A 121,896-nucleotide genomic window follows, 5' to 3' on the forward strand; every position below is an offset into this window, starting at 1 on the left:
GCATTGTTCCTTTTGTATATTTTCTTTCTCTTCTGTTTTAATTTGCTAAATGCAACAATCATTTAAAACTATTTACATTGTACACCTTCCATTTGGGTATTCAGATGGTACAATGGCTATCGTGTGAAAGGTGGACTGGTCATATAAAGTCAACTTTTTTTTTTCTTTTTAAGAAGAACTTTCAATACCTTTATTGCAAAAGCCTTTCAAACATCCAATCAGAACAATCACATGTCTACTACATGCATATTTTTTGGGTGTATTTTGAAGAGGCATGCAACCCTGGTACTTGTAAAATTATTTGTGTGAAATAACAAAATTAGAGAGAGAGAATAATAAAAGTTTGAAAAAAGTCAGAAAAGGAATGAGAAAAATACAGATTTGAAAATAAAAGGTGATGATTAAACCTACATTTAGATGATATCTCAAATTAAGGAGCCTTTTCAGGGCAGTCACTATGCAGAGGATCTATAATTCTCTTTTTAAATAACATGAAAGGAACTTCAAAGCACACAAAACACAATGACCCCTTTCACCCTTTCCAAAACCTAAATTTCCCCCCTCTTAACAGCAAACTGTTACCATTAACTTAGAAAGCAACAGTGTGTACATACTTATTTACTGGTAACTGCTCCAACACATTATTGTGCAAAATTTGCATAAATTGTGAAATCTACAGAACAATTCTGCTTTATAATTTCATATGTACATGTTGAACTTTAATAACAAATGGCAAATAACAGGCTAGAATTTGTAGAAAATACCACTTAGCACCTTACAGAAGACCACCACTGTCACCTCCTCTACCTTCTCAAATACACCTGTTGGTTAAAAGATTCAAAACTTACTGTTTCGGTAGGATTACCACCATTGGAAGTTTTTCTCCTACGATTAATGGCTGACTTGATGAAGCTCATCTTAAAGAATGTACAATAAAAATACAATGGAAAAGTTGCTCCTTGGAATGCTTTACTTTTGCCTGTGCAGTGGCACAATGTGAGCACTAAAAGCACTCTGGCTATAATTGGGGGCTCTGCCCAGTGTTTGAGTGCCCCCTGGAGCACAATAGACACAGATTGGCAGTGCTCAAATCCTTGCAATCAATGCCAATATGAACACATATTTCTCCTCTAAGTACATTATTCACGGGTTATCCTCAAATTAAAATCCAAGAGACCTCTGATGGGCAGCATCCTCGGTATGGAATGGATTGGAATGAGAATTAAGAATGAATGAGTGAAGCAAAGAAGCTACAGCTGGAAGGAAGAAATGGAATGCGGAAGATCAGAAGAGAGGAATCTTATGCGACGAGATCAAAGACACTCAAATTGGGTTCGGCACGGTGGTTGGTTGCGCATGTTTTGAGTTGCGAGTGGGATAGCAGGCGCCGGGAAGAGGTGATCACTGCTCCCTGTGCAAGGCTACAGCTGCAGAGTTTCCGAGCAAAGTGGCAGGGTACGGGAGGGTGATGTTGGCATTATGCATGCGAGGCCTGCTCTCCAGCGAGGGACGCTGCAGGTTTCTTATTCCCTCTTTCGCCGGCGGACAACACTGAAGATGACGACGCCACGGTTGCACGAGATAGAGCCCATGCATATGGGAACGTGCAAATGATCAATGCCCAGTGTATGTTTGCAATTGGTTGTGTATGGGTGTGTGTGTATGCGTTGGGTGTGTATGCTCTATATATTCTGGTTTGTGTATTGTGATGCCAGCATGCATAGACAATGGTGCAGGGATGGACACCCAAAGCATCCATCTGGGAAGCCCAAATAAATACATAATGCAAATATATGCTGATGAACTGAAGTCCTAAATTGATAAATACACTCTCACTTCTCACATCCATCACCCCCACCCCTATTCTATCATTTCCAATTTCAGAGATTGGTGTTTCTTATCTCTTTCTTCCTCTCTTCCTGCATACTAGACACAAGTTTACAATGTTGTGATTATTCATCCACCTCTAAATTACCCCCCCCCTATTTTTGACATTGGCTTTTTTCATCTCTTTTTTTCCTCTCTCCCTGCTTTCTTGACACAAGTGGTATATATTTATCCATCTCTCCTCAACTGTCCTTTCCTCTCTTTCTAACCCTTTCCTTTTATTTCAAATTTTGACAATCTCATTTTTTTCTCTTCCCTTTCCTGTTATACATGTACGTTTCCCTTCTCATTTGATTCCAATGGATATTCCCATCCCCAACCCACCTCTTGACTACCCCCCCCTCCTTTCCTCTCTCTTTTTCTAACATTCCCTCTTTTTTATATTGGTTTTTCTTATTTCTGCTTTCTATACACAAGTGATTATACTTACCCATCTCTCTTCAACTGCGCTTTCCTCTCTATTTCTTTCCTTTTTTCACAAAGTTTTATTTTCTCACATTTTATCAAAATGCTTCTTTTATCTTTCCTGCTCTTAAATCTTTCCCTTTTCATGTAATTACAATGGCTATTCTCATCCCCCAGGATTTTCTGTTCTTCTCTCCTTCTCACACTATACTCTATTTATTTCCCCTCACCCCTCTCTCTAACTCATTCTATCATCTAATGATCTACTAATAGGCTAATCTAACCTCGGCTAAATGTGTTTCTATTGGCTGCAGTGCATTCATGTACAATGCTCCGTTATATGGCAGGTTGCTAGTGATGGCATAGCTAATGAGCGACACATCTTCTCCTATTCATTCCCTATTACTTCTCACCGAGACGACGCTGTGTAAGGGTTCTCTTTTTTTATTACTTTCTTATGAGGCAAGCCGTCTCAGTTTAAGAACTAGTAGCACAATGCAAATGCACGCACCTGCTTCCTTGAAAGATCTATCATTTGCCGACAATCAAAGTGGGTGTTAACTATCACCTAATCGACAGTTCCCAGGAAGAACATTGTTAGCATCATTATTACATGTACAAAGTGCTAAGAACCTTCTTGTGGAAACATCTGTATGTGTTCTAGCTGTATCACAAAATTTTAAAGTACTATACATGTATATGACGATATCAATGCTGCTACTGATGACAATAACATATTAATTACATGTATACTAACAACCAGATGATACTCCTTAAACTTGTGGGGTATGTTTAAAAAAAAATAATACCCACATGAAATAATGTTCCATGACATTTGCCACGGTGGAAAAATCTGCATGTTAAGCCAAACATAAAACCTAGCCTCCAAAACTAAATAAACCCTAATCTTAATCTTTACATTATTCTGAACAAAAAACAGGAACAAGTGTCGCAAGAGCATATGTTGTGCCACCGAAATGATCTTTTCCTAGTAATAAAAATTATTTTTGTTACATTCTTATAAAGAATATAATGCAGGATTCTTGCTATATTGCCATACTGTATATATATGTACATGTACAGACATCATAGGAATGACATTGCCTAATACACACACAGGATGAACATGCATGTAGAGCATGCAGTGCTGCGAGCTAAATTCTCCAGACAAATCAGCCCATGCCGAAAATTTTCAATTAAATCAGGATCTTCCTACAACCCGCCATATTGCAGCTTTAGGTCCCCCCTCCAGGCCTCTCCTTTGGAGTTTTAATCATGCAGGTACATGTATTTGTGGTCTGGTGCCCTCTTTTGACAATAGGAGAACAGCATTTCATTCTTGCTTTGCTGAGAGGTTCCCCACCCCCCCCCCCCTCCCTCACAGCCTCTCTCTTTTATTTTTCCCCTTTCATCAAGATAAGTGTTTTTTTTTATAAATAAAATTCAATGAAGACGATGATGATGGCTATTGTATAGGATTGAGTGATATACATGTACATGGGTACAGTGTACCGTAATGCTTGACAGCTCAATCTGTTTGTTCAGAACTTTAAAAGGATTTTTACACCACATAAAAAATAAATGGGAGCTTGGAGCGATTTTGGCCCTGAAATGCTCAAAAGAGGCTTAGAAATAATTAAAAAAAAAATTAAGCCCCAGAAAACCCCCATTCACTGCCATGTTAAGGCTTTTCCAATGTAGTAGGTTGTTAAAAGTAGCCCCTGAAAAAATAAAAAAGAATAATAATTTCTTGCCCGTTTTAGACAATTTTAATGCAATGACCAGCAGAACCAAGTCTCAGCAAACACTTCTCGGCTTATAGAGACTAAGGCTTTCGATCTAAAGGCTATCCTTACATGTAGATATACTTAAACTTTTCCCCCTTTTTTTTAATCAACCTCCTCATAAGCCATACATGTACATGTTGTTAATGTACTATACATCAGTGAAAATTAATAGAACACATCACATGCATTTTAATTTTGATCAGCTATTACACATAACCCACATTTTTTTCTAAAGAGCTGAATTCGCAAGCTTAAATTTAATGGGTTTATCGCATAATTCTCACTTCCTAAATTCTATAACGTCTGTAAAAAAAGTAAAATTGTGATTGTATGCGTGTGTTTGTTCATTAAAAAAGGTAGGTCATGAAAATACAGACCTGATTTTCTTATTTACGAGATAATCGGATGTATCCATCTACTTTGCTAGTTCATGTTTCATGGACTATATATATATATGTACACAGATTTCTGCCCAAAAGTGCCATCTCCCGGCGAACCCACTACTTCTGCTCACACCTATATCAAGCTAGCACGTACGTTAAACCTCCTCTTTGAGCACTCGTAAAAGTGACATGTTGCCACACAAGGCGAGGGGATGGAGGGCAGGATAGTAGATGGGATAGTAGGTGTGTAAAAACCTAGATTAATCTGAAGTCTATTTCCGCGACAGAAATGAAGGTACGCAGGAAGGTGTGAGCTCCGGCCCAGCAGACTCCCCCTAAAAATGAGGGGGAGGCAAGGCTTCAGATACATGTAGGTAGTGCACTATGGAGGGTACAAGGTATGCTAGTAGTACACTACTACCTCGCCACACCAAAAACAGCTTAAGGTTAAGTCGATCGTATTGTCCAACAAAAAGCCACAGGTACATTTCCTATGTAGTTCACCAAGTGCCGAGGGGAAGGGTATGATACTGGGGTAGTGTGAAAGCCCCCGAAGTGTAGCATAACGGGAGGCTCGTCCCGGGAAGGCTCAAGTCTGGCTGTGTTTGAAAACCAGAAACTTGTGCACAAATTCCTACACCCAAGAGCACACTGTGCAAGAGATTAAGAATTTACGCCAAAGGAAGGTGTGAAAGCTTCCCTGATAACACATCAAGGCACGGCAAGATTCTGCCCAGGGAGATTCAGGTCCGGCTGTGCTAAAAAGCCCTGAGACCTGTTCACGAAATCCTACACCAAAAGAGCACACTTGTGCAAAAAGGTGAGGAATTTACAATGACAGGAGAGTGTGAAAGCCTTCCTGATGACACACCCGAGCGAGGCAACACTCGGTGTGTTCCACCCTGATGGTCTGTGGTAAAAGTAACAAACAGACTCCTCGCCAAAAGAGGCAAAAACTACAATGTGTGAAAGCCCTCACAGGGACGTAGTACACGAAGGGAAGTTGGATGACTAGTCCCATGTAATAAGCCCCAAACCGCCACTTCGCTGATAAGACTAACTCAGAAGAAGTGGACTTTTTCCCCAAATGGTGAGGTGTGAACGCTCCTTCAAGGAGTGGTAAACTAACCTTAGCCCATTCCCAGGGGGGGGGGCAGAGTAGCGAAAGCCAGTGCATATGTGCGGGAAAGGGACTCGCCACCAGCTAGGTGTGCCAACGTGAATTCAGTATGACCAGATCAAAACGTGCCCGATCGGCTCAATTATCTGAAGCGGTAATAAGTGAACTGGAGCTAGGGCATGACCAGTAACAAAATATACCGCTCTGGGGAAGTCGTGGTGGCCTACCAACGATAAACCCAAAGGTACATGTATCTCTCAGAAAATCTAGCGGGCCTAAACGACTGCGTCGGGGAAACCCAGATACCAACTAGAGCTCCCGGGCTCCCCAGACAGCAAACTGAAACACATTTCTGTCCGGCCCAATGTAAAGGTACTACCCCTAAGATTAGAGGAGGAGGTATACCTTGTTCTCCTCCTATTTAAAAAGGGAGAATATACTTCCCCAATGTCTGAACTGAAAATGCATTTCAGAAAAAATGTACGTTATTTGAATTATAAAGGCTAAGCCCAGCAATGCCACATGCCTGTCGTACCATACATTTGTATGTAGATGGGTATACATTCTAAATCAGCTGGCTACTAATTGCTTGAAGCAGTTCCGTGCTTCTAATAGCTGGCCCTTGTATTTTACCCAACTTAATACGCTTTATGCATCATCAGTCTTTGTATAAATCTACTAATGTCTTCATTTATATATTTTATTATTACGTGAACATGATTTACAAATAAAATGGAGAAACTCCTGCCAAACAAAATAAGGATAAGTGATGCCTGCTGGCTGTATAACAGGTGACACATAGCATCAAATCACACCTAGACATTTATCCACCCGATATGATAATAACCCTCCATGCAGATCAGCAGTACAGCCTTACAGGGAGAAAAGGCTTGAACATAATGAAAAACTGTTTTTCCATGCATTCATTATTCATCATAATGATTCTATACATGATAAGATCGAACAACTGAGCTGGTACATGTATGAGCTCTACAGCTGTGCATTGGAAAGGAATATAAAGCAAGCCTATACATATGTACATGTACACATGTATGAAATGTGAACGACTGCCACAGAGAATATTCTTCACATCATTTCTGTAAAGCACTGCATTGTACAGAAATGTACTGTACATGAATACATATGAATGATACATGGAATGGCACATTTTGCTACATGTATATGTGTTCCAAGGGGGAGTTTAAACCATGGATTACATTATGGATGCAGATTTGACATGTAATCCTGTTAATTATTCAGCAGGTACACTGAGAAAGGTCCAACTGATGATGATTGAATGCGCACTTTTGACAAAGTGTGCTAGTGCTCCTTGCTAGACCCCCGGATATGCTTTTCACACTGCCCCATACTATCCTTTACCCCGGACTATCCTTAACCCCATACTATCTGTTTTTGGTTTCACATTGTCTTTCTTAAACCCATAGGCCCGTATTCTGATAGCAGGTTTAACTTAACTCAGGTTAAAAGTTGTGGTTTAAGTATGGATAGCCAATTGTTACATGAATCACTAACAGTAGAGATATCATACTTCAGCTCATTTGGCTCTCAAGTCATTTATAATTGTCTAGGAAGTATAAATAGATGATTGTCTTCACCATCGATGAATCAGGAAAGAGCACAGTAAACATAAGAAACATACAAAGCTTAGTAAAAATGTTGACACTTTTAGCTTCCCATAATTTTAGCACTGAGTTAGACCATGGTCTAAGTTAAACCTGACTTCAGAATACGGGCCATACTATTTGCTTAGCCGGGGTTAACACGTTAACCCCAGACTATCACACAGCTCATGAATATTGATGATTTTACAATACAGTGCGCGATTAAAGTGCAATTTTGACTTCTGTGATTGGCTAATACTTAGCCCCACTTTTCCTTAGCCCACTTTCGTTTCACACTGCATCTCTAAGCACCGCAATTGTGGTGCTAGCACCACAATTAAGCCGGCTAACCCTGCTTTTTTGCAGGGCCAGATAGTACCGTACTATTTACCGTGCTAGCCCACTTTGCTAAAACGTAGTGTGAAATTATGTTCAAACTTAAGAATGACAATTTACCAGATGCCTTTGCACCATTATTTCAACGCAATTTCATTTTACATTCCCATTCAACTAGACAAGCTAATCATTACCACCTCCCACAAACCCGAACCGTTTTTGCAAATAGCACTTTTACTATAACAGGACCCAAATTCTGGAACAGCCTAAATAACAAACTGGTTGATAGCCCCTCTCTCAATTGTTTCAAACGCAAGCTTAAGTTATACCTCTTAGAGAGGTACAATGCTGGATCGTACTGATGACTACAAATAATAATAATAATTATAATTATAATTGAAAGCTCCTTTTTCTTAATTGAGTATGAGTATGATCAAGAACCAAAAAAAAATGTCAAAGAAGAATGGAGCAAAATTAATTTTCTAAGAAACCATTATTGGGAAGCCATTGACAACAGGGTAAGAAATCATTTTTCATTTTTCATTGGCTATCTTTTTCCCCATTGTGGCAATTGCATGATTTGGGGACATTTTTTTCATTTAATTTAAGGGCTACTTTTTAGGGGCAATAAGCAATTATGCATTTTATGCAAATATCATTATTCTGCTATCTAATATCAATTTTCTAAATAATCTTTCATAGCTCGTGACACATCTTGGGGCAACTCTAGAAAGAATGGTTGCCCCAAAGCCGGCACTTTTACGATCATCGACACATGAAAAAAGTCAGGCACGCGACCTGGCATTGGTCTGGTGCTGAAAAAGCAGCGTCAAAACAGCCAAAACCTGAAATAGCCCCAGCCATGATTCATTAACTCAAAATTTTACAACTTAGCCCGAGACTGGTCCAGATCAGCGCGTTACTGTCACAACAGTAAAAACTGGTGTGGTCACCCATTTTATAATAGCCCTTGCGCGACATACCGTAATTAGAAAGCGAATAAGATGTACTGTCTAAATAATAGGCTTGAGTCATCCCGTGTTTTTTTTTTGACTGGTGACCACCCAGGACAGGGTTGGGCTCAATTACTTTCTTCAATTACAATTACGTGATTGAAGAAATGTTCAATTACAATTACTTTTCAATTAAATTACATTTTTTTCAATTACAATTACCAATTACTTTGTCAATTACTTTCTAGAAAAGTCATTAATAAAAGCCATTTTTATTCTGTACACAGTACCACCTACATGCATTTCAACATATTTCTGAGTTACAGAGAAACTGACAAGATGAGGGGTTAAAGAGCACGGATTCTACCTGTTACTCTCTTTGATGCTGAAGCAGTTGACATGAAAAAGGTCATGAAATTTGAATTTGAAAAGGTATTTACATGTATTAGAAATCACATGGCAGCCCAAGGCTGAATTGGGTGAAATTTACATTGTATAATATGTAGAACAAATAAGTCTATGATACACATATAACAACCATAACTTCTTCAAATCATGATCAAAGATTAATAAAGGAAAGAGAAAGAAATTACGAGAACCTAGAAGGAATAAGTGACAGATAATACAGGGGGTGGTATAGGCAGGTATATACATGCAAAGGAGTTGAAGGAGGTGTAGGGAGAGTACTCTGAAAGAAGAGGGATGTACCGTATTGGAAAGTGAGAAAAAACAAAACAAAGACATATATCATACATGGTATCGGTAAGCAAATACAATTTTGAAGTCAATTAATGTAAATCAATATACAATATGGTATAAAACTCAAATATATTAATTGAAATTTAGGAAACCACACTGATGATGGGAAGTAATGTGGAGAAAATTAGTATAATTATTAATGCAGTTTAAGTCATCGGGTAAATTAAATTCAGAAGATTGGAGAGACTTCAAAAGTACATGTATATAGTGGTGAGAAATATTGTAGTGCTTCATAGTTTTACGTCAAGAGTTTGGAGGGGGTAAATACAATTTATACAAGCCTAGAAAAATAAGGTGGCGACTTCACCTTTGACCTTCTGACCTCAAAATCATATAATTGCTGGGATCTGTGCTAGCATCACACACACCAAATAAAAGCCTAGGTTAAGTTCAACTAAAGTTATCGTGTTAACAAGGACTTCAGAACGGTAAGATGAAAATATGTCACTGTGATCTTGACCTTTTGATAAGCTTCTTGGGATCCATGCTAGTATCATACACACCAAATTTTATGAGCCTAGGTTAAGTTAAACTGAAGTTATCACGTTTACACGGACTGCAGAAGGGTAAGAGGCAAACATGTCAGTGTGACCTTGACCTTTCACCTTTTGACCTCAAAATATAAAGGCTTCATGGGATCTATGCTAGTATCATACACACCAAATTATATGAGCCTAGGTTTAGTTAAACTAAAGTTATTGCGTTTACAAGGACTTCAGAAGGGTAAGATGAAAACATGTCAGTGTGACCTTGACCTTTGACCTCAAAATCAATAGGCTTCCTGGGATCCATGCTTGTATCATACACACCAAATTATATGAGCATAGGTTAAGTCAAACTGAAGTTATCGCGTTTACAAGGAAAAGTTAACGGACAGACGGACAGATGGGCGGACACCGAGCGTGATACATGTACCTAATGCCCATCTAGGACAGGCGCATAAAAAGTTGATTACAATAAGTTGGCTGTACAAAATAAAACATTAAAATTTATTTACAGCAGGCGTGAAAGATAGAGTATTGGACTTTTTCTATGTCTTTCAGTCCTGCTTCTCATGCTCCTTAATCATAAACTAAATAGGTTTATTGTAAATTAATTTAATGTAATTTAAAGTAATTGACAGTAATTGAGGTCAATTACATTTTTTCAATTACAATTACAATTACTTTCTGTTTTAAAACTTCAATTACAATTACAATTACTCACAAATGTAATCAATTCTGTAATTGATCAATTACCTATATATGTAAATAAGCCCAACCCTGACCTGGGACTGGGGCTGTTGAGGCTGCTGGTTTGTACTGTACATGTATGTCCGTGTGGGGCATATGAAAAGGAATACAGACAATGAATAGGACAAAATTACAAGCTCCTTTTTAATAGAGTCTTAATTGAGTATGAGTATGATCAAGAACAAAAAAAAAATGTCAAAGAAGAATGGAGCAAAATTAATTTTCTAAGAAGCCATTATTGGGAAGCCATTGACAACAGGGTAAGAAATAATTTTTCATTTTTCATTGGCTATCTTTTTCCCCATTGTGACAATTGCATGATTTGGGGACATTTAAAAAAAATTTAATTTAAGGGCTACTTTTTAGGGGCAATAAGCAATTATGCATTTTATGCAAATATCATTATTCTGCTATCTAATATCAATTTTCTAAATAATCTTGCATAGCTCGTGACACATCTTGGGTCAACTATAGAAAGAATGGTTGCCCCAAAGCATGCATTTAGGAGAAATATTGGGCTGTCATGAGAGCAAAATCGAAAAGGTAGTTAATTAGTACTGTTTTCAGTAACTTATGATTTTTTGCTCCGCACCAGGCCCGCGCAAAAATAGTCCGCACCATTGCGTTCGGTAACTATAGCAGAGCCGGCACTATTTTTACGATCATCGACGCATTAAAAAAGTCAGGCACGCGAGCCTGGCATTGGTCTGGTGCTGAAAAAAGCAGCGTCAAAACAGCCTACGCCTGAAATAGTCCACGCCATTCATAAACTCAAAATTGTACGACTTAGCCAGAGACTGGTCCAGATCAGCGAGTTACTGAAAGCGGTAGAGGCATACCTTAATTAGAAAGCGAATAAGATGTCCTGTCTAAATAATAGGCCTGAGTTATCCCGTGTTTTTTTTTTTTTGACTGGTGACCACCCAGGACAGGGTTGGGCTCAATTACTTTCTTCAATTACAATTACGCAATTGAAGAAATGTTCAATTACAATTACTTTTCAATAAAATTACATTTTTTTCAATTACAATTACCAATTACTTTTGTCAATTACTTTCTAGAAAAGTCATAAATAAAAGCCATTTTTATTCTGTACACAGTACCACCTACATGCATTTCAACATATTTCTGAGTTACAGAGAAACTGACAAGATGAAGGAAACGGATTCTGCCTGTTACTCTCTTTGATGCTGAAGCAGTTGACATGAAAAAGGGTCATGAAATTTGAATTTAAATTTGAAAAGGTATTTACATGTACTAGAAATCACATGGCAGCCCAAGGCTGAATTGGGTGAAATTTACATTGTATACATGTAATATGTACAACAAATAAGTCTATACACATATAACAACAATAACATCTTCAAATCATGATCAAAGATTTAGGAAAGAGAAAGAAATTACAAGAACCTAGAAGGAATAAGTGACAGATAATACAGGGGGTGGTATAGGCAGGTATATACATGCAAAGGAGTTGAAGGAGGTGTAGGGAGAGTACTCTGAAAGAAGAGGGATGTACCGTATTGGAAAGTGAGAAAAAACAAAACAAAGACATATCATACATGGTATCGGTAAGCAAATACAATTTTGAAGTCAATTAATGTAAATCAAGATACAATATGGTATAAAACTCAAATATATTAATTAAAAATTTAGGAAACCACACTGATGATGGGAAGTAATGTGGAGAAAAGTAGTATAATTAAGAGATTGCAGTTTAAGTCATCGGGTAAATTAAATTCAGAAGATTGGAGAGACTTCAAAAGTACATGTATATAGTGGTGAGAAATATTGTAGTGCTTCATAGTTTTACGTCAAGAGTTTGGAGGGGATAAATACAATTTATACAAGTCTAGAAAAATAAGGTGGCGAGTTCACCTTTGACCTTCTGACCTCAAAATCATATAATTGCTGGGATCTGTGCTAGCATCACACACACCAAATAAAAGCCTAGGTTACGTTCAACTAAAGTTATCGTGTTAACAAGGACTTCAGAACGGTAAGATGAAAATATGTCACTGTGATCTTGACCTTTTGATAAGCTTCTTGGGATCCATGCTAGTATCATACACACCAAATTTTATGAGCCTAGGTTAAGTTAAACTGAAGTTATCACGTTTACACGGACTGCAGAAGGGTAAGAGGCAAACATGTCAGTGTGACCTTGACCTTTCACCTTTTGACCTCAAAATATAAAGGCTTCATGGGATCTATGCTAGTATCATACACACCAAATTATATGAGCCTAGGTTTAGTTTTAAAAACTAAAGTTATTGCGTTTACAAGGACTTCAGAAGGGTAAGATGAAAACATGTCAGTGTGACCTTGACCTTTGACCTCAAAATCAATAGGCTTCCTGGGATCCATGCTTGTATCATACACACCAAATTATATGAGCATAGGTTAAGTCAAACTGAAGTTATCGCGTTTACAAGGAAAAGTTAACGGACAGACGGACAGATGGGCGGACACCGAGCGTGATACATGTACCTAATGCCCATCTAGGACAGGCGCATAAAAAGTTGATTACAATAAGTTGGCTGTACAAAATAAAACATTAAAATTTATTTACAGCAGGCGTGAAAGATAGAGTATTGGACTTTTTCTATGTCTTTCAGTCCTGCTTCTCATGCTCCTTAATCATAAACTAAATAGGTTTATTGTAAATTAATTTAATGTAATTTAAAGTAATTGACAGTAATTGAGGTCAATTACATTTTTTCAATTACAATTACAATTACTTTCTGTTTTAAAACTTCAATTACAATTACAATTACTCACAAATGTAATCAATTCTGTAATTGATCAATTACCTATATATGTAAATAAGCCCAACCCTGACCTGGGACTTTTTGGTGGAGACTGGTGAACCACCATAATAAAGATAAAGAAATGCATAAGAAATTCAGTGTCACCAAAGACAGTAAAACGTGCATAATGATCTTTTGAACCATGTACATGTATGACCTTTGATCCCATCATCCTCATGAACACACATACATGTGGTATTAGCTATTAACCAATGATCATTTGTACCTAGTGTGAACAGTATAAACACAATTTATCCAGATATAAAGAAATGAGAGCAAGTTGAACCAAAACTTGAAAAAAAAAAGGTGGACATGTCATATCATTTGACCTTTTGACCCCATTATCCTCATGCACACATGGTATTACCAAAGGATCCAAAGTGTAAACAATTGATGCAGAAATAAACAAGTGAAGCACCTCTGGCAGTCTCGTCTGCATTACGTGATTCAATATAGCAGTACTCAGAGCGGACTTTGAAAATATGACTATGAAATAATTATTCACACAAAAAATGCCATTCATATAATGATATACTACAACGTTCATTGCCCCTAAATGACATTTGACCTCAATCACCTAAGACTTGAGCAAGATGAGCAATGATACTGTACTGTATGAAATAATTATTCACACAAAAAATGCCATTCATATGATATACTACAACGTTCATTGCCCCTAAATGACATTTGACCTCGATCAAGTGACCTAAGACTTGTTCTTCTCACCTACAAAATTCTCAATGGCCAAGCCCCAAAATATCTTACAGATCTCATTTCCTTACGTTCTAGTACCTCCTCAAGACCTCTTCGTTCATCGTCTACAATGCAGTTAACTCCTGGACCTCGAACCTCTACAAAATATGGTGACCGCGCTTTTTCTTCAATTGCCCCTTCCCTTTGGAATAAGCTACCATCTTACATTCATAATGCCAAGTCTGTAAATCAGTTCAAAACCCTACTCAAAACCTACCTGTTTAATAAATGATTCACAGTTGTGGGTCGGTCAATTGGAGGTGCACACCAGTTTTGATTTTTGATTATAAGTAGGCCTATAGTTGTATTAGCTGTGTCATATCCCCCTGTCACTTTTATTTTATTTTATTTTTAACCCAAGTACAAACCATAAACAGAACACAGTGCGCTTAGAAACACCAGTAGTAAGCGCCTTATAAATGTTATGTATTATTATTATCATTACTCCTATGTCCACATTTCATTAACTACATGAATAACCATAAACTTTCAAAGTTATGATGGCAAATAACAATTACCCACAACATGGCCAAAGTTCATCGACTTTAAATGACCTTCGACCTTGGTCATGTGACCTGAAACTTGCATAGGATGTTCAGTGATACTTGATTATGTCCAAGTTTTATGAACTAGCTCCATAAATATTTTGAAGTTACACTGTACAATGGAAATTTAACAATACCCCAACAAGCCCAAAGTTCACTAACCCTAAATAGCTTTTGATCAAGGCCATGTGACCTGAAACTCAGGTACATGTAGATACTTAGTAATACTTCATTACCCTTACATGTATGTGTAAGTTTCATGAACTAGGTCGATATATTTTTTAAGTTATGATGACATTTCAAAAACTTAGTCTTGGATAAAGATTTTGATATTGATTGCCCCAACATGGTATAAGTTCATTGACCCTAAATGACCTTTGACCATGGTTATGTGACCTGAAACCAAAGCAGGATGTTCAGTAATAATTGATTACCCTTATGTCCAAGTTTCATGAACTAGGTCCATATACTTTCTATTAAAGTTATGATGCCATTTGAAAAAGTTAATCTTAGGTCAAGATTTGACGTTGACGCTGCTGTCTTCGCCGCCTTCGGAAAAGCAGCGCCTATAGTCTCGATCTGCTATACAGGCGAGACAAATAAATTAGAGCAATTTGAAAAAAAACTTGACCTTTTGACCCAATCATCCTCAACAACACACATGTAATATTACCCAAGTATCATTTGCACCAAGTATGAACATAATTGACACCAAAATAAAGAAATAAAGAGTATTAAAGTTGACCAAAAACTTTTTTAAACATTTTCGATTAGACCAACAGACCAACAGGAAAGTGATTTACTAGGTCTTTGCCGACCTACGTTCAGGCAAGAGAAAAAAATGATGCACATGGCATATCATTTGACATTTTAACTCCTTGATGACCCCTAACCCCATCACCCTTATAAACACACACATGGTTACATGTATTACCCAAGGATCATTCATACCAAGAGTGATCTCATCTGATGCAGAAATAAAGAAATGAGAGCAAATTGAAAAAAAAAAGGATGGGCATGGCCTCATATCGTTTGACCTTTTAACTCCATCATCTTAATGAACAAATTCAACACATACATGTATGAGATGTTACCAAAGGACCATTTCTACCAAGTGTGAACACAATTGATGCAAAAGTAAAGAAGTAAGAGCAAGTTGAACAACAAATCTTAATGCTAGCTGCTACATGTACATGTACCAAAATTCAATTGAGATAAATTATGTGTACGGTACATGAACATCAATCAGTAATGAAAATGATTCCACTTTCAAAATGTGAGCATCATTCAGCAGTTATCTGGCACCAGTACAACTGCATCCATGGGAAGATTTATCAATAAAAATTGTGAAACAGGTCACAGTGACAGAGGATTGAGCGTACATGTACAATCCAACACTACATGTACATCCTATGTGAGGGACTGTAGTGAGTATCATGTACGTCAACTTTCAGAACAGCTAGAAATCAAACAAGATATAATACATGTATGTCTCCGGCTTTTTAATATTTTGCTAAGAAGGTATTTAATATACATGTATATTGTATATACATGTATATTGTATATATCGTCGCTGAATCAACGAAGTGGCACAATGTCCCAAAATCACGTGAAAAGTCAATTTCTAGTTTCTTTCAGTTTTAGTATTCTCTAGTCATGGTCTATTATTTCACCGAAATTTATAACCCAATTCTCTCTAATTAATGAGATAATTAAAGTATAAAAAGCGACACAAGCCTTAAAATCCTTTGTAAAAAAATTCACGAAGTGGCACACAGGTGCGTGCCGTTTCTACACACAAACGACACTTGTGTTTGAATCACTGCTACGTCAAGATTTGATGTTCTTTCGATAAAATTTTTACATGGGAAGCAGGAGTATATACCTGGCTAGAGGTATGTGCATTCTTTATTCTGTTAAACTTAACAATCCTATAGCAACAACCATTTGAAAATGTAAAAATCTTTAATCGCGTTTATCTCGAAAAGTGATTTCGCGCATCAACGGTCGCGTGTGCCACTTCGTGGATTCTGCAACGATATGCTGATTGTCAGCCAAAAATTATTTGACATACACACAGTTCACGGTTGGTTGAATTTAAGGTTAAAATAAAGGTAAAAAGGTCAATGTGTTCAAACTTTTAAAAATAGAAGAAATAATGTGTCATTACATTTAAATTTAGCTTTTATGATCAATATGAGCAAATTTGGAGTCGGTAAAATTTAGCCTGTGAATTGACACGTAATGACCCAATCGCAATGTTTTGGAATCTAATATCACACATGAAGATGAACAACAGTAAAATGTTAAAATCACTGATTCTGAGACTGCTCTCAAACCATGAGAATGAACTTGTAGCTAAATGTTTATCTAATAGGTGCCTGGTAAGTTCATTTTTTGTATCAATCATACTTATTTTTACAATAATTCAACAAAACTTGTAAATCAACGGTTCAATTATGGGACTCGTCCTGATTACCTTATTACCAGTAATGGTTCGTGTACATGTATGCATCACTACATGAACCATATACCTGAGGCAATAACAATCAAAGGTAAATTGTTTGAAATTTTGAAGAATTATAAAGATATACACATGTACAAATTGATTTCTTGAAGACAGATAATGAGAATTGATTTCCAATGGAAAGAGTTCCATATGCACCCCCACCCAAAATGACAAAAGATTGTTAAGACTCGTTTTCCGCTTTGTTCACTTCATATGTCTCTATCGATTTTTAGTGTTTATTACCTTGAACTCGCCTCGTTGTAACTGCAGTCAAGACCTCTACCCGCTATGCTAGTGGAGTGATATGGAACTCTTTCCAAAAGTTATTCCATGACAATCAGAATTCAGAAATAGATCTATCACTCTCTTCTTCTCCTACCATCAGACGTAGAGTAAAACCCCCAAACATCGGCCCGAAATGACTTCAACTCACTCCCCACAACTACAGGGACCCGCACTGGCAGGAGACTTGCATGCATATTATACATGAACATATACCTGCTATTAGCCAATTTGTTTATAAAGCGCTTTTCCCAGAATGGCTCAAAGCGCGTTACAGCATATTCTTACCCCGGTTATTGGATTCATTTCAATCCCGCATGAAAAGTGCACAATTTCCACTCCCTGGGGAGCATTCCTTGCATTCATCGCAGCCTCATTACGGCGCTGGCAAAATCAAACATTCAATATCTTTCGCATCCTACCGGGTACCCATTTAGCACCTGGGTCGAGAGTGGCAAAGTGTGGATTAACGCCTTGCCAAAGGACGCTAGACCGCGGTGGGATTCGAACACACGACCCTCTGTTTACAAGGCGAGAGTCAGAACCACTACGCCACGGCTCTTCCACCTTATTTGCTATTGAATTGCACACATAGTAGATCAAGGTTGCTGCTCAAAAAAAATATTCTAGGGGTTAAATCGAAGGGTAAAATCCATGATTTGGACTTCTAAAGATTCTTATGACCCTTGCTAATTTTGAACTCCAAAAGATCGATGACCAACAAAATCTCGTAAAGGGGAAGTGACTTCCGCTGGAAATATCGCCGCCGAGATCGCACATGCACATGTTTGATCTATCATAAGAAAATCTGCAATGGCTGCCGCCGGGTTTCTCTCCCAAACATTGGACATATCGACCATTGAATTGGAAATGCGTGCTGTTGAAATGCGCGCGCTCATTTTCAGAACGAAGTCGCGCACAGCTGAGCGAAGACGTCCGACGTTTAGAGCCGAAAGAGGTCTGTTTGGTAAAGTAAATAACTATTATTTACCGATTTTCATATCAAAATTGATAGTAATAATTAAAATCACTGATATTAGTTATTTTCTCAACAATCAAGCAATTATTTTGGGGTTTAAAGCGTGATTTAAATCACCAAAATTGATCGTGGCGCACAACTTTACGCGCCCCAATATTTGGAAATTGCGTCTGATATTTGGCTAAAAACAAGCTCTAAGACTAAGTTCTGGTAGTATAGTAAGTAGGCCCCTTAAATAATTTCCGTTTAGATCATTTAGATCTAGGGCCTACCATATTTTTTTCAATTCTAATTTTATGACTTTTATATTCAACATTGCATTTGTACTACAGAAATACACATGATTTTTATTTCATTCAATGATTATATTTTTATTTGGGTTCAATAAGTATCTGATATCTCTACCGTACCTAGACCAAAAGCTTCGGTCTCTGTTATGTTGGTTGCTCAGCTGAACTCCGTTGGCTTCACTCACCAAATACAGAGACCGAAGTTCTAGTGCGATCTGTACAGGGGACTCAATGGCCATATGTGCATGATCTTTATGTGTATTAAGTTCGGATAAAACAGGGCAGTGAAGTTGCGCGACAGCCGAGGTAAGTCTCTGTTTTTGTTCCATTTAACTTGATTTTCCCCGTTTTTTGGCAATTAATGCCAAGAGGGAATATTAATTTGCATTTCGGTCGCGTTAATTTTCAAAAGTTTGATTCATTAAAGACAAAAATTGAAGAGCCCCGACGGGGGGATTTTGCATTGTAAGTCCCCTAATGGTGGCTGCACGATAGCGAGCCGTCTGTGTATGAGGAGAAATTTAAAAAAAAATAAAAATGTTAAAAAACTCCTCGAAACAGACGGCTTCCAGCTGTCTATACCGTACCTCACTTCTTTGTTTTGTTGACTGTCTTTTTCATTCATCATTCATGTTTTGGACTTCTTTTCGGTCCCTCCGCACATAATTTTAATACCAATACCATATGATGATTATCCCCACCTCACCACCTTTTTATGATTTATTTTCAATATTTACCGTGACCAGTTTCCCGAAATACTCCCACAGAAAGTTGACCGGCTCATCAGGGCGATGGATGCAGAGCTGCACGATAGAATCCTTCAGCAATTGCTGGATGTTATGCTTCTGAACATACGCCTCGCATTCCTTTAAACTCTGTTCATCTTCCATGTGTGACGCCATTATTATCGAGAGTAAAAAAGGGTTAAAATGTTTCTTCACTTGGCCTGACAACGAAAAGTTTTCACCAAGTTTGTCGAATGTCTGTGGCGTACAAACGAGATTGACGCAGCATTAGTAGTACGTTAGATGTACACAAACGTCCTACATGCAATTTCTTTACCAGAATGAAGAAACCGACAATGTGTATAGTAGTACGCAAGGTACAGAGCTCCTCCACAATGGCGAAATACAGACTGTCTTAAAAGCAATCGGTATCTTCAGCATTTTTAGTGACGTCAAATTATCTTTAACAAAAACTAGATTAATGTTTTTTTTTCTTTAAATATAAATAAGCACATGACTGAAGATAGTAAAATTATTTTTTTACTTTTGATCGGGTATTTAAAGCATACATATTTCTTTGATCTCTCTGTCACGTGGAATAATTGCTCTTAAAATGAATAAAATATATTTATTTCAACATAAAGATTTTGAAAAGGCTAGCATAATTGTGACGTCATATAAGTCAAAAATCATTTTTTTAGACTCGTCAGAAATTTTTCGAACGTTTTCAAATTCGAACTCGACTCGGGTCTAATCTTCACTCGTCGATGGGGAGGCACCAGAGCTGAGAAGTGGATTTTTTTGCTTGTCATATTAATTGGTTCTGCCGATTTCGCTTTATGATGGTGACCTTTTTTTGCGCCATGCAGGGCACAAAGTTTTGTGAACACCACTCGCCCCTGCCTATTGAACTTGTGTTAGCGTTGGATCAATATAATATTGCACTTTTGCTTTCAACCAGAAGACAGAGCAATGCAGGATATGTACAGTTCATGTACATGTATACATTTATTAAAGATGATCATAACTTGATGATGATGATGATGATATGAGCTATACTCCAGATGAAGAAAACTCTTCTGTACGTAGCTCTAAAACTCGATCTCTATAATCTATCATAATCTGCATGCTATATCTGTAACTGTAAGCGATCTAAACTCCAATCTGCAATCTGAGTTGGGTTCAGAAGTGAACTCCTTTTATATTGGTCTGGTCATGGAGCTCTTAAAAGCTCCACGGTCTGTGTTAATAGCTCCATGCTACAACCAAACGGGTGTTGGGCACTCGGACCATAACTTTACTCTTAATTGGGGGAGTCGTATCAGGACATCTACCCCTGGACATCCACCACCCGGACATCCACCTCCTTATAGGACAAGTACCCTCTAGGACAAGTACCCCCTAGGACATCTACCCCCCCCCCGGACAATTAGCTGGAAGAAGAATGAGTAATGCTTTCTAAAGAAAGTTGGAATTAATTGGGACTATATATAGTTTCCTGTTACGCTTCCTGTAGAAGTATTAAGTATTGATTATGAATATTGATATATTAATATGTGAGATAATGTCTTATCACCACATAACACGTACATTTGTTCATGCGCGATCAATAATTAAGTGGCTCACAATTTTCATCGTGCCCCCGCCTCATCCGTCCCCAATTCTGCCAGTAAATCGTCTAAGATGGTTTCATATCAATTTCGAAGAAGATTGTATAGGGCCTATGCATAACATAAGTAACTTATAGCTAAATGCTTGCTCATCTAGCCCCATCTAGCAACTTGTATCGAAGCCCGGCGTATAAAGGATGCCGGTCCTCACTTGTATTCAACGACATATTCTCATTAAAAATATATGCTGTGAATTTCAATGGGGGGGGGGGGAGAAAAAAGAGAAAGGAGATCGAGGAGAAAAAAAGAGGAGGAAGGAAAACGAGTGCATAGGAGGATCCAGGGGGCGAGGGGCCCGCCCCCCTCCCTATTGGCGGAGCAAAAAAATAAAAAAGGGGTACAGAAAGAAAAAAGGAAAAAGAAGGGGGAAAAGAGCAAAATAAGAGGAGAGAGACGAGTGAATAAAATAAGGTCATGGGATTACTTGGAAAATGATTTATAAACATATATTTCATATCACTTTATTAAATTTTCGATCGCGCTCGCATAGCCTCTTCAATGAGATACATATCTTGCTCAATAGGCTGATATGTAGCTTAAAATATTAAGTTTTTAAGTCAATATACAAAACATATTTCAGCTCGGACATCGAGCTTTTATTTTGTATGATTTACAAATTGAATTTTTTTAAGTGCTCTGTAAAATGTCCGTTTTATGGTGTGATTATCATTTGCAGCTTTTTGCGCTGTGCGCTCGCATTATTTTATTTGCCAAGTAGGCCTACACATTGTCTTTGTTTATTCAATAAGATTCTGTATATATCAATTCTATAACAAACTACTTAAAAATCCCCCTTTTATGACAGTTTCTCAAAAATTTCGTCTCGCAATTTGCGCTCGCATTAATAGAGTTAAAAATATATCAACTCATAAATCCTATTCATTTTTATTACAAAAGTGCTTAAAATATCCAGTTTTCAGGCCTCAAAATGTCAACAAATTTCACTCACTCATTAGGCTTATTACATTAATAAATAAAATATTATGATAATAAAAGTTTCATGAATTCTTAATAACTAAATTGTCCCGTTTTCAGAAAGGAATATCGACAATTTTCATATCGCGCTTAGGAAGAGGAATAGGAGAATAGTCATCATTTTCATATAATGACAGAATGTCCTTGGGCCTATATAAAATGTCCAGGTCGTGGGTCAAAATAATAATAAAAATATCAGCATGCGCTTCGCACTCGCTTAAGTGCTATATCCACATACACTTCACAATTTCACTTCACAATGCTTTAGATAGTGCTTAAATTCACCCTTTTCATACCGGAATAACAAATATTTTTCGCTCGCGCTTCGCGCGCTCGCATTATTGATTTTCATGATAAATAAAGAAATGTATTCAGAATGCCCAGATTCTGTCTTACTCTAAAACACGCACACATATATTAATTGAGATACGCAGCTTGATTTTTATTCAAAACGTTCTAAAATTATCCAGTTTGCGCTGGCATTATTGACGTAGGAACTTCCTTTTTCATGATTAAAAAAACATGAATAGAGTGTCCCGTTTTTAGGTCTGAAATCTAAAATTTTTTCGCTCGCGCTCCGCGCTCGCATCTTGTTCAGGTTCACAAACATTGCCCAGAATATTCAATTTTCAGGACAAAATACATGAAATTTTCAGCTCGCGCTTCGCGCTCGCACTATTCAAATAAGGCTTATGAGATTATTACATTTGTTTAATGTTGTTTTATAAGAATAAAGCTAATAAATGACTGTTAGGACATCGGCGTTTTGCCCCCCCCCCCCAAATTTTTCACGACCAAGAAAAAGGGAAGAAAAGGAAAGGGATAAGTGTAAAATATAGGCCTATAATTTTTCAAATGTTATGTCAAAATCTATCACAAACTTTGATTTTTGTAATTAAAATGTCAAAATTTTTACTCGCTCGCTTTGCTCTCTCGCAAATGCTTATTAATTTTACACGATATGCCGTATCAAGCCCCCTAAAAATGTTGGGCTCATTACGCCACTGAGACAACCCCTTCAAAGAAACAAACAAAAATCGACTTTGAGCGGCCGATCGGGGAAAATATGGGTGAAAAAAATTCACCCCCCTATTGGCGGGAGCTGGATCCGCCCCTGGAGTGAATAAGTAAGGTGAGGGGAAGACTTAGAAAATTATAAAAAAAATATTTTGTGTCACTTCAGAAAATTTCCACTTTATTTTACTTCTTTCATGATCACACTTTTCATTATTTAAACCTTTTCTTCAGTTTTTTGCTTCTCTTCGATTCAACCCAATTTTGATTTAGGGAAAAGCATAGCACTATATACACATGCATTATTGAGTTTTATTGAAAAAGCGGCACATTCAATCGATAAATCTTCTCATTTAATTGGTTTGTTCCTGGACTTCTCCAAGGCCTTCGACACCATTAATCATGATATTTTACTTAACAAATTACATCATTATGGAGTGCGAGGGAAGGCCTTGGAGTGGTTCAGGAGCTACCTCTTGAATAGGAAGCAATATGTCTTTTTAAACGGGTGCAATTCTCAAATGAAAAAAAATAATTGTGGAGTTCCACAGGGTAGTCTCTTAGGCCCGATTTTGTTTATAGTTTATATCAATGATTTTTGTAGATCATCAGATGTTCTTTCTTTCATTCTCTTTGCGGACGACTCTAACTTATTTTTTTTCACATAAAAATCCTCTTCACCTTGCTAATATAATCAACTCTGAACTAGAAAATGTCACCCAATGGATAAGAGCAAATAAATTGTCACTAAATCTTCAAAAAACAAAATATATGTTGTTTAGCAACTCTATAAATACACTTCCTGTTAATATTATTTTGGATGGAACTCCCTTGGAAAATGTATCCCATAATAAGTTTCTTGGAATAACAGTCGATAATAAGCTCTCATGGAAATTTCATATATGTAAAACTATTTCACGCAACATTGGTATAATTAACAAGCTTAAATTTTGTTTACCATTATCGTCCCTGCTTACATTATATAATAATAATAATAATATTCCGCATTTATATAGCGCTTAACACATCTGAACGACGTCTCTAAGCGCTTTACAGATATATTATTACCCCGGTCATCGGATCCTTGCATGCCCGCATACAATGTATGCACCTTCTCCACTCCCTGGGGAGCATTCCAACAAGATTTCCAAGACTCAATTGCTAGGCATACTACATAGGCTTTCGCATCCTACCGGGTACCCATTTAACACCTGGGTGGAGAGTGGCAAATTGTGGATTGACGCCTTGCCAAAGGACGCTAGGCCATGGTGGGATTCGAACACACGACCCTCTGATTACAAGGCGAGAGTCAGAACCGCTACACCACGGCGCTTCCATCCCTTCATCCCTTATATTGCCTTATCTAAATTATGGAATTTTAGCGTGGGGTAATACACAACAAACACTCTTAGACAAATTACTCCTATTACAAAAGAAGTCTCTTCGTATCATAAGTCACACAGCATATATGTCTCATACTGACCCATTATTTTTTTAAACATAAAATATTGAAAATTAAAGACTTATATTTGTTTTATCTCGGTCAGTTTATGTATAACTATAACAAAAACAACCTCCCAAATGTATTTAATTCAATGTTTCCAAAAAATCAATCCATTCATAACTATCCAACAAGGCGATTGGGTGAATTCCATTTACCGCTTTTAAGAACTTTGCTGGCTCAGAACACATTTATATATGATGGACCGAAGTTATGGAACTCACTGATATAACAACTGCAAAATCTTTGAACTCTTTTAAGACTAAATTCAAATTATCTCTATCAAAATCTTATAATATACTCCCAAATTAATATAATTCATCATCTCTGTCAAGTCATCATTATTACTATAAAGACTATAATTATTAAAGCATAAAATAATCTTAGTACGCTATATGCGGAATATGTTCATTATTAAATTTCAAACACTGCTGTATATAAAGTAGAATTATAACACCTATATACAAGACAAAGTAAGTCAGAGGTAGAATTAAGGAGAGGAAAACATTTGAAGAGAAATAAGATGAAGAAGAAGAAAGAAATCAAAGAGAGAAGAAATAGAAGGAGGGGTAATGAGAAACAAGGAAGAAAAAGAAGAAAAAAGACATCGTGTTACACTCTAAATTACAGGGATTTAAAATTAGTCCACATGGACTGTAGTTAGGGACCAATCGAATTCCGGATTTAATTGAATCCTTCAGATTCCTTTTTTAAATCTCGAAAGATTTAAATTTAATTTAAATTTAAATCATTTGAGATTTAAATTTAAGTCTTTAGGATTAAAACAAAATCCAGAAATCGATTGGTCCCTAACTACAATCCATCTAGACTTATTTTAAATCCCTGTAATTTAGAGTGTACATTTGAGTTGAATAGAGGAATATATGACATCATCATGTTACATACATTAGAGTTGAATAGAGGAATATATGACATCATCATGTTACATACATTAGAGTAGAATAGAGAAATATATTATGACATCATCATGTTACATACATCATAGTTGAATAGAGGAATATATGACATCATCATGTTACATACATTAGAGTTGAATATAGGAATATGACATCATCGTGCTATCATGTATTATGTATAGAATTCGATCGGAATCCAATAACATGAATATCCATATTTTATTAGCGGTGTTTTAGCCCCTGGTTCAGCCAGTTTTAGGCTTACCTTTAGAATCCAATAAACTGGTGAAAGATAAACAACGGCCTTCGGGTTGACCTTACTACTTTTCACATTCATTTTGTGGTCGGTCCGCGGCGAAAATCTCTACTACCAGCTACCGCACTTTATACTGGGCATTTTCATTGTTGGACGATTCGCAATGCGTTGCCGTCATCATCGGCGCAGCTACTCTGATACCAAATTCGCGAGAAAAACAAACGGATACTGTACTTCATTTGTGTTTTGCCCTGCTGTTTTAACGAAAAAAAATCCGAAGTCATATTGGAAAAACGTGGAATATTAAAGTGAATTGAATACATTTTGCCAAGCAATCGATGACGACCAACCCTTGGACAATTTCTCCTGCAGCTCAGGCTGCTCAATGGTGAGTGCACTGTACCGGTACCGGTACACAACAGTCACAAGCCGAGTTCGCGGCGTGCGCCTTTATTATTAAGTGTAAGGCTCGCCACGGGCCAGGGCATGGGCATGGCCCAAGCCCCCGAAGCTATGAGGCGCCGAATGTACCAATATTATATAGAACAATTATTTGTTATATAATCATTATTTATTAAATAATAACTATTATTTATATATAATTTACATTTTATTTGTAAATAACTACTATTATATAAAATATCATTTCTAATTATTTATATATAATTCCAAGTAATACTTCATTATTTGTAAATAATAATAGTTCGACATTCCATTATTTATAAATAATGATTATTTGTTTTTCATTATTTATAAATAATGATTATTTGTTTTTCATTATTTATAAATAATGATTATTTGTTTTTCATTATTTATAAATAATGATTATTTGTTTTTCATTATTTACAAATAATGATTATTTGTTTTTCATTATTTATAAATAATGATTATTTGTTTTTCATTATTTATAAATAATTTGTTGAGTTTTCCATTATTTATAAATAATGATTATTTGTTAAATAATGAAAACGTCTACTTCATTATTTATAAATAATTTTTTCGAGTGCACCATTATTCTCATTATTTATAAATAATAATTTTGTTTCAATATCCCATTATTTATAAATAATCATTATTTATAAACAATTTTTACAGTTTGCCATTATATACAAATAATCATTATATATATACAAATAACCATTATTTATTAAATAATGCCATTATTTATTAAATAATGCCATTATTTATTAAATAATGGAAAACTCGCTATAACATGCAAATGTGGGACCGCCCATGATATGAATATTCATGATGCGATTTCCTTTTTCGTGATTTTTCTTCACAAATTTTTGTCCATTTCCTCTTCATAATGACATTTCTTGAAGCAATTTTCTAGGGATATGGTCTGATTGTAATATTCTTCATTTTCTATATAACTTCGTCTTCGTACAAATATCAAAAAGTGTAATTTTATACGATTTTTCCTACAGTTCACAATCCCCATAGGCGCGCGTGTACGGTAGGGACAACCGGTGAATCGACGGAGTGCTCTTCATCGAAATACTACGTTGGTTGGTCCCCGGAAGTGGCGGGCGGAATTTAGCCCGAATCCTCGATGGAAGTCGATCAAGTGCATATGAGCTGAGAGAGTGAAATATCAGTGTACTTGTACAGGCCCTAGCTTCTACTTTTTATAAATATTTCTTGTTGCTTTTTTTGTGAAGTTAATTTTTCCTGGTGTAGAGATAAGTTTCAGTTCTAATAATGCACTTCAAATACATTTTGGAGTGTCTGTTTGAGGCGTTTGGGGCGATTTCACCCTGGCCCCAAAATGCTCGCAACGACAATAAGGGGGCATGATGACCCCTAATTTTTTAAAAACTTATTTTTCTATTGAAAATTATCACAAAATTCACCAAAAGTGTGCACGAAAGCCTTCGTATTTCACTTTTAAAACTCCAAAAAGTGCCCAAATGACAAGCTTGGTCGCTTCGCTGTGTCGCTTTCAACTTGAGAAAGTTTACGCGTCTGCTTCCCCCCCCCCCCCCCCTCCTCCGAAAGAAATTCTGTATACGGCCATGCTCTAAAGAGCCTGGCACATTGATTTATGTATACTTCATTTTCATTATTTTTATCTCATTATCATCATGGCCTTACGCAGAATTTTTTCCGGGGGGGGGTGGGGAGAGCAGGACGCGCGTAAACTTTTTCATAAAAATCTTGAGAAAGCGAAGCGACCAAGCTTGTCATTTGAGCTTGGTCGCGTCGCTGTCTCGCTTTCAAGATTTTTTTTAGAAACTTTACGCGCGTCCTAGCTGCTCCCCCCCCCCCCCCCGGTAAAAATTATGTGTAAGGCCATGATGATAATGTGATAAAAATAATGAAAATGCATGAAAAGTACATATAAATCAATGTGCCATATGCTCTTTTGAGCATGGCCGTTCACAGAATTTCTTTCGGGGGGTGGGGGCAGACGCGTGTAAACGTTCTCAAGTTGAAAGCGAGACAGCGAAGCGACAAAGCTTGTCATTTGGGCTTGGTCCCGTGGCTGTCTCGCTTTCAAGATTTTTTTGAGAAAGTTTACGCGCGTCATATGCTCCGGCCCCGGCCCCCCTGGAAAAAATTCTGCGTAAGGCCATGTTGATAATGAGATAAAAATAATGAAAATGAAAGTATACATAAATCAATGTGCCAGGCTCTTTAGAGCATGGCCGTATACAGAATTTCTTTCGGAGGAGGGGGGGGGGGGGGGGGGGGGGAGCAGACGCGTAAACGTTCTCAAGTTGAAAGCGACACAGCGAAGCGACCAAGCTTGTCATTTGGGCACTTTTTGGAGTTTTAAAAGTGAAATACGAAGGCTTTCGTGCACACTTTTGGTGAATTTTGTGATAATTTTCAATAGAAAAATAAGTTTTTTAAAATTTAGGGGTCATCATTGTCGTTGCGAGCATTTTGGGGCCAGGGTGAAATCGCCCCAAACGCCTCAAACAGACACTCCAAAATGTATTTGAAGTGCATTATTAGAACTGAAACTTATCTCTACACCAGGAAAAATTAACTTCACAAAAAAAGCAACAAGAAATATTTATAAAAAGTAGAAGCTAGGGCCTGTACAAGTACACTGATATTTCACTCTCTCAGCTCATATGCACTTGATCGACTTCCATCGAGGATTCGGGCTAAATTCCGCCCGCCACTTCCGGGGACCAACCAACGTAGTATTTCGATGAAGAGCACTCCGTCGATTCACCGGTTGTCCCTACCGTACACGCGCGCCTATGGGGATTGTGAACTGTAGGAAAAATCGTATAAAATTACACTTTTTGATATTTGTACGAAGACGAAGTTATATAGAAAATGAAGAATATTACAATCAGACCATATCCCTAGAAAATTGCTTCAAGAAATGTCATTATGAAGAGGAAATGGACAAAAATTTGTGAAGAAAAATCACGAAAAAGGAAATCGCATCATGAATATTCATATCATGGGCGGTCCCACATTTGCATGTTATAGCGAGTTTTCCATTATTTAATAAATAATGGCATTATTTAATAAATAATGGCATTATTTAATAAATAATGGTTATTTGTATATATATAATGATTATTTGTATATAATGGCAAACTGTAAAAATTGTTTATAAATAATGATTATTTATAAATAATGGGATATTGAAACAAAATTATTATTTATAAATAATGAGAATAATGGTGCACTCGAAAAAATTATTTATAAATAATGAAGTAGACGTTTTCATTATTTAACAAATAATCATTATTTATAAATAATGGAAAACTCAACAAATTATTTATAAATAATGAAAAACAAATAATCATTATTTATAAATAATGAAAAACAAATAATCATTATTTATAAATAATGAAAAACAAATAATCATTATTTATAAATAATGAAAAACAAATAATCATTATTTATAAATAATGAAAAACAAATAATCATTATTTATAAATAATGGAATGTCGAACTATTATTATTTACAAATAATGAAGTATTACTTGGAATTATATATAAATAATTAGAAATGATATTTTATATAATAGTAGTTATTTACAAATAAAATGTAAATTATATATAAATAATAGTTATTATTTAATAAATAATGATTATATAACAAATAATTGTTCTATATAATATTGGTACATTCGGCGCCTCATACGAAGCTACCGCCATTTTGTTTAATCCATTAGAAGCTAAAATAATCCCTCATTAATATTAATTTCGTACGATGCTCCCTCGTCAACTGTGGTTTTGTACGTGTATTAGACAATACGCACATCAGCGCAATGACAAAGGTCAACTTGGCAAAATAATGTATTCATTTTGTTACGCGCTCTTGACGCGAAGGATTCAGCGAATCAAGCAAGCGCAAATCTGAGACGATACGTTGCGCTCTATAAAGTATCGATATCACAAGCGATATCACTTAAAAACAAAGCATTGTTTGTATTGCGTCTTATATAGGCCTATGCTAATTCCAAAAGGGAAGATGAAAAGACCTAGATCAAGTCGTGATTAGGTAAAGAGGTCTCTAGTGCTTTTGCCATCCCTAAATTGTCACATGTTAAGATATACAGCAATCTTAGTTTTTAACAAATGTAAAGAATCTCGACTCTAAATTATTATTATTATTTTTTTTTTTTTGGGGGGGGGGGCGAGGGTGGGGGCAAAACATGGTTATTACAATTTGATGGTAATTTTCACTGGTTGAGACTATGGTTACTGAAAAAATAAATGTCACCACTTAAAGAGTACATTTCTTGTTAGAAACAAATTTCTAGGAGCAAAAAAAAAATCTTCATGGATCCCCGTGCGTTCTTTCTTCATCTGGCGTCCGTTTCATAATGAATAACAGCTATTTAAACATCGCTATTATTGTGATTACCGTGGTAACCTTGATTATGATTGGTTGGTTATACCATCGTAGTTACCATACTTGTAACTCATGATGAAACGGGCCCCAATTTATCATGTTTAATACATTTCCTGTCCCCTTTATTCTCCAGCGTTTCTTACTCTGTTTTTTCTCTCCATTCAATCATTTTCCCACTCAAAATTATTTTGTGCCGCCTTTCTCCTACATATTTAGAGCTCATTTTCAAAAGGGGTTAGGTCCATTTTTCATCAAACTTGATTTTTATGTCTTAATGTATAGCAGGGACTCGATTTTAAGGCGCGCGAGAGCGATCGCGCGCTACATGCGCTCCTTAATCCATTTTTGGTAGCGCGATTAATAGCGCGCCTCGCGATAGCTAACCTGCGCGAAAATGCCTAAAGTCGCCCTCGAAATCACCCAAAATCATGCTTTCGGGGGCGACATAAAATCTGAATGTCGCCCCCGAAATTATTGCCGAGTGATAACAACTCAACGGCCCACTAGTGCCATATGCTCGAGCTCCGCTTACCATTTAAAAACCATCCAAAATCCACACTCAAAATCACGAATAAGCCTTAAAAGTAGCGAGTAGCGCAGTTTCAAATTCCGAAGTTGCGTTATTTTTTCTGTACCACGTATTTCCATACACATGGTACCAGGTATGGAAAAAAAAAATCAACGCAACGGTCGGGAAAGAGTTGCATGTATAGGGGTCCATTATGACTACCACCGTGTGCCATTTCGAATGCACATGTTTCCCCTACAGATATCACAATTCTGTGATAAAATAATTCGAATTACACAGGAAATAAATCCCAGAGTCTAGTAACCTAGCATTGGTGAGTTGTCATTCGGCTTTGCTTTTCAAAACGGCTTATTAACTTCCAAAATAAGTTATCTAATTTATCAATTATAACTAAAAAATCATTTGTTTTCTTTTTCTAGGGGATGAGGTATTATATCAGACAATAAATCATCAAACAAAGCTCCATCTTTTTTACAAGGACGGCGGCAGGCTCACGCATTGGCGCTTTTACTAGCTAGCCAGTTGGAGCTCTGTCTCTCTGCCAGAGCTCTGGGGGACAATTCGCTCAGTAAAGGCCTCAATGATGGTGATTTTCTGTTTCAGACAGAGTTTACATTTCAGGAATATTATTCAAAACTGCCAATAAAGTTTGATGATTTCTTCATTGTCATGTATATTTAAGTTCTTAATGAATACATTCTCACCAAATTTAGACTCCCCCATAGAGAAATTAAATTTTCATGGAGATCTGCGTTTTCAAAGAACTTCAGGAAAAGTTAGGGTACGTAAGTGGGCCTTTATTAAATGTACATGGCTGACTAGGGTATTGTACTGGAATAAATGGAGTAGAAATTAGATATTGAATTAATTTATATCCAAGTCCAACTCACAGTCACACACACACGCACACACCCACCCATCCACACACACCCACATCCAAGATTCTAAACATGATAAATAACTTTAAAAATCATACAATATTAAACAAAAAGTAATAATTCCTTAATAAGTGAACAGGTATTCCTCAAAATACAAAAAAGTAGCATTTAAAAAGAGCCCCCGAAATTTGACAAAAAAATTAAAATGGAGCCCCCGAAAAAAAAAAAAATTGTCAGTGACTTAACTTTTAGCCAAAGTCAAAACCTAACTAAAACAGGTTTTACAACACACAATCTAATTACAATACATTGTAAAACAATTATAAATACTTCCTTTGGTTGTTGATTGTAATTTTATAGTACATACATTTCCTCCATCCATTTTGTTAATTGGGCAAAAAGCTCCCCTTGTATGTTGAAGAAGAGCTTTTTGAAGTGCTCCTCTACCGCTCTCCTTAAAAGTTCTAGGAGAGCTTTTTATTGCTCCCCTTATAATTATAAAACCGAGTCCCTGGTATAGATTTTTAGTAGTTATATAAGATGATATCATAGAAAAGTTGAAATTCCTATTAAAAAGTGAACTAATATGGCAAAGAAAAATCACCTTTTTTTCAAAAGGGGTTAGGTCCATTTCAGTTTAGTTGCAAAAGGGGTTAGGTCCACACAGACTTTTTTTGGAAAATAATATCTTAAGAATATGAAGACAAGTAGATTTCTTTTATACCCAATTTTATGTTCTCATGGTAGGGTATCATGAAAATTCAGTTTCGCATAAGAATATTGCAATATGGGAGAATTAAAGAAAAAAAATTTCTTGGAGTGGACCTAACCCCTTTTGCAACTAAACTCTTCTGAAGAACTCATTTGTCAAAAGGGGTTAGGACCATTTTTCATATATTTTATTGTTTTCTGTCTCTAAACCTCTAAATTTTCAGTCACTCTGATGAAACCAAAGAAAATTTGAAATTGAAATGAAAACGTGAATGGAAGTGGCAAAAAAAAAAATCACTTTTTTAATCAAAAGAGATTGGATTCACTTCAATTTACTTGCAAAAGGGGTTAGGTACACAATGGTATTTTTTTTAAAGTATAAAGAAAAAAATGAAGACAGGTAGATTTCTTTTATACCCAATTTTATGTTCACATGATAGAGTAGTACATCATGACAATTTAGTTTCTCATAAGAATATTGCAATAAGTGAGAATAAAAACATAGTTTTTCTCGGAATGGTCCAAAGTGGCCCTAACCCCTTTTGCAACTAAACTCTTCATATAATTCCTTCTTCTTTTCCCACTTGTTATCTGTCTCCTGGTTTCCATAAATTTCGTGTTATTTCTCTTCCACCCCTTTTGTTCCTACTTCCCACATTCTAGCTCTCTTACCACTCCCCTCTAATTATCTCTTCATATGTGCCCCTCCATTTCTTTCTCACCTCTTTTCAACCCACTTCTCATCACTCTTTCCCTCTCTCGATCTTCATCTCATTTTGAATTTTGCCAATTCCAAATCCCTTTCATTTTAGCTCTGTACAAATACTATATGAACACAAATGAAAGACATAAAGGAATTCTCTGGTTAGTGGTGAATTTTATTAATTAGCCATAAAAAAATATCACATTATCAGAGGATTAAGCTTTACCTTTTTCTTAAGCGTATGTTAATACTTTGAACCAAAAGAAATTTTTTTGTGTATGCTGGGGCAGCGATCTTGGGGAGGGGCACAGTTCCCCCTACTTCTTGAAGCACTGAAAAGTACCTTTTTATGCAAGAAAAATGCCCCCTCACGAACGTGTACTGTGTCCCTTTCACCTGACGAGAACCTGTTTTAGGTGTTACCAAGTGCTCTTCCTTGTATGCAATTTTTTTACCCAAAAATGCCCCCCCCCCCCGGAACGTGCTCTGTGCCCTTTCATCTGAGGGCCAGTTTCAAGTGTTAAAGAGTGCCCCCTTGCCTTCTTGTAAGTGCCCTTTCTCGAATCACTGCCCCCTTTTACCCAAGAAAAGTGCTCCTAAATAACCTGTTCTGTGCCCCTTTCACCTGAGAAGGCGCCGTTTTATGGTCACCATGACGATTGCCCTTTGAAACAAGAAAACAATATTCTCATTTCGATAATATACTTATGAAGGTAATCCTTTGTGCATTAAAGATAAATTCCAGTTTTGGTAACGATCTAAAAATGACTTTTTACAGAATCTAATATAATGACCACCTAAGTGTCTGTTTGTATGAATAAAAAATATGTGCCAAAGGATTCTGGAAGAAATTGTGTACAGTAATTGCTGAGAAATAAGCAAAATAAGCGCGGATTCGGTCACTTCCGTCGGGTCTTTATTTTAGCAATAATAATACACTGTCCCACGTGTGCCTATCTGTGTTGGTGATCTTCAGTGTGAACATTTTTCAGCGTAGATTTCAAGATTTCACAAAGTTCAGTTTATGTAACTGTACCAGATCTAGATCCTCGATGATACACTGACAATTAAGCCTTGTTTTACAGACTTTCTCATGAAATCAGTGTTTACTGCAAATACTGGAATTTCTCTTTAAGTTTAATAATTCATGAGTGGGGGTATATAAGCAGTTTCGTACAGATGGAGGGGGGGGGGCTTGAAGGACTCTTGCCCCCCCCCCCCCCAAAAAAAAAAAAATAATAATAATAATAATTAAAAAAAAATCACGACCAAGAAAAAAAAAGAAAAAAAGGTGAAATATATCATTCTGAATATTTTAGATTTTCTTTTTTAAAATGTCAAAATTTTGCTCGCTCGCAACTTCTTAAAATTTTCACGTAATACAGCATTTTCCCTATGCCCCCCCCCCCCCACTTTCAACTTCACTCCGCCGCTCCTATTTGTATGTTTATAGCTTCTCCTTTTGCAACCAGTTTTAACGAAAATCAACAACAAATTTCATACGTCATGAATTTGGGGTTGTGATAATAATTTTTTTTTTGTTGAAAAATTGGACTTGGAAAAAAAAAACCTTTTCCATCTTCATCAAGTGGTTCCTAAGTCAGACTCTTCAATGTTGAATTGTTGGATTTCTTGAATGAAAACATCTGTTACACCAGTCCTGCAGATTGAAAACATAGAGAAAGAAAATCAATGAATTTAAATTAAAATTGTCGTGATTTATAAAACATAAATGTTTTAAGAAAAGTGAGACTAGACATATAAATATGTTTCTTCCACACATAACAGGAAATCTTACTTCTACTAATTATAAACTTGTACTTCTATAAAGCATATCACTTAAACCTGTTCTATGTAGTTTACATACCACTCTCCATTATACATGTACTCTATGAAAAAATGTCAGAGATTTCTCATAAATATGAATATATGAATCAACATATGTAAATTATATAAATAGTCAGAATTAAAGTTGATATGTTTTGTTGCACAGAATATTTTGATCTGTGATTAAAACCGACACTAACTATAATCTAAAAACAAAATTGAAATGGGTTTTTCAAAGGCAGGTCTATTTGTTGCCAAAAAAATATGAACAACCTCCATTATTAAAAATATTCACTAATTAACTCACTCATATACTGCTGTAGGTTGTATTTCTCTTTGTGGTGTAGTCGCTGTTCTATTAGGCCTACTTCACCAATGATTTATCATCATCAATCACCTCCATGGAAATTGTAAAACTGCATCATCCTATTGGACAAAATGTAAAATAACAAGATTTTTAAAAAATCGTAAATCTACAAATATGAAATATGAAAATCACACTAAAGAATAAATAAAATGAATTTTGTAAAATATGAAAAATAAATATTGCTTTGTTTATAATCAAATAGGAAATAAAAAGGCAATTTAGTTACCAGTAGATCAAGGACATGACCTTACCGGTATTTTATAAATTTGCCCAAGGTACATAACTTTTGGCATTGGTTCTATTTTAGACTCGAGAGCCTGTATATTTAAGAAGTGTATATTCATTACAGATCCTACCTCTTTGTGGCTCGGATTTTTATTTAATTGTAAACATGGTTAACTTTCAATGCATGTAATGTATCTGTAATTTTGTATGGGTTAGTTTAAGTTTTATACCTGGATGAGAATCTGCAAAATGATGCATGCACTTATGATCATCATCTTGAACCATATAGGTAGACCTCTACTGTTTTTCTTGTTCTTCAAATTCAACCTGTTTGTGAAAGAAAAGAGAGAACAATAATAAGAAGTGATCTTTTTCATGGCCGTATGTATAGGGGGAGGGGTTTGGGTAAGAGCTGAAATGTGAAGCCTTTATCAAAAAGAGAATTGCAAGACATCCTTCAATTTTACTTTAGAAAATGCACAAAACGGCCCTAGGTAATATTATTGGTCGCTTCTGGCCCTCGCTTTCTGAATTTTAGGTTTCTCTAAATTTTTTCACATGTCTGCCCCCCCCCAAAAAAAAAAAAAAAAAAATCTGGATCTTTTTATTTCCGAATCTTATTTCATTTGATTTTAACATAATTTCATAATCTCATGCACTAGGTCTAGATCTATTTGTAAGAAAGTATAGATCTAGTCCAACGAGACTCAGTGCTGTGGGACAGCATTCATATATCTAAATTAGGTCTAGATCTAGACTAACGATGGACTCTCGATCTATCTAGACCTAGAAAGTAAAGCTTCGGTTCTAAACCGAGATCTAGACCCTATATCGGTTTAGAAATTTTTGATGTCTGACTCTTTTATTCCTGGCTAAGACTTCATTGCCATTATTGACCGAGAGTAGATCTAGATCTAGTCCTTGGTCCACTGACAGTCATACTCGTACATGTAAATGGAGTCGTTTAGGCCCAGACCTAGATCTAAATTACAGACCTAGATCATAAGCCCTGGGGGTAAGTGTCGAGGGTTGGGAAAGTATAAGTTAGACTAGATTTGAATTAGGTAGCCTAGGCCTAGTCTTGATAGTATCGATGAATAAATAAACAAATAGACAAACATGCAGAGCAGCATGTTATTTCTAAGACCGAGTCTAACTATATTTATAAATAACAATAAGAGTTAAAATGGGTGGGGGCTAAAATTAAATGCAGAAGCCTGGGGGCGTTTCATGAAAGGACTTGTCGGACGTTTTATCCGACAAGTCCCATTTTATTCGACAGTTACCATAGGAACAGTGCCTCTCGGCCAATCAAAATCATGGAAAGATGTCAGATCTGACAACTTGTCGGATGGAAATATTGATGAAAGTTATGCAAAATAAATTTGATATCTGAAACAAAGTGAGGACTGAGTCTGAGGATTGACACAATGACAATGACAGGCGTATCTTCATCCACACTCCGCTTCACAGTTTATTCCTGACTGAGTCTCGATCTACTGAAGATAGATGCAGATCTCCCTCTAGATCTAACGTTACAGTGTACAAAAAAAAGCCTCATTCTTCTTGTTTTAATCAATCGTGGGTTGGTCCTTGTTGGAGGTGAACCGAACCAGCCCGATTATCTCTCGATTCCCAGCCGGCTAGGCCTAGGAGCCCGTACAAAATACATGTGGTTAACACAGCGACATAACCACAACACTGCAAGCAACATACAGGCTGCACTGGGCGACGATGACAATCTAACTTCAATTCCAAAGACCAAATTCTGCTTTCCTTTACAGAAGAATGATAGCAAACTCTATAATTTGTTAAAGAAATAACCTAAGATCACAAAATACAGTGTGAAATGTGTAAATAGTCCACTGAATTCATGTGGTTATATCAATTAATACGTACTCACCGGAGTGTTCGTAGGTCCATTTTGTGTGTGGAAAGAAAAGTTTCAGAATGAATAAATTAGATGACGTAATGAGGTCAAATGAATAATTAATTCTGTAACACGATACCCTAGTATCGATGACAAAGAATCGGGGAAATCGCGTATTAATGACGCTCTTAGCCAATGAAAAGGCCGGATTATGAATATCTTCATGCTCATGAATGTCAATGAGGGCTTATTTTTGTCTTCTAATGATCGCGGTAGGCGGAGCCTAATCTCATTTGTTTTGTGCTGAACGCGCACGCAGCTTTCGGTCTAGTAATATATTATAAGGTCTTTGGCATGGCCTTAGCGGCTTAGCTTAGCGCGCACGCGGCTCCTGCCTAGTTCTGGGGAGGTCGAGCGTTTCATCCAAATTTTCGTCCGACAAGTTATCTGATATGCAAGCCTTGAAATAAGCAGCTGCAGACCAGGGGCAATTTTTCAAAAAAAGAAACCGGGGGCAATTTTCTGGAACCAGGGCCAGGGGCAATTAAAAAAAAAATTAACGGTGAACCACATTGCAAATTTGTTTATAAAGCGCAGCCCTACCTCGAGCGAAGTTCGTGCAGGCTCCACTTCACTACCGGTCGCTACACTACGCTCCATCTACCCGAACTTCGAGACCGTGAACTCGATCTGATATTCCGAGTGACAAAGGTGGGATTTTATGGGGGGGAAATATAAAATTAATGCAACATCACAATCTTTAAAAACAATTAAACCTACTAATATTCTTACTTTATACAAAGTTTCACTTCTTTTCCATGCTTTAAGTTTTATCAGTGTCAAAATTGGTGATTTAGAGCCAACATGAAGTTCCTCACAGGTATAAATAATTCGCCGCCGATATAAAAACATTGCATGCGCGAGGGTCCGAGCTCAGACCCTCACGCATGCGATGTTTTTATATCGGGTTCGGGTATCCGTGGACACTGATTCACCACTTTCCTGTCACAAAAACTCATTAAATTTAGTAAGACTCACTAAACAAAATTTATAAGTTTTAGTCGCCAATACAATCACCAATGTCAATTAATATTCTTCGGTAATATATTCCCGCCAAAAACCATTGTTTCTTTATCAGTTTTGAAACATGACCTTATATCAGTTTCTTGTAACTTTAGCGTTTTGAATTCGTTGCGCCGAATAAACGTGCATGAAATCAACGATCATGATTGACCTCAATACGTGTACGGTTCTATACTCTTGAAATACGATCACGACATCTAGACATCTCCATCGAAAGAGTAGGATTTAGGATTAAAAAAAGAAGAAGGAAAAATCAGTTTTGTACATCTGAGTTTGCTATGCACTATTTTATGAGTGTGTGTCTATACGGAGATTTAAAAAAAAGTCCACACAACCTGGGAACAATGCAATTCTTTTATTCTCTTTCAATCATTTCATATTTACAATGATAGAACAATTTATATATTACCAAAAATCAATTAGCAAAGTAAAATAACAGCAAACAAGATTTACATACAAGATGTACAAAGTGAAAGTAACTTTGTTTTATTCATTTTTAATTCAGGGTTGGGCAGTAAATACCGGCAGCGGTAATTACCGGTGGTAAATACCGGTAAATACCGTCCGGTAAATAAGATGGGCGTCCTGTAAATATGTAAAAAAGTAGAAACACACAAACAGGTAAAATCCATACTGCATACATGTACATGTACATACCCAAACACACATAGGATCTAAGTCCACACATATGTACACAAACTCAAATGATGTTCCTGGAAATTGAATAATCATATTAAAACATAAACAAATATTTCTCCCGGGGTTTAACTTTTTACATGCCATTGTATCTCATTACAATATGATTTTATTTTACAATATGATTTTTTTTTAATCATTAATACATGTACATGTAGGTATTCATGAATATGGTAAGTATTGACTGACTTAATGAAGAACATCATATCTAAACTAGAGATGCTCGGCGGGTCGCGCAGCCGAGCACATGTATCCCCCAACCCACCGTGTCATCGGTCATTGCGATATATAGAGCTCACACAGAAATTTGACCAAAAAATACAATTATCATGGCAACAATGACCCTAGCATGCAGGTCCCCCAAGTCCATCTACCATCCAAGTGTGGTTGAAAAGTGACTTATTGTTGCGGAGAAAGAGTCTTGCATGTTAACTTCAACGTTGACCTGAAAATGACCTTTGACCTTACCATATGACCTCTGACTGCAGCATAACATGCAGGTTCCCCAAGTCCATCTACCATCCAGGTTTGGTTGAAATGTGACTTACGGTTGCAGAGCTAGGTGTCATAAGAGAGTCTTGCATGTAAACTTTAACGTTGACCTGAAAATGACCTTTGACCTTACCATGTGACCTCCGACTGCAGCATAACATGTAGGTTCTCCAAATCTATCTACCATCCAAGTTTGGTTGAAAAGTGACTTGCGGTTGCAGTCTTGCAGAGTTAGGTGTCATAAGAGAGTCTTGCATGTAAACTTTAACGTTGACCTGAAAATGACCTTTGACCTTACCATGTGACCTCCGACTGCAGCATAACATGCAGGTTCTCCAAATCCATCTACCATCCAAGTTTGGTTGAAAAGTGACTTACGGTTGCGGAGTTAGGTGTCATAAGAGGGTCTTGCATGTAAACTTTAATGTTGACCTGAAAATGACCTTTGACCTTACCATGTGACCTCTGCCCACGCCAAAATCGATACTAGGCTTCTTCGCTATGCCATACTCAACCTTCATGCCAAATTTGAAGACGATCGGAGAAGAAATGCAGCTGATAGAGCGCTAACAAGGAAATCTCTGCGGCGGACGCGGCGGCGCGACGAGGCCAAATCCATAGTATCCTCCAAACTCTGTTCGGGGGAAACAATTAGATGTATATTTGGGATCTTTTTAGTATTTTATTGTATTTTTTCCAGCATTTCATGATAACAGACATAGATAACACCCAAACACAAACATAAACACGCTAACAAACAAACACACACACACACTTGTTTTTATGTTCAAAATTTGACAATCCCTATACTATAGAAAAGTGCTCAGTGGAAAATTATATTTCCCGGTGAAAAGTGGTAAATACCGGAAAAAAGCGGTAAATACCGCTTATTTCCCGGCGTCCGGGAAATAAGCCTCTGAAGAGGGAAATATGCCAACCCGGTTTTAATTAATGTTTTTCTTTATATTTTTCAGGCCACCAAACTTTAATATCGGGCCACCAAAAAAAAATTATTTGAAGGTTTTGGTGGCCCGAATGGGCCACCACCAACAAAAGTTAATGTGGAGCCTTGTAATAGGCTTATTCAAACATTTAAGAAATCAGATTTAAATGTTAAAGTGTGTTTTGACACCCTCACTCCACATCCCCTTTACAACCACACACACATGGGCTTATCTATTTTTCATCTTTAATGAACCACGAACAATGAACCCCCCCCCCAAAAAAAAATGTAAATAAATGAATAAAATAAAAATATAAAAAAGAGAGAGAGAAAGATGGAGAAAGATAGAATGCAGATCAAATGATAATAAATTTAGAAAAAAAAAAAAAATTAAAGTTTTTTTTTCATGGTTAGAATCACGGGTGTGGGTGAGTGTTTGTGTGTTATTGTGACTAGTGCTGCCACCAAACGGATATCCGAATGGTTTCCGCCCGCGTGGATGGATAACGGTTTTCATTTTTCGGGTTCGGGTATCCTTGGACACTGATTCACCACTTTCCTGTCACAAAAAGTCATTAAATTTAGTAAGACTCACCAACAAAATTTATAAGTTTTAGTCGCCAATATAATCACCAATATCAATTAATCTACTTCAGTAATATATTCCCGCCGAAAACCATCGTTTCTTTATCAGTTTTGAAACATGACCTTATATCAGTTTTGGAGCATGACCGTCCGTGAATGGAGTAAAGTTCCGTTCTGACAACGACGACGACGTTTTTCTTTCCCGTTTTATGTTATGTTTTGATGATTTCAAATGCGTAACTCATCGTATATTTTCTTACCTCGACTTTCAATGCGAGTGAAGAATGAAGATAATTTGAAACCATTTAAGCGTCAAATAAATGTTGATCGGGTTACTCGGGTGTGTCATGTTGTTTCTTGTAATTTATTCATCAAATGCAAAATGAATTCTACTTTTTCTCACAGCAACTTTGGTTACCAATGAAGATGATTATTTTTTAAACAATGAAAAGTTGAAAACGTCGAATGAATGTTGATTGCGTGTGTCATGTTTCTTGTAATTTATTCATCAAATGCAAAATGAATTCTACTTTTTCTCACAGCAACTTTGGTTACAAATGAAGATGATTATTTTTTAAACTATGAAAAGTTGAAAACGTCGAATAAGTGTTGATTGCGTGTGTCATGTTGTTTTTGTGATTTATTCATCAAATACAAAATGAATTTTACTTTTTCTCACGGCAGCTTTCATTACAAATGAGAATTATTATTTTTGAAACTATGAAAACGTCGAATAAATGTTGGCTGCGTGTGTCATGTTGTTTTTTGTAATTTATTTAAATTGAAATGCGTAACAAAATATTCATTTTCAGTACTTTTTTCTCACATCAACTTTCGATATGAATGAAGAATGAAGATAATTTTGAAATCATGTAAACGTCAAATACATGTTGATTGGCCGTTTTAGTTTGTTTCTTTTGATTTATTTATCTAATCCGAAATAATGAATCATCCCTTTTCTTTCTTGAACTGTCATTGATAATGATTAATTAGAATGAAACTGTCCATTGTCGTAAACAACAATACTTAAAAGGCGGTATCGTGCCAGAAAGGTTTATGATGTGCGCCCGCCGAGTATGTGGTCGGTTGTGTTTTGCAGTAAAACTTACTGGTGATGAATGTAAGTGATTAGTTACTGTTACTGTGATTAAATCTTGTCTTGAATCTTTGTTAGAAGTGTGATTATGTTTCAGAAGTTGAGAAATGAGAAGCTTGGCTATAATTTGGGGAATGGGGAGAAACCCGACATGAAAATGAAAATATTCAAAATTGTACGATCCCATTTGAAGGTGTAGCGAGTGTAATGTGACCAAATATATATCGGACGATTCATTCCAGACAGGACAGCATGTGCATGAGCTGAATGATGTAGGCCTGTCTGGTTTTAGACTTTTAGTAATAGTAGACTCGCACTTATACACTCGCCTCGGTCAAATTCATTGCATCTTATTTCATTTGATCAGAACTAAAAAATAAACACACAAGCTCTCGCAACCATTAAATGGGATAGTACATGTAACTAGGCCCGACTTGTATAACTCAAATAATAGTCATTTACTAATAGCTTACACAGTCATACGATCTACATTTGTAGCCGTAGCCTCACGCTAACTCACATTAGTCAAATCCGATTGCAAAACAGATTCAACCCAAAATATTCAGCTTCTCGTAATTTCGTGGTTTTCTCAAATATTTTAATTAGCGCACGCTGACTCTCGCCGTCATCGGATAGGTTCAAAACTCAAATATAACTGAAAATCTTACATGTAAATATAACTCAAATAAGTGCAAATGGATATCATTTTTTATATTTCAGGGTAAAATTTCGGATGCCGTCCGGTTTTCAGTGTCGGGTATTCGAATATTGAAATATCCGTTTCAAGTCAGGCCTAATTGTGACTGTGAGGTGCACTTGGATTGCATATAAATTATGTTAAAGAAATGAAGAAATAAAATCAATATCTAACTCAGTCTATTCAAATTCCAGCCACAGGCTATGTACATGTATTGTAGGTTAATGTACCTTAACCACTTGACTGCGACTGCCATAATGTGTATACAACCCCTCTGTGCTGAGTCAATTAAATACACATTCAAATTTCACTACATAGCAAGTGGTTTTGAGCTTCTATAAATCACAGGGGAAGTCCAGAGAATTTTTTGTTATAGCGCCATCTGTTGTCCAAATCCGCAGTTTTGATAGTCCTGTGCTATTTCCACCATAGGGGTATTACAGCGCGATGCTGACACTTAAATCAGACAGTGTTGTAAGCACGTAATATTACGTGGTCCGCACATAATGCAAACTAGCCAAGCACGTAATATTACGTGGTCAGCAGCCAAGTGGTTAAAGGACAAGTCCACCCCAACAAAAAGTTGATTTGAATAAAAAGAGAAAAATCCAGAAAGCATAAGACTGAAAATTTCATCAAAATCAGATGTAAAATAAGAAAGTTATGACATTTCAAATTTTTCGCTTAATTTCACAAAACAGTTCTATTCACATCCTAGTCGGTATGCAAATGAGGAGACTGATGACGTCATTCACTCACTATTTCTTTTGTATTTTATTATATGAAAAATGAAATATTCTAATTTTCTCCTCATTGTCAAGTGAAACAATTATTAATTCCTCCCTGAATATGTGTAGATAGCATTGTTTTATACTATATGGTTCAGTCAAGTTGGTCCTTATTATCAAAAATGTAAAAAATCAAATAAAAAAACAAAAGAAATAGTGAGTGATGGACATCATCAACTGACTTACCTAATTGTGCATATCACAGTTTTGTGAAAAATAAGCAAAACTTTAAAATTCCATAACTTTCTTATTTTACATCCGATTTTGATGAAATTTTCAGCGTTATACTTGTTTGATTTTTCTCTGTTTATTCAAATCAAGATTTTTCTGGGGTGGACTTGACCTTCAAGTTTTTCACAAGTTATTCAAAAAAATGCAGATCTCCACAAAACATGCCTTTCATTCTGGCAACCTTGTTCATTGAATGAGTGCATTCTGGGAGAGTCTAAATTTGGTGAAAATGTATTAATTGATAACTTAGATATTCATCACAATGAAGAAATCATAAAGTTTTTTGACAGTTTTCAAAAATTAACATGAAATCTAAACTCTATCTGAAACGGAAAATCACCATCACTTAGGCCATTACTGATATAATTCTCACCCAGAGCTCTGGCAGAGAACATGAGCTCAAACTGGCTAGCTAACAGCATGCAAGCTTATTTCAAGGCTTGCTGATATGACAACTTTCCTTGAGAATGATTGGCTGAGAGTCACTGTTACCATGGTAACTGTCGGACAAAACGTTTGACAAGTCCTTTTCGTGAAACGCTCCCCATCCTAGTCTTGAGGACTCCATGATGATGTTTTTTAAATATTTTGACATATACTTCTTCATCATGGAGTCTTGAAGAACCGCCGGCCATATATGTATAAGAGACACACGTAAACAAAGATGGATTTCCATAGGAAATCCATAGTTAGAGGGTGAAATCGGTTTGTAGGGTCGAATTTTATTTATCTATGAACCTTCATCATCATCATCATCATGCGTTAAAGTACATTCCACCAGGTTGGTGTATCATCGTACTTGTAGAATTATGCAGGAGTATGTACAGTGCTGTGGAAGATCTATTCTACGTACAGTTAAAAAGAATCGGCGCAGTCTTAGCGCAATTGGATTTTCTGCACCTCAGCCTTGAAGCTGGCTACTGAAGTGCAGTTAACTGTAATGGCAGGGAGAATATTCCACAGTCTAATGGCATCAGGAATAAAAGTTTTCTGATAAGTAACAGTGCGAGCATGTGGGACGTGTAACCTCATCTGATGACCACGAAGCGAGGTGGAAGTAGCAGCCTGGTTGAAGTACTTTACTGTTGGTATATCAACAATTGTGTTTACCAAGTGATAAACCATCACCACCTTGAACTGGGCTCTTCTCTCTTCAAGGGTGGGCCACTGTAGCTGTCGTAGCATATTGGTGACACTACTAGTGCGATGATGGTCTCCCATGGTGACCTTGATGTGCCTAATGCATATAAAGGGATACAAATTATTTCACTATAAATGGTAAAAATGAGCAGGGGCGGATCCAGCTTTTTATAAAGGGGGGGGTTGGGGTGGTATGCGAGGGAGCGTAGCGACCGAGTCCAAGCGAGCGGAGCGAGCGAGGGGGGAGGGTGTGGGAGGGGGGTGTCCCCCCTCCCACAGTAGGGAAAATTTTTGAAAATCTGTGTGTGAAAATGGCGTTTTCTTGCATTACAAGTTTGAAAAAAAAGATAAGATTTAAAAAAATGGTCCCCGGATTTTTTTTTTGGGGGGGGTTGCAACCCCCCCAACCCCCCCTCTAGATCCGCTTCTGATGAGACGTTTCTTACCAGACCGATATCCTGTAGATCCCTTGTTTGTCAACAAAGCAAATACAATACAGCCTGACCCTTGAACCGCTTCGTTATGATGTACATCTATTAGCGATGCCGTTTTGAAGAACAATTTATAGATAAAAATTATTATTTCACAAATACTAAAATTTAATACGTGATTAAAAATAATTAGTAGTAGTATACTACTAATTTAGAATAGATCTTCCACAGCACTGTACATACTCCTGCACAATTCTACAAGTACGACGATACACCAACCTGGTGGACGGATGATGATGATGATGATGAAGGTTCATAGATAAATAAAATTCGACCCTACAAACCGATTTCACCCTCTATGGATTTCCTAGGGAAATCCATCTTTGTTTACATGTGTCTCTTATACATATATGGCCGGCGGTTCAAGACTCCATGATGAAGAAGTATATGTCAAAATATAAAAAAAAACATCATCATGGAGTCCTCAATACTACCCCATCCTAGGTAGGGGACTAGGGTTAGCTTACCAGCTCAAGTAGCCTTGAGTTGAGGACTCCATGATGATGTTTGTTTAATATTTTGACTAAGGCTGTAACCGATTTTAAAATCGGCTCCCGATTTTATCCGATTTTACCACAATCAGCGGTCACCTTCCGATCTTCGATCATGCCCCTTGAAGGAAAAAATCGGATATAAAAAATCGGCGTAGATCTAGTTACAGTGCGTGATCGCTCAGAACATAATTCAAGATTTTTTTTAGAGGTCGCATTAATCAGGGAGAAAGACGCAGTATTATCTCTAACGATGTTTACGAGGATAAATATCTTCTTTTTCAACCTCGTGGTGATATCGGATGCCGCCATGAACATTTAAAGTTCGTAGTACTGACGGACATCACTGCGCTACTCTCTTACCTCCTTATGATGATATACATCTTCTCTTCAACCTCGTGGTGATAGCGGACGCCGCTGTGAACTTAATAAGGTCGTACTCGTATTACTGACGGACATCACTGCACTACTCTCTTACCTCCTTTATGATGATAGTCATCTTCTCTTCATCCTCAATTTATTTGTCTTTGCAACTTCGTCGGGAGATGCTTCTTTTATATTTCTTCTTGGATATTAAAAGTTCATTTCTCAAGATAGTAATAAATTGATTTGGAAACGCTAACTCCTAGCAACTTCTATGTTTTATTTACACTTGCGACTATAAGATGATGCGTCGTACGAGATCAAGAGATTATTCCAATAATTCTAAATCGCTAGCACCTAAACATACTTATAAAAGATGTCCCACCGATCGTTCATTGACCTGTGATCTACATGTATGAGAATTATTTTCATTTTATTTTCCTTTGCGACTTTGCTCGGAAGATGCGTCATTCGTTTATCTTTCTAATAAAAATCACTCGGTTTATTTTAAAGCAGTAACACCTCAAAACCCTTTTAAAACATGTTCCAAACGATCGCGCATGTTGGCGACTTTCATTCCAATGCATTTGTCTTTGTGACTTTGTCAGGAAGATGCGCGCGACCGCAAACAAAATTTTGATGTATTCCTTTGTTTTTAAACATCGCCGATTCGATTTTGATTTTAGAAGCTTTACTGCCGATCCGATTTTCGATCTGATTTTTGATCCGATTTACAACATTAATTTTGACATATACTTCTTCATCATGGAGCCTTGAACCGCCTGCCATACAAGAGACTCGCCAAAACAAAGATGGATTTCCCTAGGAAATCCATCTTTTAAGATAAAAATCACGTAAATGGTGGTGATTTTATTTATTTTTACACCTTCATACACCTAATGCGTATGAAGGTTTCTGACCAGACCGATCTCGTGTAGATCCCACGATCCATTTGTCAACAAAGCAAATACAATAGGTCTGACCCTTGAACCGCTTCGTAATGATGTAGATTAGCGATGTTACAAAATGCCGTTTTGAGAACAATTTTATAGATCTATACAAATTATTATTTAACAAATACTAAAATTTAATACGTGATTATAAATAATAAATATTCATAAACACGTATGAAATTTTAGTATTTGTAAAATTGAATACGTGAAAAAATTTTGTCTTTGTGACTTTGTCAGGAAGATGCACGCGACCGCAAACAAAATTTTGATGTATTCCTTTGTTTTTAAACATCGCCGATTCGATTTTCGATTCGATTTTGATTTTAGAAGCTTAACTGCCAATCCGATTTTCTAATAATTCTAATAAATAATTATAATAATAATAATTATTTATAATTTTAAAATATGTGATTATAAATAATTGTTATAATAATAATAATTATTTATAATCACATATTAGATTTTAGTATTTGTTATTTAACAAATACTAAAATTTAATACGTGATTATGAATAATATCCCTGGGTTAGGGTTAGGGTTAGCTTTGAGGACTCCGTTAGGCGTGAATGATATTGTTTAATACTTTTTCATAACGGAGCCTTGAAATGCTTGCCATATATGCATAAGCGAGACTTGTCAACAAAGATGGATTTCCTCAGGAAATTAGAGGGTGAAATCGGTTTGTTTCTCTTTATTTTATTTATCTATGAACCTTCATACGCCTAATGTGTACAATGTATGAAGGGGTTAAAATTATTTTAGTATAAATATGAAAAATGAGAGGTTTCTTACCAGATTTACCAGACCGATCTCATGTAGATCCCTCGATCCATTCGTAAACACTGCAAATACAATAGGCTTGACACTTAAACCGCTTCATTATGACGTAGCTTCGATAAGCTATGTTACAAAATGCCATTTTGAAGATCAATTTATAGATAAAAATTATTATTTAACAAATAATAAAATTTGAAACTTGGTTATAATTATTATTACATAATCAAGTTTCAATTTTATTATTTGTTAAATAATGATTTTTATCTATCAATTGATCTTCAAAATGGTATTTTGTAACATAAGTCTTTATGCAATACCACCTCACAAGCAGTAACTAAATGACATTTTGAATGTTTGCTATGCCTGCCCTAGTGTTGTTTGAAGACTTGTGATTGTTAGCAATGGCACATAGTAATGGCAAGTTGCATAGCATTGTGTATTGTTATGCTTATTTCTGCCTCCTGTGACATCACAAGAGGCAAAAAAGGATATTGTAGATTTTAACAAGGTGGGGCTTAGTATACTGCAGATACAATGTACATGTCAATGCAAGAAGCACATCTAAACTTAAAGAGGTAAGGATTAATAGTGAAGTAAAGGCTCGTACGTGTACATTAACTGAAGATAACATGAATTTGTATGCCAGGGGACCTTTTTTAATGAAAGGAAAGAAAGAAAAATGAAAGCAGAAGAAGAAATAACTTAAAACGGAAGAAAAAAAAATAAGCTAAATGTGAATATTAAAATTATAAAGAAGTTGAAGAGAGTGACAGAGGAAGGAAATGGCAGGGAAGGGGGGGGGGGGGGACAAAATGACAAAATAACTATCCTACACTGATTTATGCAATGGAAATTGTGTATTTAACAAAAATTCATAAATGTATCATTATTGCTACTTTTACTGATTAAACTTGATTAATTTTGTCTTGTTTATGATCAGAATTAAGTCTGCAACAATTTCCATTGAAAAAACTATTTAAAAAAAAGTCGAAAAACAAAGAAATTTAAAAAAACAATAAAATACATAAGAAAAAAAATGCGATACCAAACTTTTACATTTGATCGGGATCCTACAAAGAGTTTGTGAATGAAAAATTAACAGTTTTGAGGCAGTATGATAGTTGATTAGAGCATATGTTTTATTTCATGCATAAGTTAACATAATTCATTCATTAAATGAAAAATCGTATTTAAAAAAAAAATAACCATACAGCCTTGTAGATTATATCGCACACTACCACTGAAAATTTTCGCAGCGCTAGCGCAATCCAAGGCCAAGATCTCAAGGGGGGGAGATGGGTCCAAATAACCCAGCTCTTTTAGGGTTAAACTGCCTCTTTTATCACATCTATCAGTAGATCATGTATTTCGCGATGCGAAACCATGCGCTGAATGATCATGGAAAAAAAAGATGGCTCATGAAAAATGAAAAATGGCTCTCAAAATATTTTCAAAATGACTCCAAAAAAATAAAAAGTTATTTCAACACTGTTGAATTGCCTTCTCCATGATTACCCTTCCGACTTGCTATGATCTGTGGTCAAAGCGTTCAATTAAATCTCTTTCAGAACCATGTTTCAGTCTATCTCATACAAATGGAAGGATTTTGTTCTTTGCATTGATTGAATTGTCTGTCTATTTTGATTTGTGCTGTATCTCAATTTCAGGTCACAGCAGTATGGAGCAGCCTCAGTACCCAGTGCAGCCAACCCTAGTTGGGAGATAGCCCGTAAGGCACTGGAAAAGCTTGGGGACAGTTCAGGGGAGGCTGGGTCTTCTGGCGAGGGCAGCGGGAAGGAAAGCAAAGGCTCACCAGAGAAGAAGGCAGTGGATGTGGAGAACAGGAGTGGGAAGCAATCAGATTCTAAACCCCAGGAAGGACCAGATTTCATGAGTCAACATCAGATGAATATGTATGGTAAGTGATCGATGCGGATAAGAGAGTGACGGAGCATTACTCTAAACAGAGCTGGGTTTTCTTGGGCTTCATATGTTTTACAAACAAATATGTTTTAAAAAGGCCAGTGTAGATGGCGTTTCCTGACTGCTAGTCTACTCTGTTAAAGTTTGTATTAAAATTCATGTTTTATTGACATGATGTGAGAGCAGTGATGAATACAGATATAAACTTAGTTTTGCAATGTAACTTGTAAGGCATGCTTGCTTGCGAAAAATACAGTATGCACCTCTACAAATGGCTGTCCAAAGCAAGGGTATAACAATATTTTAACCGATATAACCATGTCACAGAAGTTGGGTAGCAAATCAAAGCTTCACATTTTACAAATCCATAGGACTTTGAGAGAAGTCAGGGCTTTACATGTACATACATGGTAAGGCTCTGAAAATGGTATTCATCTGTTAGTCTGCAGGCAACCTGTGTAATAGCACCTATATCTGAAGTAACCACCTATGTACATGTAAAAAGACCACTATAAGTAACTGATTCCTTTGGAGGCAAAATACATGTATATGGATAAGAAACTGAAGATAGCAGCCACCTGTCTATAGTATAAAGGCCACATTTTGTGATTCCCTTGGGTGGTCAATGTAGATTCTACAGGTATCCACTGTATTTCATTGACATTTTTTTCCATTCCATGATGCTATAATGAGAGTTTGTTGTGTTGGTATGAGGTAACAAAGAATTAAACTTTTGTTCCCCCCCCCCCTCATTTATCCTTGACAGGTAATTATTACGGTCCGCCGTATGGAGGAAGAGGTGGAGGAGGAGGAATGTACCCCTACTCTGGATACGGCCAAGGTTATGGCATGCCACCACCCCATATGAGAGGAGGCCCATACCAAGGCATGCATGGCTACCCTCCACCACCAGGGGTAAGTAATTTATACACACTAATAATTATCAAAGGATTAAAGTACAGCTGTACTTTGGTATCTGTAAGCAATAATAATAATTTTTCTTCTAAGACTTTTAATGTAAAAATATACATGTGATTTTTTTTTCTTTATGAATAAGAAAGAAAGAAAGTTACATTTTTGATGGGCTTACTCTCATCTTTAATATTACATTCCACCTAGCACAACCTTTGAGTACTACATGTAGGAGGATATTTGAATGTCTTGCTCTCAAATAGAGTCAAAGAAAGCAGATTGTAATATTTAGATTGATATTTTGACTTGCCATATCTTTATGAAAATAACAAAATCATTAAGATATCTTCATAAAGTTAGACAATCAGACTGGCTAATTGACCAGGAAGGGAATGGTAACTTGCTATGTACATGTATGTAATAGGGAGGATCTATTCAAGTGTGAAGTTGATGGAGATTAATTGTTCCATGCACAAAAAAAGTTGAATTCAGTGTCTTACTCCATTATGAAGGGATTAGTATCTTCATGGCTATAACCATGGACCTATAAGAAATGGACGATTAACGCGAGCATTCTTTTGATGCAATCATAGTCGCCGTCTCCTGATTATGTGCATATTAATGATAACATACAGGTGCTTTGACAATAGCGACTACCAAGGCGAATCTGATCTTCACAAAGGAATGTTTTGCTCTTTTTGCCGTTTGTTGGCTGATGTCTTGTAGCAGATTATACCTTTCAATTAAGATGTTTCAGATTTGGAACAGCAAATTGAGAAGCAGACGATTTTTGTGATATCAAATTTATTATTATCGATTTGCACGCTTCTGCACACTCATAATGACTTTTCTAACAACGAGAGGGGGACGACCCCTACAAGAAACCCACCATGTTTCTCTGGAATATTATGAGGAAATCTTTAAAATGTGATTATAAATTACAATCAATCAATTTCATTTCAGCCTCTATCTTGAAATATTCATACATTTTTCCAAATAAAAACCATGGAACTAAGATAACCATTTGTAAACCAGAACTGCACATTAATTTCCGAGAATTCAGGTAATTTATTACCTTCTGCGCATACAATTTGTCTAATGTTAAATGTCTAATCACCGAAAGCTTCTGTAACTCATGGTTTAATTGACGGCGACCATGATGGTATCACAGGAGATAAATATGAAGAGAATGTTATTCACATGACAATGACAGTCAAATGTTAGTGAATTCATTAACTAACCGATGAATGTCCAGCTTTCATAGGTCCATGCTATAACCCTGGAGGTACATAGAAAAGAGATGCTGTAACTGACACAATGCTTGAATACATGCACAGTGTAATCCCTTGTCCAGGGTAGGAATTAATTACTTTTTTTTAGGGGCTACTTTTTTTTTTTACATTGGGGCTACCACTGAATATCTTGGGGCTATTTTCTAATTCATGGGGCTACTTTTTTTATCGCATATCAGCAATTACCTTTTGACATTCCGAGACTCAATGTGATGCCTAAAAGCTCAGAACATTTTTTAATGTAATTACTGTAGGCTACAGGCCTTACAATAAACAACAGTGATCCCACCAGAGCAGTGGCGTACCTAGGATTTTTCACAGGGGGGGCAAATTCGTCCGCCCAAAAATGTGACAAGCCAAAAAAAAAAAAAAAAGGTGCATGGGTTGTGACTCGTCAGGGGGGGCAGACTGCCCCCCCCCCCCCCGTAGGTACGCTAGTGCACCAGAGTCGCCTTCAGCTTCACACACTTCAGATTCGAGCCAATCGAGGCCCCAAGACTTTATTGTCAATTGTCTCTGTACAGTACTGTTTCTGTTTCTGCTTTTTTTTGGGCTTATCCTTCTCAACAGTATCTCGATTTGGAGAGGCTTCTGGCGCTGGCTCTGGCCGTTTGGCAGAGCCAGGTTGAACTTGAATTAGAAATTTATCCATCTCGCACTCCTACTCGACGATGTCGATAATCAGCGCTGTTACAATCACCAGCTGATCGCATACAATTCTGTGCATGCCTAGTACACATAATATACCGTTCGATGCACGTGGTCTCGTTACCAGCTGTGCAGTCTAATCGTGCACGCTTACATGTACATAAGCCATGCGGCAAGTGTGTCAACAATTCTAAAAACCCTGTGCTAAAGACTATGTGTACTCCGCATCCCATATTGCATTGCGCGTTTATTTACAATCACGAAGCTTCCGGTGTTACGGAAGGTTCGGATATTGCATCGACCGTTCAACTTAAAGCTGGCAAGGGCGATATAAAAGATGCGCTTGCTCCGCCGCCGGAGAACGTAATTATGTGAAGTGTTTTTTACATTGTCGATGGTATTTTATTGGGGCGATTCTGAAATAAATAGTCGCCCCAAAGCATTGGGTTTTGATAATTTTTAGGGGCGATTTGGGCTGTCATGGGGGCGAAATCGCCCGTCGCCCCCGTGTAATTCCGACCCTGCCCTTGTCTGTGTTTTTAAGTATGACACCCTCATTACAGCACACACTTCTAGCCTCACTCAGCAGCTATCAAATTGATGATGCAAATGAGATATGAGATAATCTTTTGGACTAACAGATTATGGCAGCAGAAATGTTGGCAGAATACATTAATTGAATTTAATAAGGAAATGTTGAAAATTTTCACCCTAACTTGTCTGTTTTGGTTAGTATGATAAAATCTAACTTATTGGCCATTTGTTGTGGAGAGTAATATATTGTTGGTTTGCCTTACATGCTAAGACTGAGAAAGGGAATTGTTAGCTTTACTGACAGTTCGACCTCTCTTATACGGACACATTGGGACCAGCACCAATCCGGAAAAGGGATTTATGCGGATCTGGGAGACCAATATCAAATACATGCAGCTGCCTCCCCAATGGTAGCTACATGTAATCTATTGTAGTTGGCTTACACAGACAGTATTTCACTGATGTCATTGCAAATTATAGGCATTTTTTATGAAAATGAAATCGATTGCTTGCCAAAACTCTTGGATAATTTACCTGCTGAAATGATTGAGGAATACATTGAGCATACCTCGAAAGAAAGAGAATGACTCAATGAAACTACAGTAAGTTTGAAAATTGGATCATCGCAGCTTCGTAAAGTCGGCGATTGTTATACTGACTGTAGGCTCAAACATGGTAGATAGCGCTGTCCGTAATGCAAGACGAGGCCTGAGCTGAGCTAGAGTGTTGTTTTGTTTCCCTAAAAAAATGAGAACGTGATCAAATGGTTGCGCTGTACCCTGATTTACTGGAAAATTATCCTGTTTAAGTTCTTTTAGTGATTTGGGTATGATATTTTCATAACAAATAATGTGGTTGTACTTGTAGGTAGACAATATTGGAAAATGTAAGTACTCAAAGTGAATGCATAGGAATTTTGATTTGAGATTAAAATCTCATTTCCCTGTGTACTAGATTGAAAAAAAAATCTTGGCAAGTGTGCTTCCGGATAATAGAAAGATCTGGATAAGGGGAGGCCGGATAAGAGAGATCGGACTGTATTTTTGATATTATAAAGAATAAAGCTGATCATTGTTCTCCATCTTTTGTCTTTTTTTTTTTTTTTTTTGCATCAGGGTATGTATCCACCGTACGGGCCCCGTCCACCATTTGGTGAACACAGAGGACCAGGCTTCCCCCCTCAGCGCCCCAGAGGACCCATGTCCCAGGGCCCAGCACCGCCACCACCTCCTCCTCCCAACCCACCCCATTCACTGCTGGGCAAACCTGACCCTTCACCCCCACCCCCACTGCCATCCCCCTCATCCAAGGCCTCCTCATCCACCAACCCATCACACCAGTCTAAATCACAACAGGTAAGTGGAGAGAGTGATGGAGGTGGAGGAGGAGGAGGAAGAGGGGGAGAGAAGCAAGGCTTTCCAGAGACCATGAAGTTCAGGCAGGAAGCTCAGCAGCTGCACACGGGCTCGCGATGGAACAAAAATCTCAACCGTGAGTAGTAAAGTAATCAATCACCGCTTTTATTAGATGTTACGGAATTAATAGTTGTGATGTCGGAGGAATCAAACTTTATGGTTGTCGATCAGTGTCCTGATTATTAGGGAGATTTTCTGAAAGCTAGAGGATTTTAGCATCTAAACTACATGTATTATATTTTGTGATTCCTTTATTTACTGTTCCAGGGTTGTGTATGGTTAAGAAAGATTTCTTTGATTTCTGCTGAAAGTTGAGTTTTAATGTTTGTAGCTTTGCTATAAAAGCCATCACACCCTGTCAGATGTGAACAAGATTTCTGTAGAAAGCTTAAATGTGAGCCAAGATATATACATTTGGTCAATTATCTGTTAACTCTCTTAATGGATGACCTGACATTTGCTACTTTGACAATCTTTCTCGTCTAAATTCCTTGGAACTCACATGATTATAGTTAGAGTTGTGATATTATATTGGTTCAGAATGATGTGGGGAATTGGATAAAGGTTGGGGTTTAGGTTTGAGGTTATGCCATAGGTTTTGCTCAATCTGAATATTTTCCATTAAAGTTATCTTTGCCAAAATAGTAATTATTGAATATCTTATCACTCCATTGAAGCTGACTTTCAATCACCACTCATTTACAGAGCCTTCAGACACCCAGGGCATACGCTTTAATCTACCCAGCAAGCGCTCTGGTATGCACCCCTCCCCGATGGGCGATACCCCCGGGAATAGGGGACAAGAACAGCAGAACAACCAGTTTAACAATAACAAAAAGAAAGGGGGAAAACAGGACAATACAGGTGGCCAACAAACAAAGAAACCCGGTGCTGCGTAAGTTTTCTATTATTACTATTATTGGCTTCTTCAATTTTCATGTTTTCTCAAAGACACAGAATGAGACGGGGAGCAGTGCTAAAGCTGCCATTTTAAGTATTCAAGGGTAGCAGGTATGTAAAGGAAAGAGAAGTTGAAGATAAATTGATTTAAATATTACACTATTAGATAATGATATATAATGATGGTGTAAACTACAAGAATGTGCTGTTGGATTTGAAAGGGGGGGGGGGGTTGCGGAATTTAAAGGCCAAGTAAATTGTAGTTTGGGTTAAAGGACAAGTAAATTGTAGATTGTTGTATGCAAGCCTATTAGACCTGAAAATGCAACAGTCTTTTATCAAATTGTACATATATGCACCTTCCTAAAATACTATTGAATGTCCACATTCTGTCATAATAAAGAGCTGCACAATTTATTACTTTGTGTCGTACAACTTAGCTTGTTGTACACGAGCAAATGGGAGGCTGAATGTCAAACATTCATACTGTTGCACACTTGCTGTCCAAAATGTATCGTCCATAATGTACCGTTGCACAGGTCAGGAAAAGGTGATGTCATAAGAATTACAATTCAACACATTGCATGCGCTTAGTAATGCAGGTGCAATACACATAGGGCTTACTGGCTGAAAGCGCATCGCATGTGCACTGAAGATCAGATGCACGTTTTAAGGATTTTCCTTTCCCTTTCAAAATTTTTCTTTCTTATTATCATAGATTAACGTAGGAAAATCAATTTTTGTTCATATTTTCGCCAACTTCCGAGGTTTTGTAGAACACAAATAGCGAATATTCTTATTCGTGCATGGTGCTGCATTTCGCATTCGATGAAAGAAAGAGACACTCTATTTAACTTGGCTAATGACTTGTTGAAGTTCTTTCTTTCACCTTATGCGAAATCTCACACCGTCGCACTCATGCCTATTTCGCTGATGTGGTTTACGGTACACCATGTGGAGTGTTATAGAAATGGATAGGCGAGAAAGTGGAGATTTGAGAGTAGAGTATTCTTTTCTTGAATGTAGTCCTGAAAAGGACTGTAAACCAGAAGAGATTGATGAATTGAAAAAACAGCGTGAGTAGTAGGATGGATGAGGAGATGCTAGCTTGAGTCGGCGAGTAGAGATGATGAGTAGAAGCAGTAGAGAGACTCGACGTTTCGGGCAGGTTGACTGTCCGTCTTCAGCCTATTTGTTATTTGTATACTCGTAACTGCGCCTGTGATAGATTTGTACATATTTGCTTGTTTTGTTATTTTTAGAGTGGCAAAATAAGCACTTACATGTATTGCAGGTCATGCATGTAAATCTTAAATTCTGAATAATTTTTTAATATAATTTTGGAATCCTTTCCCCTTTTTAAAAATAAGAATTTTCCTGATTATCATCTAAATGTTTAATTTGTAGCTCATCCGAAGGGCCAAAATGCTTCTTCTTCATCATTTCAAGTCTGATTTCAATTCTGTTTGCTTTATATGATAGCATTAGGTGAGGGATACAAAACTTCTCCACAGAATTTTGAAACTCATTAAATATGCTAATTTATTCATATATTTTCAAAACTCACAAAAAATACTTATTTATTTGTTGATTGACATAGCAGAGCGAGACTACCGGTTTATGACATCAGTGTCAGCGACGTCAATATTAAAATCTTATCTGAACCGAAGGTTAAGTTTTTGAAATTACATCATAACTTTGAAAGTATATGGACATACATGTAGTTCATAAAACTTGGACATAAGGGTAATTATACAGTGCGTCCCCAAAAAAACGAAACTGAGATTTATCATAACTTAATCACAAATACAATAGACAAATGACCTACCATTGTAAAGCTTAGAATCTCCTCTTTCATCTGAAATTACTAAGATTATTTCTCATTCACGCATGAATGAGCAAAAACAATTTCAAGAGGGGATACCAAAAAGTCATTTGGTGGGCTGTATCTGGGTTTCAAAAAGAAAACCACATTTTTAGAAAGTTCAATATCTGCTCTTTAATTTAATACCTCAATTACAGAAAATGGTCAAGAAATAACAAAGTTCTGGTTATTTGAAATAAGGCTTAAATTTCAATAATTTCATAAAATTATGAGGTTCTACAGGCTAGCGTTCAAACTCACTTGACACTCCGTTTTGTTGACGATCAGCCATGCATTAAGTCTTTTGTTAACCATGCGATAGCTTCTGTGGGTAACCGCTGCAAACACGTTTATTTAATGAAATTATAGAAATACAAGCATTGTTTCGAGGGAACATAACTTTTTTACTTCTTGACCATTTTTTGTGATTAAGGTATCAAATAAAAGAGCAGATATTGAACTTTTTAGGCATGTGATTTTCTTTTTGAAATTCAAAAATGAGTTTTGTTATCCTTTCTTCAAATTGCTTTTGCTCACTCATGCGTGAATGGGGAATAATCTAGGTAATATCAGATGAAAGAGGAGATTCTAAGCTTTACATTGGTAGGTCATTTGTCTATTGTATTTGTGATTAAGTTATGATAAATCATCGCTTAAACTCGGTTTCGTTTTTTCTGGGACGCACTGTATAATAATATTATTGAACATCCTGCCTAATTATCAGGTCACATGACCAAGGTCAAAGGTCATTTAGCCTCAATGAACTTAGACTGTGTTGGGGGAATCAACATCAAAATCTTGACCTAAGCTTAAGTTTTTGAAATGTAATCATAACTTAGAAAGTACATGTATATGGACCTAATTCATGAAACTTGGACATAAGGGTAATGAAGTATTACTGAATAATCTGCCCGAGTTTCTTTGGCCATGTTCGGGTAATCGTTGAATTGCTATCATATTCATGAAATGTGGACATAGGGGTAATAAAATATCACTGATTGTCTTGCACAAGTCTAAGGTCTTAGGGTCAATGAACGTAGTATTATATCATTATATGAATTGTGTTTGTTGTGCATGATTATTTGATAGTTTTCAAAGTCAGCACTGCTTCTATATTGAATTGTGTAATGCAGGCGAGACTGCCAGCGGCGCTCCATTTGTTGCCTCTTGTTTCTAGTCTTCATTGTAATGGGGGAAAACACCTTTTTTAATTTTTATAGTTATGCATTACGTTTTATAGTGTTTTTTTGTTTCTTTTGATCATTTGGAAGACAGTTTCCTGGGGTTAGGGGAAGGGAGTCATGTTTTACTGATGTTAATTGATGGAACTAAATTTATGTTAATTACTTCATTGTCTATTGACCACAATTTGAATCCAGCCCCAACCTTGGGTATTCCAGCATAGTTGGTTGGTGGGAGGTTTGAATTGAAATTTAAATAATAGAAATTCTAATAGGTCCTTTTTTGGCACATGTCCAAAAAATAAGTGGGGAATCCCCATGAGCAGTGTAATGGCTTTTCATTGCATGTACATGTATGTTAGCGTTTCATGGTACCTATTGCTAACGTCTTTTGTCATCATTTATTTGTCTTGCATATTTGATGACATACAACTTTACTCTGGATAGAAGATATACTTAGCAGGAAAAGAAGAAGGAAAAATCATTTCTAATTATGAGCATTGTGACACCACATCAGTGTTCCTCGTGTAAATGTTCACAAAATAATGAGTTTTAGAATTTCAAAAATCATTTTCAATAAACCCCACCTATTGGTTATCACAAGCATAGAGCTCAGTGGGTTGACGGGGGGGGGGGGGGTGAATTGAAATTTAAAGGGATGGTCCAGGCTTAAAATATTTAGATCTAAATAGAGTAAACTTCACAGAGCAAATTGCTGAAAATTTCATCAAAATCTGATAAAAAATAACGAAGCTATTGAATTTTAAAGTTTATGAATATTTTGTGAAAACAGATTATGCACATCGTCATGATTATTCATAAGGTGGGCTGATGATGTCACATCCCCACTTTCCTTTTCCTTATGTGATTACATGAAATCATAAATGTGTAAATGATGAAGTTGCAGCAATAACCAATTAATGCACTAATCAGTTGTCAATCCAGTTGTTTTGGTTCTTGGTAGAAATTTTTTGAATAAACCTAATTTCATATAATAAAATACAAAAGAACAAGTGGGGATATGTCATCATCAACCAAACTAATGAATATTCATATAGACATGCCTAGAACTGTTTCATCAGAATAATGCAAATCTTTAAAATTCAATAACTTCGTTATTTGTTTATCCGATTTAGATCAAATTTTCAGCAATTTGCTTTGTGAATTTTACTCTATTTAATGAGATATAAGTATCTCCACCCTGGACCATCCCTTTAAATCATAGATTCTTGATTTTTTTTTTGGCACATGTCCAAAAGATAACTGGGGAATCCCCACGAGCAGTGTAAAGGCATGTTTTTACAAGTACATGTACTTCATTGGCACTTGATGGTACAGATTGCCAAACAACCAAAATCTTTTGTCATCATTTATTTGGCTTGAACATTCAGTGACATACAACAATATTCTGCAAAGAAGATATACTCAGCAGGAAAATAAGAAGGAAATATCATTACAAATGATAAGCATTTTGACACCACATCAGTGCTCCTTGTAAAATGTTCACAAAAATTGAATTTTGGAATTTAGAAAATCATTGATGGTGCCGTTGAATTCTGTGAGTGAGCTGATGATATTAATGGCAACTTTTGCCAAGTTATAGTTCATATTTTCTATTTACTGATGTGTACTTTGAGCTTTGGTATGGAACATTCAGAGGATCATGAGCACCTTTTGCATTCAATAGAACAGAACATACGCCATTGTGGATCTCTTTTGGAAACCTGTAAGAGCCAGTCATTGCAGAATGCATTCTTATTTGGTGGATGGCTCCATATTGCCAGGAAGCTCTTAGATCTTGATGGTTGTCTGGACAGTGATGATATCAGAGACAGGTTCTCTGCTTGGATCATACAGAATTGTAGGACTGATGTTGAACAAGCTTGGAATCATTTATTTCTCTATGAACGAAATCAGGATTCAAACCTGCTTAGAGGCATCAGAGAAATACCTGAGGATGTCTCCAGCCAATCAAGCTCTGTAAATCATCTCTTGACTGTAGTTTCACTGAAAGACTGCGTTGCGAATCTACGAGATTGTGAAACTTCCTTTGAGGTGATCAGCAACCACTTGCAGAAAGCAATTCGTTTGTTTGGAAGATGGCTACTTCTTGCGCAAACAGTATGGATGCCTTTATCTCGCAGTGAGGCAGATACAAGAGATTTCTTTACTTGGGTTGAGAGGAGCTTTGGTATCACTGGTGAGGTAGCTCAGCAGGTAATGCAGTGCTGCATGTTGAATGCTGCTATGGATCGGGAACAGATAAGGGGAAGTGAGGAGCCAGCAGAAGGTAGAACTGCAAGACAGGAAGAAGCCAGTAATGGAAGAGAAGATGAAATAAGAAGAATGGATGAAAATGAAAAAACAGAAGGCACTGGAAGGGAAACTGAAACAAAAATACCTAATGAAAGTGGATCCGCAGACGCAGTAGGAGGGGCAGAGGAAATCGGAACTAGAACTGAAACAGGAAGAGTGGAAGCAGACAAAGTTAGAAAAGTAGCAGGCGGAACAACTGAAATAGAGAGTGCAGACGATATTGAAAGAGTAGAAGCATTTGCAAAGGGAAGTGAAACAGAGGGAACTGGTGAAATCAGAGCAAATGAAGGTGGACAACCAGAAAAGATACTGAGAAGATCCAAAATATACAAAATAAGAGAAGGTGACAAACTTAGAGCAGATGAAAATGGAGAAGATGAAGGAGGAATGGGAAATGGAGATGATATGACAATGCCTGATCTAATTGGGAAAGTGTATGAAAGTTGTAAAGTGAAAGAAGAAGATGAAACTGAAAGAGGAATTGAAAGCCAAGTACAAGATGATACAGAAAGATCAGACAACTCTAAGGACATGGAAGAAACTGGTAAAGAAAGTGAGACAAGACAAGTTTATGAAAGTTCCTTTGGAAATCTAGAAATAGAAGAGAGAATTATAAAAAAAGCCGAAAGCGAGGATAACATTCGACATGCCGATGAACTTTTAGATGCAGATATAGATGATACCCGAATTCATGATAAAGCTGAAGATGTCATATACATAAGCACTGATTATTCCAGCAGTGGAGAGGAATATGAAAGCACAGAGAAGTCTGGAAAGAAAAAGATAATTGAAAGGGGAAGTATGCTAAAAATTCATGCTGTAGATAAAAGGGAAAATGCAGGTGAAGATTGTTCTAAAAATACTGCTCCTGTGGGCCCTAGCTTTGAGAGTTCACACCTAAAAGACCAGATGAAATTTGTTACTGAAGTAAAAGTTAATCAGAGTTTAGCTCAGCAACAAGAATCCTATGACTCGACCAAACACAATCTTCATCAAGATGTTGCCTCTTGCTCATCAACAGGCATCTCAAGTGATCTTAGAATTCAAGAACATACTCCACCAACAAGTACATCTACCCTGGTACGGAATTCTAGAATACCATCCCAACCTGTTACAAAACGTAACAGGCAAGACACTTTTGAGCTTTACCAAAGAGAAAACAAAACTTGCTATGACAGCGATGATGAGGAACAAGATAAGAAGAGAAAGTCAAGGTACAGCAGGTTTACTAGTGAGGAGGAACAATCTCACAAGGATGTTCTGATGCTGGAAAGTCATGCCATTGGCACTGAGCCGACTCAAACTGAACAGCCATCCGGTCAATCACAAAACACCATCATTTGTTCTATCCCCACAATGGCGAGTGACATAAAGTCACCATCAGAAGCTGGCATCATTTACAGAAGGAAATCTGAAGTAATAAAACTTGGGCTTCATAAAAAGCATCAAGATGGTGAGACTGTGGTGGAGGGCAAGAGCTGTAATTCTCAAGCTTCTCATGAGCAGAACAAGAACACATCAGTTGATCATCAAAACAAGGAAAAGGAAAATGATTTGAGACAATTCCTTACACCCCGCGACTCTGACGGAAGAAGTGAAACCTTTAATAGTCTTCCTCATAACTTGAAATCACGGCTTGGACCAAATCCAAATCTAAATTTGGAAAAGGCACCAGCTTTTTATGGAGAAAGGTTCACTGTTGCCCCAAACTTTCAAGATCAACAGACGGGACACCTTTCCACACAGAATCTTGACAGTTTTGAGACTAGAAGACTGTCTGGACATGGTGGTTCATCTTTTGTCGAAGGTCCTTTGCTACACAATGATTCTTTTGTTGACCCTGGAAGTGAACATAGGGTTGAGATTTTGCCTCACCATCAGTGTTATTCTTTAGAAGATAAGCATCTATCATTGAGTGAAATTTTACAAAGGCGCCTAGGACCTGAAAACTCCACTACATGTAATGCCGCTTCCTTTTCTGAAGACTGGCAACAACCTGAACGATTTCAGATGAGCCAATCAACAGTTCATGGACCCAACCTAGATTCATGGAAAGCAGGGGCTAGTCCTGGGCAATGCTCAGAAAGGAATCAGCTACAGCATTGCCTACCTATGATACCTTGTCATGATCCTAGCAGAAATAGAGAAAGGGGGAAGGAAAGGTTCAGTGTTCTTCAGAAACTTACAAAAGTCAAACAAAATAGTGGAAGAAGAGCGGGACAAATTCGTAAGCTCAGAGGTGGCAAGCGTCAACAGGTACACCATGTAGGTGGTCAGACTGGCCCTCTAAAAGGGCATATGGCTCAGCAGTGTGGTAGTAAAATAAAAAATAAAGGCATTCAAAGCAGATGTAGGAGAAGAGGAGGTAGAGGAAGAAATAGAAGAGGAGGTAGAGGTAGAAGGACGAGAAGATCAAATTTTGTTGGAGACAACAGATGTCAGGTAGATGGCACCAAAGATGAAGACAGGCGTGAAATTTGTCATTATGTGGGGGAGATCATCAACGATAAATCATTGTAAGACTTTGATATTAATACCATGGCGAAAATATCTTTCCTCTTTGTGAATGAATGTTTTTACATCTGTATTCTCTCTCTTGTCTCTACCTCTCTTTGTTTCCCCCTCCTTCTCTTTTTTTTATCTTTCTATAGTCCTTTCCTCACTCTCTCTCTCTTGCTTTCTCCTTCTCACTTATTGTGTTTTTAGTATATATATATTTTTTATCTACAGTGTAATTAAGGAAAAATATGAGATATTGAAAAGATGTATTGGTATGCAACATTGAAATGGACAAAACCCTCCACCCTCAATTTGTTGGGATACCTTGTACTATATGAATTAAAAAATTGGGAATTCCCACCATCCCAACGCCATCTTTGTTTGAATATTGATCTTGTGATATTTATTTTTAGGGAGCTCTGTATTAATATATTTCACAATTCTATTTGAACTAGGCAATAACATTAACAATAAAAATATTCTCCAGTAGGCCTACATGTTTTTTTCTTTTCCTTTGTACTGTTTGGGCATGTATGAGTCATGCCACTTGATCGTGCTATTAAACAAAATGAATATTTTTTTCTTTGGCTTTTTTTTTTTTAAATCAATTCCAATATGATGCTGGGTTGATATTGCAATTTTTTTCAATTTTTAAAAGAGATATATAATTATTGATATTTAAAGTTGATCACATTTGAAAATCTGTGATGAAAGCATTATGTACTTTGCAAGAATATTGTCCCCTGACAAGAAGAAAGAAAAAAAAATCATTTTCATGACATAAAGAATTGTATTAAATCAAGTCCGAAAATTTTACAATTGTTCAATAATATTATTTCAAACTGACAAAATTATCTGTTACATGAATGAATCTTTACAAAGTTTTCCAGTTACAATCTAAATCCTTTTTTTCTAAGTAAGGCTATTTGAAAACTATTCTTATATTATAGTAATTGCACATCAGAAAGCAATATCCAGGTATGTCTGGGATTTTTCACCACATTCAATGCTTGCTGTAAAAAACGCCTATAATTTGCACTGACATTGCTTTGAATAGATTACGTGTAGCTACCTTATGGGAGGCAGCTGCGTGTATTTAATATTGGGACTCCAGATCCGGATAAATCCCTTATTCGGAATGGTGCTGGTCCCAACATGTCCGGACAAGAGAGGTTGGACTGCATTATCATTTTTTTTATTGTATTATTTTAATATTTATTTGTTTATTTTTATTTTTTTCCTGAGGGGGGGGGGGGGGGCTTTAACCATTACATTTTAGATTGCATCCCTTATGCAGCATGTGCCTTATGAAACCCAATGTACATGTACTTGTACTCTTCTTTTCATATGACAATGAATCCACACATTGAAAATTATTTTTCTTGGTGTTTTCAAAATTACAAAAAATTATTTTCATTTTCCCTTTTTATCTTGCAGTGTCAGTCCTGCTGATTGGCCACCAAGTTTAAAGTAAGTATACAAATTCAGCAAGTCAGTATTCAAATTCATTTGGTCAGTATTCAAATTCATCAGGTCTTTACTTGCTGTGTTCATTTATAGCGGAATGTGCTGTGACTGGCCAGTTCAAAATGTCCAGTCAAATTATTGTTTTTCTTTTCACAGTTTGAAAAATATAGACCTTAATCTTGATCAACCAATGCCCGCGTACTGCAACTTCTGCATTCGGTGTAACAGACTTTTGAAGGAATTTATATCATAAAGAGAGTATGGGTTTTGATATTTGATGTTTTTGTGTATGCCATGCCATTATCACTTTTTGTCAACAGGGATTATGTCCAGAGAGCCTTTAATTCTTGCCAGAATGAATCAGAGAAGGACAAAGTGGAGTCCCACCTTAAGAAGATCCTGACAGAGGCTCACAGTCAGGGTACAGTCATGACCAAGGATTGGAGTCTAGAGCCCCTCCCACTGTCCCCGCACCCCAGTCCTACCCCCAAGTCTCCTGATGACCACCCTGAAGCTCCCTGGAGCGCAAGCCGCAACCAGGAGAACCCTCCCCGCTACGGCAGCAATAATTATGCTGACATGTCGCAGCAGGGGTTGGGTCGGGGGCGTGGTCGAGGGCGTGGCCAGTGGAATAAGAATCAGGAGAACCAACAGAGCAGGTAGGGAAAACTGTAATTAAAGGGTGATCCTACCTTGGTCATCAAATTATATGTGTAAAAGGAAAAAAAATGAGAAAATCACAATAAGAAAAATTTTGAAAAAAAAATCAGCTTCCCTTATACAGTCCTGGATTTGCCCTTACTAATCCCCTGTATCTCCCTAATTGATGAATTGATTAGTTGTATTGAATTATTGGTAATTTAGGGACAGTGATTTTACGTTTAAAAATAATTGCGTTTTCCATTTCAGGAAATCTTAAATTCCATTTCTGCATGTCTGAAAACGGAAATTCTTTTAGACTTTGTGTACATGAAAAAATAAAATTCCGTTGACATCAATACGCATTGAGTAGCGATGTACTCGCGCTGGTCAAAATTTGTAGCTGCCACTGTACTCATAACACTTTAGAATCCACTTTCATCAGATCTATACAAGCACGAAAAAATATTGAAAGAAACACATTGAACATAAATATATATCCTCACCTTTCACATTATCAGCATTATTTTAGTGTTGAATGAAATTTTATCAATAATTTTGGACATCGTTTTGAGCAGTCGACGACTTTCATCTATCCGCCATTTTGGATATGGGGAGTCCCGGCAATCGTGCTGTTACATCACCGAACGTAGAGGGAAGCAACACACGGCCGTGTTGCTGCCTTCCCTCCGTCCGTTGGTTATGATCGAATGATGTTTGGTCACCTAGTGCTTGCGCCGTGCTTGTGAATGAGTTTTTGATACGATGGAATGATGGAGTCGAGTGCAGTCATGATGTGTAGATTGTCATGATTGTGGCGAAGTGAGATCGTGTTTTATGGCCACTTAGAATTTGTATTTTGGAGTAATTTCTGTTCCTGTTTTATGCATTTTGAGGGAAAATGCGTTTGAAAAGCCACTTTCCGTTTCAAAAGGCCGTTTCCGTTAATTCTGTCCGTTTTCCGCGATCGCAGAAAATCACTGTCCCTAGTAATTGATAATGATCTTCCTGATTTATCAGTAAATTCTTTCTGACAGATAAAGAAACACCTTTCCATAAACTTTGTACATAGAACCCCCTATATATGGGGAACCTTACTGAAATGATTTTTCTTTGCTTTGTGCTTTATATAAAAAGGTGTGATGTGCTCAAATGTCATAGCTTGAGTACTTCATGAAGTGAAGTAAAAATGTAAGGGTAGGATGGAAAATCAAATCATCACTCACAACCTTGTTTTTTTTTAATACAATAAAACCTTTTGTATATTAATCATCCTTCCAGATGTTGCTTGCCGGCATGCCATATTGTTACCAGTCTTATTTATATTACGTTATCCATATCAAAAGAGAGAAAAAAAGAAAGTGCAATATTGTTACAATATTCAACTGTGCGAGGCCATTATCTAACTCACATGCCCGAAATGACAACATGTGCAAAAAGCAATGCAGGTCAATGTGCAATGATACTATATGATGTCATGAACAGCTACTTCTAAATCACATCTCAGTGATCAAGATGATTTTTGGGTATATTTTTGTTTAAACTGAATACATTGCTGTTGTCATGGAAAGTGGTTTGTATGATAATAACAATGTTAGATTTCTGTTGTGGTATATCAGATATATATTATTCATAAGCGTGAATGCAATATATCTGATATACCACGCAATTGCGTCCAATATATGATTCTTCTATGGAATTGCCCAAATATTAATGTTGGATCCTCCATATTGACTACTGTAGGTATCCTGCCCGTGTGGCCTCTCCCGCTAAGGGACGCCATGGCCGTAAGATCTTTGGATTCTCCAGAGACTACAGCAGTGACAGTGACAGCTCATTCAGCAGGTCCAGGTCTAGGTCTAGATCAAGAAGTCCCGGACGTCACAGGTCTCCCTCTTCACATTCCCGTAGGAGAAACAGGAGATACAGAGAGTAAGAACATTTAGAAATTCACAAAATAGAGATCACAGATTTCTCATTACCGACTATATTACATCTTTGTATGTTTGATTTTCCCATCATATTACTATTGGGCATTTTTTAATGAATAATATTCAGGTATTTCTTGCATTTTTATAATTTGTGTTTGACACTTTTATGAGATCATAGAATCCTTTAGTATCTATTGATAAACAGGAATTGAATGATTGAGTAATTAAATAAAAGTTCATGAATGACATTAATCCAGATTTTCGTATGAGAATCCTATAATTGAGAATCAGTATGTTCTAAGAAAAATTGTTTATATGATATTTATAATTAGCATCCTAATCAAGTTAATAAAGAAATTAATATTGAATAATTCTTTTGTCTTATTTTTACAGTGATCGGGACAAGAGCCCTAGGGATAGGAGCCGTGAGAGAGACTATGTTCCGCTGTCTGCTGATAGGAAAGAAAAGGGCAAAGGTCGCGGTCGTGGTAGGGGTAGAGGTCGGGGAAGGAAGAGTGAAGAGCCAGAAGTTAATAGAAAGAACGAAAGAACACCAGGAAAGAAAGGACAGAAAGGGAAGAATAAGTAAGAATTGAACAGTATTAATCTTGTCTAAGCTATTGGGGTTAGTATAGGGTTTCTTATTGTTTGAGTCCATTATGTTTATTACAGACTTGAAAGTAAATGGGCTTTCTATTCTCAACACTTTGAAAATATCTTTCATTAATTAATTTTGTTATCTCATTTCCATGATTGTACTGTGTTACATATTCATAGTACATATATATATAAAACAGTTATGATCTCGATTAAGATACTAAACCAAAGATAATTTTTTTGTGTGAAATATTCTATTTTATTCAGTTTTAGGGGGAAAACCTGAGTATAACATAAGTATTTTGTACTAGGATATCGATGCACAAGAGTAAAGAAACTGTTGAAGATTTTTCATTCTTGGATTATAAAGTACTCATGTGTAAATGTTGCACTTGATACTTCCATTTTATAATCTGTGATTGTATGTATAATAAGAGTGAACTGCCGGAGTGGAAAAGGATTTTGTGTCATTTTATAATCTTGTTTTGACGGTACTTTTATTATGATTTCCGCAGGAATGTAGGTAATGTGAACTATGCAGATGATAGGGAGCGTACGATGCGCATGCAGAAGCGCGCAGCAAGATTCCAGGATATGCTTGGTGAAGATGACAGTCCTGCAGGTGGCAAGAAACAAAGAACTCAGAAACTTTCCCTCCAGATAAATGAAGACTTGGTAAGATGATATATAATCTTTGAAATATTTCTTTTAGTCTTATTTATTGTTCTTTCATCCCAGTGATTGCCCTTTAGTCCCAGTATTGAGTTACAGAATGTTAGACCTGGGTCTCGTGGTAAAAGAGTTACAATTGGTCCGATCAACCTCAAGTATTTGGAAATCCATCAATGTCATAATTTTTTTCTTCAGGAAATTTGCACAATGTCCTTTGTAAACAAAGTAAAGCACACTGAATTTTCAAGAAAACTATGAATCATATCTAGAAAATATTTTGAACAGACATGTGTTTTAGATATAGACGTTGCCGGTTTTCCATAGTTGTGGTTGATTGGATTAATCGTAACTCTTTCTAAGACGGGACCCTGGGGGTGTTTCACAAAGAGTTAAGTGTGACTATGGCCCGTATTCTGAAGTCAGGTTTAACTTAGACCATGGTCTATCTCTGTGCTAAAATTATGGGAAGCCAAAACTGTCAAAATTGTTATGAAGTTGTATGTTTCTTATGTTTACTGTGCTCTTTCCTGATTCATTGAAGGTGAAGACAATAATAATCTATTTATACTTCCTAGAAAATTATGAATTATTTGAGAGCCAAATGAGCTGAAATATGATATCTCTACTGTTAGTGATTTATGTAACAATTGGCTATCCATACTTAAACCACAACTTTTAACCAGCGGCGTAACAGGGGTCGGTGGCCAGGGGGGGCAAGAGCCAAAAAATTCCCGGTCATATCATGGTATGAACAGGCGTAATGGGGTAATGAGGCGACGATTTTGAGAGGGCCAGACATTTCGTATCAGGCAGAATTTATCCTTTTTTTTAAGTTGCGAGCGAGCGAAGCGAGCGAGCAAAAATGTTGACATTTCTAATACAAAAATCAAATTTTGTGATAAAGTTTGACATGAAATCCAGAGAATGATATATTTCACTCTTTTCTCTTTCCATTCCTTTTTTTGTGGTCTGTATGCCACTGTGAACATGATTCTTTGCGGCAGTAGCGTGAAGAGTAAAAAAAACGAGAGGCGCAGTATGGCGCATGTGCTAAAAAGCTGCTTAATATAAGTTCCGAGCGAGAATAAAAATCACATTTTCATGAGAATTTAACTTTGAGATATTTTTTGACATTATATTCAGTAAATAAAATCATATCCTACACTTTTCCTTTGCTTTTCTTTCCTCCTTTTTTTTCTTGGTTGTAGAAATTTTGGGGACCATGGCCCAACCCTTCCATACTCATACAGGGCAGTGCTATGTGGTTGGGGTCCGTCTGGAGCCCCGGAACTTCTTGATATCAAAGCCATTTAAACCTCGCAGATTGCCGCTATTTTTAATCAAATCGCGGGTATATACAGAATATAGCTTTTACACAACACATTTATTCAACCCAGTTGAACCAAATATTTTGAGGGGGCAAAACATAGCAATGTAGGAAAATTTGTAAAAAGTCGCCAGCGAGCAAAGTGAGCTGGAAATTTTTTTTGATTATGTGATAGATATCCATTATATTCAGCAAATAACACATTTCATTGTTTCCATTCATTTCATAATACATTGTCTCCTATAATTTTTTTAATTTCCTCTTGGGTGTAGAACCAAGACCCCCCGCGCCCCTGTACGCCAGTGATTGAACGTAAAGCTTAAAGGACAAGTCCACCCCCAACAAAATGTTGATTCGAATAAAAAGATAAAAATGCAACAAGCATAACATTTAAAATTTCATCAAAATCGGAAGTAAAAGAAGAAAGTTATGACATTTTAAACTTTCGCTTAATTTCACAAAACAGTTATATTCATGTCATTGTCGGTAAGCAAATGAGGAGACTGATGACATCACTCACTCACTATTTCTTTTGTATTTTATTATATGAAATATTCTAATTTTCTCCCTGTTGTCATGTGAAACAATGATTAATTCCTCCCTGAACATGTGCAATTAGCATTGTTTAATTCTGTATGGTTCTATCAAGTTGATCCTTAATGTCATATTTGTAAAAAATGAAATATTGTATAATTCAAACAATAAGAAACAAAAGAAATAGTGAGTGAGGGACATCATCGACTGTCTAATTTGCAAGTCACTGAGTTATGCATATCACTGTTTTGTAAAAAATAAGCGAAACTCTAAAATGTCATAACTTTCTTATTTTACATCCAATTTTGATGAAATTTTCAGCATAAAGCATGTTTGATTTTTCTCTATTTATCCAAATCAATATTTTTCTGGGATGGACTTGACCTTTAATGTAGAAAAGGGTCCCTACAGGGGGCGTTATAGAGCCATTTAAAGGTTATAGATGAAGAGCCCCTACTGCGTGGGGTCTGGGGCTTTGCCCCGGTAGCTTATTTGCATAAAATTTAGCAAGCTTATAGCACAATATTGTATGCAGTCCATCTTTCTTCCCGCTCTTTTTTTCTATCCTCGGCAGCCCGGTCATGTTATTAAGTTTTTTTTCTTGTCCCTTTTCTTTGTTTTCCAATCTAGCTCTTGACTAATTCCATTCTACCTTCATTTCCCGCTATTGTTTGCCATTTTGTCATCTTTTAATTTATTTCCCATCATGCTATTGCAAACTCTTGCAAACTTGCAGATTTTTTTCAACCATCCAGTAGCAGTCTCACGTTTGAATTTATTTGCAAGAATTAGAATATTTAAAGTTTTATGTTAAATAACAGAAAGTCTTTTTTTTTTTTTTTGGGGGGGGGGGGTCTTGGTTGGGTTATAGAAGTCTGAAAAAGATCTTTTAGTCCTCCCTATTGTCTATTCTAGCATGGTAGATATCTTTTTTAAGTGTGAAAGTTGTTGTTGTATCCCAACACAACTTGGTCATGTTATAGAAAGTTATTGAAATATGCTCTTACATCCCAGCTAATTGTAGATTTTTTTAAAATGTTTGTTATTGTTCTATTCCTACAGACTGGAGAAGGTGATGATGTTGAATGGTCAATGGAACCCATCGTAGGTACCAGTCAAGAGGAGTGGAAACAGTACCTCAGGCTCACTACCGTAAGTCTAGAATATAGTTGTTTCAGCAATTTCATGACCATACTTAGGTAGCATATGATGAAACCTTCACACAGCATATTTAAGATGAATTGGTTCATGTTAGTGTCAAGAATGCCTAATTAGTCCCATTCTAGTCAGTATGAATTTATCTCACCCCTCCATCATAAGAACTTTGTCTGGAAAAAGACTACTTTTAAATGGGGTTAATGTTTAGACCATTTCTACAGTCAATTAGTGTTTATGATTGGCGAACAGAATTTGCCTTTACAACTTGTTTTTGTAAAGTGGTTGTATGGAATGTTTTAATGCCAAAATGTCCCATTATATTTGTCATGCCATCAAAGCAAATATTTGCTCTGCATTAAAACCTCTGCCATGCACATACATTATTAAAGGCATTATCTACATGAATAATGGCGACCATCAAATTTTGTTTGGTTTTGCTGACTTTGTTAGCATGAAAATGTCATCATTAATGACTGTTGAATTGTAAAATGTATTTGCTCCTATACTTGATACTTGGATCATTTTATGGTTATTGTGCAATATTATTTTGATATAATCATCTTCCAGAAAGTGTACTCTGGTTCACATGCCATTCTGTCGTGTCTTGGTCTTTATCTTATATCTGTTACTTGTATGAATATTACAAAATCTAAACCTAACTCTAAATTTTAAATCTAAAAAGGTAATTTCAGGTCGTCAGTGTTATGAAATGAATAACCGTCACTTTTTTCCCATTCCTCTTCTCTTCTTTCATCTCTCTTTCATAAACCAGGCCCCAGACCCATCTCAGGTAAGACCAATCTCAGTCCTCCGCAAGTCTTTGGTGAAGGTCAAAGACCGATGGAAGGAGAAGCAGGATTATCGCTTTGTCTGCGAGCAACTCAAATCTATTAGGCAGGATCTAACGGTAAGTTCAGAGTGAAAACCCCAAGGCACAGTTATCATTCATTCGACTGCTGCTCCGATATGAATGTTACCAACAAGCTCAAATCCTGCAGTAAATCGGCACAAATGAATTCTGATGTTTCAATACATGTGTCATTTGGAAAGGCAGATTCTAAGCTTCAAAACGATATTTGATTTTGTCCAAAGTTTTCACTTCAAACATTTACAGCAACTTAATTGGATGTGGAAGAATTTCCGGGAAAGATTCAAAGAGAGATTAAGTTGGTTTTCAGGCTAGAAATAGACTCTCAGCCTTCCCCCTACCTCAAAGAAAAAATGGTCTTGAACAAATACTTGTATAGTGTGATAGGTTACATTTCAAGATGACATATTTTAGCAGAGTGCAACGGAAGAGTAATAGATTTTTTGAAATTTTGTATGTTTTATCCTAAATCGTTGAAATAACTTTTTTTTTTACTGTCACCAAGTACCTTGCTAGTTAAAAAAGAGTCTAATGTGGTTGACACGCTGGGTGGTCACATATCTGAATAGTTTAAAGACTGGAATCCTGTTTCAGATGGAGGGAAATTGTTACCAAATTAAGGATTGTAGATGTTATCTTCTGTCAACCATTTTAAGCATTGAAGTTAGCTTTATTCATGCAATAAGAATGGGCTCAGAGTATGCAGGATTTTTTTAATCTCATTTTTTTCTTGAAGTATATTGTATATTTTTAGGGGGTTCTGCATACAAAATTTATTGGGCAAACCATGAAATACGATACCTGTCCCTTTGTCCTGAAACAGTCATGTGTCTTTGCCCCCCAAAAATATATCAACTGCATGAATGTAATTGACTGTGGTGACATTGCTCCATTGCGTGGTATTCAAAAATTCTTTTGTTCCTCTCCCGATATGATTACAGGCATTTGATTGCAAGTTTTCTTTGTTTTCCCTCTTGATTACAGATCCAGTGCATCAGGAATGAGTTCTCAGTTGAAGTGTATGAAACCCATGGAAGGATAGCACTCGAGAAGGTGAGAAAGAATTCCAATGTTATCTTCAGTCTGGTAACCTTTATTCAAGAATATAAGAACTTCTTCAAAGTTCCCCTAAACATATATTTCTAAGGTATCAAATAATTTGCAGTGGCTTGATTAATGCTGCAGGTATCAACGTAATCTATACTAAAAAACTCAGAGGCCCCCCTCAACTTTTCGCGCAATATTTTTGGAAGTGTATGGCTGTGAGGCCCCCCCCCCCCCCCCCCGTTGCCCCTCTGGCCATATGATCTCCAATACCCTGGCCTAGATAGTTTATACTTTTAAGTCTCGCGCATCTTTTGAGACCAAATTTACGACGCCCGGGTACGCGGTTCCGAAATTACGCAACATTTTGTAAGTGCATGTCAGACCAAAAATTGTTCCAAAACGTGATTTTGTGTACAAAGTCAATGCAAATTGAGTTTTCTCATCTTATTCATAAAGATATGATTATTTTTACTTTAAAGAGCTGAAAGCAATTGATTTTAGCATAATTATGCTTCAAAAAGGTTGTGCAATAAATCTGGTGAAAAAAACAAAGCAAAACAAAAGGTTGAAAAACAAAGAAATACATAAGAAATTCATAAAACAATAAAATACATAAGAAATTGATTTCCAAACCGAAGTTTTTTTCAATTGCCATTGTTAAGAATGCTACAAAGAATGTTTTTACCAAAAATTAACATTCTAGGAGCTTTATTTAGTGAATTAGAGCAAAAAGTATGATTTATGCATAAATTAGCATAATTAATTCATATAAAATAAAATCTCATTATTTTGGAAAATTTTACCATACAGCCTTGTAGATTACATCGCACACTACCGCCGTGCAAATTTTTGCGGCGCTCGCGCGATTTGTCTATCTTTGGTTTTTGTCTCACCTGCATAGCAGAGTGAGACTATAGGCGCCGCTTTTCCGATGGCGGCGGCGGCGTCAACACCAAATCTTAACCGAAGGTTAAGTTTTTTAAATGACAGCATAACTTATGGACCTAGTTCATGAAACTTGGCCATAAGGTTAATTAAGTATTACTGAACATTCTGCCTGAGTTTCAGGTCACATGACCAAGGTCAAAGGTCATTTAGGGTCAATGAACTTAGACCATGTTGGGGGATTCAACATCAAAATCTTAACCTAAGGTTAAGTTTTTGAAATGTCATCATTACTTAGAAAATAATGGACCTAGTTCATGATACTTAGACATAAGGACTTAGACATAAGGTTAATCAAGTATTACTGAACATCCTGCCTGAGTTTCAAGTCACGTGACTAAGGTCAAAGGTCATTTAGGGTCAATGATCTTTGGCCAAATTGGGGGTATCTGTTGAATTACCATAACTTCGAAAGTTTATGGATCTGATTCATGAAACTTGGACATAAGAGTAATCAAGTATCACTGAACATCCTGTGTGAGTTGCAGGTCACATGATCAAGGTCAAATGTCATGTAAGGTCATTGAACTTTGGCCAAATTGGGGGTATTTGTTGAATTACCATCATAACTTTGAAAGTTTATTGATCTAATTCATAAAACTTGGACATAAGAGTAATCAAGTATCACTGACAAGCTTTAGGTCACATGATCAAGGTCAAATGTCAATGAATGTAGTATTGTATCATTATATGAATGGTGTTTTTTGTTAATAATTATTTTATAGTAGTTTTCAAAGTCAGCACTGCTGCTATATTGAATCGCGAGATGCAGGTGGTACATCCAGAGGCATTCCACTTGTTTTATTAGCTAGTGTCCTATGAACCAATTGGAATTCATATATGTGTGAATAAACATTCATGATCAATTGTTCTGTTGAAATAACAATTGAATAATTCTTTTACAGTACATTTGTGCATTCAAGCCATCATGTATATTATGCAATACAGAATGAAGTCATTATTATTTGTATCTTTTTTAGTTTTTCTTTGTAATCCTTATGAAAGTGGTTTTCTATCTGGTTCTAAGTCTGAACATTAAAAAAATCATTAACATTGTATTTATTATGTTTTCAGGGAGATGTTCCTGAGTTCAACCAGTGCCAGACCCAGTTGAAAGCTCTCTACAGTGAAGGGAACCCAGGCAACATCCATGAGTTCCAGGCGTACCGTATACTGTATTACATCAGTATGGAAAATACTATGGGTATCCTTTATGATAATGATGACCTAAGGATTGATTGTATTGTGATTATTGTCCAGTTTACTTGAATGTTGGCACATTGTTGATATAATTCCTTGTAACTTCTGAAGGTTTCCTTGATAATTCCTTGAATTTTCAGCAGAGGCAGATTCCTCCCCTTCTTCTTCCTAACTCTTTCTCTTGTAAATCTAACTTCTTTTCAAGTTCCACTTTAATTTTTCCATTTTCTCTTTCTTTTTTTTCCCACCTTATCTTTCTTGTCTCTTTCTTTCTCTTCATCATCTTTCTAATCTTCCATCTTAGCCTGAGTATTTTCTTATACTGTAATTTGTGTCTTGCTCCTCCACCCTCCTCATTTGCCATCCTCTTTCTCCCTCTTCCATTTCCTCATCTCCTTACATTTCTCTTTTGTACTTTCTCGACCACCACTCCCTTCTGTGTCTCCCCACCTGCTACCTCCTAATCCTTGTTTATTTGATTTGCTCTCTTCAAGATGTAGTCCTTAGAATACTACCTGCTCTTTAATGATTTCTAATGATATATGTTATGAATGAATTTATTGCATCATGCCTATTCTACCCAATCAAATACATGTAAGGCAAAAGTTTGAAGGAAGAGAGGCCTTGTCCTTTGTCAGGAATCAAACTCAGCGCCTTTTACTTTCCAGTTCTCCCTTTCCTGCATGTACAATGCTATTGGTGATCTGGAAAGCTGGGTGCAAAGTCCAGCATGTATATGTTGAATAAACATGGCATTCAAAATGTTAACACCATTCCATAATTTGTTTTCCTTAATTCCTGCCCCCTTCTACCAGAAATGAACACTGCCCTTGCGACCCTCAAACCTGAATCCCGTCAGGATCCCCTGGTAAAGCACGCCCTGGAGCTACGCTCCGCCTGGGCCATGTCAGACTATCATAAGTTTTTCAAGTTATATCGTACTGCCCCACGCATGGGGTCTTATGTCATTGATATGTTTATAGCACGCGAGCGGAAGGCGGCAATCAAGATCATTGTCAAATCGTACGTATTCCTCTCCTTTATTATCTTTTTTAAGAAAAATAATCATCCAGAGAATAGTTTACTATTGAAATGCTGCCCATTCTTAAATGTTAAAGCTTTACAGGTTGCAGATAATTGGGGAAAATATATCAAAAATTGATTTATTCAAAGAAATATTTGAAAAAAAGCTCTAATCATTCACAGATGAATTCTAGAATCATCTATGGACATACTCCTGTTTACAAAACTTTATTTCTCAAAGTTTATAACCATCTAGTTACCTTGGCCCGTATTCTGAAGTCGGGTTTAACTTAAACTCAGGTTTAAAGTTGTGGTTTAAGTATGGACAGCCAATTGTTACATAAATCACTAACAGTAGGGATATAATATTTCAGCTCATTTGGCTCTCAAATCATTAATAATTGTCTAGGAAGTATATATAGATTATTGTTTTCACCATCGATGAATCAAGAAAGAGCACAGCAAACATAAGAAACGTACAACTTAATAAAAAATCGATACTTTTGGCTGTCCATACTTAAACCACAACTTTAAACCTGAGTTTAACTTAAACCTGACTTCAGAATACTGGCCCTTGTGTATATATTTCTAAATTTAGTAATACAATTGTATTATTGACTATTATTTGTGCTATTAACTGAATATTTATATTTTATAGTTTTGGTAAGTATCAATCCAGATATTTTTTGTATATTTAAGAGCATCAATATCTTAAGCTTTCATGTTAGGAGGGGATGAATTATTTGAATTATTTTCAGATATTTAAGATTATTAGTTAATCATTAAGCATAAAACTTTGTTTATCTGATATACATGTAATACCTACAGCACAAGGTAAGTGTTTTTATAGTTAGTTACATTAGGTATGTTAGTTATATTGTTAATAGATATTTAGATTGAAACAGATAAGGGTTGGGATAAATTTCATCCCTCAAATCTTTCCTTTGCATTAAGAGTTACCAATTTTCAATTTGACTAGAAATGAGTACTTACAGTTTCCAAGATTCATTATTGACAGATTATTCCTAACATCAAAGTCCGCATTTATCATGAAACATATCTTATTAGATACCGCAAAGGTAGGCATGTTTATGTGCAAACATCCACATCATTTTCTATTATATAGCATTTTACATAATACTGAATCTAATCAAGAATTTTCCCCCTTTTTCTCCCTCTGCAATCCTGCCTTTCCTGTCTTGATGGTCCGGGTGCTAAATGTCTCTGTTGGATGTGTCGGTGTAGGTTTCGACCAATGGTGTCTGTAGAATACGTGGCGAACAATCTAGCTTTTGACAGCAACGAGGAATGCATTGAATTCCTCACAGAACTGGGCACTATAATTTTGAATGCAGATAGGACTAAAGTGGACTGCAAACAGAGCACCACAGCTATGGCCGCTGCTGCAGCGAGTTAGACATACAGCATAGTCTGATAGAACCCCAAATCCAAAGACTTTAACATTGATCTATCAAACAAAAAATTGAATTGAATTGAAGAAAAAGTTGTTGGTAGAGATGACTGGTCACTTGAAGTTTGGAGAACTTTTTGAGAGGAAAGATCAACTAATGGGCATTATATGGACCATAGCCATTATATATATTATGGAAAGATGTATCAGAAGTTGAAACACTGATGTTTAATCTCAGATGTCTGTAGTTAGCAGATAGTCCCAGTGGCTAGGAAATGGGGATGGTCCCTGCACAAAACCCATGGGATTTACAGAATTCAGTAGTATATGGGTTGGAAAAAAAAAACGAAATTACTGAAAAAAAGTGGCCACATGTCTTGATTCCCCCTTATGCAAAGACATGATCAGTAGAACATTGGCCATACAAATTCAACAGATGATTTATAATACTTTTGCAAATTTATTGTCATCTGGAATTCTGTTTGATGCTTCGTGACATTTCCTAGTTTGGTAAGGACTAGGATAATTCCTTATTTCACTGATATAGTTCGTTGCATAATCATTTGCCTATAAATTTTATGAACTTTCCATGCAATAGTGTAGGATATGATAGGAATATTCATTTCTTAAAAAAATCAAATGTTTGCCCTTTTTCATGAAACAAGAGATCCATCAACTTCATTTGGTATTTAATAAAATCATATTTCCATTTATGCAGAAAAGAAATAAAGATATTTATTGTAACACTCTCTTTTCTCTTCCTTTTATCCTTTTGATATTTCACAGCGTATAATAAATGTTGTTCAATCTCCATGTAGATATATATATGTTTTTATCTATTTGTACGTTGTCCCCTGCTAAACTGTGCACAAACTGTTGTATAAGAATATTAACTTCCAGGTTAATGATGCCATTTGGGAATTTTTCCAATCTTTCTTGTCAGTATTCAAAACTTTAAATAAGATGTTTAGGTAATACTACGAGGTATCAGATGTTGCTTACTACTGGAATTAGTGTTGTGTATTTTTGGAGTTATATGTACACCTTCAACATTTATGACAGTGGGCTTATGCATTGTTTTATTTCTAACAAGGAAATGGCCTGCCTTGTACTTTCATTTTCATTTTGGGGTTTAAAGATAACAGATTCCATGTTTGATAAAAGCACATCTTTCATATCTTTTTAAGTTATTAAATATTTAGAAGCTTAGCTCATTTACATTTAAATGCATGATATAAGAAAGGACAAAGTTCTCTTTACATATACTCCCTCATTATTCTTATATGTAGACATTTATACCACTCCAATTAATTGTAATAAAAAATAAATATTAAAGTAAATTGATGGAATAATTAAAATTCCAATTTCTTAATGTAAATTATACTTGAGGACTGGTAAGTATTGTCTAAACAGTTGAAAAGGAAAAGAACAGCAACTAAATAATACATCAAACATGCATTACAATCAATCGATTCACCAGATGATAGAAATCTATATGTTGCAGGTGAGTATGAATATGTAGTAATGTGCATTCTTAGTGCCCTTGAGTATAGCTTACTTTGCTTATATCTCACATGGAATATGTATGTTAAAACAATTATCAAATGAAAAATAAAAAGACCATGGAAGGCTCGCTGTTTATTCTGTAGTCTGGAATGAGATCTCTTGTAACCCACTTTCATAAATTCTGAATGGTAGTTTTGGTAGAGTAATTTTGAAGCTGTATTATAAACATTACTTCATTAGTATTACTTTTTGTAAATGCACTGCTATCTATGTCTGCTACGATATTAGTTTTTATTTAGGATGAAACCTTGACAGGGTAATGTTAATCATTTTCAAATCCCATACAGAATTGATTTTCCAACTACTCAGCGTAGTCGAGCCTAAGAAAAGGCATAGAAGCAAATTTCAATTGAACATTTGGCTTTCAATCTCTGAACTGCTCTTTCTTTCATCTGATATGATCTCCATTATTGAAAGCAAAAATAAAATATATTATTTGCTTCACTAATTGAGGACTCAATTAAATAACATGAAAATTTTTTATACTAAATTTGAATGGTTTGATAATTTTTTTTCAAGAAAAAAAAAAAGAATTCAAACATTTGGTATTTATGTGAGAATGATAAATAGACTATTTCTTCTTTTCTTAGTTGTAGCACAGAAATTTGATACCTTTAACATGATGATGACAAAGTCATGTTCGTGTAAGATCTTTTTGAAATGTAAATTTTTTTATGAATCACTGTTAATCAATTTTCATATGAACGAACTTGGAGTAAACATTGTGTGCAAACTTCATGGTGTTTGTAAATCATTGACATTACCTTGTCAGTATAGAATTAACAAGGTTGCATATTAAGGTTTCTATACAAGTAGGGTATAAGAATATTTCTGTTGTGAGGTAAAATTATGATTTCCTTAAGATGTACGTACCAGTCAACATCGAAAGGATACTCTAAAACTCTGGCTATGATATCTAGAAGATTATGTTGTGAAATCATTGCATAGTCCATATACGTGCCTCTCATTGTACATCATGACCAGGTGTAATTGGTTTTCGCACCTGGACTACTTGGTATAGAAGAGATGTCATAAGTGTCCCTTTGTTTGATATTATAGCAGCCTGCCTCCAGACGTTTTGACCTCTTTTACAGGCAACACTATCCAAAGATAAATTAAGCAAAATTATTCAGCCATTTCAATTATTAGATCACGCTGTATATATTAGAGCTTACTGGGAAAAATTAATTTGCACAAAATCCTTGCCTAGCACAAGGCTCTCATGCATTTTATTTAGTACTTCACTTGTGGAAAACACTACACAAAAGGTTACAGAAAACATCTAACCTTTCTCTTCCGTGAAATCCTTGGTCAGTTTGAAATGACCAGCGTTCAATTTGGAAGCAGGTAGTGGGCGATGCATTGACTTGATGTACTAGGTGCTATCATTTATATATTATTGATAATGTATCTATGTGTACAATTTCATATGCACAAACTTTGTGATCATCAGTGTATATATGTGCTGTCCATCATGTAATATTTCCGGATGGGTTTGTGTTGGAATTGGGTTGGGTAGGGCATGGGTACTTTTAGGGGTTCCGCACTTTGAGACTTCTGGTGTAAATTGGTTTAACTTTGGGTCGGACGTTCTTGCGCGTCCATTGGATCAATGATCCTGCATTTGATGCGATGCTTTGTTTGCTGACATCCTTACTGGACTGGAGGGATAATGACCAAGTCATACACGGCTTCACTCCTGCATGTTGTAATTGGAATTGACTGGTTCTTATCCTGTGCTGTGCATGTGCCAATGCTGTCATGTGAGACCTTGCAGGAGGTTTGTGAAGGAGAATAGAAGATGTATGGTGGAATAGAATCTTTTCCATTTGTAAGTGATGTAGCAGTGTTCTCCAAGCCTGCCAATAGATGCACTTGGCTGGGGGTGTGAACTTGAAATTCAGTATGGAAGCAGCATCTGTAAGACTTCTTCGTACCCTTTATCCTGGATGAAGTATCACCTATGCAGAGATTTCTTGATGGAAGTGCTTGCTATTCCTTTTAACGGCTGGTCCCTGTACTGATGTGATTATTGTATCCGGGCATCGTAAACGACCATGTTCATAACTTTTGTGTATCAATAAGAAGCATGTGAAAGACTGTCGTACAAACCCTATCTGCCAAGTCTAAAACCTGGTTTCACCCGTCTACTGCCATACTGTTTCCGTACCTTGATTGGAAGTTTGTTACACGATGTTGACGATATACCAATGTGCACCTACCACCCATATATTTGTTCCAGTCTTGCCCTTCTTCATCAAATCTTCAGAAATATTCTAAAAGCAACAATGGCAGTTTTACCTAGTTATTTTTGCTATGTGACTTTGATGTTCATCTACTGTTCCAGTCTCACCCTTCTTCTTGATAAAATCTCCTGAAATATTCTGAAAGTAATTGTGACAGTTCCTACAAAATAACAATTCTCCACTGTCCTTCCTCCTTACCGGTCCTGATCCAATCTTTCACCAGTTCCTGAGCAGACCTGACATGATGTGGTAGAGCTTCCCATTCCTTCCATTCTGTTTTGGCGATGTCGGCATTATGTCTTGCCTTGTGATTCCACCTAGAGGTCCACAACCCTAAGAACTCTGGCTACTTCCTTCAAGCTCCTTCCATCATATGCCACACCTTTGTCTCTATGCCTGGTTGATTCTGCACCCCATCCTCCAAAGGATCCAGAGTTCCAGCACCCCTTATCACCCTTCGTCTTGTGTGCATTAACCACTTGGTACAGGTCGCCCAAAGTCACAGTCAAGACCTGTATCATAGCTGGTTGATGTGCACAAGCTGTAGCCATCCAGAGTCTAGAAGACATCCTATCGTCCTTGAATGCATCAATCTCTAGACGTGCTGTTGGCTTCCATAGTTCTGGACATCAATATCAATGAAGTCTCTCCTTTAGCTTGAGCTTAATCTAGAACCCTCTTGACCTGCATCATCCACTTTTAGCCTTGAAGAGAAAGACTGTGATTTAGTATGGAGAATAGGAGAGAGTTTCCTGTAACTGTTCTATTTATAGTGTATGTAGCAGCAAGCTATAATGAGTCTATTCCCAAATATACAAGATGTAATGCACAAGGAGGCTAATGAACTGAACTTTGATATTTCTTTCATATCTCAACAAATTGCCCTAGAACTGCAAGACCAATGTTATTCACTTCACTGATGAGTTAATTCTATAATCAACCATTCAACAACCTAATGACAGATTGCCTGCTCTCTACACCCGAGATTGAAAGCACCATGATGATCGAAGATCAGCAGAAGTGTGGCCTTTGACGGGACATAACTAATCACCGTGGATATTCATACTAGGAGTGACACCGTTTCACAATTTTGCATGCATTGAGTTTCAGCTTTCTTCTTTCGGTATGAAGAAGTAACCTGGTAAGTGTTTGTCCTGTTGCAGAGAAGTTTTGCTTTGCGGCTCCTGATCCTTTCCCCTGAAATTATATCCTGAACATCTTGCAAATATGATGACATCTATGACATCTGAAGTGAAGCAGAGATCCTATCTTGAAGTGACATTGGTTGAAGCCGATCAGCAGGTCTGAGGATGCTATTTTCAGGCTGAATTTCCTTTGACTTTCCATGTTGCAGGATTATCAGATTTACTGGGTGTGGTACTTCTGGGAGAGGTTTAGGTAGAAGTGCATTTGATGCTTTATAGGTAAATGTGTTTTTAATATATGTACTCTTTGCACATTATCTCATTTAAAATTCTTCCATTTTGTTAGCCTGTAGCAGTTCCTTTTTTTAAAATTTAATTTTGTGAATTTATTTTTATAGAATTCCTATAGATGACCCCCTACTTCAGGAAATTGTAACTAGCACATAGTAAATATTATGGTTACTCTTAGGGTTAGAATATTCCATCTTTGAGTTAAACTTATGTCATAATATATTCAGTACTTAAAGATAGAAACTTTGGTAAGGTTCAGTCTGTAGGATGTAGACAATAAAAAAAGGAATATATGCGTAAGCAGGTTAAGAATACAGGAAAGGATCCTTTCAAGAAAATCTCTACCTGTGCCATGTAGAACCTCCAGACATCATTCTCACATGAAGACATCATTGGTCCTTGAAGACAGAAGTCATCCCTGGATCTCCTCATCACAGGCCAAGTTCAGATAGCAAGTACTCCTGCAGATTCTTCCATCATATCTTATCCACTCCTTGGTTGTTTGTTTTCTTTTTTTTTCAGCCTTGCTAGTTTACGATGGCCACTAACCCAGAAATATAGTGAAATATACATGGCAAGCAGATTAATATTATTTGTTGCCTTTCTTGGACAGGGGTGTAAGTGGTCATTCTAAGCATGCTTGACTTTATTTTTTATTTTTTATCATGAATTATGTTGATGCGAAATTGCAGCGACAATTATACTCACTTCATACCAAGGTCAAATTGTATCCCATATTGTTAGACCGTCTAAACCTGTTACAAAAAGCAATCTGAAGAAGAAGAAAAAAAAAATCTGTGGAAAATTGAATCTATTGTCATTCCCAAACAAGAATATTTTGGCCATATAATTTGATTTTTTTTTAGGGGGGAGGTATATCTTTGTATATGTTGAATAAAAATGGTTATATTAGTAGCTTCAGAAACGAATTAGTGATGAAATATGTGCTACTTCATGGTCATGTATTGAAATAAGCCATACAAATTTCCTTCCTGTAAAAAGCCTACTTCTTTCCACATTGGTATTTTTGTTATTTTTGTAGGATGTTTATCATTTAAGAGCTCATCTCATGTTGGAAATTGTATTACCAATATTTGGCTTTTTGTTTCATTAACGATTTATAAGAAAATTGTAAAAAAGAGAGAGAACAAAATAAAAATAAAAATATAAGCAAAATGAAAAAAGATCACACCAAAATGAGTTAGAATGGCAATTGTCTCCATGTTGAGAGGATCATGAATTCCCTGTGAATGGTCGCTTATTTGATTCTGTTTATTTTACCTGAGAAGAAATGGTAATTCCATCGTATAGCTGGGTATAATTTTGCGGCTTTGTTACAGTCTTGGCTGTAATTATAAGTGTATGCGAGTTTGTGTATATTATGTAAATACTTGTACATTGAAAGTGTATGTTCATTGAATGCAGCATAATTAATTACTTATTACATATCACAGATGTTTTCCCCTTTTCTAATAAAATATCAAGAAAAATTATTTTATCTCTAGTCCAGCCTTTGATTCGAATGTTCTATCTAATGTTGAGCAATCTCTTTATGTCACCAAAATGTCGCACCATGGTAGTCAAGAGTAGACCTGTGTATATGTGATGAATATGAGGTGGAGGTGATGAGTGATGGAGAAAGAGAGGGGGGTGGTGAGGTAGGCAGATGGCAAGCCAAGTGGGGGGGGGGGGTAGATCAGGAGAGGAGAGGGAGGGAGATTGGTAAATCTGTTGATGGGTAGGACAGTGGGTACGAATGGATATTGGAAATAAGACATTGCAGAGTAAAAGGTCAGGTGGAGTGGGGGAAGTCTTGGAAAAGATGAAGAGATAGAGAATGATACTGAAATGTGCATGATCATGTAACTCCAAATGGAATGGAATGGAAATCCACGACGAGGACATTCAAAGGAAAGGTCGACAATTATTTGTCGACGTCGAGTAGCGCTGGGTGGATAAAAGTGTGTATAAAAATGGGCCTCTTGTCCTTCCTCTTCTTTATCTTCCTATTTACTCTTCTTCTTCCCCTCCTGCTTCTCTTTCACATTTTTCTTTATTTTATCATATCAGCATCATGCATATTAAGGTTAACTGCGGGTCCTGAAATAATTTCACTATTCAAAGTAGAGGGCACTGTCATGATCGATGCCTCGTACACGGACTTTCAGAATGTCACGTTTCCCCAACTCAAGTAATGACTCAATATATCTTCATTCTTAATAGGGTGAAATATATTACCTTTACAACCAGGTTTGAGAATAGCTTTTTCGCCTCATTTTTGCAAATTGTTATACCCTCTTTATCATCATCATTATCATAATTATAATTTTTCATCTTCTTTCCCTCTTCTTTCTGAATTGCCAATATGTCAAACAGTTAAAACATTCTCTATTCCCAAATGAGAATTAGTCTGTGACAACCCTCCCTTTCCATATTACCCATGTTGTGCGTATAAGTGTTTCCAATTGAGATTTACGATAATTATTGGCTATATCTCAATGTAACGTTCTTATTTCATATCCAATTTTGGTTTTTGTTTCTTTTTTTAGTTTTCTCTATTCAAATCATTTGTTTTTGTTTGTATGTCTTTTTTTTTGGGGGGGGGGGCGGGGCGGGATGGACTTGGTCTTTAAAGCATACACACCCCATACGTTCATGCATAAACAAAAACACGCTTAAATCAATATTAATGTTCATTAAAAAGTTATATTTTAAAGCATGTTCGGTTTTATTGAGAACTAAAGTCCACGCAAAATATTTGTAAACAAAATAATTCAAAACTTCCTAAACTTATTGTAAATCTGACCAAGGACGTTTTTATGTTGATCCCGGATGTTGATAAGGGCATAAATTATTTTCCCAGCTTTTTAAACATGAATTCAAATAATTAAGATAATTACTGTGAATCATCAAATAGCGTATAGTCGTATGATTCTGGCAATTTTCCAATTAAGTCAAGAGAATCCGTGTCGAGGGCCACTAGGGTCATATCAATTAGATTACGTCATCTTCCTATGAGTGAGTTTGTTTAAGAATGTTTATATGTATACACATCCTATACATCCTGCTAGGTGATTGTTAATCTCTATTTTATGATACTTTGTTAGAGGGTAATATGTTATTTAGATACTGCAATGAAGAGGTTAATGATTTTTTTTACAAACTACATTGAATACATTAACGTTGTGTATGACGAATTTTGGTAGAAATTTTCATACAAATACATATATGACCATCAGTATTATCATCATCATCGTCGTCGTCATCATCGATATTATTTATTATTATTATTATTATTCAAAGTTATGATAGTAATTCAACAAATACTCCCAACATTGCCAAAGTTCACTGACCTTTCACCTTGGTCATGTGACCTGAAACTCGCACAGGATGTTCAGTGATGCTTGATTACTCTTATTCCCAAGTTTTATGAACTAGACCAATACACTTACATAGTTATGATGGTAATTCAACAAATACCCCCAACTTGACCAAAGTTCATTGACCTTTGACCTTGGTCATGTGACCTGAAACTCGCATAGGATGTTCAGTGATACCAAGTTTTATGATTCAGATCCATAAATTTTCAAAGTTATGATGGTAATTCAACATAAGGCCAAAGTTCATTGACATTAAATGACATTTGACCTTGGTCATGTGACCTGAAACTTGCACAGAATGTTCAGTGATACTTGATTACTCATATGTCCAAGTTTTATGAACTAGACCAATACACTTACAGAGTTCTGATGGTAATTCAAAAAGTACCCCCAACATGGCCAAAGTTCATTGACATTAAATGACATTTAACCTTAGTCATGTGACCTGAAACTTGCACAGAATGTTCAGTGATACTTGATTACTTATATGTCCAAGTTTGATGAACTAGACCAATACACTTACAGAGTTATAATGGTAATTCAACAAATACCCCCAACTTGGCAAAGGTTCATTGACCTTGGTCATGTGACGTGAAACTCGGGCAGGATGTTTAGTAATACTTGATTACCCTTATGGCTAAGTTTCATGAAATAGGTCTATATACTTTCGAAGTTATGAATAAATTCCAAAAAAATAACCTTAGGTTAAGATTTTGATGTTCGATTCCCCTATCATGGTCTAAGTTCATTGACCCTAATTAACCTTTAACCTTAGACATGTGACTTGAAACTCAGGCATGATATTGAGTAATACTTGATTACCCTTAAGTCCAAGTTTCATGAACTAGATCCATATACTTTCTAAGTTATGCTGTCATTTCAAAAACTTAACCTTCGGTTAAGATTTGATGTTGACACCACCGCCGCCGCCGTCGAAAAAGCGGCGCCTATAGTCTCTCTCTGCTATGCAGATGAGACAAAACTTAAATCAAAATTGGTATTTGCTTGGATTTGCTTATCGGTCTCTTGCTAAATAGATCCTTTTTAAGAATTAATATTCGCATTACCATTGATAAGCAATTACAGTTATATTTTGCTGTCTCTCCGACATTTTCTCTACAGTCTACATTTCTATATAATGGGGTCATATTGCTAACATCGTATTCATTTTTGTCTCACCTGCATAGCAGAGTGAGACTATAGGCGCCGCTTTTCCGACGGCGGCGGCGGCGTCAACACCAAATCTTAACCGAAGGTTAAGTTTTTGAAATGACAGCATAACTCAGAAAGTATATAAACCTAGTTCATGAAACTTGGATATAAGGTTAATCAAGTATTACTGAACATCCTGCTTGAGTTTCATGTCACATGACTAAGGTCAAAGGTCATTTAGGGTCAATGAACTTAGACCATGTTGGGGGAATCAACATCAAAATCTTAACCTAAGGTTAAGTTTTTGAAGTGACATCATAACTTAAAAAATATATAGATCTGATTCATGAAACTTGGACATAAGAGTAATCAAGTATCACTGAACATTCTGTGCGAGTTTGAGGTCACATGATCAAGGTCAAAGGTCATGTAAGGTCAATGAACTTTGGCCAAGTTGGGGGTATTTGTTGAATTACCATCATAACTTTGAAAGTTTATTGGTCTAGTTCATAAAACTTGGACATAAGATTAATCAAGTATCACTGAACATCCTGTGCGAATTTCAGGTCACATGACTAAGGTCAAAGGTCAATGAACTTTGGCCATGTGGGGGTATCTGTTGAATTACCATCATATATCTGTAAGTATATTGGTATAGTTCATAAAACTTGGACATTAGAGTCATCAAGTATCACTGAACATCTCATGCAAGTTTCAGGTCACATGACCAAAGTCAAAGGTCATTTAAGGTCATTGAACTTTGGCCATTTTAGAGGTAATTATTAGATTGCTGTCATAACTTTCAAAGTTTATAGATGTATAAGATGTGGATATAGGGATAATAAAGTATCACTTACAATTTTTTTTAGGTCACATGATCAAGGTCAAATGTCAATGAACGTACTGTATCATATATATGAATGGTGTTTTTTGTGAATAATTATTTTATAGTAGTTTTCAAAGTCAGCACTGATGCTATATTGAATCGCGTGATGCAGGTGAGACAGCCAGAGGCGTTCCACTTGTTAATGTTGTAAGGGATGAATGAATGATGCATGTAATGTATTAGAACTATTGTGCTGACTGCAGCACCACATTAAAGCTGAAAAGTCGCCCATGACCAGAGTTGGCCTCAACATATAACAATTTTCTATGCAACAGGGCACTGTATGTAGGATAATATATGTAATATTCTATATATTTTTATTTTTATTTTGTAATTTAAATATCAGGATTTGAAAGAAGAACTGTAACAAGGTTAAAAGCTTGGATATAAATGCAGAGAAAAGTAGGAGTACAATGAATTGGAGGCAGAGGCGTCGATCCAGGGGGGGGGGGCGATCGCCCCACCAATGGAAGTATTGAGGGGGCAAACATATCGTTTTGCCCCCCCCCCCAATAATTCCGGATGTGCAAAAATGAAATGAGATTGTAATGTTACACAGAAATCGGTAAGCGAGATAAAGATACCCAACTCGTTCTTTATCTAAAATCGTGCTCCAAATGTCCGTTTTTCATTCAGAGTGGAATGTAAATTTTTTTAGCTCGCGCTTCGCGCTTGCATCATTTTCTTTAGCAAAAAGCCCATACTTTTCATGATTAATAGGTGAATAGAATGTCCCGTTTTCAGGTCTAAACCTCAAAAGAACCCCCGCTTCGATTTGCAATAATGTTTTGTTGGATATATATCATGTTCTTTAATAAAACGTCCATTAAACTGTCTTTTTTCAGATCAAGCGCTTCGCATCTATTGTTCTTTTAGATACCCATCTTAATCATTGTTACCAAAAATGCTTAGAATATCAAGCTTTCAGGTCAGAATATAAAGAAATTTCAGCTCGCTCTCGGCACTCGCATTATCTGTGAAGTGAGATATGTATCCTCGTGAGTTACTACAAAAAGTCCTAAACAGGTAACTTTTTCCTGTTTTCAGGTCAGTATACTAAAGAATTTCAGCTCGCGCTTCGCGCTCGCATTATAATTTGTTGGTGTGATATGTGTCTCTTTCTCATGAATCATATATATATATATATATATATACATATATATAGGCCTATTTGTGTGTGTGGGTGGGTTGTGTGATCGAGCGCCTTTGGAACGTTGATTCATGATTTTGCTTCCCCCCCCCATCTGAAAAAATGGATCGACGCCCCTGATTGGAGGTTCATAACAAAGTGCTCCAATTGCTTAATTAGTTTAAATTTGAAAATTTCTTCTCGATAGCCGCATTCTCTCGAATAATATGACTGATCTTTTAGGGGGTTGGAATTGAAGTTAAATCCTAAATTTCATGTAATACCCCTGTATACCCTATATTTTGTTAAATGTTGAAAGTTAATTCTTTAAAATATGTAGTATGGCTTTTGTAAATAGGAATTTTCTCTCTCGTTCGCTACACTCACTCGTATATAACCGGAAACACATGGAGAGGGTAGAAACACAGACATGGGCCGCAAAACGGTTTTGAAAGTGGTTGACCATGCCAAAAATCACAATCAGATGGTTATTTTTTCGTTTTTGTACATAGTTTTTTAAAAAAAGTGCCCCCCCCCCCCGTTTCCGCGGCCCCATGACAGACACTCTTCCTGATTGCAAATGCTTGCCGACCAAGTGAAACTGAATCGCAGACCAAGCCAAGTTCTTTGCAGTTTGTTGGAATGTAGTAATTTTACTTCCTGATGTTATCTTCAATTTCTTTGCATGTATTCTCCAATTTATTCCATCGTAAAATATAATGAATCAAGAAAATTGCACACCAGAACGGCTATGGTGATTAGTTATAATAAGCTCATGTAAAAATCGTATCCCTTAGAACTGAATTTAATCTAAAGTCATTTCCTAAATTATTGGATTCAACTTCAAATGTTTCATAATCAAATTAAACCTTTATCACAAGAGAACAATGAGGATATTCTAACTGCCCCTTTAAAACACCATTTGATCTCTTATACGTATAAGGAGGAAACATTTTAAACCATCTCTCCGGATGTGATAATAGAACTACAGGAGTCTAAGTCCAAAATACAACATCCTGTTAAAGGAAAGGAGGAAAAAATCGACGTATTCAGCTTCTGCTTCGGATAAATAGGCCTATATATCACAATGAAGCGGTAGTTATTCTAGTAAGCATAATGTTCCTCTGTGAGTTTAGGTAGTACTGCTCCCACATACCTACACACACTTAAGTTTTCATGACATTGTGAAAAGTTTAAGTCCGCAATTCTACCACCGTGTCGACATGGTTGAGATAAACAACTTTTTTCAATTAACATAGGTCTACGATCTTGCTCTATAAATGCTCTAGTCTTTTTAAACTCGGGGTGGAGGGGGGGGGGGGGGCTAATGTCATGTTGCATAAAATGGCAATTAATGATAAGTGTGATTTTGATGGCAACTACAATGCAGCAGGGTCGAATGACCAAACAAAGATATTTATGCATATCCAACATGAATTTACTTTTGAAGCCAAGGCAAGTTTTGTTCAAAGATTTTTTTCTCGGGGAAGGGGGGGGGGGGGGGGGGCACAGAGCCTTTTGTGACAATCTTTCAAAGCCTTTTAATTGTCTCTTAATGCATGCCTCAACACGGGGGTGGGGGCGCCACAGCGAGAAAGGCATGCAGCCATATATATACCCATGGTTTTTCAAGTAATAAGGATAATGGGAGGTGACAAGGAGAAGGAATGGGAGAAGAAAAGAAAATGGATAACTAGAAATGGTACATGTTGTGGACCGGGGTTGTGGAGTGATATAATCATCTCATTACGTCACTTTAAAGCCGTGACCCCCCCCCCCCCCCACACACACACACACACAAACCCTGGTGCCGCTCGATCGAGCGCGCTCTGGCTTGTTACATTATGGTTAAAACACTATCGATTATGGAATTGGTAGTGTAGGCCTTTGCTGTTCATAAACTTTGTGCAGAGAATACTTCCTTTTGGTGACTCATTTCAAATCAAATCCGATTCATTATCATGAAGAGGGGATACAGTCTAGTGCAATAAGGAAGAGTAGGCATAAACCTTGAAACTTAAAGGACACCGGTCGTTATTTCTGACTTAATTCATCAAACGAACCTATCGAGAACTGAATTCAATATTTATCAATTTAGCTAAAGAATTAGTAGTATTTATATAGACCTATACACCTGCCTATACACATACTGCTTCTAGTAGCAATGGTGTTCATTGCATTAGTAATATAAGTGGTAGCAGTAGAAGTAGCAGCACTACTATTACTAATCTTACTGTAGTAGTAGTAGTAGTAGTAGTATGTGTTAGCAGTAGTAGTAACATTAGTAGTAGTAGTAGTAGTAGTAGTAGTAGTAGTAGTAGTAGTAGTAGTAGTAGTAGTAGTAGTAGTAGTAGTATAGTAGTAGTAGTAGTAGTAGTAGTAGTAGTAGTAGTAGTAGTAGTAGTAGTAGTAGAAGTAATAATGACGATAGTAATAATAATGAATAATAATGATAATAATAATAATTATAATACTACTAATAGTAATAATAGTAAAACAAAAAATGTGGTTTTCGAGGCGGCTTTGGAAGGAGATAAATTGGTATATTGCTTTTACTTCAAAAAATTGTGAATCCACTTTAATCTATGTTTCATAGCAAGACGTTTAGATTTAAATGGAAATGAAAGTGGTAAAATGAAACGGAAATGAGAACGATAATAGAAATGAAAAAGATAATAAGAATGATGAATGAGGAAATTAAAGAGAAAATGAAAAAAAATACGAATGGTAAGATGAAAAAATAAAACATCTGTATAAAATAGAAAATGCTATCAAGAAATTCTACTACACTCTAAAAAAAGGTTTACCCAAAATTGGGTGAATGTTAACATGCATGTTGTTTGGGAAAACGATAGCCAATATTTTGTAAAATTTTATGCAATGCTGCGTTAAAATAGCCCAATATGGGGTAAAAAAAATACCCAGCAAACATGCATGTTCTCTTTCTACCCAATATTGGGAAAAATTTACTCAGTGTTTTAAGAGTGTAGCTCAATGAAGATGTATTATTATTTTTTCCCCTTCAAATCGACCCAGCATTGTCTTAAATATTAAATTCTCAAAGAAGAAGAAAACACTTCGAATTCAAAGCCATTAAAGGAAACCAAAACCAAAGAAGAGAAGCAATCTTATTAGAAAGAATAAAACAAGAGGAACAATGTACAACAAGTTTCATCAAAATCGGTTATGAAATAGGCAAGTTATGGACGTTTAAAAAGTCTTGTTGTACTTTTTATGGGGATCCTCGAATTGTCCTCCATTTGTTTTGTACACAAATTTTCAAATTTCCCCCTTTATTTACATATTTCACATCATCTCCTCCTGTCCTTGATATATGTGATGTGAATTATATTTTCCCCATGACATATGTTACGCTCAGAATGGGCAATATGCAATTTTAAAGATGATATGGAAAATCTGAAAAACTGTATACAAAACAAATAAAGAGTTGTCCACAAAATCAGCCATTTTGAAGCATGTTTGCCAATTTCAGGATCCCCATAGAAAGTACAACAGGACTTTCTAAACATCCATAACTTGCTTAATTCACAACCGATTTTGATGAAACTTGTTTTGAAGTGTTCTTCTTATTTTACTGTTTCTGTTTCTGTTCATGGTAACTCCCGTAGGAACTCGGCAGGACAGCATTCTTTCCAATAAGAATGCTTGTCTTATTGGGTTTTGGTTTCCTTTAACCAGAATTCTTGAATTATGATTTACCCTTGATTTTTTAGAGATACATTTAAATAAATAAATCGACATATAACTGTAAGAATACACGTATGGATGGGCCAATTTCATTTTTATCATCTCAACGTGATTTCGCTTACGAAAATAATTCCTCAGTGATATATCATCTCAGGTTGCGGACCATGCGTTTTCGATTTGCCAAACGGCATCCAAATATTTTGTCAAGTTTAACGAAAATAAAGGTCGTGAAAATACAAAGGTAGAGGGAAGTAGCAGATGAGACTGTACTTTTATAACCATTATATTTTGATTTACTCTGTAAAATATATTTCCACTAGTTCAGGGCCATTGCGTACAGTTCTTGCCTTTTCCGCACCTAATATCGGTATTTCCGCTTTGCGATTTGTGGTTGGCATATTAAATAGTTCATTTCGTATATTTTTATATATTTACTAAGGCTTTTTACAAGGAAATGGAAATATTTAGGTAAAAAAAAACTGTTGGTGCACAAACAAAAAAATGTTTTTTAACATCTCGTTATGTTTTATTTTTTGCAGAAGTTTCTGCACTTTATTCATAAATCAATAATAAATTAACACGTTCACGTAATAACAAGGATACATATACATGAATACATTTTAAATGTGGCAATCGAAGAAATAAATAATACTGACAAAGACTGATAACTGAATTATATATTATGTATGTGATAAAGTAAGTTGGGTGAAATACAGGGGCTAGCTGTTATAAGCACAAAACTGCTTGAAGCAGTAGCAGCCAGGAGAGAGGGATACATCAAAACCATCATGAAATATATTTTGACAAAATGATCTCAAGAAATTAATGCAAAATACTGTTTAATTGGAAACTCGTTGGTAGAAATATAAAATTAATTATGGTGCAAAATAAGTGCAAGTGCGTACATGACTGTGAGTGAGTGCAGGCGATAGAATTATGTATAATTAGAAATAACAAACTTTTTCATCGAAGCTATAAAAGAAAATATAAATGCAGACTTTTTTATATTATGTGGCAAGGCATTCGAAATATCTGGGTCACGGGTGGCGTATCGTCTTATGAGCGAGTATTTTTCTTGGGTTGGTTAAGTGGAGATCTATTGAATGTCATGTTGGATATGCATGAATATAGGCCTATCTTTCTTATAGACGAAAAGATTGCGAAATGGAATTGGAATAGAATTGCCTGAAAATTTATACATAATATGGCTGGTTGATAAGTGTTAATATCGTCAATTTTCAGTGTCTTTAAGTTGTGAAATATGGGATCAGTAGAAATGTTAATGTGTACAGATGCGGAGTGCTTTCTTTTGAGAGATGGAATATCGTTTTTATAATAATAATAATAATAATAATAATAATAACGCAGTTCTTTACATTATGTCATAACGTCCCTATGCGCTTCCATTCATATACTGGTATATAAAAAATAACAAGGGACCTAAAATCAATCCTTGCAGTACTCCACATTTCACGGTACAAATATTTGATTTATTTTTTTAAAGGAACATTATGGAGTCTATTGCAAAAGTAATCTTTAAACCAAGTGAAAGTCACTCACCGACCCCTTCTTTCTTTTTATCTTTTAGTCCCCCCCCAAAAAAAAAAAAAAAAAAAACAGGAAAATCATATTTAAAAACTTTTTGGAAGTATAAATAAAAAATTCAAATGAAAATTATGACTTTAGCTTCCAAATATAAAACTTGTTAGAAGTCCAAATATAGGCGATTCCTAGGGGGGGGGGTTGGGGGGCAGGGTCTCACTCAGGATATGGGTGTCTAATGATTTAGAACCTCTTTTCGATTGTTTGCCCATTCTGACGAGTTTTTTTTGTTGTTCAGATACGCCGGTGATCAGGATCAGAAACAGGGAGAGGCGAGAAGGGGCAGGACGAAGACGGTGGTGCTGCTACTGCTGCTGATGATGTTGCAGGATGGCGATTTCTACTAGAAAAAATATTTTGTGTCTGTAGGTTTCAGTATACTTTACTCGTCACCTTGGGGAAGGAGGGTTGGGAAATAGAAAGAGAAAAGGAGAGAGAGAGATTTGTTATATGTATGGTCACATACCTAGATTTACGCAAAATAAATGCCATGATAAAAGACTTACCAAAGAAAGAATAATGTATAGATGAAATAATTAAACGGAGAAGATAATATTCAAGATTTTATGACCTAGCAGGCTTTCAAAATATGTGCTGGTACATTAAAACCAAACATGGTCGACCCGATATATCTAAATCCATGCTTAGGCTTAAAATAAGGTATACTACATCATGATGTAACTACCCCCCGCATTTCTATCACAGTGCATTTTCACACCATTGGCGAAAAAATATATAATTAATGCTCTGATACGTATTCTGGAACTTGTTTAATACCCAAGTGGATTCTAAGCTTACACAAATCACCGGAACATAAACTTCCGTGTCCTCCCATACTGGTATACAAGCTCATCCACACCGATCACAAACTACACAGGAATTAGCAGGTAGAGCACTTTACATCTCTAAAGATAAGGTTGCACCAGCACCAAACACTGTTCTTTTTCTTTAGTTGTTAGTTGCATAAGAACGAAATTACGAAAAGTTTCTGTTCTGGGATACATAACTGCATGTGGCGGTAAGTGAATTTGACGCTTTCAAATTAATGATAAAACGATGTCGAACCATTTTCTTAATAATCGTGGGCTTTTTTGTTCAACTATTACGCAGAAGAGTTGATTCTTTTCCCAGGTAATTCTGCATGAGGTGTATAGTTGATTGTGTACTGATACTGATAATCTGCCCTTCGACTTGTACCAGTTTTGTATTACAGCTGTTTGCTAAACATTCACTGATATAATTACATTTCTTTTCGTGTAATTTGACTTGTTGAAATATTGTAGCACACAAACTTTTAGTCTTTCGGTTCAGGCTACCGCACACCTTGCGATTGCTCTTTTGCCTGATTTTGGAATGAAACGTAGTACAATTTTATGCTAATATTGAGACATGGAATATCTTCGTACGAAGATATTCTCCTTCTTCTTATTCTTCTTCAAATACCTATGTTCAAATCTGTGCCTATGCCATCATCCTTATTAGAATAAAAGCGAATTTAATATCTAGTCGCAATGATTTAGTCATTGCAATCGTATGATTGGCTATACGATTTGAAACTAATTTGGCTTTTACTCCAAAATCATAAGGATTGCAATCACCCAAAATTGTTATATTAGTATTTTTTCAGTTAATTTGAACCTGAAATAAGAAACATACCATTCATTTACATTTTTGGGAAATTAGCAAAATACAATTTGTTCCAAAATCGGATCCTGGACCATTCGTGAGGTGTGTTATGGCCTTAAGCATACTGCAATGCTATTTCTCGTCATAAAATGATTGTTATGTTTTTGTTTGAATATGTGCATTCCCCTGTCTTGTCTTTTTTTTTTTTGGGGGGGGGGGGGGGCAGCTTTGCAGGCCTACAAAGTTTTCATCAAAGTGGTATGGGGGGGGGGCGGCGGCGGTAAAACATTGATCACTGATTTTATTCAAATATCCTTTTATATCCGGGCTGTTTGATATTTTACTAAGCAAATTTTATTTTGAGATATACTGTATATCATTTAATTAAAATTTATCGATTTCTTACCACTAATTGCGCGCTCACAACAATTGATTTTCCACAAGAATGGACCGTCTCAAAAACTCAGTCAAGCTCACAGTTTTTGCCTAATTTAGACGTCAATGAAGTGTCCAAACCATCTTGTTTGTCTCTGTAAATGTAGAGTCTCAACGAAAAGGTCGTCGGCCTTTGAACCATACAAGGTCTGGGGATCGAATTCCAACGCAGCACTCGCGTCCATGCAGGCACTTCTCTACGTTTGCAACTCTTTACCCAGGTGGGTGTTTCATAAAGCTGTTCGTAAGTTAAGAGCTACTTTAAAAACGACTGTTGATCCCTTCTTACACGCTAAATAACCAACAACGAACAATTTATGATGCATATCATTTACCACAAGAAAGGATCACCACTCGTTCTTAAAGTCGCTCTTATAAACTTACGAACAGCTTTATTTATGAAACGGCCCCCAAGGTGTAAAAAAACAATGGATACCTCATACCTGCCAGGAAGGACTTTCTTGAATGCCCGAGCGCCCGATGAAGCAGGGTAGCCGTGGTAAAGTCGATATAAAATTATGCATCGCTTAGAAATACTGTAAGAGCGCTATACGGAAGTAGTGCACATTATTATCATTATTACAATTCACATTTTAATGCAACAGATATGAGGGGGCCATTACCATCCTTTAAATTAGGGTTGGGGCAAGTGATTACAGCTTACTTATCATGCTTATTAAGGAGTACAAAGGATGATAATTCACTAAATGAAACTGAAAGTTCTGGAACAGATGATGGTCACGAGATTCAAGATCACAATGGCCACTCATAACCATGAATTCATGACATCCGTGTTAGATGTTACAATGTTATTCTCTAAGATTTTTATTTATGATTCCATGGCCACGTATTTTGTTCTTTATTGCTTTTCGTATTTTATGTACCTTTGATCACAAATCAATACGAAAGATTTCGTGTCATATGGAATAATAATTATCATTTTTTAATAAAGAGGGCGGATATGGTTAGCGGTCGGCCTAGCGGGGGTGACGTGCTTGAGAGAGATACAGAGAGAAGAAAGAGAAGAAAGAGAAAGTGAACAAAAGTAGAGCGAATAGGCGGTTAAATCAAGAGAAAAACAAAACAAAAACAACAAAAGATTAGTATAAACAAGAAATAAAAAGAAAAGTTTGAAAGAACTAAATTGTAAACTAGAATAGAATAAAAAGGAATAAATAATCAGATATAACATATAAGATTCGATGATAACACGATCTAGGAATTAAAGCTGATACGGAAAGATCGTTAATAAAGTAAAGTGGAAGCGCCGTGGTGTAGCGGTTCTGACTCTGTAATCAGAGGGTCATGTGTTCGAACCCCACCATGGCCTAGCGTCCTTTGGCAAGGCGTCAATCCACAATTTGCCACTCTCCACCCAGGTGTTAAATGGGTACCCGGCAGGATGCGAAATCATATGTAGTATGCCTAGCAATTGGTCTTGGAACTCTTGTTAGAATGCTCCCCAGGGAGTGGAAAAAGTGCATACATTGTATGTGAGCATGCAAGGATCCGATGACCGGGATAATAATAATCTGTAAAGCGCTCAGAGACGTCATTCCAATGTGTTAAGCGCTATGTAAATTCGGATTATTATTATTGTTGTTATTATTACTATTAATAATAATAATAATAATAATATTAATAATAATAATAACAACAACAATAATAATAATAATAATCATAATAAAGTAAATATATTAAGTCGTGGTGCCGAACGAGTTAACGAAGATTCCCAGACAAAACACGGAAAGTTTAACAGTGCAGTGTGTAATACATAATGTCATGATCACCCAATTGTTTATAGAAACATGAATCGAATAGTTCAGGGTTAATTTGAATGTCATCATAATATTGAAACCTTACCGTGTCTATGTACACGGGAAGACCTATAATAAGAACCAGATATTGGAACTTCTTGACAGTCTCAACAATGTAGTCTTTTTCAAGTTTAACCTGCATTTTTTAAAATTTGATATGATTCTATTTACATGTTTTACAAATAACATAAGATGAACAAATATTAAACAATATACAGTAAATGAAATAGGCAAAGCATAATCAGTCATATAAATAATAATTGATTAACTAATTAATTGAAATTATGGAATGCATAACCTGAAAACTCTCAGTGTGATGATTATGGCCGCATGCAGGATTTTTTTCTTAGGGGAAAGAAATAAGAGAAATTGTGTTTGAAAAATCCGTGCAATCAACTGAGCAGAGCGAGCAAGTTGGCCAAATTTAGCCTACAATTCTTTTACAAAAACTATGGTTTTTATAGGGTTAAATGTCCCTTTACTTCCTCTCTATGATATTATAACCTACATCAAATGATCATGGTAATCAATGATTATTGCTATTTCAATATCACCTCCATCACTCTCGATTTGACACCATACGCGTACTGATTGGATTTTGCTGGAGAAGCCGCCCATTCAGTTTTAATAAATAAATTATCGCATGCATGTTATATTTCAAGCCAAGATATCTTCATTTCAATTTTACTAGAATTTCTAATTTATTTTTGTACATCGAAAATATTGCAAAATTTAAACGTAGCAAATATCGGTTTTTTTCCTTGCTCGCTTATCTAACGAGAGATGATATTCCTCTCAAAAGAAGAAGAAGAAGAAAATATTTGTATGTGTGACAGTAGAAGAAAATTTAGATTGGAATGAACAGGGGCCTAGGTTGTGTCCTATAAGTATCTCTAGAAACATAGGTGTACTTTACAAAATGAAAGATCCTCATAGAAGCCTTTTCATCCTATGCAAAAAATAGTACCTTATATATCTTACTGCAATATAGTTTGGTAACCTGTACAAGAATTGAAATGAACACAATTTTAACGATATAACCCATTTAAATTTGTACTGACTCTCAATATTTATCACGCATAAAAGTAAAAGATATATATATATTGTTTCATAAACTGTATAAAACTCTCACATTATTTGACATAAATTGGCTTCAAAGTTTATATATTTAAGTACGAATATAACATGCTCCCACATTTATTCTACAATCTTTATACTATTCATCCATACCCTATACCCATAGCTTCTTGTGAATGATATAATGCATTGGTAGTATGTATCATTCATGTCATTAGTTAGTTTTCCGAAGTTGATTATTTATCATGGAGACGACAAGATTGCACTTGTCGAAACGTCGAGTTTTGGTGGTCCTTTTCAGGACCAACACATGCCCACTATAAAAGAATACATGGTGTACCTTAAAACCACTTCGCCTTGTTCACTATATAGAATTCTTCAGAAGTTACATCATTCAGTGGCGGATCCATGGGGCGCAAATGGCCCGTGCCCCTCCCCCTTTTAGAGCCATCATCAAAAAATTAATGTAAATATGCCGTTTTTACACAAGTGTGCCCTCCCCCCCTTTGAAAGTGACAGCATATATTTTAATGGGAATTTGGCGCTCATACACAAGTGAGGACCTTTTTTGGCTTGTCAAAGTTTCCTCTGGAAAATGTGCCCCCCCCCCCCTTTGGAAAAGCCTGGATCCGCCCCTGCATCATCAATCTCTCTCGCAAAACTCAAAAAAAAAATCACCCCTTAAATGTAAGGCCTCTGTACGCCACTGACAGTCCAGTGATATAATGGATATCACGTTTGTTAAATAATATCGTGGTATTAACACTTTGATATAGGATGTACTTCCTTCCTGTTACCGTTATAAGGACCCGACAATGTGGCTGGCATGGCTTGTATCCACTTGGTCTTCTAGCAGATGGTCTAATTCTCAGATTGTCTAACACCATCATGGCTAATCCCACTTGGTCTTTTAGCAGATGGTCTAATTCTCATATTGTCTAACACCATCATGGCTAAACCCACTTGGTCTTCTAGCAGATAGTCTAATTATCAGGTAATCTGGTCATGGCTAAACCCACTTAGTCTTCTAGCAGTGGTCTAATTTCCAGATCGTCATACACCATCATGGCTAAACCCATTTGGTCTACTAGCAGATGGTCTGATTCTCAGATCGTCTTACACCATCATGGCTAAACCCACTTGGTCTTTTAGCAGATGGTCCAATTCTCAGATCGTCATCATGGTCATGGCAAAACCCACAATGCGATCTAATTCTCAGATCGTAATATAACACCATCACGGTTAAACTACTATCAATTTAGTCTATAAGTCAAACCATAACTTGGTCTAACTCATTTGGATTTACTATTATTTAGTCTAATAACACATGTGGTCTAATTTCTAGTTCATTAACTTTTTGCACCTTGTTGAATGAAAATTTGGTTCATGAAAAGTTCATCTAATCATTTAGACTAAGTGGTGTTGGCCCAGACGGATATTATTCGATGAATTATAGCCTATTTTTTAACCGCAGCGACACAATGTAAAATCAACTCAAGGGGCGATTGTAACACTTTGTGTACAAATATTGTGACTAAATGTGAATTTTGTTGGAACTACCCTCACCTGCATATTGTCCAATAACACAATTTGTTGATTGTGGTAAATTAACTGTCTTTGTCGTTGCGGCGTTTTATTCAGAATTATTCAATTGTGGCCGTAATTTCGGTATAAAAATCGAGGTGGATACTGACCACTTTCTCAGATCATGTACCATAAAGTCATTAAAAACTCATCTCTTTACATGTCATATAAATCCTGTAAATGGGACAAAACAGAGGTGTAGTAATGACATTATAATTGGCGCTATCCGCGATGAGCATTTTGCTATTCTGTTAGCTCCAATTAGTAGTGTTTTGTCTCACCTACGAAGCAGAGTGAGACTATAGGCGCCGCTTTTCCGACGGCGGCGATGGCGACGGCGACGGCGGCAGCGGCGTCATGCAACACCAAATCTTAACCTAAGGTTAAGTTTTTGAAATGACAGCATACCTTAGAAAGTTTATGAATCTGATTCATGAAACTTGGACATAAGAGTAATCAGGTATCACTGAACATCCCGTGCTAGTTTCAGGTCACATGATTAAGGTCAAAGGTCATTTAAGGTCAACGAACTTTGGCCATGTTGGGGGTATCTGTTGAATTACCATCATAACTTTGAAAGTTTATGGATCTGATTCATGAAACTTGGACATATGATAAGAGTAATCAAGTATCACTAAATATCTCATTCGAGTTTCAGGTCACATGACCAAAGTCAAAGGTCATTTAAGGTCATTGAACTTTTGCCATTTTGGGGGTAATTATTAGATTGCTGTAATAAGTTTCAAAGTTTATAGATATACTTTATAAAATGTGGATAGAGGGATAATCGAGTATCACTGACAAGTCTTAGGTCGCATGATCAAGGTCAAATGTCAATGAACGTAGTATTGTATCATTATATGAATGGTGTTTTTGTGAATAATTATTTAATAGTAGTTTTCAAAGTCAGCATTGCTGCTATATTGAATCTTGCGATGCAGATGAGACTGCCATGAGGCGCTCCACTTGTTTGTTCTTAAGGAGCTGCACTGTTTCATAGAAATGTACTTGACAGTGAAATTTTGTAATATAAGTTCAATTCATTTCAATAATGAATTTTAATCTCTACTGTAAAAGAATACTTTGGCAATACCAGCAACTGTCAGGGTAAATCCGTCGAGGGGGAGGGGGGGGGGTACAACTAACAGAAAAGACTAACAGAAAAGATGTCAACAACCCAGCAAAAAAGCTATTTTATTACATGCATACAAAGAGAGATGGGTAATATCGTATAAAATCTGCACTATGAATGGGAGAATAAGAATTGATTTTTATTTTTATGCCATTGGTTTCAAGGAGCAATACGCGGAAATGTAATATAGCAATTGATTATTTTATGTTTGTATTGTGAGAATTGAGTACAGAAAAGAGCCTTATTCTCAAAGTAGAAACAAAACCTTGGCACAAAATTTTGGGGAAAATGACAAGAATGAATGTGTGTTCTGATGCATAATACAGAGGAAAAGTTCACTTATTAAATAGTGGGTAATATGAGATTGGAAATGACCCGATGCAAACGAACAAGCTTATTTAAAAAAAGGGGAAATCAGATGAAAAATATCGGCATTTGTAATTTTTGCGTAATTTTTCGAAATATATAGTCCTATGTATTTATAATCCTTCTATTTGTGATGTAAAATTTTAATTTTATATGAATTATACAGTAGGCTTATATTATAGTCTCTCACAGATTTGAGACATACGGCAATATTTTACTGAAATATAGATCTTGATAATAACCAAGACGAACAGGTTTTGTTTTACTTGTCTGATAATGAATATTCTCATAATTACTTTGAGAAAGTTGACGCGTCAAATTAAATTATGTATTTCATAGCTTCATCTCGAAGTACAATGCAAAATAATAACCTGTATATAGGCCTACCTGCATTGGTGTAAAGATGGGGAGCATTTTCACGACCAAGAAAAAAAAAAGAGAAAAGGAAAGAAAGGTAAAGAGAGAAGGGTGAATTTATGATATTATCTATGAATATTATGTCCAAATCTATCACAAAATTTGATTTTTATAATAAAAATATCGACTTTTTGCTCGCTCATATTAAAAAATATATGTATTTTACGCGATACGCCACAAAGTTTTTGGCTCATTACACCACTGCCTACCTGTTCTGGAGATGCGGGAACGCTACCGCATTCCGGATTTAGGCATATCAGTGGAAGCACCGTGATTTTTATGGCAGGATGCAATGGAGGGCAAGGCTCTGACCGGGGGAGGGGGGGGGGGGTGAACATGAAACGAAAAACTCATAAACAGATAAACTACGACAAATATTATACCAGGACACCCTAAAGTGTCACCTGAACTATATATATATATATATATATATATATATATATATATATGTATATAAAAGTACACTTTCCTCTTTACTGAGCTTAATTTTTGTCAAATGGGAACATTGCCAACTACTATATACACAAAACCCGGCCCTAATTTTCAATATTCCCAAATTCCATTGAAACATTGTTATTCATGCTTCAAACTATATAGTTTCTGAATGAAAACACATTAAAAAAAGAAAACTACAAATCTAATGCATTCAGTCTGTAGTTTTACAAAATTATGCTTTTCTCAATTTTCTTGTTCTCTTTTGCGTTCATACGCCTCTTAAAATTGCCACTTTCAGAGGTTACATTTCTTTTATGTTCAACCGTTAAATATATATATATATATATATACATTATGTATATATTCAAACTTAATGACATGTATGAAAGTCGTCTTTATATTGTTATCAGCGCTTTGTAACTGAAATGAAAAGGCGCTATATCAAATGATCTTTGGATTGGAAATAGATTGTAATGAGATTATCTGCTATAATTCCCCAATAGCTTTGTATCAAGAAATTTAAATAGATATTTTTAATTCGTTGATCCATATTAGATCTTTGTTATATACTCCAATATCTGCAAAGACTTGCTTGGCGTCTTAGAAATGCCATGTATATTCTTAAAAACTTACAACATATCTTTAAAACTTACAATGAAAAAAAAAACATGTCCAAATATTGTTGAATAATAATAAACATGATTTGTTCAGGGGGGGGGGGGCTGATTAATCAATGTCAATCTTTCTATATTGTAGTTATTCGATAATCATTATATTTTGTATGAAAATGATGTGATATATATTAACAAGAGAGTTGCCTGCACCTGCACCTGTTTGATTTCTTTTATTTATTTTTTTGTATTTCTAAAACGAAGCTCATGTATTCCGTATATACTTTACATGGCTTTTCCGAATAGAAGATGAAATACATGAAATGAAATGCTGATGTTACTTTTTTTGGTGAATTATTGTATACATATTAAGATGAAACTGTTTCCTTTTTGCTCAAAGATTTGAGGACATTGTACTCAACGTTCGATCAATTAAACATTGTCTATATTCTCTTTTGCTACTCTTCAATAGTTTTTAATGATTCATATCTATAAAAAGAAAATTACAGGGTCAAACATTTCTTAATACCGTTATTATTATGGTATGTCGAATCCATTGGACTCACTTCGTATTATCACATTTACGTCGGGATACTCCCAGCTTAGGAGCGGTGTAACTGGAGAGGGACATTTTGAAGTAATCCAATAAAAAGGGGAATAGAGATATGGGAAAAATGAATAGAGGAGATTGGAAAAGGAAGTCAGTTTTTATGATTCTTGTGTTTTAATTATTAGCAATATCATTTTACATCATTATGATGACATTTAGAAATGAATTGCCCATCACCAAGCGTGGAAAGTGTTGTAGGTTGAACAAACGTTCAGAAAGTGTTTTATGACAACGAACGGTATATAATGCAGGCATTTTTCTCCTTTCTCTCATATATCTTCCACAGTGACCGGACGGGGGCTCCATTGATGTAACTGTATGGTAGTATTGTTGTTCCTCATTCTAGGGTCAGCAAATTACTCCTTCAGGAAGCTGAAATAAACGCCATTCATTCATATACTGTATATTTGTATTTCGTAAATTTGCAGAATACGAAATGATGCCTCACAGAACAATATCAGCGTTATCCTTCTGGTCGTCTTCGCTATTAGTCATATTTTGTCTACATGGCTTAGTTACAGTGAAATGCCAAGGTACGCATTAGTCTATATTTAATTAAATACCTTTATACTTTTGTACTTTGTATCTTATTTCTTAAAATGACAAGCATTTGTTTTGTCATCATTGGCCTACTAGTATCCATTTGTAATCTACAACTTTCTTACATTTGCAAACAAAGAACTCGGATAATATTTTTTAAAGTGTTAAACAATATTGCTCGACTCCGAGGCAAGGTCCAACAGAGGAAACATGAAGAGAATTATAGTTCTATGTTAATATGGATTCTTTCTAAATGTTTGTTCTCCCTTTTTTTACTCTCCACAATCATGTCCTTACTTTATATATTGTTCGTCTCTTTCCTTACCCTTTCTTCGTGTACTACTTATAATAGTTAAGATACCCGGTCATGTTTTTTTCTAGACGAGTTGAATAAAACCGATAAGTTTTCATTGTCGTTAATATAAGTACTTAATGTTTAACTGTGGACCAATTCACATTCAATTTCAATGAATGATTACTTTTGTTTTGATTAGCATATTTTATTAATTTTCATTAAGGGAATTACGAAATTCGTCTCGTCAATGGAAGCGCAAACAACGAAGGTCGTGTCGAAATGCGATCATCTAACCGTTCAGATTGGATGTCGTTGTGCGGTGCATACTGGGACATCGGTGATGGGACGGTCGTCTGTCGTCTTCTCGGCTTTCTTAACGCGACGTCGGTGTCGCGTACCGCTCGCTTCGGTTTGAGTACGGGGCGTATCATGTCCACCAACTACCAGTGTATTGGGAATGAGACCAATCTTGAAGATTGTCCCGTTGGGCAATTTTCTGAGGGTGATTGTCAACACTCTGCTGATCCGGGAGTTGTCTGCTACTCGCCCCATTCAGGTAACAGTCAGTGATACTGACATATGCCGTCCAATAGGCCCACAACAATACCAGCGTCGTTTGTAATAACTATATTATATGTTTTGTCGGTTTTGATTCAGTTTTGCCGATGTGAATAAAGTACAAGATGTGTGCACAAACAAGTTCGTGACATTAAACATATAGGTTATTGTTCTAGTTCCAATATCATGGTTATAAATCTTTGAAAACAAATGACGAAATATGTAAAAAAAAAAAAAAATAATAATAATTCTTTTTACTTCAAGATTACAAATCAGCTATATCGCTAAAGTGAAGGAATCTATGTTAAATCTGACATAAAAATGATATACTCCGAATTACGTTGCTTTCAATAACTAACGTGATGGCGTTTTATTTTACAAGTAGATTCTTTGGGCACGACGACGACGACTACCACCGCCCCTACGACCCTTCCATCAGTACTGACACCAGTTCGACTGGTTGGAGGGAACAGCCCATTTCAAGGAAGAGTGGAAGTCTATCTTAATAACCAATGGGGAACGATATGTGATGATAGTTGGGACACTACAGATGCTCGGGTTGGTATTCAATTCTAGATGCCAGAAGACCACTCGGAGTGAAGATAAAATGCAATTGATCATCAATCTTAATTGTCAAAATATTAAAGCTAGCTTATCAACACAATGTGTTGTCTCTCATTGACTGTGTATCATAAATGGGTAGTCTTAGAATATACCTTTGAGATAACTGCTAGTAATACAGAGGAGCTACTTTACCTGTTAGATGTTTTATTGTTCTTTTATTTTGTTGGAGTAAATGACGTGAATGTGCAATTGCCCAAGAACCTTGAGCCAGTCAAAGCTTTGGCAGCGAGCTATTGTGTGTTTAGTCACAATGGTTCGACTCCCAAATCTTTGTCTGCTCAAAATGGTCCCGTGTCACTTGCGGTAGTACATCCACGAAAATAATACACTTTTCGATGTAATTTAAAATTCATCATCCAAACATGCATACAAAGTTTAATACTTTAACAACTCTGCCATTTGTATAGATTGTCTGTCGTCAACTCGGTTTTAAAGAAGTTTTTGCTGCTACCACCAACGCCCGTTTCGGCCAGGGTACCGGACCCATTCACATGGATGATACCCGTTGCTATGGCAGTGAAACATCGATACTCGATTGTGTGAACCGTGGCATCGGCGTTCACAACTGTCGGCACACTGAAGATGCTGGTGTGATATGTGTGCCAGAATGTAAGAGAATTAATAACGTTTTCGTGGTATTAATGATAGGGTGGGGAAAGAGGAGGAGGAGGGGGGGGGGGGCAGTCGATGATAAAATTGCTGACGAACGTATTTACGAAATCTTTAAGAAAGATCATTAAAGAATAAAATATAATCAAGAAGAAGGACAATTAAAAAGAAAAGGGACGCGACAAGCTTATAATGAAGAAATTACCATATTATTTCACTCTTGTCAAATGGGTCCTGGATGATGAACATGGGGGCTGCACGGGGGCTGCAATAATGTAGTGGCAAAAAGTCTTCCTAGGTTGAACAAGTTTGAATTAAAGATAGTTATCATGGTAATGATACATAACCCGCTTATTTTTTTCGCTGCATTTAGTTTAACATGAATACAAACTGATTATCAGGTACAATAATCATTATTTTTTGTTCAGTGAGCCGTTAATGATTGTTAATTGCACCCAACTGGTTCATTAAATGAAGCCATTTCTCCCGGTGATATACAGCTCGCCTAGCTGGTGGAAGCAATCATTCTGAAGGGAGGGTGGAGATCAAGGTTGGGGAAGAATGGCGGACGATCTGCGGAGTGGGCTTTGATGACATCGATGCGAGCATTATCTGTAATCAGATGGGATATGGAGAAAGCTTCAGCATGTCTTTGGGCAACGATCGGTACGGCACTGCTACCAGCTCGGCTGTGGTCAAGAATGTCAATTGCAACTCCAACTTTCAGCTGATCTACCAGTGCGCATCAGAACTTGTACCAGAAGGAGACCCACAATGTACAAGCGATAATGATGTCGGTGTCGTCTGCTCGTATGCAGGTGTGTTAACTATTGTAGGCCTGTCGACGCATTAGTCGACACATGTACATTTATTTGCTTCGCTGCGCGCCGTACTGTAATATGTCTGTGTATATGTCCTACGTCATGACTGCATTGGATATTACAAACTAGCGGCATTACCATGTTTACAATTTTACGGTTGGATCTTTACAGCAACTGGCTACTGGAGGGGGAACAAATTAAACTAATTGCATGGGCCCAAGTATGTGGCATATATGCCCAATGCGACAATTGCAATTTTTTACTAGGCACGCACACAAGAAATATTACATTCACACTAAGTATTGATTTCCAATAATTAACCTAACCTTGCACACAGTGACGACAAGTGACGACATGATGTCATGGAAAGGGGGATATGGAGTTCGGTAGCGAATTTCGCATGTACAGAAGGAAATGATCGAGTGTATTGTCACTGTGGTTCATGAACTTACCATCACAGAGGCTCTTTTTGTAAACACCCTAACATTGCCAAAGGGCTGCAACATTTCCTGCTGCACTTCGCATTCTGGCTTTGGGCATACAAAAAAAAGAATGCAGAAATGGCGCTTCGAATACAATGCAGGACACACACAACTGTGGTCCTCGACTACTCTTATCCACATAAGATGTATTCCCTATCTTCTAAAGTCAATGGTAAATGTCTAGTTAGAATTCTTAAAATACACTGAGAATGAGTTTCCTGGATTAAGCATTAAGGTATTGTGTATCTGCAACTTTATAGATCATCAATCGGAGAATGACGATCATGATAATGCAGCTTTGATATTTGAAAATGGTTCGTTATAGCTTTTGCCTTAAAATAATAAGCGTAGTATTCATTAGCTAGGCTTGATTCTTTCAAACTCAATACATACACAATTTTGTAAAAACGTTTATAATGCACTTGTGTATTTTTATACACTTGTTTATACTAAAGAAATGTATATACTGTGGTAAATTATTTACCAATGCCCAACTTTGTCTTAGATTCATCAATGGGACTTCGTTTGGTCGGCGGCAACAACATATTCGAAGGTCGCGTGGAGGTAAATGTGAACAACACGTGGGGTACAGTGTGCGATGATTTCTGGGACATGGATGATGCATCGGTAGTCTGTAGTCAGCTCGGGCTCGGCCGGGCGGTCGAGGCGAGGAAGTACGCCAGTTTCGGCAGGGGCTTTGGACCAATCCATCTGGACGATGTACAGTGTACGGGTGACGAGGAAACAATCTTTGATTGTGACTACAACAACCAAACGAGCTGCTCTCATAATGAGGACGCCGGTGTCGTATGCGCTCCAAAAAGTGAGTACACATCCTTGATTTAAGATTTTTTGTCCTTTTTCAAACTTTTCGTCGCAAATTAACACAAGAGATTCACCAGAAAATTTGGTGAACTCCGGAGTGTCGCATAGACCACTTTGGCTTGTGATTTCAATAATTTTCTTGGTTTGAATTAGGTGTAACGACTAAGTGCATTTGAGAACAATTTTTAGAGATATGCCTATTTTCATGTTTTTTTTTTAAAGTAAAAGGAACTATACACACTCAAATATCCGACGAGAGCAGTCAACGACTGAGTCCATTAACTGAGACTAGATATATGACGCCATCTCGTCAATTGTTGACCAGTCAGAAACATAACTATTGTTAGAATTCAACTCTTCGAAATCCCAAAATTAGATTCTTTGGATCGCAGACTCAAACAAATTAACTAAAGAAGGTAACAGTATGTCATGATTGATGTGATGTCACGTGTATATACCTGTACATGTGATTCATATAATCTCTCCTACTCCTCTCACGTCTGTAACAGAACTGACGCATATCATGCATATATGACTTCCGATCGTACGGTGCATTTCGTGTCCTAGGGCATTCTGAAAGGGTACATAACACGCCGTATAAAGTCTAATAAACAAGTGATAGTGCTTTGGGCCACTGATCTGCACATCAGCCCAGTTCTAACTCCATTTCCACCTTTTCTATTCCTAGTTCGTCTTGTTGGAGGTATGAATGCGTATCAGGGTCGAGTAGAAATGTATGTCAACAACGAATGGGGCACGATATGTGATACGGAGTGGGGCGTGGATGAGGCCCGCGTCGCTTGTCGCCAGCTTAAGTTCGGATTCGCAGCAACTGCCAAGACCGGTTCATATTTCGGAAGAGGCACAGGGACGATTCTTGCCGAGAGCATACGATGCAGTGGCTACGAAGGTTCATTGGTCCAATGCCCACAGTTTGGGATCGCACCGAATACCACGTGTGACCATTCACGAGATGCCGGTGTAATCTGCTCATTACCTGGTAAGGATAAAAGTTTATTATTCGGGTCTATGAATACGAATATAGTCACCCGCCAAACCGTATAATGCTTAATATTGTTATTCTCACTATTATTCATTTTCAAAAATTGTCAGTAATATGAAGTCTAGAAGTGTAACCTTGGTCATCGAGGGCCCATGAGACAGACCGGATTATTTCACTCAATCAGTCCTTGTACCAACCCAACTTCATATACGTCATAATAATGGACAACTACATTGTAGTACACCAATATGAGAAAATTGTAAAGTATACCGATGTAATGTGTAGTATTGCTTATAATTTTGGTGGGTATAGTTAGGATGTGATTTGAACATGACAATTCCAGAAAAGACACGCAAACGTGTAGCTTCTATATGACTTCCTCACTCAGAAAACAACATCACCCTTCGGTTGAGCGATGGTCAGAACGCATATGAAGGTCGAATCGAGATCGAGCTCGATGGCGTCTGGGGGACCGTCTGTGACAATAACTGGGACAAGAACGACGCCCGGGTCGTCTGCAAACAGCTTGGTCTTGGCCCTGGCATCGAGGCAGCAGGGGGAGCCGCCTTCGGAAAGGGTACAGGACCGATCTATGTCGACAACCTAGCCTGTCGAGGACATGAGACCTCAATCGCATTCTGTCCCAACAACGGAGTCGAGGTCCACAATTGTACTCATGAAAACGACGCAGGAGTCGTGTGTTCAGCACCTAGTAAGTATTTGATTTGATACATTGCTTAGTCATATAAGTGGAAGGATAAGTAGACCTTTACCTAGGATTGGAAGCAATTTTTGCTGGAGCAGCTGGGGTAATAGAAGTAGACATAGTAGAAGTATTAGTATAACAGCAGTGGCATATTACTGTACTAAGAGTCATCGCTGTCGAAGCATAATAGTAGCAGTCGACCTATTATAGTAGGTCGTAGTAGTAGTAGTAGGCTCTATGGTATTAGTAGAAGTAGTATTTTGCATCCTGGGAGACTGTTGTAGAGTATACGGTACTTGCATATTAATCAAACAGGGTACGTTTGACAAAATTGTATCGTGAGTATTATAGTTTGGCATTTTATTGACCTAATTCAATGACATGCATCACTGACCTCGTGAGAGTCTATCGCAGAATGTATCGTCTAAAATTTCACTTGATTCATCTGGCATTTTAATCCTAGATGTCATCAAGCACGGAGGAGTATTATGAATTTGAATGTCACATTTATGACGCAATGTTTTATGTAGTATTGATAGCGCTTCTCTCTAATATGCCCAAACGATCTCTAGTCATAACCTTTTCATTCTGTAATTTCAATTAGTTCGACTTGTGGATGGTTCCGGTCCTTTCGAAGGCCGCGTCGAGATACTCCGCAACGTCATCTGGGGAACCGTGTGTGACGACGGTTGGGACATTACCGACGCAAACGTCGTTTGTCGTGAACTGGGCTTCGGAAGTGCAAAACGGGCTGTCCCCGCCAGCCACTTTGGTTCTCGTTCCTATGGCTCTATCCACATGGACAATGTGGCGTGCACCGGAAGTGAACAAAGCCTCATTGATTGTCCTCATGAAACTACTCATGACTGCTCGCATCTTGAAGATGCAGGTGTCATCTGTACGGGGAAAGGTGAGATAGTCGTCATTGCTTAAACACACACGCGAAAAACCGATAGTTCATACTATTTCGTATTTTCTCTAGATTTCATGGTGAACGTTTTATGACAGTTGTCAGTACTGAAATTTTGTCATTATCCTACAGTTACAAAAGTCACGGTCAGATATCCGTGCTTCTCTCGGCAAATCAAGATTAGAGAAGTTGATGAATCACCTCCAATGTCTAGAGTTATGTCTCTATATTTATTGTTATTATTATTATCACGATTATTATTATTACGATTATTATTATTACATATGGTTACATAAGGCTCATATACCTGGACGCAGGACTTCTATTTCTATATGTCCATCTCCTGGTGACATACAGTGACGTCTGAAGATTGGCGCGGTCCGGGGGAGGAACCTTATAATCAAATTTAAATTCTGCATTACCCCACCAAAAATTAATCCTCTTTTCAATCATGATATATTCTTAGACTCTACTACAAGCTCAGGAACACTTTTCCACAAGTTACAGATTCTCAAATGTATTACTACTATTATCATTGTTATTATTGTTATTATTATTATTATTATCATATGTGACCTACCAACCAAAAACCACCAAGAGGTTGCCAGGTAAGGTTCTCTGTGAAAAGCCAAAATAGTAATTTAGTCTCCAAAAACCAAAAATTAAAACAAAAATGCTTGTAAGTCTGAAAGAGCAATTCTTCTTCATACTGTAAAAAATTGAAGCCATAAAGTTGAATAAAAGAAAATACACCCGAGTTTTTTGGACACACTATTTTTTTCGCACTGCTTGGAAGTTTCACTGAGATTACACAGTGTGCACATCTCATGCTTTAGAGAACCCCAAAATTCAAACCTTGTTTTTTCCTTATTTTTTAAAGCTATTGCTGAATATCCTCTGCATTCAGTCAAGTACTTGTGACAGTTATTGTTGATCAACTTTAAAGGAGAATTAAACTCTTGGAGCAAGTTAGCTTTTGTGAAAGCAGAAAAATCAAAGAATAAGATCAACAAAAGTTTGAGTAAAATAGGACTAGCAATAGAAGAGTTATGAGCATTTGAATGTTGAGATCACTAATGCTATGGAGATCCTCTCATTGGCAATGCGACTAAGATCTATGATGTCACAGATAAACAACTCTCCCCTTTTGGACACTGAAAATATACCCCAAAACATCTCTTTTGGCTCATTCTAATCATATGACAAACAATTCATCAATGATATAATGTTGTGTAACCTCTGTACTTGTCCTCTCATAAAGAGAACACCTCACCTTGTGATAGACTCTATAAAAGTGAGAATATAAGTGAAATAAGTACTAGAGTAATGAGGGAGTTGTACGTGTGTGACATCACAGATCTTGGTCGCATTGCCAATGGGAGGATCTACATGGCATTAGTGATCTCAATATTCAAATGCTCATAACTTTCTTATTATTTATTCCATCTTCCTCAAACTTTCAACAATATGTTTCTTTGATATTTCTCTTTGATATGGATTCAGCTGGTTTCAAGGGTTTCATTCTCCTTTAACAAATTATGTATCATTTTAAAGCTTAGGAAGTGACTTTTAAGCTCAATAAAAATCTCAATATTCATTTTGGTCGACTTATTGTTGGTTTTCGGGTGGCAGGTCACATATCAAAGTACACTCTCAACAATCTACATACTATTTCATGAACCAAATAATACTGTCTCATGCAACCTATCATCATGTAATCCTTCTTTCTTGACGCAGATCTCAAATGTGACATTCCATCACTCCCCCCTAATACCTACATGAACCTGATCAAGTCGCATTACACAGAAGATGAGGTCATAGCCGTTATCTGTACCTATGGCAATGACTCTGTAGAATGGCGATGCAGCACAGACAAGAGATGGGTTGGACCGACACTCAATTGCCCCATCAGGAAACGTAAGTCAAATTAGGAATTCATTTATTTCACTTATACATGTACAGGACAACCATATGATCTGGTACCAGACTACAATTTGTGGATTAGTCCAATAACTTTTCACATACAAAATATTCCAGGGGTCCATTTCTTAATGGACTTGCAGTTGTGGTAAATTTGCCAAATGGTGAATACCTTGGTGACAGGGCTCAACAGCCAATCAAAATCAATTGTCCATGGAAGTTAACACAATGGCAGCGTTACCTTAATTGCAAGTCTTTATGAAAGGGGGCCAGGGAGATGCATAAATCGTTACATAAATGTGAAATTGATTGATGTTACTTTCGTTCAAAATTTAAGACGATTCTGATAATTCTGAATTGAAAATAATCACTAAAATCCCCATAGATTGGATTCAACTTATCATAGTAAGATTACTCTCTTATCCATCTATTCCCAGCAGGACGCGGTGGTTCGAATAAAACGGTGATCATTAGTGTGGTTGCTTTATTAGTTGGTATAGTTCTTGCTGGATTAATGATTCTCTTGATCTTCGTACTCATCCGGTAAGTCTATCAGAATTACATTTTTAAAATCTCCTGAGTGATAATAATAATAATAATAATGATAATAATTATAGCTCATTTGTATTGCACGTTTTATCTATGGATACACTCATACCAATGCATAGCAAGTAGAACCAGAAAGTATGACAGTGAACAAAATATACAAAAAAATAATACACATCTAATTAAGTCGTAGTAAAAAGAAAATCAGGTAAACCTAATTTATATCTCTACAAAATAATCTCTAATAGAAGTGTCTGATTTTTGGAAAACTCCCTTGAAAAGGACATTTTCCTTGCTTTGTTTTTTTAACAGATTGACAGATGCTTTATTCCACGTAAATATTTGACATCTACATCTTAATGTGCCTTTTGACAATTTGAAGTGTACATTTATGTTCTTGTTCCATCGGCTTTCAAGGAATTTCTTTCATAATCGAAAAATGCTAGTTTTCAGACTTATCATTTTACTTGAACCTCAGAGGAAGGTCATACCACCAGTTGTGCATGGTTTATTCATTCGAAACCCCAAAAACTTTTGGGAATGACGAACATATTTGTATTTCTTGCGATTACATCATGGGAATTGGGGAAAAATTACACGAGGAAAGAGCAGTGGATTATGCATTATTGGGAATTATCATGCATTATTGGGAATTATCTTTCAGTTTACCATGACTGCTCTCAAAGGACTACATATTTACTTGTTTGTTGTTATTGTTTTTGTTTTGCTTGATATAATTTTTTTATTAATTATTGCATCCTGTATCACTTTTATATCTTTTTCATGTTTGTTTCAACTTTTCTACTTAAATTGAGCTCAAATAAGGGCCCTGACCTTAATTGCAATTCCTAATCATTTGCATACCCATCATTTTACGTTCCACAGCAAACAACGTAGAGAAGGTTTCGGTGGCGCCATTACAATGTCTGACGTCATCGCTCATATAGAAACCATCAAGAATGCTTCAACCACAAATGGCGGGAAACTGGACGGACGCACCACGGCCATGCCGGAAAATGATATTACAGGTGTCAATGTAGAACCGTTCAACGATCACGCCATTGAAAATGCACAGTTCTTCGATAATAAAGATTCCAAGTCCAATGCAACGGGCGGATATGCTCGTCTTATTGAGTAGTTTGATATATATTTTTGGTTCATGATTTAATTGACATTAGATATTCTATGTCCAGGATGTCCAGGCCTATTCTTGTAATACCGTCAACTCCACTTGGTGTCGATATCAAGTGGACTTTAAGGGGCCCGTTGCACAAAGAGCTAGAACCAAAAGCAGCGTGATTTTTAACCAATCAGAAGCGACTTCTAGTGACTTGCGTGTGACTTTACGTAGTTGCGTTAAAAGACAATCTCTTGTGCAGCGGTCTCCTAAATCATATGAAGGAAGGTATTTTGAGTTTTATTACATTGGTCTGTTGTAGGGCTATCATCGGATTGTTATGTGCATCCAAGTAGGCCTTTATCCCTTGAGAAATAGATGATCTCAAATTGAGGTCAAAGTAAAAAAGAACAATATTGGATGATTGATTTTTAATAATGTTTCGGAATTCCAGTCAGTGGCACAGTGATCATGTCATACAATATATTTATATGTTGTTTTTCAGAAGGGGTTCATCCTTCAGGATTTTTAAAATGTTGTAAACGGCCCCACAAGCCTTGATAAGAAATGTCATCACGTGTGTCCATCTTCATGGCTGTAGACTGCCAGTGAATATGTTTTTATCCCCGGGTTCTATCAAATCCTAGAACCAAAATATGTCGTTTTGATGGGCGTTAACGTCGCTCAAGATTAGTTTCGAATGACTGTAATATATTCTATACTGTAAAAAAAAGTCGTTTAAATCAACATAATTTTGAAACTCGAACTGGCAAATCCGAACTGACACGAATTGACAAATATTTTGCATTTTCGTTACACACCATTGCATGTGTAGTATTATAGAAATACAGAAAATAGGAACGGTTTTTGACCTTTGTGTATGACCTTGCAATAAGATGTAGTTCGATTTGTTCTTAAAAAAAAGGAATTATACATTTCGATTGCGAATGTAGGCCTATACCACAAGATTGTTACATTTTTGCCATTGTCATATACCTGGACGTTTAGCCCATCTTACTTTTAATGCTATCAAGAATTGCTATTTTTTAACAACACGTAATAAGAAGACTATTTCTTGATGAAAAGAAATTGATTTGATAATAACGATTCGTTAACTCAATATCAAGAAATGAATTCTGGTGATGAAAATCAATGGGATGAAATAATAAAACGACTTGAAATAAATATGTCGGCCTACGCTGGCCAAATCGTTCAGGCTCCCGTATCACAAAGGTTAGTGATTAATCATATACGCTTTGTTTCAATATTAATTGCACATTATAGTCAATTTAAAAAAAAATGTTCTGATATGATTGCTAAGCTTTGTGTTACGAGCCCCGGCTGTGACAGGACAGTACGTGAAAACATGTGGATCAACTATACTCCAAGTTGCGTTTGCCTTGCCAAAGCAAGTCTCTTTATTATGGTGATCTGTAGACTTTAATGTAATTTCAAAATGAGAAAATTTGATTTTTGCTTCGACTGAAAACAGTTGTGACGATTGAAACAAAACAGGAACAATGATATGCTGCTTTTATTGGTTTTAAAGAATAGTAGCACTATATCAAAAAGGCTTGGCATAAATGGTCCAAGCACTGTAAAACTAAATAAACGAAGGTGTGGAGTGGAATGTTTTATTGCATTCCAGTAAATGTAGATAGCAGTTGCATGCAATGTACTCTCAAGTAAAGCTGTAAATGTTTCTTATTACCATGTACAAAGAATAAATGATTGTTTTCTTACCATCATGTATATTATGAGTGACTTTCATAAACTATTGATATATGAAAGTCTTGTTATGTGTATATGAATTACAGTTTGTTATCGTCACGTTTGCCTTTTTCATTCACAATTGTAGTACTGTACTAATATGATTTTTTTCGAGAGAGTTGGTGTAAACTTATAGAATATGCAGTTCGAAGACAAAAATTTAATAAAATCTTTTTAAATGTCTACACTTTAAATTTATGTCGTCTTTGTTGTGAATGTCTGCTTTTTGCAAGGGTAGATTCAGGATTGACCGGGGGGGGGGGGTATTGTGAAGATAATTTTGACAGCCCCTCCCAAAAAAAAAAATGTCACCTATGTTGAGGAGCAACTCCCCTTTGAAACAAAAGTCAAATAAACAAAAAAGAGAACATCAACCAAAGTGTCGATCCCTTTAAAGGGGAAAGAGCCCCCCAGTTCTGCCTTCATGTATATTAAATTATAAAATGAATTAAGTTTTCGAGTTGCTAGATGTTTTACAAAGGCATATTTGCCGAAATACAAGAAGACATTCAAAAGTCAACCTATCATAAGTCAAATATACGCCCAAATCGAAGCAAGTTACATGCCTACAAGAATTACGACAAGCTAAAAACGTAGAATAATCTTACAACATGTGATTACATTTTCCCTAATAGACCAGTTCGTAGTTGCTTCATGGACGAATTTGGTCAAATGACCTTTCATTTCTTTCATTATGATAGGCAGATTTTAAAGCAAGATATTACGTAAGCATGCCTTACATAGCAGGATGAAGAAATTGAATATACCAGGCGACCAGAATAGCACATTAATGAACACTCTATTAAGGTATTTGTTGCATTTTTATTTTGAATGCATAATTATAGCATGTTGTCCAATGTACTTGACAAACTGAAATACCAGTCGTTCGTGGACACATTGTTTTTTGTGGAGGTAAATCAAAAGAATATGAATAATCAAGACATCAAAGTTGGTGCTTATCTCATTAAATTTTATACCACCACGTCACTTTAGTACCAATGACCTTCCTCTGATCATGCGCAGAGTGGAACTACGAACTGGCTTATTGCTTAACGTTTCACAAGGCCGATAGGAGCGGCGGCAATCGGAGACAATGTTCTTCCTAAATCATGATGTAGAAGAATAGATACAGCGCCATCACATTATCATGACATTTACTTTGGACTGTAAATTTTAAATGATGGAATAGGGATTTTCCAAAACTAACGCAAAACATAATTAAATGGCGGTCTTTGGAACTGTTGGATAAAATAAAATTAAGAGACGAGACTTAGTTACCATTAATTGTCATTCGATTTGACTAAACCAAAATTTGAGCCATACGTCTACATTGTCTTTTTAAACTTCATTCTCACTACTTTCACCATACTATACCCACTTGCTAAGGGAGGGTGCTTCTTATCATTTAGGAACCAGTCATATTGCCTATTTTCGCCATAAGAAAATTAAATGCAAGCATTTGCAAGCAGATACAAGACGTAAACTTTAAAAATCAAATTTACATTTCTTATTATATGTAAGTTGCAATATAAGAGACGCACTATATTCTTATAAAGAATAGTTAAGAATTCGACAAAAAATGAGTAGAAATATGATAAAGCTCTGATTGGAAAAAAATTCAGACGTGCCAACGATCGGACCATAAGAACGGATTGATAAATATAAAGAACGTTGTATTGTAGCTGCGTATACATGTGACCGTGTTGGTCAGTGGACATACTAAGAACTTCTTACAATAACATGAAATACTTATTTTAATTGATATATTCTATCTGTATAACATTTCTTAATTCAATTTACCACAAATAAGATCGTAATTATAAGTAGCGTAATCATTAAATGAAGCTGTCCTTCGTAATTCGATTTAATCAGTAGTGTTAATCTCAGGATGGACATTGTCAGTTGACTACAATCGAATGAATATGTATTCTGCCAAGAGATAAAAACTGAGTTTATGATGTGTTTATGTTTTAGAAATATGTTTTTTTCTCCAGGCAATAATTCATAGAAAACACGATATATGGCTGATTATAGCATGAAGCTAATGAACTGGCATGTGGGAGCCACAATAATCTTGCTCTTTTCACAGGATATTGCACTCATGTTATTTGCTTCATTTTGATTTCAGTTGTCAGAGTAAGTAAGCGGAATAGAATCTCTTATTTGTACATGAGTTTGGACAAAATGTTGGTTTACAACGTGAAAATGCTTTTCTTAATTTTAAACCCATTGTTTTCCAAACAAAAGCTGTTTAAAAGTTAAAAGATAATCTTGTTTTAAAGTTTAAAGAACTGTAAGAGTGACTGTCGTAGAAAATCTTAAAGATTTTTAACAACGTTTTTACAGGATTGTTTCAAAACCCTAGTTTCTAAGACTTTGATATCACATTTTTTGCAATTTTATTTCTTATCCTGCTTTTTTCGCATAAGAGGAAATATGACAATGACCTTGTCGTTTATCATATTTTGGTATTGTGTATCCGGCTTCCTTCCAACAACCTGCACAAGAGGACATTTCCTCTTTTAGTGCCTGAGGTTGATAACGATTTTCATTTTCCGGTACATCTCAGATGAAGGAAGAAAGTGATTGCAAATCAAATCAAAATGAAATTTAAATTTCTTTAGAGATGAATTTGAATATAAAATCAAGTTGATTTCAGTAAATTGAATAACAGTGAAAATCTCATTGATCTCTGATCTTCGATGGGAAATACCAAATGCCGCGTGGAGAAGGGGGGGGGAGTATGTGCATGGCACTGCCATTGAAAGGTGGACACCATGGTCGTATGCTAAAAATAGAAAAGAGTGTAAGCGCGTACAGTGAAAAGGGAATTTAAAAGATGCCAAAATCGGGTGAAAAGGGTGTATTTTTCAAACCTGGTTGTATATTTTACCGTATCATGAATGTAGAATATTTGAGTCATTACTTTAAATTGGGGAAACCTGCATGACATTTTTAAAGTCTATGTATAAGCAAGGTGTCCACCATGAAAGTGCCCTCTACTTTGAATAGTGAATTTCATTTCAGTATTCAGTGTTGACCCTTATGCTTGATGATGCTGAAATAATAATAAGGAACAAGGACAATGCGAAGGAGCAGCAGAATGAGAAGAAGGAGAAGAAGAATAGAAGAATAAACATTCAAAAATCATTTAAAAGAAAAGAAAAAAAAAC

The 121,896-nt window shown here is 36.4% G+C and overlaps 3 protein-coding genes across 10 annotated transcripts; all 3 read left to right on the forward strand.

Annotated features, from left to right (window-relative positions):
• Window positions 1-49,013: 49,013 nt before the first annotated feature.
• Window positions 49,014-56,102, forward strand: LOC135155807 (basic salivary proline-rich protein 2-like). Its single transcript, XM_064106061.1, has 5 exons — window positions 49,014-49,054; window positions 50,147-50,397; window positions 51,169-51,317; window positions 54,904-55,279; window positions 55,909-56,102. Exons 1-5 carry the CDS (start codon window positions 49,014-49,016, stop codon window positions 56,100-56,102), a joined length of 1,011 nt encoding a protein of 336 aa, XP_063962131.1.
• A 2,558-nt stretch (window positions 56,103-58,660) lies between these two features.
• On the forward strand, window positions 58,661-85,523 carry LOC129270351 (uncharacterized). The gene is made up of 12 exons (XM_064105612.1): window positions 58,661-63,980; window positions 65,401-65,433; window positions 65,751-66,089; window positions 67,813-68,001; window positions 68,394-68,585; window positions 69,113-69,272; window positions 72,193-72,282; window positions 73,061-73,195; window positions 74,141-74,209; window positions 76,223-76,352; window positions 77,164-77,371; window positions 78,617-85,523. The coding sequence occupies exons 1-12, from the start codon at window positions 60,772-60,774 to the stop codon at window positions 78,786-78,788; spliced, it is 4,926 nt and encodes a 1,641-aa protein (XP_063961682.1). The 5' UTR covers window positions 58,661-60,771; the 3' UTR covers window positions 78,789-85,523.
• An 11,065-nt stretch (window positions 85,524-96,588) lies between these two features.
• On the forward strand, window positions 96,589-118,917 carry LOC129270352 (deleted in malignant brain tumors 1 protein-like). Of its 8 annotated transcripts, none has more exons than XM_064105615.1 (13): window positions 96,589-96,774; window positions 106,426-106,530; window positions 107,056-107,388; window positions 107,776-107,948; window positions 108,422-108,623; window positions 109,124-109,441; window positions 110,432-110,749; window positions 111,440-111,751; window positions 112,143-112,466; window positions 113,065-113,370; window positions 115,108-115,287; window positions 115,728-115,833; window positions 116,722-118,917. In XM_064105615.1, the coding sequence occupies exons 2-13, from the start codon at window positions 106,434-106,436 to the stop codon at window positions 116,972-116,974; spliced, it is 2,922 nt and encodes a 973-aa protein (XP_063961685.1). In that variant the 5' UTR covers window positions 96,589-96,774; window positions 106,426-106,433; the 3' UTR covers window positions 116,975-118,917. The 8 variants fall into 8 exon arrangements, with proteins under 8 accessions (XP_063961685.1, XP_063961683.1, XP_063961691.1 ...); XM_064105613.1 differs by having other exon boundaries at window positions 96,625-96,905; XM_064105621.1 differs by having other exon boundaries at window positions 96,637-96,774; window positions 115,731-115,833.
• Window positions 118,918-121,896: the final 2,979 nt, after the last annotated feature.

The sequence above is a fragment of the Lytechinus pictus genome, chromosome 10 (genome assembly GCF_037042905.1).
Source record: "Lytechinus pictus isolate F3 Inbred chromosome 10, Lp3.0, whole genome shotgun sequence".
Lineage (NCBI taxonomy): Eukaryota > Metazoa > Echinodermata > Echinoidea > Temnopleuroida > Toxopneustidae > Lytechinus > Lytechinus pictus.

What these genes read in the sequence shown, in the direction of transcription:
- LOC135155807 (XM_064106061.1), top strand. Translation starts at nt 49,014, where the DNA reads ATGTACATGTCAATGCAAGAAGCACATCTAAACTTAAAGAG. An exon ending in GCACATCTAAACTTAAAGAG is followed by an intron (nt 49,055 to 50,146) that starts GTAAGGATTAAT and finishes TCTCAATTTCAG; the next exon opens with GTCACAGCAGTATGGAGCAG. An exon ending in ATGGAACAAAAATCTCAACC is followed by an intron (nt 55,280 to 55,908) that starts GTGAGTAGTAAA and finishes ACTCATTTACAG; the next exon opens with AGCCTTCAGACACCCAGGGC.
- LOC129270351 (XM_064105612.1), top strand. Translation starts at nt 60,772, where the DNA reads ATGTGTACTTTGAGCTTTGGTATGGAACATTCAGAGGATCATGAGCAC. An exon ending in CAGGAGAACCAACAGAGCAG is followed by an intron (nt 66,090 to 67,812) that starts GTAGGGAAAACT and finishes TGACTACTGTAG; the next exon opens with GTATCCTGCCCGTGTGGCCT. An exon ending in CTATTAGGCAGGATCTAACG is followed by an intron (nt 73,196 to 74,140) that starts GTAAGTTCAGAG and finishes TCTTGATTACAG; the next exon opens with ATCCAGTGCATCAGGAATGA.
- LOC129270352 (XM_064105615.1), top strand. Translation starts at nt 106,434, where the DNA reads ATGATGCCTCACAGAACAATATCAGCGTTATCCTTCTGGTCGTCTTCG. An exon ending in GGGACACTACAGATGCTCGG is followed by an intron (nt 107,949 to 108,421) that starts GTTGGTATTCAA and finishes CCATTTGTATAG; the next exon opens with ATTGTCTGTCGTCAACTCGG. An exon ending in TGTAATCTGCTCATTACCTG is followed by an intron (nt 111,752 to 112,142) that starts GTAAGGATAAAA and finishes TTCCTCACTCAG; the next exon opens with AAAACAACATCACCCTTCGG.